Source organism: Crinia signifera, chromosome 5 (assembly GCF_055691185.1).
Source record: "Crinia signifera chromosome 5, ASM5569118v1, whole genome shotgun sequence".
NCBI lineage: Eukaryota > Metazoa > Chordata > Amphibia > Anura > Myobatrachidae > Crinia > Crinia signifera.
The window spans coordinates 36,477,430-36,600,406 of NC_139221.1; the positions used below are offsets into that span (position 1 = coordinate 36,477,430).

Below are 122,977 nucleotides of genomic sequence, written 5' to 3' on the forward strand. Positions count from 1 at the left end.
TTCTGAATGATCAGCCATTTTATAATATTATTATGCAAGTCATGATTCAACAAAATGGCTGCTGCTTCTAACAAACACCTGCTGCTTAGCGCAAAGGGTAGGCCTCATACGCCGTGGCTAGTACCTTGTGCAACAAGCTAACGCCACCTGCAGCAATAAATAACAATATTTGAGGAAAACAGAGTATAACAAAAGTATATAATTATTGATGCGTTATTTCAGTTTTAACATGAGTTAATTGGCTAACAAATTGAGGGATGTATGGGTGTAGGTGGTGTGCAGGTGAGATTGATTTAGCCATTTAGTGCATGTTGATTGGGGTTGGGAATGTTGAGCCAGGAAAAGGAAGGGCTGCGAAACTTAAAACCTGCTTTTTCCTTGCGAATGTTTTTCAGGTTGAGGCGTACAAGCGCTCTTGCACACATGCGAAGCCAAATCCCAGCACTTGTAATCAACGCCCATGTATACGCCCAGTTTTGCTCATTATTCTGGACGCGCCCATACAAACGCCCACATCACGCCTTCTTTCCATACATTCGTTCGCAAGGCTCAAGCTGCTCGGTAGGGTGCTTGCGAATAGGTTGGTGGCACCTTGCACATGCGCATTGCGTATGTTGCGCATGCGCAACTGTTTTATTCTGTAGATAAATGCGAATTCGCATGCGAGCATGTCAATCTGAATGAGGGCCAGTGTTACAACAATCATCATCATCATTGCAGCCCGGTACCAGTTGGAGATACGCCACCTAGAGGCATATCTGGGGAAGCACCCACATCTAATAGGTCGCACTTTACTGAAACCAGCCTATGCTTACCTGTCCATGTTCTGGCTGTTTGGTGACACAAGTCTATAAAGTGCCAAAATCTAGATACAGGCAAAGTTGTGTTGCACATTTTTGGCATACGTTCAACTTTAAGGGGCAAATGTATTAAGTCAGGGGGCCAGATGTACTAAGCTTGAAAAGTGATAAAATGGAGAGTGAAAAACTACCAACCAATAAGCTCCTACCTGCCATGTCACAGGCTGGGTTTGAAGTATGACAGGTAGGAGCTGATTGGTTGGTGGTTTCTCACTCTCAGTTTTATCACTTTTCAAACTTAGCACATCTGGCCCTTGGAGAGAGATAAAACTAAAAAACAGCCAGCTCCTGATGTTTTTCAAGCACAGCCTATAACGGGGCATTTACCAGCTGACTGGATGGTACTTTGGGTATACCAGTCAGCGCTGCCCACTGCCCCCGCCGAACGCCCCCACTGCCCCCACCCCCTTGCTAGCATGCGGCCGAAAGGTAGGTAAATCATTTTATGATCACCAACCATCAAATGATTTCTCTCCCCTTCGGAAATAGCAGTCAGTCTAAACTGACTTTAATTTCCTTTGCAGATTGCCGAAGACGGGGTGAGCCTTGACATCATGTGTCATTAGTTGCCCGCCTTGTGCAAGCATTGACTCACCCAGGGGCAGATTGGGATAGAAATTCGGCACGGGAACAGGAAGGAGGGGGGGTGTGTGCTGACGCTGCAGCCCGGGGGGGGTCCTGATGATACAGCCTTAGTTGCTGTCGATACAGCCCATGGTGGGGGGGGGCTGGCGATACAGCCAGGGGGGGGGGACGACACTACTCACCAGGCACTGCCGCCATCGTCATCGGCTGGTCACACAGAGTACAGCATCGCCCAAAACAAATATGGCCGCCGCAGTGTAAATGTAATTTATTCGTATATGCGGCGGCCATATTTGTTTTGGGCAATGGTGCCGTTTGTGACCAGGCTGGAAACAAGTGTGGCGGCCCAGCCAGAGGGACATCTGGTCCGGCCCACCGGGAAATGGCCCGGTTTCCCGGTGGGCCAATCCGCCTCTGTACTCATCCGCGTTCCCCTGTTCCAGCCTCGAATACGCCTCCACCCGCCCCCCTCTGGAGTGAACGGCTTGGCGAGTTCGGTCCCGGGGTTTGCACAAATGCAAACAAACCCCCCCCCCATCTAACAAGAGGCCGACGGGTCTGAATCAGCTCCTTTATTTCTCGCAGCTTTATCACTCCCCAAGGCTTATTACATCTGTCCCTCAATGAGGCCCTTTGTGTTTACTCATTAGCAAATGCTTGAATCTTCATAGGTGGAACTTACATTCTCGGCAGATGACAAATGATCTTGACAGTGGAGTAAATGTTTTTTGAATTGGTCATGTGTGAGAAACTGATATGTGCTAATGGCTATGCCATACAGGTACTTTACACCCACATGTAGAATCTCAACGTTTACTGACTAGGAGCTGCCATAATGACCTCTCATTGGGTAGCTGGTTCTATGCTGCGAGTGAAGAGAATGACATAACAATTCATCTGTTTTGCTGATGGTCAGATCAGTCCCCAAATCCATACGGTCAGTAAAATGCCTCTTTGCACAAGTAATAAAAACACCTGAATGTACAGATGGGAGAGACTTGTCCAGATAGTACATTACTCTCATTACATAGATTAGACTAGAACACGGAGTACTTTTCAGTACACGTGCAAAAATTCAAATGATTAAATGTCCTTTCTGAAGGTTATATAAAGGAAGGAGACCTCTTGTTTCTCCCAGATGGTGCAGAGACAAGAGCCCAATGTTTTTCCACACGCGTACCAATGGTTACGGCCACTGGATGGAAGATAATGAATAAAACTCATTGTAACGCAGAAGATCATCAGATGCGACCACCACACCTGACGTGGTTGTATCCGATGCGACCAGACAGAAAGAACACTGTGAAGAGTATCATTCAGCAGATGCTGCCCATGGAGGGACCTCTAGGTCCCTCTGCTTCCTGGTTCCCTCCCCCAGTGCGTGCCATTTTCCCAATCGCTGCTGATAAGCCGAGGCAGTCCAGAAGAACCCCATGACTGCAGACATTAGCAGCCGCCAGGGATATGTAATAAAGCCCCCCTTACCTTGCTTTTCCTAATACCCCACGGCTGAAGAAAGATAGAGCTGCTGAGAGAATATAGGTTCCCGAAGGCCGTGATGTTACACATCATTGATGGACTGATATTTGTGCCAATCTTTATTGGAAAAATAGTATATATTTTTTTAAATTAAATAAAATGATGTAATTATGTTAAATATGATTCAAATCGAATTTAACCGTTTAAAAAAAAAAAGACAACTTCAGAGCTTTTTTTGAAAGAATTATTAACAATTTAAGTGGTTAAGGAACTACAAGTTCCAGGGTGAGTTTTTTAGGTACTAGTTTCACGGCGGCAGCATGGCCGCGCTCTACTTCCGGGTCGGCGTCCCCTCAAGCTCGCCACACTTTCCAAAATAAACTCTATGCCAACGTGGATAGTTCATACCCACTATCCACGTTGGCATGGAGTTGACTTTAAATAGTGTGGCAAGCTTAGCGAGCCACCAAGCCCGCCGCGTGGGCAAGCACAGCGAGCCCCGCAAGGGGACACAGACCCAGAAGTAGCGTGCGGCCATGCTGCCGCTGTGAAACTAAACAAGTACCCTTTTTTAGTTGTGGAGTGACAGATCAGAGACATCACTGCTCACAACTCCCAACAGATGAAGGACAAATAGAAGACCCCACCCGCACTTCTGGGAGTGAAGCTGGACCATGAATAAACTTGGTTACGTATTTTGGGCCTAATTCAAACCTGTTCACTAGGCTGCATGTAATGGCAGCCTAACGAACAGGTATACACCACACGCTGCCTGGCCTAACACCCCCCCCCCCCCCCCCCCCGATGCCTGAATCCCCTCTCTAGCAAGCGAGGTGATGTGTACACTCATGTAACATCAGCCACCCGCCCCGTCTGTGTTCTCACGAGAACGCCCAGCATTTTTATGGGATTGCCTATAAAACACTGAAGCTCCCCTGCTACAGCCCTCCCTTTGCAGAGCGAACAGCTCAGCGAGTGTGAAACTTCGCAGACCCCAAACAACACTAAAATTGACCTTCCCTAGCTAAAAAAATGCCTTGGGCCGGATTGGCGAGCGAGCGGGCAGTGCCTCCGGGGTATTGGCTGTCCATAGGGCGGGCAGGTGGTGCTGCTGACAGCGAGGAGGCAGGAGGTGCGGCCGGGGAGCTGAGTGGCATGCGGCTGACAGCTTGGAGGGTGAGCCTTGCGGGAGGAGGGGGCTGAGCCATGGAGGGCAGGCAATGCAAATGGGGGGCTGAACGGCCTGCACAGCGTGACCACTTACACATCACGCTGCACAGAGCCAAACAGCTGTGCATAGGAGAATATTCCACAACCCTTTACAGAGAATATGTGAACATTCACATCCGTCCGTGCCCCAAAGGAGCTTACAATCTATATTCCCTACCACATGTACACGCACACACAGTCATTCTAGGGTTCATTTTTGTTGGAAGCGAATTAACCTACCAGTATGTTTGTATGTGGGAGGAAACCGGAGTACCCGGAGTAAACCCACGCAAGTACGGGGAGAATATACAAACTCCACACAGTTAGAGCCATGGTGGGAATCATACCCATGACCTCAGTGCTGTGGGGCAGTCATGCTAACCATTAAACCCAGTGGCGTCAAAAGGGGGGTGATCAGGTACTTTTTACCGGGCCAAGGTCTGCTGAAGAGGCCCAGGCCCTGCCCCGTTGCAGGGAGGCGGGCAGTGGGGAGAGAGATGACAAGCTTCTGCTACAGCAAAGCCTCTCTCCCCAGCTCAGCACATGCTGCTCAATGCCGTGTGCTGAGCTAGGGAGAATGACAGCTGTAGCATATCTCTCCCTTTCCTTTATTTTTTTCACAGGATGAGGTCCCGCCCCCATCCTGTGCTCACGCCCCCATCCTGTGCTCACGCCCCTTCCATTTTACTGGGGCCCGTCCGTCATGTCAGCTCCCCTGATTACACTGTCCATGCTGCCCCATGACTGTTATTGTAAAAATCATTGCTACTAGCACAGAAAATAGGCCCGGACTCTGAGGCATTATACCAAATTTACTATTATCCCCTGATTACAGAATAGTATTTGTATAAATGCCTTTATACACTTCATTAAACAACAATATCGTGGTACATTAGCTGTGAACAAAGACAATACTAAATCCGCCTTACGTCTCCTGTCCGGAGCCTATAATTAGATGTAGTGCAGATGAGCTTTCATACAGGCCTGTTACATTCTTACAGTTATAGGACACAGTCCTGTTACTATTTATCTGGTAAATCTCCATTATATGTCCTGACCCGAATATAGTGTAATCGCATTTAACAGCAACTTTTCTGACCCTAAAATAAAAACACATGTTGGTTCTTCCATTTACAAGGCTGCAAATTATCCAGCGCACAATTGGGAGATGATTTGATGTCAGTTCAGTATATGTTAGTGATACGGAGTCACTAGAGTACCATAATAATAATTTAGTTAAACATAAGGTTTTGTTCCTGTGTACTTAGTTTCTGTTACACATCAAAATTACACAACCCCCTCATACACTTTGGGAATAAAGGTTTAATACTGAACAGAACACGCCCTACAGCAGCTATACCCCTTTCACATCACACCTAATTACCGGGTTCTTGGCGGTTTGACCTGGTAATTGGTGCGCTGTAAAAGGGGTTACCGGGTCCCGCAAACCGGTAGCAACACAGCAATACTAACTGGTAAAAAAAAGGGTTCTTACCAGGGGGGGTGGGTGGTGGGGGTTGCCGCAAATCGCGGGAGGGGGGGGTCGCGGGGGGTGGGTGCCGCAAATCCCGGGGGGGGGGGTCGCGGGGGTTGCTGCGAATTGTGGTAGGGGGGTCGCCGCGAATCGTGGGAGGGGGGGTCGCGGGGGAGGGTTTTGCCGCGAATCGCGGCAGGGGGGGTCACGGGGGGGGTACCGCAAATCGCGGGAGGGGGGGTTTGCCACGGATCGCGGCAGGGGGGGTCGCGGGGGGGGGCACGAATCGCAGGAGGGGTGCCGGGGGGGGGCCGGGGGTGCTCAGCTGGTGGCTGTGGAGTAGCAGTCTTTGCTGGGCAACATGGGGAGGCAGAGGGTGTCTGGCACTGTCTGTGGGCTCACTGGGCTGTCATGTGAGTCAGTCATGTGAGTCAGAGGCTCCACCCAGCGTTACAGACACACTCACACACTTTGAGTGACAGATGTAGCCAAATATATAAGAGATGGGCTATAATTCCAAAAGGAATAGGATTTGGTTGACTTATTGAGTCCACATGATCAGGTGACATAAAACTATTATTTTTTTTGAAAAACACGTTGACCTTTTCACAATGATGACTACATCTGATTGGTCAAACTAGTGAAAAACACATACATTTACAAAAAATAACTAAAACTGTTAGAGACTGGAGTTGTGTTTTAAAAGGGACTTGGGGCTTGATTAATCAATGGAGAGAAATACCTTTCCTGTTTCCAAGTTTTCGTAAATCCCCCCAATACTGAAAAAGGTTGCACAATTCACAATGACCATCAATATTGCTATATTGATTATTGCAATAGTCTCGTTGCTTGTCTTCCCCAATACAGACTCTCACCTCTACAATCCATCCCTGACTGCAGCTGCAAGGCTGATCTTCCTCGCCAGACGTTCCCTGCTCTGTCAGTCCCTCCATCGGTTACCTATATGCTACCCTATTCAATATAAAATCATTTTACTCACACACAAGGCCATAAACCAGGGTTCAGGGAACTTTTTTACCTTTTGCCCCAAAATATATTTAGATATGCCAAAGTTCCCACCTTGATTTGAAAGGAAGGAAATCGTGTAATTGTAATACACACTGTACCCCCAGAAATTGATGATATATTCTGTTAGGATGGTACACAGCCTTGCAGCAATTGATGATGATGATGATTACCATGTATGGCTGTGTGTCTCTCATTAACCCCCCCCCACCCCCAGCGCCGCCGCCGCCCATGCTCCCGTGCCTTACCCTCCGTTGTGCTGCGGCCGGGACCTGCAGATTTTGTCAATGGTCCCAGCTCCCCTCCTGCCCTGGCTTCTGCTGGTATGAAAATAGACCATCACAAAATGTCCGCCCCCATACAGCAGACAGTTTTAGAGAACTGTCTGCTGTATGGGGCGGACATTTTATGATGGTCCATTTTGATTTCAGCACTGCAGAAGCCAGGGCAGGAGGGGAGCCGGGACCGCTGCGCAGACAGGTAAATCTGCAGGTCCCGGCCGTTGCACAGCAGCATTACAATAGCCCCGCAGACCCCCGGCGCCTGCACTTACACAGCATCTCCCCGCGACCGCAGGGTCTGAGGGACTATTGTTACGCCACTTCACACAGCCCACCAAGAACCTTTGCATTCTGGTGGACTTTGGGGATGATTCTAGTTCGCTATTTAGCGAGTTCGGTCCCGTCCCGATGTTTTGGGGACTGCGTATGTGCTTGGCTTTCACGACTTGCCAAGCCGTACGCAAGCACTGGGACTGGCCGGGGGCGGACGGCAGTGTGGACCACCCATGGGAACGCCCACCATTTTATGGGCATCCCCATGAAAACATTGGGAGTTTTCATGGGTAAGCGGACGGGACGATGTCTGCCGGGGGTGGGCGGCGGCTGATGTCACAGGACATTAGCCGCCTGCCACCTCTTTGTCCCGGGGAAGCCAGGAGAAATCACTAGATGGTCCGTGAATATCCAACATTTCTCCTGCAGCGGAGGCGTGTGAGGAGATGTGTTTTCGTTACACATTGTAAAGCACAATGGAATTTGCTGCGCTACATAGGAACCTGTTAATAAATAATGAATTCATGAGGCGATCTGAATAATATATTTTTATTTCACAATCATCAGTCTTCATGCACACAAAGCAGATATATGTCGTGCTACACTTAACACTATTTAGTGAGAAAAGCCCTAATTCCATGTAGCAAAGGCTAGAATCTGCATGCTACAAGTCATACCCGCCTTCTTACATTTCCCTTACTTGCTCCATATTCCCATTTTGGCACCTATCTCCACATTTTCTCATTCATTGTGCCGGGAAAGAAAAAGAATGAAAGTGCCGACAGCCAGGAATATTAAATGCCTTTAACAGTTTCAGAGATGCTATTCTGCTTCCAGCATTCCCTGGAAGTATACAGCCGCCACTGCACAATAGTACTTTGGTGCCAGCGGCGGTTAGTAGTCCTGCAAACCCATCTGTATAATTGTCAGTCCTGTAATATGTGAGCTGACCTTTTGACTCTCGGCATGTCAACCTAAATTTGGTCGACGCAATGACCCATACCTGTCATTTTGGATCTGGAACAAACAATGGGCAGATGTATTAAGCTTTAACAAGAGATAAATGCAAGGGTGATAAGGAGAGATAAACGTCCAGCCAATCACCTCCTTACTGACTTTTTTCAAACACAGCCTGTAACATGGCAGTTAGCAGGTGATTGGCTGGACGTTTATCTCTCCTTATCACCCTTGCATTTATCTCTTGTTAAAGCTTAATACATCTGCCCCCATGTTTCTATACAAGGGGACAAATATATTCATGTTGCTTCTCTGCAGGGTAAATACTGGCTGCTTTTGCATGTAGCCCACAGATGTTATGAAGCTTTATTTTTACAGTGCAATTTAGTTTTGAGTTTGAACACACCCCACCCAAATTTAATGCCCCCATACACTTACGTGACTTCTCGCAGGGAAAAATCGCATATGATTTCCCTTGATCTTCCCGGTGCTGCAGGCTCACATGTGACATATGCTGCCCGTTTGCATGTGATACCATTCACCGCTGTCCGAACCGACAGACCCATTGTGCAGCAGGTCCGATCTCCGATCCCATGCGCACAGGACGGCGCAGCAGATCTGATGTAGGCGATTTAGGCGCTTTTCTCCAGATTTCTCAGCACGATCCATCGGAAAGGAGTGAAAAAAGGCCAATCGCACTAGTGTATGGCCAGCTTAACTCTCTGCACATTTACATCTGCCCCACCTGCAGTGCAATATTGTTATTACATTATGCCCATTTTTGTTCTTTTTTGCTTTGCTAACAAATCTGAATAAGGCCCATTGCTGTAGGGAGGACTATAGTAAGATGGGCTCGTACACAGGGGCTTTAGATTCAGGCATTCACCCCATCATAAAGGCCTAGTAATCTCTCTCTGACACTGTTTGCATTGGGTCAGTTTCAATGTTTTCGGATGGATTCACGATCTTAAACACTTGGTAAAACATAGTGAAGTTATGTCAGCTATATAATAGCAAAGCTCAGAGAGGGATACAGTGGAGAGGCATGAAGTACCGACCAATCAGCTGCTGTCATTTCTTCTTCTATGGCCACAGACAGTTACCCAGACGATGACCCGCACGATGACCTTTCATGTCGACCTTTTCCCACGTCGACATTTTGACCACGTCGACATTTTGACCATGTCGACCTTTTGACTGTCGACCTATTGATCCTGTCGACCTATTGACTGTCAACCTTTCTATCCTGTCGACCTTTTGACTGTCGGCCAAAAGTGGTCAACCATATAACTGTCTACCTAGAGTCAATCTATCATGAGTCCGGACCCCGCGACCCAGTGACAGTCATCCATGGCATGTTAATACTGTATGTAGATACAATGAAAAAACACAAATTGCTAAAAAGGTGAAGGGACTCTCCAAGAAGCCACTGTGACTGGCTCAGCGCGGCATTCCTGCACCTCGTTACTGACGGCGAGATCTGAGATAATATAAAGTCTTGAAAGACAAATTAACAACTAAATTCCAGAGACATTGTAATGGTTACAGTACATTTGTAAACGTTTCCATCCACTGAAGCAAAGTGAACATTCGCAACTGAAATCAAGGAGATTATTCAACTTCTATATTGTTTACTTCCTTAACCCTGTGGATAAATCTGGTACGCAATGAGCATATTCAATTAAAGTCGAATCCATTCCGACATGCATCTGTCGGAATGGATGCGACAAACATTATTCAATTCAGCCAAATCTGACTGTTGGATTTGGCTGCTACTGCTCACCCAGACGACGCCAGGACCGTGTGAGCGACGGGAGGAGGCGGGATGGAGGAGGGCGCTGGGTGAGCTGCTGCTGCTCACCCTGCCCGGTGGTGGGACCAGGTGAGTGGCGGGAGCAAGGGCGTAACTACCATTGGTGCAGGGGGTGCAGCTGCTATGGGGCCCAGAGCTTAGAGGGGCCCAATTTGCTTGTCAAAGTTACATGTGCTGTATATATTTTACAGCATTAGGTGATAAATAGGGGCCCTTACAAACTTTTGCTATGGGGCCCACATGTATCTAGTTACGCCACTGGGCGGGAGCGATGGGAGGAGGCAGGCGAATGGAGGACGGGAGTATGCTGCTGCTCTCCCGGCACCAACCTCCCTGCTTCATCTCCTCAATCCGACTTTTTTTTTTTCAAGTCGAAGTGAGATTGTCGGAAACGGGGTCAAAGCCTGTCGGTTTTGGCCATTTTTCCGACAAAAGCATGTTTGATCTGTAGCTATTGCGCCAATCCAGGTGGTTTCCGACAGGTCGGAGCAATCCGACCTGTTGGAAAAAAACAGCCCTTATTGAATAGGTCGGAACCTCATCCCACCTAAATCAGTCGGAAACTGTCATTGAGTCCACACTCCATACATACAGTCATTGATGATATAGTCAGATTTAGCTGTATGTACAAACGACGATGGGTGTCCTTACCACCATTCATCGCTCGGTAGCTTACACACTAGATGATATTACAAACGATGTCGCTCAGGATTGTCAAAATGATCGATATCTTTGGTAATATCACATAGTGTGTACGCACCTTAACTCTTTCTGCAAATGCCATTGTTTTGCCCAAGTGCACAATTATTGCTTTTTATTTTTGCTTAATTCTGGCCCCATGTTACTAGATTTTTGCATATCGGAACATCGGAAGTCCATGATAAAATGGTGAATGAGATTTTGATGTCACATCTTGTGATGTGATTCGCAACTAACCATCGCATCAAAATTAAATATTGAAAGTAACATCCTGATATGTGCTTATGCCTTAGAGACCCGTGGGCATGTCTAGACCAGGATAAATGCTATCATCGGAAGAGCATCACTGTCATTGGTGGAATCAATGGTCGCAAACATCGGAAAGCCGTCACAGAATACAAATATCTTGAAAAGAAAAAAAAAACAACTGTAGTAAATCATCGACCTATCAGTTGTACAGGCTTCTATTAATATATATATATATATATATATATATATATATATATATAAAGACCAAAAAGACACACTCTCCAGACTGTTTGATGCAAAATAAAAAGCTGTGTATTTGTATTCACATAAACATCAAATGTAAAAAGAAGGGTACTCAACGTTAGCGTTTCAGTCCATAAAGGACCTTCCTCAGGAGTTAGACAACAAGGGCATCCATTTGGGGTGAAGCACAGCGTGGACCACACAGCAGGTTCCTACCTGTGTGGTCCACGCTGTGCTTCACCCCAAATGGATGCCCTTGTTGTCTAACTCCTGAGGAAGGTCCTTTATGGACTGAAACGCTAACGTTGAGTACCCTTCTTTTTACATTTGATGTTTATGTGAATACAAATACACAGCTTTTTATTTTGCATCAAACAGTCTGGAGAGTGTGTCTTTTTGGTCTTTATATACGGTACATGGACTTTGTTTCTTGCAAGGAAAGTTCTGGACGTCACCCCAGCGGTTGAATATTTTTTGTATGGAGTGCGATCTTATTGCATATATATATATATATATATATATATATATATATTCCAAAGTCCTGATTATTAAACCAGAGAGGGCACTCACCAATTTGCAGATAAAATAGATGCTTTAATAGAGGTCAAGGTTCATGGTCGACGTTTCGACCCCCGAAGGGTCTTTGTCAAGACAAGGTATGCTTTACAGTGTGTCTCCCAGGTAGGTCCAAGCATGACCTACCTGGGAGACACACTGTAAAGCATACCTTGTCTTGACAAAGACCCTTCGGGGGTCGAAACGTCGACCATGAACCTTGACCTCTATTAAAGCATCTATTTTATCTGCAAATTGGTGAGTGCCCTCTCTGGTTTAATAATCAGGACTTTGGAATATTTATGGAACTTATCTTCCCTGGGGAGCACCCCACAGTTGACCTACTAGGACCTGGATGTGTGTGCGGATTCCTGGACTATATATATATATATATATATATATATATATATATTAGTGCCCACATATAGGTAGTGCCTAGTGTGTGTTCCTGCTCACATTACAGAGGCTGGGTGACTCAGCCAGGCTCACTAGCTGGAATAACACATTCTGATCCCGGGGAGCAGCTCCTCAGTGCACTATGTTGTACCCCACATCAGCAGCCTTGGTATGCCCCCCTGTGTGCAGCCAGCCTGGGTAGTACTATGCCCGGTTACTGGCCCTGCTGGAAGGAGGGGCGGGTCTTCCACTCATGAACTTTCCCAAGGGGACAATCTTGCTTCTGTCTTCTTTTTTGGACACTGGAAATAGAAAGCTGTTTGTCTGCTGCTGCTCCGGACCCCTCTGACAGCTGCCTCTCCCTCCCTCATCCACATGAGCAGGTAAGGAGGCGATCAGTGCCGGGGGGGGATGCCCGGGACAGGTGCTGCGCGCTCGCTGGGGTGCGCCTGGGGACCTCTCTCGGGCGCATTTGCGCTGCGCTACAGACTTCAGTGCGCACAGAGCACTAGCCAGACATGCAATGCACTCAAGTGTGAGTGTGTACTGTAGCTGATGCACTTTACAGTGAGTACAGTTCTAATGCATACTGTATATACCCATGTTAGCCATGAATAGAGAAAGTGCTGTAGTGTGTGAGGTCGGATGAGCACTCAGGCAGATGCAGTGTGGGTGATAATGGGGATGTGTGTGTGGATGGTGACACTTTTTTCTTTACTCTTCAGTACATTATCCTGTTTCTGGTTTTTTTTATTGATTTATCGATTGATTGATTGTGTTGTATATCCTTTCTACAAGTGTACTGGACCTTTTAGAAGCTATACGATAAGTTTCCTAAGTGATATCGTTAGCGATGCATCGACAAACAATCTAGTGCATACACACGGAACGATATTGGTAACGATATATCATATATTGTGTACGCACCCTAGTGTGTGACTTACTATGTTGTTTGAGTTGCTGGTGGAGTCACCTTATCTATATATATCCTCTAGATGAGGGGTCCTTTAATAAAAATGTACTTGTTACATTGCTTTCCAGGAAACTTACCAATTTAGGTTTCCAGCTTTTTCCTTGCTATGTGATAGAAGCCAGAAGTTAGGGACGTACTAAAATATAATTTCTGAAATATACATATAAATGAAATCTTCTCTCATTATAGTCAATTGGCATATTCCATTTCAGCAGACCAGACTGGCATTCCACTGTCATTCCTTTTAGTACGTCCCAGAAGTTCTGTATACTGTATGTCTGTGATAAGTTTTAAAAGACTTGTGTTTTGTCCTGTGACAGTGGTGTATAGGATCCCAGCAGGATCATGACTGGGGCAGGCTGTGACATGTAGTCCTGCGAATACGTCTCCAGCCCTGGCAGTAGGGGCTATGCCAGGCAGTGCAGGTTTTGACAACTTCCAGCATATAACAGGGTGTATGCGATTAAATAAACAGCTGCAGGCTTTTCATTCACCATAAATACAAACCTGATGCACATTTTGTTGGCGTTTTTTATTGCACTTTAGATTTACTTTAGTTTGTGCTGAGATAAAACAATGTCGGGGTTAACCCTTGGTTCCCAGTGTATAGAGGGCGATGCGATGCATGTGGCGTCCATTCTCTGCATGTTCTGGGGCTTTGCAGATTATTTCTTGGGTCTGATCCCCCTGGTTTGGGATGAGGACACGACCGCTGTGAGGGCTTTTGCCAATATCCACAAGTTGCTGTCAAAGTCTGAGCTCTGCTCCTGGCTGCAAGTGAGCTGATGGGGGTGTGTTGGAGAGGGATGGGAGAAGCTTTGGCTGTTATCCACCTGACACCGCCTACAGGAAAAACTCTTTCCATAACTGCCGCCGGTGCTGTGAGCAGTGGTTGGAGGACAGGAGCTGTGCTAGCATCATTTAGCCACAGTCTCCCCCATGGGTTTACTATGTATACTGTGACAGCATGCATTATATAGTCCATGGGTCTGCCTGCAAAATGTATAGCCACCCTGTATCCCATTGTCCTAACTTAATACATTTCCTTACCCTCCTGCAGCCTAAGCCTAACCCTTCCCCTGGGGCATAACACTAAAGCCGTGTACACACGGCAGCGATATGGGCTGATATCGCTGGGAATATGGTCGCTGGCCCGTTTTCAGCCCCGTTCTAATCGCAAGCTCCTGCGACCAGCTAATTACCTCTGCTGCACCGCCGGCAGAAGTTTCTTTTCATCAGCGACCATCTCTGGTCGCCGATGAAAAGGGGGCATTGAGCGATATATATCGCTCGCTTATATATCGCCCCGCAATATATCGACAGGCGATATATCGCCCCATGTGCATGCACCATTAGCCTAGCCCTCCCCCTGGGGTGTAACAGTAACACTCCTCTCCTGCAGCCTAAGCCTAACCCTCCCCCTGGGGTGTAACAGTAACACTCCTCTCCCGCAGCCTAAGCCTAACCCTCCCCTAGTGACTAACACTAACACTCCACTCCTGCAGCCTAAGCCTAACCCTCCCCCTGGGGCGTAACACTAACACTCCTCTCCTGCAGCCTCCCCCTGGGGCGTAACACTAACACTCCACTCCCGCAGCCTAAGCCTACACCTCCGCATAGTGACTGACACTAACACTCCCATCCAGCAGCCTAAGCCTAACCCTTCCCCCCTAGTGGCTAACACTAACACTCCCCTCCAGCAACCTAAGCCTAACCCTCCGCATAGTGACTGACACTAACACTCCTGTCCAGCAGCCTAAGCCTAACCCTTCCCCCTAGTGGCTAACACTAACACGCCCCTCCCATAGCCTAACCCTCCTCCTAGCCTAGTGGCTAACACTCTCCTCCCACAGCCTAAGCCTGACCCTCTCCCTAGTGGCAAACCCTAACACTTTCATCCTGCAGCCGAACCCTTCCCCTAGTGGCTAACACTCCCCTCACGCAGCCTAAGCCTAACCCTCTTTATAGTGGCAAACAGTTCCCTCCTCCAACCTAAGCCTAACCCTTCCCTTAGTGGCTACCACTAACACTTCCCTCTCCCAGCCTAAGCATGACCCCCCCCAGTGGCTAACTCTACCCTCCCGCAGACTAAGACTAACCCTCCCACTAGTGGCTAACTCTACCCTCCCGCAGACTAAGACTAACCCTCCCACTAGTGGCTAACTCTACCCTCCAGCAGACTAAGACTAACCCTCCCACTAGTGGCTAACTCTACCCTCCCGCAGACTAAGACTAACCCTCCCACTAGTGGCTAACTCTACCCTCCCGCAGACTAAGACTAACCCTCCCCCTAGCCTAGTGGCTAACACTCTCCTCCCACAGCCTAAGCCTAACCCTTCCCTTAGTGGCTACCACTAACACTTCCCTCTCCCAGGCTAAGCCTAATAGTGGCTCACTCTACCCACCCGCAGACTAAGACTAACCCTCCCACTAGTGGCCAACCCTCCAATGCCACAGACATGTTCCCTGCTGACATTTCTACAATGTCGACATCATAACTCAATGTTTTAGTGTCATCATTATCATTATAGACATTTTAAATGTTGATGTGGTCACTGCATCTCATTGGAAGAGGGTGATAATGGTGCCTTTACAGATCTATACAAACTACAGTGGGGCAAAAAAGTATTTGGACAGCCACTGATTGTGCAAGTTGACCCACTTAAAAAGATTATGGGTGAGATTTAATAGAATGAGAGTTTCAGAAAGTGAAAGATTTGGTGAGAAATCTCCAGTTTTTTTAAAGCGGCAATCATTTACACTGCTAAACCAGTTTGATGTTGCAGTGTAAATGATTGCCGCTTTAAAAAAAACTGGAGATTTCTTCCCAAATCTCTCACTTTCTGAATTTCTCATCCTATTAAATCTCACCCAGAATGTGCGGGCAAAAAAACAGGAAATCACATTGTATGATTTTAAACAATTTATTTGTATATTCTTGCGGAAAATAAATATTTGGACAATTGACAAGTTAAACTCAATACTTTGTAATATAACCTCTGTTGGTAGTTACAGAGGTTTCCTGTAGTTCTTGATCCGGTTTGCACACACTGTAGCAGATCCTCCCGTAGATCTGTCATGGTTTGGGGCTGTCTCCAGGCAACACAGACTTTCAACTCCATCCACAGATTTTTGATTGGATTGAGGTCTGGAGACTGACTAGGCCACTCCAGGACCTTCACATGCTTCATATGGAGCCACTCCTTAGTTGCCCGGGCGGTGTGTTTGGGGTCATTGTCATGCTGGAAAACCCAGCCACGTTCCAGCCATCTTCAATGCTCTTACTGAGGGAAGGAGGTTTTTGGCCAAAATCTCATGATTCATCCTCTCCTTAATATGGATCAGTCATCCAGGCCCCTTTGCAGAAAAGCAGCCCCAGAGCATGATATTTCTACCCCCATACATCACAATGGGTATGGTGTTTTTGGGATGCCACTCATCATTCTTCTTCCTCCAAACACAACAAGTGGAGTTTATACCAAAAAGTTCTATTTTGCTCTCATCTGACCGCATTACATTCTCCCAATCCTCCTCTGGATCATCCTGATGGTCAGGACATGGTTTAGACCGCCCTGGACATGTGCGGGCTTAAGCAGGGGGACCTCTCTGGCGCTACAGGATTTGAATCCATGACGACAAAGTGTGCTACTAATGGTAACCTTGGTGACTGTGGTCCCAGCTCTCTTGAGGTCATTAACCAGGTCTCCCCATATTGCAAGCAAGACTGTAGCGGCACCTTGGCACATACGCATTGTGGGTGGCACAGGTGCGGTCTACTGATAATCACTGTGTGATAATCGGCCATTACATACAAACATGAATTAGGCACTCATTTTACACACACATTAGAGATGGCCATCGTTGCAATTGCCATCCATGGTTGCCATTGATGGAAATTCTGCAACTGGCCATCGACAGTGCTAAACTATGCAATGGCTGACCATCAATATTTTTACATATCGATGGTCAGCCATTGTGTTTGATTGATTGGCCTGTGGGCCAATCAAAACACGGGGCGGGGCTTCATGGGTGTCGGGGGCGGAGCTATGCTCCGTGTCCCGACACTTAAAAAAAAAACCCATCTGGTTCTCCCCCATCGATGGCAAAAGTATTCGACATCGGCCATGAACCATCGATGATTTTGAATCATCGATGGTCGATGGCCATCCCCAACACACATACACCCAGAAATGCCAGAACCACTCTAGTTTCACAGCTCCAGAAAAGCCAGAATCATATTAAGGGGTCAGCCTTAGGTGCAAGTTCGCAACAGTGAACTCACGTCATCAAACTCCCGTACACCACGTGAAGGTGTGCGAGAAATGCACAATCGCTGAGAAACCTCAATTCACAGAATTTTGCAGCAAGGTTGTGTGATTTTCTACAAATGCATCCTGGGAGAATGTTGTGCTCAAGTGGGGAAATGATTCTGGACCCGCCCCCAAAAAATGTCTAATGAAATAGGATCATATAAAAGGCTCCTAAAGACCCATCAGCAAAGGGTCATATGAATGATTTTTTACCTCTTTATTTATTGGTGGAAAAATGATAGCTAGCAAGTGATTTTCAGGTTAATAATAGCTTTACGGTTGTCGGCGGTGCCGAAAAATGTCTGTAGAGTGATTTTCCAGTTTGAAAAATGTGGAAAAATCTGTTTTAGTTCCTGTCTGTAATTTCCCGTCAATACAACCCCTCCATATAGCTGTGCCTCATCATTTAACACAATGTTTAGCTTTTTAGATAATTTCCCCAGAAAACTGACTTGTCTTTAATGGACAAATTACTGTATAGTATTTAAACGCCTCCAAGGTAAAAGTGGTGATGTTGGTGGTCAATATGTGTCATTGTTCCGACTGTCTCTACGTCAGGGTTGCCTACTTTGTGGCTCCGGTGAAGACCGAGGTGGGTGGGGGGCTGCCGGTGTGATGCAAAAGGGGTGGGATGGAGCTATGAGTGAAATGCTGTGTTTGGGGGCTTGGTCAGCGCCATCGTGGCCATGCTTCCCACTGGGCAATGCCGGCATTGCACAGAGGTGGGTGGTGCTACAATGACGTGATCCGTGTCATTTGGTCCGTGTCATTTAGTCTCTCTTGTGGTAGACTGTCAACAGTGTGGTGGACCCGATTTTCAAGAGCCTCTCGGCCATTCCACGAGGGTAGGCAGCCCTACTCTACGCCACTCTGGCAGCACGTTGTGGCAATCGTCAGCAGATACTGTCTACAGTCTACTTTGTTGGGGTAACAACTGGTTTTTGGGAGGAACATGTACAGAGAGAGATTGCACAAGAAAGATATAGAAGTATAAACATTGCTAGAAGACTTGGCCTGCATGCCATACTACAGACTGCAAAACAGCGAGGTCACATGACATGAAAATAGATTCAAGCGAAGCAGAAGTTTCTACTTATCAACATAGAAATGTGAAGTGTTCACTTGAATATAAGCTGTGTGGATTAATAGCAGTGTACAGTATGACGCTCCATTGTCCCTGACATCATCCATCTGTCAGACAGATAGGATTTGTTCCCCCTTCCAATGCATTCTCTGTTTGTTGAGGATGCATGGGAAAGGGGGAGATGTAAAATTTTTTAAAAATCATGGATGTAAAAAATGGGTGACAGTTCAATTATGCTGCACGTTCAGAATGTCGACACCACAATAGTGACATTGATGGGAGGTCGACATTCAAGTTGTGTCATCACTGACGTAATATCAACACGATAGTGTGTAGGGGCCATGGCGATAGTGGTGCATTACCCCAAACGTGAGCGATCTTGCTGAGCGATCTACATTGCTCAGATCACTCAGCAAAATCTCCCCGTGTGTACGCCCCATAAGCAGATCATGCTACAGCAGAACTAAAGATACAGTCATCTTCATTTAATTAAAATATTTGCTTTGTTGCATTTTTGAGACAAGTAAATTCCTCTGTACTCATTTCTAATTTTATTCTTATTATTATTTGTTTTGCCAATGTTGTCTCAGTAAGTTCAATCCATTGTCTTCTGTGCCAGCATCAAACAGAACATTAGTTTTTTCGTCAAGTTTTTTGATTCAGGGACCATTTTCTCTGGTTCCGCTGCAATATTGTTTAACCAACACCTACAGTTCTATCAATGGCACCGTTTGGGGCAGCCGTTTTATATAAGGTGGATGTAAACACTACCTGGGAGCTGCAGCAGCTGCGGGGGCAGGAGAATCTTTGGTACTCTTTACCTAGAACGGCGCCCATCGCGGTGATCGCGACATCGCGGGCAGTACATAAACGGCCGCGACGCGATGCCCGCGATCACCGCGATTTTCCCATAGGGAACAATGTTAAAAAGCCTAATTGACCGCGATTTTGCATTCAATGCCTCAATGCCTGCGATTTTCCCATAGGAATCAATGTTAAATGGGCTACAGAGCCCAAATAGGCACAATTAACCCTTAAATGTCCCCCCAATTTTTGTACGCCACCCCACGATCCACGCCAACCCGAAGCGTGGCGAGCGCAGCGAGCCCGCCAGGGGCGGCGGTACGCGTCCTCCGACCTTTTCATGCCCTACTATCCACGTCGGCGTGGAGTTGAGAATAGAATAGTGTGGCGAGCGCAGCGAGCCACCGAGCCCGAAGCGTGGCGAGCGCAGCGAGCCCCGCGAGGGGACGCGGATACCTTCACAGTTATACGCGTCCCCTCGCGGACTTCACAGGTGTCCGTGGCGACGCGGACACCTGTGAAGCCCGCGAAGGGACGCGTTTACCTGTGAAGGTATCCGCGTCCCCTCGCGGGGCTCGCTGGGCTCGCCACGCTTCGGGCTCGGTGGCTCGCTGCGCTCGCCACACTATTCTATTCTCAACTCCACGCCGACGTGGATAGTAGGGCATGAAAAGGTCGGAGGACGCGTACCGCCGCCCCTCGCGGGCTCGCTGCGCTCGCCACGCTTCGGGTTGCCGTGGATCGTGGGGTGGCGTACAAAAATTGGGGGGACATTTAAGGGTTAATTGGGGCTATTTGGGCTCTGTAGCCCATTTAACATTGATTCCTATGGGAAAATCGCGGGCATTGAGGCATTTTAAAGTAAAATCGCGGTCAATCAGGCTTTTTAACATTGTTCCCTATGGGAAAATCGCGGTCATCGCGGGTACCCGATTTTGATGTACCCGCGATTTACCCGCGATGCCCGCGATGACCGCAATTTTTTACCCCCGACGCCCGTGATTCTGATCGCGGGCGCCGTTCTAGGTAAAGAGTACCGAATCTTTTTATATCTCCTTCCGCCACCTGCTGCCCACCACCCGCCGCTTGGAGATCGCACATGCAGATAGGTGTGTGCCAGCGCTGACAATCATCTACGAACGGAATCGGACGTGATACATCGCGGGTGATTGGTCCGATTTCCATTAATCTTATGTTCTGCAGGTCCAAACTCTGACTCCGGTCCGATGTGCATCGGGTCAGATGTCACACGTATACGATTTGGGCCAATTTCACCTGATTTCTCGGCCCGATCCACTGCAATCGGGTGAATTTGGGTACATAGAGTATGGGGGCCTTAACGCTCTCTCCACCTTGGGTGCATAGTGTATGGGGGCCTTAACTCTCTCTGCACATTTACATCTGCCGCTCCTGCAGGGAACAGTATTGCCTATTTTGAGAACAAATTTGTCATACTTTACCATCCCAGTGGGCACAGAGGGAGAATATAATAGAGTGCTGACTGCAGTGAGGCACAGTGCCCGAAGTGCGGCGAGCCATGCGACGTAGACATAAAAACATTTTTCCAATGTGGACCTTTTGCTTGTGTCGACATGGTAAAGGTCAACAGAGACAAAATGTTGACATGAAAAGGTAGGCACATATATACATGAGGTTTTCACTTTTTTTCAAGACCTGTTCTGCGCATGAGGAGCCCGGAGCTTGCACAGCTGCAGATTCCCCATAATCAGGTATCTGAATGCTACAGCTTACCTGTGCACACCTGTGAATTAGGCCCTTAATGTACTACTATGAATCAGGCCCAAAATTACAGAATTATAATTACATACTTAATTTCCCAATGAAAAATACAATGGGTTAAATAACAGGCAGAGGAATACCACGTACAGCAGTATACGCCATTTTGGATTAGACACATGTATGAGGAACGAAGTAGTAATTGTGCTTGTTCCCACCCTACACACCCTACAGCTCATCCTATGGCTGACCTAATATTCCGTGTGATGTGCAGCTGTGTATTTGAAATGAGATACTCAACACTTTCAGGACTAGGAGGGATTCGGTCAGCACTGATTAATAGATTTTAAATACAGCGATTAGTGTTGTATTAAAGACCCCCTGAGGTTTCCGCTCATTGCTAGGAACACGTCAGAATTTGAATACTGTACTTACAGTGATGCTGCTTTCACATCGCAAAATGAATATTCGCGATGGGACTTTGAACCGATTCAGTCCGTGCGCGTCCCTGCATTTTGGGATGTTCACATCCCAACAGGGAACTGGAATTATTGCCGGTTTGCTGCCGTCATCCGGGGGTGCGGCAGGGAGTAGGCGTGTCATCGGGGGCGGGGGAGGAGGCAGCCTTTAGAGCTGGCGCTGCTTCAAGCGCTGCCTCCTCCATAGTGTGAACAGGAAACGGGTTGCTGGACCCGTTTAACTTGTTCACATCGCCAAGCAACACGGCGAAGAATCGCTAAGAACTCTGCTTTTTTACCGGTTATTATTGCCGTGTTGCTACCCGTTTTCGGGACACAGTAATCCCTTTCACATCACACCAATTATCGGGTCAAACCGGCTTGTAATTAGATGCGATGTGAAAGGGGTATAACTGTTCTACCTTTGTTTCTTCAATGTACAAGGGTAATACAGAGAGTAACAATACATTTCTGACACGGTTCACCCGGTCAGGTGGTCTCCCAACCTGTCACCTGTCAGGTGGTCTCCCTGTCACCTGTGAGTGGCGTGGTGTCATGCTTGTGTTTGGCGATGCTGTGTGTTGTTAAACTGATCTCTACGAACCTCCAAAGTCCTTCATTTATGAATTGTTATTTGATTCTTAAATGCACTGAAAATGAGACCTGCCGAAATGTATTGTAAAGATGCTTGGTGATGTGAGAAATGATTCTGTGAAATGTTCTATAATGGATAAGCAAACGTGCATGATGAAGACTGACTGGGAAGCCCATCTCTTGTCATGATTTTGGGTGGGAGTTTTTTTCCATCATCCACCCTATAGTCCGGATCTGGCTCCGAGTGGTTTTAACCTTTTAAGCTCAAAGATTTCCTGGCAGGAAAATGTTTTGGAAATGATGATAAGTTGGAGCTTTCAGTCAGCAACTGGATCCGTGGACTGGAGGCATCGGTGAACAAGGGGATTCTAAAGCTTGTAGACGCATATGATAAATGATTAAATGAAGGAGATGATAATGTGGAGATATAGACAAAAATAACATACGCCAGTGATGGTGGGCTGCAGGGAAGTCCAAAACTATGTGTGGGGAGCAGTATAGCTTAAACCCCAAACTGTACCTGTAAACCAGGTGTGGCCAAACCGGTCCTCAAGATCTACTAACAGTTCATGTTTTCCAGGCAACCTGTGGATCTGTAGAATGTGTCAGTTTGGAATGAATGCAGCACATGTTAGTAAATGTGACAGGTAGTAGTGTTCCCCCTAGGAATTATGGGGGGCAGGGTGCTGGTTTGGCGGACCGGCACGCCGATGTCATGGCGGGGGGCGTGCCCGGGCTGCCGCGTCACGGCGGGGGGCGTGCCCGGGCCGCCGCGTCACGGCAGGGGGCGTGCCCGGGCCGCCGCGTCACGCTAAGGGGGCGTGCCCGGGCTGCCGCGTCACGCTAGGGGGCGTGCCTGGGCTGCCGCATCAATACAGGAGGCGTGCCCGGGCCGCTACGTCACCCCAGGAGGCGTGCCCGGGCCGCCGCAACACCCCAGGAGGCGTGCCCGGGCCGCCGCATCGATGAAGGGGCTTGCCCGGCCATGACTACGTCACTGAGCTGCCGGGACGTAGCCATGGCCGGGCAAGCCCCCTTCAGCGATGCGACGGCCCGGGCACTCCGGCGGGCAGAATGCAGGCTGATTTAGAGGGGCGCTGCTAATGGGGCAGGGCGCATTTTGCCCTTTAAAAATCGGGCAGGGCGCTAAAACAGCCTAGCGGGAACACTAGGTAGTAATGACTACACCTGTGCACCAGCTAGGTGGTTTTGAAAATGTGACCTGTTGGTAGATTTTGAAGACCGATTTGGCCAGCACTGCTGTTATCGCTTCTTTATATTCCCTGGACTGCAGGAACAATAACATCACCACTGACTAGTTGACACAGCAGTCTGGGGCATGTGGATACAGTGGGGGGCGCTAATTACTCTACCTGCGGCCCCAGTACTGTTGCTGCACAATCCAGAGAAAATTAAGAAGCGTTTACAGCTCCACTGTTACAACTACTGCTGGATATAACACAGGGTTTCCTACATTTGGGCTGCCCTCTCTGGGCACCTTCACCTCCTTGGTGACAAAACTAAATAAAACTATATCCATCCCTTCAGGATAAAGATCCGTCTTGATGATCTGGTTCAGTATAGCGATGAGTCAGCTGTCTTCATTACATTACTCATCGTACAGTACCTAACGGGGAATAAGCATCCACTGTTCACAGAAAACTGTCATGTACAAGATGTATAAAGCGACAGCCAGTAATTACCCGGGCGGAATGGCAGGCCCCTTAGGTACTGAGGGTGCGTACTTGACTAGCAGAAGATGGACGTGCATAAACATATGTAGATCGAATTTCTATGTACGTAACAGAGAAGGGAAGAGAGAAATCCGTTCCAGGTGCTGATGCACAAACCGGGTGATCAATATCTCCTTCGGCCAATGTTACCACATAAACACGGCACTGCTGTAATGTGCTATATGATCGAACAATGAAATTAGGCTCCTATGCAGCATTCGGAATCCCAGCCGCCACCACCAGCCGTACCGGTCATACCGTGTTTGCCCTTCGTCAGCAGCTTGACCGTTTAATGTCTGCAGACACAGGGATGGAAAGTCCAATTTGTGGTTTAAGGTTTGCACTCTTTGTAAATTTGTTTTGAAGTTGTGTAAATGATCTTGCCAAGAAGTTAAGGGACAGCTTCCAAGTTTGCAAAGAACTCCCGTTTTAATGGGACCATTAAAATAGACAAATGTTGATCGCTTTATATGGCCTGTAATCTGAGAAGGATTTTCCTTAAACTGGTTCCAGGACAAAATATTTAGTTTTCGAATATTGGCAAACATCGCCACCAGCAAATCGCAGGGTAAATGTGTTTATACAAAGGTTTAGGATAGAATTTGTCCATTTTTTTCACTCTTAAGTCTGCCCACCAAAGACCTCATTGTCGACGACTACTGTATAACTTCTTTGTATGTTGGGTCTGTTAAAACTTTTAAGACAAGATGGATATAGCAGCTGGTAGGGATGACGTCTCTGTTCTGCCTCTTAAAGTTGCACAGAAGTCTCAGGTTTTCTTATTCTAAAAGTGTGGCTTTTTGTGTATCTGCACTCAGGCCCTGATTCTGGTTGACTTGGTAAGCTGCAAAACTCGCAGGAGAAATTATTCGATGGTCGCTTACTTATATTTGCGGGCAGTGGGACGAAGACGGGTGGGCAGCTGACGTCATGTGACATCAGCCGCCCACCCCCAGCACACCTCATCCCGCCCACAATCCCGTGAGAACGCCCAGCATTTTCCTGGGGACGCCCATGAAAGGCTGGATGTCTCCATGTCCGTGCGTCGCCCCCGTCCACCCCAATTCCACTCTTGGCCCCCCTCCCCACCGCCAATGGCCCAGCGACATTGAAAATCCCCAAGGTGCAAACCCCAACCATCGGGGCAGGGGACGAAGTTGGTTCACTCTGAGTGAACCAGAATCGGCCCGCTATTTCCTTACTAGCAACTGTGTACCGCTGCCCAGTATAGAATCATTCATGAACCAGTTGCAATGACAATTCCAAGACATGGGTCTATTTCTTGGTGTGTTCTATTCTAGTGTGCCTGTGTATGTATGTAACAGTGGGCAGATGATTAAGCCTTAACGAGATAAAGTGGAGGGTGATGAAGAGTGATAAACGAGCAGCCAATCAGTTCCTTACTTTTATGTTACAGGCTCCGTTTGAAAAAGGACTTTTAGAATCTGATTGGCTGGACGTTTATCACTCTTTATCCCCCTCCCGTTTCTTGTTAAGGCTTAATACATCTGTCCCAATGTTTGATCCTGTTGTTGTGCAAGTGTTTCTGCTTCTGTTTCTATATTACAATATATCATTGCTGCCTACTTACGTGAAATGTCTGGGATTCTAACCCCTTCCCGACATTTGACGTACATTTACGTCATGGTCGGGATGTACTTCCCGACACATGACGTAAATGTACGTCATGACTTCAAAGTGGCACCGCGTCTAGAGACGCGGTGACAGAGGGACGATGTCTGCTGTCCCTGACAGCAGACATCTTCCCTCATTGCCCAGGGGGGCAGCGATGCCCCCCGCCATGGGCGATCGCTGCGATTGGCTGTTCAAACGTGAACAGCCAAAAGCAGCGTTTACTGTGTGATGTGTAAAATTTAGACTCTGCTGCCCCCTAGTGTCCAGAAAAAAATAAAAGAAAGTTGAAATAATGATGTAATAATAAAGTTTAGATATGGTCTATGTTAGTTATTAACTATTTTGAGTGGTATGATTATTTGTCTCACAAGCAGAAAGTTTTACATTTTGCAAATAGCAAAATGTTCAATTTTTTTACGACATTTTGGTATTTTTCACAAAAAAAAAACAACTGTATTGACCAAAATTTACCACTAATTTAAAGTACAATGTGTCACGAGAAAACAATCTCAAAATCACTGGGATAAGTAAAAGCAAAAAAAAGTTATCCCCACTTAAGTGATACATGTCAGATTTGAAAAAAAGGGCTCTGTCAGGAAGGCAAAAACATGCTGCGTCGGTAAGGGGTTAAGGTTACAGCAGCATGAGACATACTTGCCAATTTATCTCTGGCTTCCTCCTGGAGATGCCAGAAAAGGAAGATCCAGGTGGGGTTTGGGGTAGGGTAGTGCCACACTGAATGGCATCTAGGACTCATATTACCCTCACAGCCCTCTGTAGAGTGACAGCATTATTCTAAATGGGTGGGCCTACAATGAAGATTAGCCAAGACAGGATTACAACAGTATATGCAGGTACAATAAGAGGAGAAGGGACTCCTTTCCCAGGCCTTGGTGAGGGGGGACAAATACACCCCTATGCAGCATGTGGGGTTGCATTCCTATGCTGAGCATAATTTTTTACATTCTTTTTTTTTCCCTAGAGGGGGCGTGACCACTCTTCCTGGATTTGGTCACGCCCCATTTTGGCTCCAGCTCCGGCGGCTGTCACATGAGTTTTGTTACCACTAGAGCTTTTCTTAAACTGGACAAATAGCAAATTCTTTTTTTTTTTTTGCAATTCAAACAGTTTGGTTTAAATGTTTAAATTAATTGTATTTTTTTTCTACATTCTACATTGAATGTTAAACGATTTTAATGTTCTTATTTTAAAGTGGCTCACCATTGGATCTGCTACTAGCGCTAGGTCTGTTGAGCATGACTAGACATTGGACCTGAAAGGGTTAATGGGATATTGACTACATAGACTGATTTCCCATTTCCCCTTTCCTCCTAACAATAGAACAAAAACAATGATGGAACAAAATGCCGCTTCTATGCCATTCCTGCCAGGCTAGATATGGGGCAATAAGTCGGTGCAGTCTCTCCATGAATTTCTACGAGTCTGCCCATATTTGTAAAGCGGCAATCATTCACAAGGCAAAACTGACCTGGTTTCATCCTGTAAGTGGTTGCCACTTTAAAAGTGTCGTCAGCTTTGCAGAAATTCCAGAACAGTCTGCACATTGCAGGCTATTACCTATTGCCCATGATCCTTCCATAGAGATGCCTACAGCCAATCGGGGCAGAGTGCTTCTATAGTGCAATTCTCCGCTAGGTACCTCATCCAGGGCTGACCAGCCACGGTAGGCATGGTACGGCCGGGGGACCTTACGTAAAAAGTGTCCCCCGGCTGTGGCATGACACCGAGGGCTGTTGGAGCCCGGTGCTGGTTCCAAAATATAGGGGGGCCCCCAGTTTTTTCTTCCCCTGTATTTTTGTAGCCAGGACCGGTCCAAGAGTCCGGGACTATTTTCAGAAATACAAGGGACCCCTTGGCTTTTTGTTCCCTGTATTTTTGGAACCAGGTCCGGCTCAATGAGCCCGGGGCTGGTTATGCTCAGGAGGGGTGATCCCACTCCAATTTTTTATTTTTTTATTTTAGCTTTTACACATTTTTTAAGGCAGAAACATGCACAGATCCCAATGATCTGTGCATGGTCCTGTCAAATTTGCCTGTCAGAACCTGGTCTATTTCTTTGCGATTTTTGGTAACGTTTAAATTTGCAAGTTGTATACTTTATAATGGGAAAACATCTGGATGCAAATTGAAGTGTGAGAAAAAAATCGACAGGTCAAAATCTGCGATTTTTAGCGCAATTCACATCCTATTAAATGTGCGATTTCTGGAAAATTTGCAAATTCGCCCATTTTTTTATAGAACATTGCAAAAGTCTAAAAATTGCAGTCTATTAAATCTCACCCCATGTCTTCTTATGCAGTATGTGCCTTATAGGGTTTCCAGCTACTTGGTCATTGGTAATGGTAACTGTATGTGGATTTCATCCGTGATCATTTCTATTTCAGACATGGGCCTTACGAATGCGTGGGTCCTGCTCCCCGTGCTGCTTCTGGCTGCAGAGGCGGCAGTGAAACGACAATCAGGTGGACAAACGGAAGTCGAAATTCATGCTGAATTATTAAGTAAGTCAACTCCTGACATTGGGCCTGATTCATGTTTGCAAGTAAACCAACAAAGTGAGCAATTGGGCATAACTAGGGGCCTCATTCATACCTGTTCGCTACGGCAGGTAATTCACCAGGGACATATGTCAGAAATGACCGTGTCAACACTTCATCACCGACAACATGATGAATGTCAACATAAATACTATACTAATATTATTTAAAACAGTCCTATGTTATTTAAAAATGCAGGTCAGGATTTGGTTTCTGCATGGCAGAATATTTTGCTTAAGGATTTGCTGCATGGTGAAAATCCAATGTAATTGCAATGGATTACTAGTTAGAATGAATAAGACCGAACTGCAGAGACTGTTTCCCGTTGCAGTGCAAAGGTGGCAATACACGGTGCGTTTTTGCCTTGCCATGTGATGCACACTCCCACGCACATCGCAAAGTATAAAAAAGATGTGCTGCCCTTACTTTTTGTATTAGATTGCTTTGCATCAAGGCCCTTATTCTGGTTCACTCACAAAGGCAAATTCCTGCTCAAATGGACAAAACCATGACCCTTATTCTGATTGAGTCGGATGGCTCCGAGTGCAGACGGACGGCCAATGGTTGGTGCTTGCGCATGTGCAGAGGCGTATCTGCGCATGTGTGAACGCCTCACACGTACGAACACGGCCTGAGTTCCGTGCAGAAAATGATCGTACGGAACCATCCCAGCAGGGGGTGGAGAGGGGCGGGAAGGGCTGTTTGGGCTAATTATCATATGCGTAAGCCAAGCGTTTCATGGGCGTTCCCATGAAAACGCTGGGCGTACGTATGGTAATACGGCCATGATGCACGTGTGGGGGCGGACATCTGACATAGCCGGATGCCAGCTGCCCGCCCATATCCCTGCTTTCATATGGAAAAATGTCCGAGTGGTCTGGAGCACTTGGTGCTGCCTGACCACTCGGTCCATCATTCGATGGTCGGCGACCATCAGAGGATGGGGGAGGTTCCCACAGATGGGGGAGTTGTTCACATGAAACATCCACTCGTGGTCCGTTCGGTCAGCGTCTTACCGCATTTGGACGGTGTGAGCGATCCGTACGGTAGGCGGGGCTAAGAACACTCGGTTCCTGTCCGATATACGCATCCGTCCGATTCAACTAAAATAAGGACCCATGTGCACTGCAGGTGGGGCAGATGTAACATGTGCAGAGAGAATTAGATTTGGTTGGAGTTTTACTTCAAAGTGAGATCTATATTGCAGTGTAAAAATAAAGCAGCCAATATTTTCCCTGCACAGAAACTAAATAACTCACCCAAATCTAATTCTCTCTGCACAAGTTACATCTGCCCCACCAGCAGTGCACATGCTTTTGTCCAAAGCAAGGAATTTGCCTTTGCGAGTGAACCAGAATAAGGTTCAAAATGCACAGTGTTTTAGTGTATCGCATGCGTTTTTAACTAGATGCGATGCGATCTAGTACAAAAAGCAGGGTGCGCATAGCACTGTGTGTGGGCACCTTAACATATGGTAACTGAGATTGATGGATGTACACTTGCATCACTGTCCTCCTGGGACTTCCGAACGGCACCACTGTAGGTAACACTTATTAGTGCCAAGACATAAAAACAACAAAAATATCACCAGCGCTTTGTTACAAAATCTGTGACAGACATAGAAACATAGAATTTGACGGCAGATAAGAACCATTTGGCCCATCTAGTCTGCCCCTTTTTTATCCTTCAGGTAATCTCAACCCTTTTTAATCCTTATTTCTTTGTAAGGATATTCATATGCCTATCCCAAGCATGTTTAAATTGTTCTACTGTCTTAGCCTCTACCACCTCTGATGGGAGGCTATTCCACTTATCCACTACCCTTTCTGTGACGTAATTCTTTCTAACATTTCCCCTGAACCTACCTCCCTCCAGTTTCAGTGCATGTCCTCGTGTTTTATTACTTCCTTTCCTTTGAAGAAAATTTCCCTCCTGTACTATGTTAAAACCCTTAATATATTTGAAGATTTCTATCATGTCCCCCCTTTCCCTTCTCTGCTCCAAACTATACATGTTAAGATCTTTTAGTCTATCCAGGTAAGTTTTGTGATGTAGGCCATGCACCATTTTATTTGCCCTTCTTTGTACACTCTCCAATGTATTTATATCCTTCTGAAGATATGGTCTCCAGAACTGGACACAGTATTCCAGATGAGGTCGTACCAATGACCTATAAAGTGGCATTATTACATCTTTTTTTCTGCTACTGATTCCTCTCCCTATGCAACCAAGCATCTGACTATCCTTCCTCATTGCTTTGCTACATTGCTTTCCTGCCTTTAAGTCACTTGAAATAGTGACTCCTAGATCTCTTTCCTCCTCAGTAGTTTCCATTATAGTACCCTTGATACTATATTGAGCCTTTGGGTTTTTGAGTCCCAAGTGCATAATTTAGCATTTTTTAGCATTAAACTGTAGTTGCCATGCTCTCGACCAATTATCAAGTTTACTTAGATCATAAGTCATTTGACTGATCAGACGCTTGATATTAAGGATTTTTTTATTTTGTTGACAGAATGAGCCTTCCTTTTTGAATGCAGAACGGTGATTAATTTATAATGAGGTGATGATTCCACTCATTCTATCCAAAAATCATTACCCTGCCAAAATATACCATCCCGTCCATGGAAGAGTCTCATGTCCTTGTTGACTTTAGAGGCGTCTCTCAATCCTGGAAAGAGTCTATGTAACAAAATACTGTGTCCCTGTAATAGTAGATAGAATTTATTGCTGTTTATTTATGGAATAGCATTGGTTGCAATGGCTCCACCTTTCTCCATTCTCCCGACACAGTCCCTGGGCAGAGAAGTTAAATGTTTTACCTGCACATACAGTATGCAGATTATTATAACTGCCAGTCAGTTGCGTGTTGTGACTTTCCTATTGAAAGCCACAGCACTTTTGCCTGCTTATGATATTTAAAAAAAATAAGGGTATAATTCTCGGGAGGGCTTCTAAATGACAGGCCAGGGCCAGATTGGGTTTTTAAATGTAGGTGTTGGCTTGGTTAGTTGTGTTTGGATTTAGTTACTGGTGTGATCCAATGGAGTTCCGGCAGGTGTATGATTGGTGGGGTTTATCTGTTTCTAAAGCTGGGTACACATTGAGCGATATACAGTAACAGTTGGTCAATTAACTGGGCAATATATCGACAGCAGGTCTGTTCTCCCGATATGTCTGTGAACGTCAGCCCTGCAACATAACAGTTGCACACTTGCTAAAGGGACCAGTGGTGACTAACATCATCTAAATGCCTGCTCAATAGAACGTTATCTAACAGAAGAGTGATACAAGTTATGTCAACATGGAGGCATGTAAGGAAAATTGGTCTGAACTCTGACCCCTCCCATCATGACTGTTCGGCCAGCACCTGATTGGTTGGTTCTTTGGTTCTTGACCTCTGCCTACAGTGTTCCCTCATCCATGGTGGCTTTGTGAGGACAAAGTGCGAGGGGTTGTCTACTCATTTTGTATCCCTGTTATGAGCAGTAGAAAAATCTGCATTGTGATTTACACTTGTTTGCAGGACTTCACAATCAGTTGGTGGATATCGGCATCTAGGAATGTGGGAAGACTTTTTCTTTCTCTTGATGAAAACACACAATCTCCATCGAGAACTTCAAAGTGTTATGCTGCCCATACACTTGTGAGAAATTGCATGCAATAATTCGATTTCGACCACATATGGTGCATTAATCGATTGATTGTCTGCGTTTATAAGGGACCATTTGACGCAATGTACACCGTCGAATGTTGTGTTGATAGATCTTTTGTGCGATCGCATGTGATTTTTAATCACATGCGATTGCTTGAATGCAATCCCCAGGTGAGGGGCGGAGGGAACGCTTTCGGTGGCGTGGGTTTTTGGGAGAGGGGGCCGGAGGGACTGCTGGGCGGAGTGTGAGAGGGCGGGCAGAGGGCGGCGGACTAGCGTAGCCAATCAGAGGGCTGCATTGCACTTCGATGTCACATCGAATCCGATCGCATAAGCAGAGGCAGAACTCTGGGAGGCAATGGAGTCATCTGCCACCGGGCTCCTGCTCCCAAGGGGGTACCTCTCCTTCCCTTTGAGTTTGAATCTGTTCATTGAAAGCAGTTGATATTGCTATTGTGGCTGACTCCCCTTCTAACATAATTTTTGCAAGTGTCACACCCTGTATTAGACCCATGACCTTACTGGAGACAGACACCTTACTGAATGAGCTAGTGGGGGGGGGCACAAGTACTTACCTTGCCTCCGGGCAACTGGGATGAACTTACGCCACTGCGCATAAGTGTATGGGTAGCATTAAATGTAACTAAATGATGGCTATCCTTAATCCAGCAAGTTCTCCTTTCTCCACCTAGACACTCCAGAGATATCCTCATGTTCTGGTTTCTGCTTGGGCCTTTACAACATGTTAGAAATAAGTTTACCCTTCACATCTTATACATCTGTAGGATACTAGATATAAGACAAGATGTTTATTGCTCTGTGTCAGTGCAGATAGTGCTTGGGGGCGTCATACAGATGTTACATTATAAGTCTACCGTTGGTGTTTGAAAGACCAACCACTGAAGCAGATGGAAGAACATCTTTGGACCTCAGACAATTCCGAAAACCTGTTAAACCACATACTTAATGTGTTGCTTATTCTAAATGTATTTGTACGGCTTTGTTATCATAACCCTTGCTCTGCAAAAGTTTCATAATTTATCATCCATGACCACGGTACAATGGCGCAAACCCAAGTTATTAAGAGAAATTGAAGAATGTTTCTTTGGCTGGTTCTTAAGGATTTGGCAAGTCACAAATGTCTAATAAAACATGTCAGGCGTGTTTTTCAGTATGATAGCTAGTTAGGAAATAAAGATAAAGTTTATATGTCATATTTGTGAGTTATTATATTATAGCTAGATATAATTATCGTGTGGAACCGTCTTTCCTGGATAAAGGATTATGTGTTCTTTTGAGGGATAACCATGGGGGAGACTGATAAAGGGGAGTGAGATATAGTACCAGCCAATCATCTCCTAACTGCCCTTTATCTAAGAGACCAGGTGTGTAATCAGCAGCACCTGTGATCTCCTGATATAAGGGTTTCCAGGGCAGAGTGATCTTGCTCTTGATGGTGGATTAGACGCCCAAGCAATAGGCCGGGTGTGGGCATTGAAAAATAAAGAACAAACTCTTCATCGTGTGTGATCCTTGTCACATACCTTTTAATTTTGATATTTTTTAGTCACATTGTAGTCACAAGTTAACTGGAAAACAAATTATCTCATTCCATTAAACAGGTGCCTGATTCCGCAGGGAAACACAAGTAACCTTGCACCTGGGTAAAACCATGTTGGACTACAGGACAGGGGCGGGAGGTGTAATATTATGTGCTGAGAGTTTTAGGGGGGAATTAGCCCCATTCATTTACTGGGTATGAAAAGGTGGTAGCCTCTGACAATTCAATTACTGCACCTTTTTCTTCCCGGTAAATTAACTGTTAACAGGTATTAACCCATAGAAATGGGGATATGTTCCCAGACCTACATGTAAAAATGGGTTTGGCACCGAAAAAAAAAAAAACTTATCAGGGATTTATTTCAAGCTGCATTCAGGGCAAATTGGCTAATTGGATAGCGCCAGGGCTAAATTCCGACAACAAATTGAATTCCACATTTAGATGTGATTGTTTCTTATCTAATACCCCTTTCACACTGCAGCTCTTAAACGGTAAATTTACATTTTTTTTAGCCTTTTAAAACGGGTAGAGCTGCAGTGTGAAAGCTCCAGGGTGCTTTACCCGTTTAACAAATACCGGTACTTGGTAAACGGTTAAAAAGCAGTGTCCTACCCGTTTCAGAGCTGTTTTTTGCCTGATTTACACCTTATTTGTGGGAACACAAGGAAGTTACATGGATACAGATCTGCTCTGTTTGGTGGGTGACCAAGTTCCTGTATGCGTTCATGAGCCAGAAACTCCACTACTTTTGCGCAGGCCCATTCTCTTGAGGGCACCTTTTTTGAGAGTGAGTTCCTGGTTGGTACATAGAAATGGCTTCTAGCACTTGCGGCAGACATTGTTTGGCGTTCCAGTCCCCAAAGGCAGTGCGCTGCTGCACTGTGGTACAGTAGCTACATGACTAGTCTTGGTCACCATCTGCTTGGCCAGGTTGCTCTCACATCAGAACTTCTCTTGCAGCGCAACTCAACTAGGATCCACTGGGTCGACTTCTTTTGTGTTGGCCAAAACTGTAGATCCAGCATTTATGGCCACTGATGTGCTCCCAAACCATCAAATATAGCTAGCATGTTACAGCACCATGTCCTACGAGCCTCCTCCTGCTCTCATGTTAGCTGATTGGTAACCAGCATGCTGAAACCTTGCTTAGGCCAAGCTTTTTGAAGTGTCAAGCGAATGGATCTCAATGAGATGAATATCTCCTTCTCTAACTGGGTCATAGTCACCCAGGAGTTCCACCTAAACTATGGCCTGCACGGTAGCAAAGTTGTCCTTGGTGATGGCGGACACAGGTTGACGCTCAGTCAATACACTACTGAAGTCAGTAGTGTAACAATGGCATTGCAGCCCAAGTGGTAGCTTGGTGGAGCCACTGCTGTTGGGGTGCATGGTCTCTGCAGATTCCAATGGTTCTTGCTCTCCGTATGGAATATGCTGAAAATGACCACCACCTTGGAGCAGATAGATGCTAGAGATCCTACTGGACAGATAGATGCTAGAGGTCCTATATCACAACCCAGAAGTTACAGTTTCCGGGTAGCAATATATATTGCCCCTGGCAATGAGCATGTAAACACCTGACAACGAGCATGTAAATCCCTAGCAATGAGCATGTAACTACCTGGCAACGAACATGTAACTCACTGGTAACAAATAACCACAGACATTGAATAAGAAACCCTTGAAAATAAGCAGGAAACCCCTTGCTACGACCATGTACTGTAACCCCTGGCAATGAGCATGAAACCCCTAGCAACGGTCATGTAACTCCTGTAAAGGAGCACCCCTGGCAACAAGCATTTAGGTTAAAAAAATAGTATATTAAATGTGTGGGGGTTGGGCATCAGGATTGTTTTGGGCAGGGTCCGCAAAATTTCTAGTTCACTGACTGAAGTTGCAAACCGGTCTTATAGTTGTAAAAGATCATGGCTATCCAATGGCTTCTGTTGAGCTCCACAAAGAGTTTGCTATTTGTAAAGGAAGTGAACATGTGGAATTCTTTGATGTGTGCAGTGCTACTTATGTACGGTTCTGTGCCTTAGTATTCTAAACAACTTTACTCAGAGATTACAGATTACAAGCAGGCAGTCATATAACATCTACAGCACTCTACCTGTGCACTGCACATTGGAAAACATATTGCTAACCCCTTGTATGTCTGATTTTGTTTTCTGCTCCTTGAACTAGGACTCAGGCAGATAATTGTTCCCTTATTTAATATATTACATAGAGAAACAGAGATGAGAAAAACTGAGAAGCACTGAAAGAACTGGATAAAGCTTTCTTCTTCATTGCCAGAGATAATCTCATCCTTTTTTATTATGAGCCCTGCACCAGAGCATACGGTTTTCATTTGGCAAGAAACATTCTGTAAGAAATCAGCATTTAACCAGCAACAAAACTGATGTTGTAAACTCTGTAATTTTATTGACTTTTTCAAACAGTGGTACTTGCAGTGGGAAGAAGGGTACTAATTACCCAGATCTGGACTTGTCGGAGGGTCCTGGGTCCATGGACCCCCTTCTTACTTGTTATATCCCTTTCACACCAGAAGCAAATTACTGGGTTAAAGCTTTTCAACCCAGGAATTTGGTGAAAAACCCGGGTTTTTTCTTGGTGTGAAAGGGTCAACACAGGTCTTAAATCCCAGCACTCCGACCCTGCTCTTGACCAGGGTCAGAGTGCCGGGATTTAAGACCAGTGTTGACCCTTTCACACCACAGAAAAAAAAAATTTTTCAGCATATTCCCAGGTTGAAAACCTTTAACTCGGTAATTTGCGGGTGGTATGAATTTGGGGTCAGGCTGTACCCAACAAAATGACCCGGCACTCAAAAATGCCGGGTGGCAGGTGTGAAAGGGGTATTAGTGAGTCATAGCCTTTCTTCCTAGCGCAGTACATGATACTGTGTGCTGGGCTGTGGTGAGGTCTTCTCTGCCTGCCCCCAAGTTCAGTTTGGCACACAAAACTAGTATTTTTAAAAAAGAGGGCATGGCCACACCTCCGTGATTAGGACACGCCTCCACAGTCTAGTTTTCAATGATTCTTTGATTACAGCTGCAATCCATTCGCAACTTACTCACCTTCAAATGTTTTTTCCACTGTTTGCAGTCTGTGTGTAACCATGACCCTTCCACAACTCTGCGATAGATGGGGGCTGGAGCTGACGTCACATGCCTTCCATAATAACACATGGGCACGCCTGCATTTTCCCTGACACTCCCAGATAACTTCCGGTTATTACCCCCAAACTTCAACTTCCTGTGTTAGGGAATATACATTGTAAGCTCCACTGGAAGTGAAAAGTGCTGCGGAATATGGCCCATATTCTGGCTCACTCGCAAAGCCAAATTGCTTCTCAAATGGACAAAACCATGTACGCTGCAGGTGGAGCAGATGTAACTCGTGCAGAGAGAATAAGATTTGGGTGGGGTTTAACTTCACAGTGATATCTATAATGCAGTGTAAAAATAAAGCAGACAGTATTTTCCCTGCACAGAAACAAAATAACTCACCCACATCTAAATCTCTCTGCACATGTTACATCTGCCCCCCCCCCCCTGCAGTGCAGCATGGTTTTGTCCATTTGAGAAGGAATTTGCCTTTGCGAGTGAACCAGAATAAGGGACCAGGTGTGTTTCTCTTACATTACAGATCTGACATGGCAGACAGACATTTGCGACTTAGAACAGAGGAAACCCACGCAAGTATGGGGAGAATATCCAATTATCTAATGACTGAGCATGCATACGGATCATAGTACTGCAATAAAATATAATCACTGGCCCTATGCAAGTTGATTGACAGGAAGCTGCCATTTGTGGGTGTCACTCAGTCAACTTCTGGGAGTGTCAGGAAAAACATAGGTGTGACCAGGCCTTTCCAGGGAGGGTCTGTGACATTTGCTCCGCCTCTGATCAGACTGTTCCTATGGCACTGGCTGGCCGAGTAAGTCCTGGGCTACGCACAGACTGCACACACTGGAAAAATCAGTAGATGTTGAGTGATTGCGATTGTATTCACAGCTAATTGCAGGGATGCAATATTTTCGCAAGCTTTTCATAGGCTTGCACAGGGCAGGACTTCCCTCTGGCTGGGCGGCCATTACCTGATTACAGGGCTCTGCAAATTAGCAGTCATGTGATAAGTTCTGAATAACCCCCAATATTATTATTATTTACCTAACTGGCCTCTGCAATCTGTGGGTGCGCCTACGTCCCCTGCAGCTGATTTCCCCAAGCCGCAATCAATAGAGGTACTTTCTGGCCCTTCTCTGTCCGGGATACGGTCATTTGGTCTACAGCATGATGGTCGACAGTCATTAGGTCGACATGGGAAAAGGTTGACATGGTTCTAGGTCGAAAGGTCATTAGTTCGACAGGTCGTTAGTTCAACGGGTCATTAGTTCGACAATGTCTAGGTTGACAGTCAAACGGTCGCCATGGCGTTTTTCACTGTTTTTTGAGCCGACATGTGCCCACAGGCGCCATTTTATGCCCTACCATCCACTAGGGCGAGGTGGGAGAATAAAATAGTGTGCCCAGTGCAGCGAGGTACCTTGCCCGATGCATTGCGAGCGCAGCAAGTGATGCGAGGGGATGCGGTGCACTTGAAACTGTGTCCATGTCGACTGTAAAAAAAACAGTGACAAACCCCATGTCAACCTTTTGACTGTCGACATAGACATTGTCGAACTAATGACCTGTCGAACTAACGACCTTTCCACCTATAACCATATTGACCTTTTCCCATGTCGACCTTTTCCCATGTAGACCTAATAGTGTCGACCTAATGACTGTCGATCATCATGCTGTAGACCAAATGATCCCAACCCCTCTGTCCGGATCGGAGGACATTGGCACAGTCTAATAAAATCAGGACTGTCCTCTGCTATAAGATGTGTGGGGGATGTCATCCTGTATATAAGACAAACGGATTATGCAGCAAATGCAGGCGGTGTGACACATGGATGCCCACGAGGTCCTGCTCAGGGGTCATATAGCTAGCTATGAAAATAGTTTTTAGTATGAAAATCAACAAAATTTACAAAACTATGAATCAAATTGGCTTTATAAAATTTCATTGTATGGAATCAATTGTCAGACAGAAAAGTCAGTAGGCAATGGGTGCGATTGTGCGGCCAGCACGTGCGGTCCTGGTTAGTTTCGGGTGAATACATAAGTGTTTGATATTTATTGTTACGGCGATTTCGGATATACAAATAAACAGGAATTTTTTTTTACGGTATCAACCTAAATACTTGAACTAAATAGATGAACCATGGGCCTGATTCAACAAGTCGCAGCAGTCGTTTGCTACTTAGCGAGCCCATAAACGCGGTGTGGCCGAACACCCTGAATCCCCTTGGTGCCATGTGAGATGTACGCGAACACATCCCCCCATTGCAGCGGAAAGGGAGAGAAATAATTTCATGGTCGCCGACCATCCAATGATTTCTCTCTGATTTCATTTCCATCGGAAAGTGTGTGGGGGGGGTGTCAGCTGCCCACCCCGAGCAAGGACGCCAACATTTTTATAGGGACGCCCATAAAAAGGTGGGGGTTTCCCTGCTCCCGCCCCCTGCAGGCCACACCCCCTCCCTCCCCGCAGCGAATGGCCTTGCGAATGTAACTTGCCGAAGTCGTTCGGTGCCGGGGTCTGCAAATGCGCAGAAATGCGCTTGAGCATATGCAAACCCCGACCATCGGAGCTACAGCTGAATTCGTATCGCAACGCGCGATCCTGAATTGGCCCCTATGTGTATTTGATCACTTTTGGCTCACGTTAAGCACCTACAATGAACACCTGTGTGTATGTGTGCGTGTATATAGGACCTTATTCAGGTGCGCTCAGTAGTCCATATGCGTTTGGACAGGGGCGATGCTTAGCGTCTGCACATGCGGCCAGTGGGGGGTGGGGGGGGGGCGTGGACTGGAGGGCAGGGGTACTCATCCATGGTAATGCCCAGCATGGGTGTTCCAATGAAAATGCTGGGCGTTCCCATGGTAATCGCCCGAGGATGTGGGCGATTACTGGCATATAAATGTGACCTGAGAGTCACTATATATATATATATATATATATATATATATATATATCCACATAGAAATAATGGGTGCACTCACCGGACTTCATCCAAAATGCAGATATTTTATTTACATACCACAGCCGATATTTTCAGGTGACAGTGGGCATGGTCAACGTTTCGGTCTAAACATAGACCTTTGTCAAGACCCCCTTACTCCTGCCTCCACCAGTGCACTGGTGGAGGCAGGAGTAAGGGGGTCTTGACAAAGGTCTATGTTTAGACCGAAACGTTGACCATGCCCACTGTCACCTGAAAATATCGGCTGTGGTATGTAAATAAAATATCTGCATTTTGGATGAAGTCCGGTGAGTGCACCCATTATTTCTATGTGGATATTCTGTGGAAGCACCTGAATACAGTTTGGGACTTTCTGGTTTGTGGCACCCTGGCAGTTGGATACTTGTGAGGAGTGTGCTGTTCGATCTGCATGGATATATATATATATATATATATATATATATATATAATATATATACTAAACATCGGCACTCATCTTTCCTAGTTTTGCGGTGCCCTATGGCTTATATATATATATATATATGCGTGTGCGCACCACCGAAAGATCTGGGAGGTTCCCACTGGCATGCAAATAGATGTCTATGTAAATCATCCACTTGCATGCCATGCCCAACATATGCGCCATGCGAATGGTGGGCCGGCGCACCGCCTTTTGCAGAGTGGGTTCTGGTTGACTTGCAAGGATGCGAATTCGCATCCGAACGAATTAACCAGAATAACCCCCATATTGTTTTTCCCTTTTTATGTACTCATGCTGTTTTCCCACAGGAAAACTTCCCTTTAGCTTCCCAAGGGACTGCTTTAATAAAAGGACTTTTCAAATAATTTATCATAATCCTTTCTCATTCCCTGTAATCTCTATAATACGTGGTTATATCACTGGTCTATTTTTTTTATCATATTTAATACGCATTGAAAACCCGGAGTTTAGATTTCTATCTGGATAAAGAGTTTTTCGCTGAAGAGTGCGGTTATTGCTACAGCTGGCTTCTACGCAGGCTAGCACATTAATACGCAGTTCTGTTTTACTCTCTTAGAATATTCTTGTCTTTGGAACGTGACCCTAAAATCAAGAGGTTATGTCCTTATAGGCCCCCTACTGCCAACTGCATGAGCTGAGTTTTGTAAGCACATTTTAAGGGATGTTTATCTCATAAGGGCACTGAAGACATGTTTACAGAAGCCCCCTACTTTTATCTAACAGTGGGCCTTGTTCTGGTTGACTTGCGAATTCGCACCATTGCATACATACACTGTACATACATACATGCATACATACGTATGTACATACATTTGTGTGCTCAAATCTGAAAGACCCACCATTCGGGATGCAGTTAAAATCCCGGCGGTCGGGATCCCGGCGTTCAGAATCCCGATGCCGGAATCCCGACACTTTCTCCCTCCGTGGGTGTCCACGACACCCCTGGAGGGAGAATAAATTAGCGTGCCGAGCGTAGCGAGGCACCGGGCCCGCTGCGTGGCGAGTGCAGCGAGCCCGCAAGGGGGGGCGATCCACGTCCCCCCCTTGTCGGGATTTCGGCGGTCGGGATTCCGGCGTCGGGATTTTGAACGCCGGGATCCCGACCGCCGGGATTTCATACTGAATCCCAACATTCCAATGATACAGACAAAACAGAAATAGCCGGGATAGCAAGTTCACATAGTTGGGAAGGGACAGAACACATCGACCCAGACTGACCAACTTTCCCAGACCACAGCTCTAAATATTCAATTAGATGTTGATAGTGATCAAGGACCAGACTTTTAGGGCCTGTGATTGTGGCCATTTAGGTAAAAAAAAAAAACATAATTGCATTCTTGAGAACCTTGGGGGCAGCCAGGTCGTCACACTGGAAGGGGGTCGGGGTTGGAGGAATGCTGCAAACGTTGGTGGTATTGGGGCCTGGTGATGTGATTGTGTCAATATATCTATGAAAGATAGGTGCTGATTGGCTGATATTTTATTTCTCTCCGAGCTTGGTACAAAAGCCCCATCATATGTAATTAAATGAGTGCAGATAACATAACGGTGTCTCCTTTCCTCATTGCTAAACCACCCTTAGCTAACAATGTTCTGTTTCCCTTTAGAGGAAGCTTGCCGGAGTAAACCCCTGGATCTGGTCTTCATCATCGACAGTTCCAGAAGTGTCCGTCCGTACGACTTCGAAAAAGTGAAAGAATTTCTGATTACGGTGTTAAAATTTCTTGACATTGGCCCAGATGCCACCCGGGTGGGTCTGCTGCAGTACGGGAGCACGGTGAAAAATGAATTCTCTCTGAAGACGTACACACAGAAATCTGACATTGAGCGTGCGGTTAAGAGGATGATGCACCTTGCTACAGGCACCATGACTGGGCTGGCCCTCCAATATGCCATGAACATTGCCTTCTCCGAGGCTGAGGGGGCACGCCCCGTAAACGAGTATGTGCCAAGGATTGCCATGATTGTAACTGACGGCAGACCGCAGGATCCTGTGGCTGAGATTTCAGCCAAAGCTAGGAATTCTGGAATTTTAATATTTGCCATTGGCGTGGGCAGAGTAGACATGACAACCTTGATGTCTATCGGGAGTGAACCTCATGAGGAACATGTGTTTTTGGTGGCCAATTTCAGCCAGATTGAAACGTTGACATCTGTTTTTCAGAATAAACTTTGTGGTAAGTTGTATAATGACCATTAGAAGTGGGTACTTTATCTCTCTGTAAGTGTGTCTCTTTCCACTTTATCTCTCTCTAAGCTTTGATACCTATAACCATTTACCTATTTCGGCTTTATTTTTCTCCAAGCTTTGATACATCTTCCTAGTTCCCACAGACTCACAGCTCTCTGCATTTCATGTGATGGCACAGGCAGGGGATAGTAGGAGAGCTCAGAGGGGCATACAAAAGCCTCTCTGCACCTTACATGACATGACTGGAGTTTCCATGACATTCCATAATCTTAAATTATTATTACCAGCTTACAAAGAAAAGGAAAATAATAGAGGAAGATGGTAAATACCAACAATCTTATTATCGTCTGCAACAGTGATTTGTATTACAAAACACACCGGGATTTCTGTTTTAAATATGTAATTGTTAATGCAAAGACTAATGGGTTCTACATAATTGGTATAAGGTACTGATCCGTTCTAACTATGGGGGTTATTCAGACCTGACTGCATGGTTGCTAAATTGCAGAGCCCTGTGAGCAGGTATACGCCGCCCAACCAGAGTCAAATCCTGCCCTGTGCTTAGCATGGCTTGTGACAATTAGCTGGATTGGCAAATAGCTGCAGTCTGCGTACAGTCATTTCGTAACCCTGGGCGGCGGCTGCGACAGAAGCAGTCAGATACGGCAGGAGCTGAGTCCACATGACTCCCTATCAAACACCTGGGCATGCTTTTCCCTGACACTACCAGGAAATGTCCGGCTACCACTCACAAATGCCGGAATCCTGTCCATCAACTTGCGTACGGCCAGCAATCAAAGAAGGAGCAGGATTTTATCACAGGACAGCCTTGTGCATGCCCTGTGTGCTGAGCGATTCCACTCAGCCATCTACATTGCTCAGATCGCTCAGCAACATCTCCCCATTAGACTTATTTGTGTCATTAGTTCCATTTAAGCAGCACCTGTCTCCAGGAGGGGGCTAGGAGAGAGCAGGCAAGACTTGCAATATCCACCATGAATGAGTCCAACAGGGTAATACCTGTCTGTGTATCTGCAGAGAATGGCAGTAATGTCTGCACTGCTGTCAGTAGTCCTGGATACATACTATTGCTGTGTGTGCAGCTCAGTGGTCTCCATTTGATTTAAATACAATTTACGGTACTTGTTTCCTAGCACGGCCACAACGATTTCCATCGGGGTGGTCGTGTCGGAAAAATTGCGTCGGTCGCATCGCATGCGATTTGGTCGCATGCGACGCGACCGACCCGATTTTTTAATTGAATCAAATGTGAATAGGGTCCCTGGGACCCGATTTTACATTTGATTCAATGTAAAATATTCCCTACACCCCCAATTTTACACCGTAAACCCCACCCCACGATTGACGCCAACCCGAAGCGTGGCGAGCGCAGTGAGCCCGCGAGGGGCGGCGGTGCGCGTCCTCCGACCTTTTCATTCCCCTACTATCCACGTCGGCGTGGAGTATAGAATATAAATTGTGGCGAGCGCAGCGAGCCCCGCGAGGGGACGCGTATAACTTCACAGGTATACGCGTCGCCACTTTATATTCTCAACTCCACGCCGACGTGGATAGTAGGGGAATGAAAAGGTCGGAGGACGCGCACCGCCGCCGCTCGCCACGCTTCGGGTTCACGTAAATTGTGTGGTGACGACGGGGCCATATATAATGTGAAATGGGTCATATTGGCCCATTTCACATTTTTTACTATGTGAGATGGACTTAATCAAGTCCATCTCATCTTGTGCCATTATAATGGCACAAGACCGACGCAATGCTCCCGGTTTCAATGTTAAAAAATATTTTAACATTGAAGCCTATGGCAAAATCGGGGGCATCGCGTCGGTCGCGTCGGGGCCAATGTTAATGGTCCTGACCGACGCGATGCCCGCGATTTTTCCTTTGCCGGCAAAATGGACCTGATTTCAAAGGAAATCGGGTCCATCGCGGGCATCGTGTACCTTAACTTAAAGGTACACGATGCCCGCGATTGTGGCAGTGCTTGGAAACAAGTACCCAATTTACTATTTTCAAGGAATCTTGCTGTTAAGCAGGGGTGCTGGAAAGGTCCCCTCACCAGCAGGTAGCACATGCCCAGAGAGCAGCATATTCAAAGAACAATGGACATTGGGGGTTATTCTGGTTGATTCGCAAGGCTGCGAATTTGCAGCCTTGCAAGTCCAACAAACCCCGCCTTGCGAATGGTGGCTGGCCATCAAGGAAAATTCGCACACACGGGCATTCGCAGCCTGGTGAGATCCGCCCCAATCATTCAATGGTCGCCGACCATCGAATGATGGCGAAGGCTCATGCATCTGTAAAGTTGCCTCAGAGCAACCTTACAGATGCGTGTCTGACCGGGGGGGAGTAGGCGGACATCCGGTGATGTCAGCTGCCCGCCCCCTGTCTGTCCGTCATGCCTCATTAGCATGGGAACACCCATTAAACGCTGGGCGTTCCCATATGGTGATGGGCAGCCCCACGCCCCTCTCCGTCCCATGCCCACAAGGTTGTTTGCATGCACCCAGCAAACAATCTGTTCGCTATTGCCGCACGCAACAAGCACATGTGCATAGAAGAAACATTGATCCCCGTGCGAACGAGCCCAAGATTACTGACCGTCCGGAATTTGGGATTGTCTGGAGTAACCCTGGACATGTATGAACCTTATGGATAATAGTTGTAAAAAATGTGATTATAATTTTATAAAAAATATAAAAAATATATGTGAATGTGCATGCCTGTAAACAAAAAGGTTAAAAATATTATTGCAGTAAACAATATTGATAATCTCCTGAGCAGGGACTGTGCTCCAGGCGTAGTTATGTTTACAGACGCTTCTGGGGTATGTGGGAAGTCGGAGAGGCCGGTCCGTCTGGCTTGAATGTAGCACTATGTTGAGGGAGGTATGCTAGCTGACCCTAAGCTTACCTACACCTCTGGCTTCTTCTTTCAAGCTGCAGCGGACAGATCTGCAGCTGGACCAGCTGCACCATGTTGTAAGCGGCTCTGGCGGCTTTCTCCGTGACCGGAAGTTTGGCTCCCGTCTGTTTCAGGCAGTCGCTTCCCTTTGCTGGTCCTTTGTCAAGGATATCTGTGGAAGTTCTTGTCCTCCTTTTTATTCTTTAAAAACATTATTTAAAAAAACAGTGTTCTCAGACAGGAAGTTCTTCCTTTTTTGGCGGCATGCACATGTTAGTGTTTAGTGAACTCATGCCATCAGCCTGGTTGGTGCTGTCTGTTAGAAGTAGAAAACGCTGAGCCTAGTCTGGCGCCCTTCCTATCTGGGGTGTGGTATGGGGCTCCGACAGTCGGGATCCCGACAGTCATTAGCCCGATGTCGGGATCCCTACTGCCTGTACTCAGACAGCATGGCGAGCGCAAAAAATCCCCTTGCGGGCTTGCTGCGCTCGCCATGCTGCGGGCACGGTGGCTCGCTATGCGAGCCACCTATTCTATTCTCCCTCTATGGGGGTTGTGGACCCCCATGAGGGAAAATAGCAGGTGGCCGTCGGGCACCCGGCTGTCGGCGTTTTAACAGTCGGGATCCTGACGTCGGGTAAATGACTGTCGGGATCCTGACTGTCGGGAACGCTTCCGGCACCCCCTATCTGTTACCCACTTTTGAAGTCCTTGCAGCAGAGGGAACTAGGAGGAACTCATACACAGGGAGGAAGACCTTTATCAGTAATGGATGTCTCCTAATAGTCCCTAATTTAGTTGGACTGCCTGATTTCTGAATACAGAAAGAAGTTTGCGTGGAATCTGGGGTGGTCAAATCAACGGCACAGCTAATTTGCATTCCACTTTAACTTTTTTAATACTTTGTGACATATGAACATATGTCAGACTATTTGGGAAGAGACATTTTGCTGTGGGGTTTGCAGTGATGTGAAGAGCTCCAGGTTACACTCCCAGAGCTTTCCGCATGCGGTAATAGCTGGGTGAATGCGCACTTACCCATTGATTCCATGCACAATGCAGAAGGAATGGATGAGGGTTCTTGTTATTGAGGACTCTGGGTTTTAACGGACGGAGTAATCCACGCTAATTGATTAGACTAGTTGGATACCCCCTTTATTGTTTCAGCCAATAAAATGTCTGACTCCTTTCTGTGTCTGTGGGGCAGATTTATTAAGCTCGGTGAAGTGATAAAGTGTCTGTTTTTTATCACCGACCAACCAGCTCCTACCTGTGAAGTTACAGGCTTGGTTTGAAAAATGACAGTTGGGAGCTGATTGGCTGGTGATAAAAACCAGACACTTTATCACTTCACAGAGCTTAATAAATCTTCCCCTGTGTTTTTTACCTGATCACATTGAGGAGACATCATCTTAAAGGAATTTATTTTCATAAATTGACATAAACAGTCTGAGGACGTGGGCAGTGGGCCTATGAAACGAGCGGCCAGAGTTTATCATGACAAGCCTTATGTGAGATGATGACATCTAAATGTTTTCTAATAAATTGAATTTAAAGATGAAACTAAAACACCTCAATCATTAATTACCTCAGATATCCGTTGCATTTTAACGCAGAGTTAACCCCACTAATTGAATTCACAAATTGGATTCCCCCTTTATTGCTTCAACCAACAAAATGGCTGCCATATTTCCGCGTATAGACAACAGGTGCGCTGCTAACTTTTACTCTCTATCCATGGTATGGAGCAAAGAGAAAAACAATGTTGCCATCTTTCTGTTCCACCTTTTCATAAATGCATTTTTGTATTCAGTTCCCAGTTCGAAACATCTGCTCAACCATTTAAACCATCTGGTGCTGGTTTATTGTTCGAAAAAATGTCTTCTGGCTTGATTAACAAGACTGAGATGTTTCAGTATATTCACTGTGCATGTACAGTAATACTTTCATGGCGAAGAGATTGTTCTGAGTTCTTGACAGTAACTAACCCCAAGTATGGGAGGTCTGTCCTGGGATTCAGTACAGATCCCATGCACAGTACCGTAACAGTTGGGCCATTCCCTCGAACGACATTTATAGCAGTGCCGCAAAAACCGCAAGAATCCCTTTTGTGATACAGAAATCGCGGCTGTTATTTCAGAAGATGGGAATCGAGCATTAGGGATTTGTGGTTGATTTAAATAATGATTTACAGCTAACTCCCGCTATGGAATCACGCCAGAATCTGGACTGAAGATACAACTTCAACTAAAATAACCAATAAGCTTAGTAATGCATGTAAATCTAAATCACCATAATAAACGGGCGAGCGCATTTAAGTCAATGGTCGGGAAATAGTGCTAACTGATTTGTGTAAGCTGCACTCATGTACGATTCAGTGAATATAATGTGAGCTTGGGGAGTGTTTATTTAGAGTTGCAGCCACATTGAAGGTAGGGACTACAGCTGATTTGGATTTTAAGGAACATGGATAGTGAAAAGATTAAGGGGTCTATGCACTATGGAGAGATAAAGTGGATGGAGCTAAATTGCCAGCCAATCAGCTCCAAGCTGCCATGTTACAGTCTGTTTGAAAAATGAGTGCTAGGAGCTAATTGGTTGGTGTTTTATCTCTGTCCACTTTATCTCTGTCCAAGGCTTAAGGCCCCCCATGTGATACATAAGTAAGCTTAAGCCCCTCAGCACACACACACACACACACACACACACACACACACACACACACACACATGACGTCATGTCAAACTCTCTGATGACTGGCTGGCTTGTTAATTAACTTAGGGCAGGGGTGGCCAAACCGGTCCTCGAGATCTACCAATGGTCCAAGTTTTCACCTACTGTAGCTGGTGCACAGCTGTAGTCATTACTAACTGTCACATTTTCAAACATGCTGCATTCACATATGCTAATGGGGCCGCCACATGCCCCTCTTCGTCCCTCGCCCGCTGTCCTGGGTACGTGCACCCAGCGATCCGAGTTTACCCAGTGGGTGCACGCACTCTATGTATGCACATGCGCAGTAACACAACATCAGTCCCTGTGCGAACGAACGGCCGCTGGTCCTGGTCCTGTGTTAAGGCCCCCATACACTAGCCGATTTTGGTCAGATTTCGTCCAGATCAGTCGGATCTGGCCGAAATCGGACCAAAATCGGCTAGTTTTGATGTCCCCTCAGATCCGATGCGCGGTCCCGTGCGCATCGGATCTGCGTCGGGTGGTCGGACCTGCTGCACGTCCGACCACCCGACTTGGGACCTAGTGGGGCGGCGCGGCGGTAGAGGCAGCAGGGGGGGCTGGGGACGCTGCGGGGGACACAGGCGGCATAGAGCCGGGCAGGGGGAGCCGTCAGTACTGAATAAAAAAAAAAAGGCCCATACAATGAATGGGCGGCCTGTGATTGGCTGAGCGCTCTCTCAGCCAGTCAGCAATTGGCTGAGAGAGCGCTCAGCCAATCACAGGCTGCCCATTCATTGTATAGGCTTTTTTTTCTAGCACTGACAGCTCCCGGCTCTATGCCGCCTGTGTCCCCACCCCCGCAGTGTCCCCAGCCCCCCCCTGCTCCCACCAGCAGCCCTGCTCTGTAGCCCCCCCCCCCCCCCCCCCTGCTCCCCGGGTTTTTTACATGTGATAAATCGAGACGATTTATCACATGTAAAAAATGGCACATCAAGTGCCAATCTAATCAAGCTCCCCCGGGGAGCAGCCGGGGAAGCTCAGGAGGAAGTCGGGGGCGAATTGTCCTAAGGACAAGTCGCCCTAGTGTATGGGGGCCTTTAGTGTGTACACATAGAATTGTATTGAATTTTATTCCGCTTTCATCACCAGTATTGTTCATGTTTTATTCCAGCTCCTCATCTCTGTTCTACCACCACCCATGGCTGTGACCACTTCTGCATCAACACTCCGGGCTCATACATATGTAGATGCAAGCAAGGATACCTTTTAAACCCCGATGAGAGGACCTGCAGCAGTAAGTGGGGTTATTTCAATCTTCCCATGGAGCCTTGAATTGGTACAGATCAAATTGCAAAGCAAAGCAATTGGGTATTGGTTCAGGACATCACTTGTAAAACTTGGATCCTTATCTCTCTATTCCACTATGCCACATACCTGATTATAGTTTGCAGTGCTCTGTACCCATTTCATAGAGTAGCATTGCAGCACATATTGACTATGGTACTTCAGTAATACCCCACATCCACATCTTGATGCATCAGCAGTAATGTCCACATCTTGATTGCACCTACATTAACTCCTACACCTTGAATTCATGATTGCACCAGTGATGGGGAAGTGGAGCTATCACTGAGCAAGAGGTTTGGACATACTGCAGAATTGCAGACTCTTTATTCAGTCTCCGCTGCTATAATTTATCATTAAAACCCAGGTCAGGGATAACAGGCACAATAGGGGCTACAAGGTCAACTGGTGTGGCAGAAGTTGTAGGAGGAGTTAGCATCTGTCACACCTTCCAGTGTGCTTCTTTATTGGATGGCTTGGTTGAGGCTACATGGTTGAATCCTATGTTGACTGACGGGTGATTTAGGGGGTTGTTCTGGCTCATTCACTCGGATGCGAATTCGCATCCTTGCTAGTGAACCAGATCCACCCTTGCGAATGGTAGTATGCCGGCCCACTATTCGCAATTCGCATAAGTTCGCATGCCACTGGGACCATCCCATATCTGAGATGGATATGGAAGGGAAAAAACAAAGGTCTAGTCCCGTTAGAGACAAAGACAAGGGCGCCTGAGAGTATGAGCTGGTCTTCAAAGAAAGGCAGCTGCTCTGTTTAGGGGTAGTCAATCCCTAATTGTTCTACCATAGGAAAAAAGAAATGCAAAAGAGAGGAGCGCCATTTTACTACAATGATTGACACAATTTGTAATGAAAGTAAAAGTGTTTTATGTAAAAACAAATAATACAATAATACATACAATATATTTTAAAAACTGATTGAAATGCTCACTCCTGGGGATTAGGTTGCAAATTATATAACTGGTGTGGTGGATGGATGGAAATATTACCAGGGGCTGGATATTTGGTCACTGTCCATGGATGTTAACGATGGAAAAGGGGACACAGGTCCTCTCTATTCACACAGTCTCCTGATGTGATGCCGCTGGAGGAATCTGTGTAAGGTCCAAATTGTAGCGCTCTGGTGGCCCAAGGTCCTCTCTGGTGGTACGGCGCCCCTCTCAGGCCACTGGAGGATACACAGTAGGGTAAGGTGATGGAAATTGGTGATCCAAATTATAGCTCCCTGGTGTCCCAAGGTCCTCTCTGGTGGTACGGCGCCCCCCTCAGGCTGCTGGAGGATACACAATGGGACATTGCATTCTCCAATAAGTGGGCATACACACTGTGCAATTTACATATTTTCTGTAAAACCAGCAGATATGTCTTGATTTCGGATACAGAAGGTGAGCGCTGAGCTAATTACCATTTAACTATTGTCCGAATAAACGCAGCCTAATGAGCAGGCCTGAAATACCCCCTAAGTGTAAATCCAGCCTGGTTTGCAGTACCCATGATCTGACTAAGCTATGTGACATCTCCGGTTCTCCATGTATGTCCGCTCCTTGGGTCTAGCACAGATTTGCTCTCTATAGTCGCATGTAACTGTCATTTGTGGAGCCCCCCATTAAAACTGAGGCTTAAGTTTGTGTTTGGGCTTCTCCTTTGATTGTTTGAATTGTCCGGTTATTAGTCATTGTCCTGGGTGGAATAATCAAGGACGGGTCTGGCAGTCACCGCGAGAACAACCTAACATTGTAAAAGGTGATGTATTAGCTACAATGCTGCCTTTACAGTGCATGTTTTCTATGTTTCCCATCTGCAGCTGAGGACTTGTGCGCTACAGAGAAACATGGCTGTGAGCAGATCTGTGTGAACACCCCTGGATCTGTTATGTGCCAGTGCTACGAGGCCTATGAGTTGGCCAGAGATGGGAAGTCCTGCACCAGTAAGTCCTGTCTGCAGCTGAGTCAGTATATTTATTGTAAACAATACAGGTAGAGTCTCCCGTATCCAGAGATGTCTTGTCCGAAATATTCCCAAAACGTGGTTTCTACAATATTACAGATTTTTTTTTTCCATGCCCCTTTTTTCAGACTTACCATGTCCCCTGATGTCCACGGCGGCCTTCAGGGTCTTCTTCAGCATCTTCAGCGGTCCCAGGAGTGCATTGCAAGGGTGCGCGGCTGCAAACTCGCGCAATGCCCCCTAGGACCACTGAAGAAGATCCTGGGGGACGCCGAGGATGTCGGGGACGCCGTGGGACCATCGGGGGGACCAGGTAAGTATGTAAAAAAATAATAATCCAAAAACCGTCCCGAGCATTTCGGATAAGGGATACTCAACCTGTACCATATGGTGTAAAACAAATCAGCAGTTTCTCAGAATGGTATTCCACAATTCACCACTTAGACTTTGGCACAGTAAGCAGCGGAATCGGCGCCGGACACATCCGCGGTTGCCTTTCCATCTGGCTGGTTGCCTGATTCCTACATCATACTACATTATGTTAATACGGGAATCCAACTGTGTACTGTGTATACAATCATATGAATGCCGCCAAGTTACTGCCCATTTTGGGGCAGTCAACCAACAGATGGATAAACCATATGTAATTGTGAACTCCATCCACTCTTTGGGTGAAATTTAATAGGATGATAGATTCAGAAAGTGAAAGATTTGGTAAGAAATCTCCAGGTTTTTTTAAAGCGGCAATTATTTACACTGCGTGTAAAGTGTAAATGATTGCCGCTTTAAAAACCTGGAGATTTCTTACCAAATCTCTCACTTTCGGAATCTCTCATCCCATTACATTTCACCCTTAGTCACCGCCTTTCTTCTATGGTGCATGCGTGGTATTAATGTTATAATTACACTTTATTCATAAGGTTCCACAAGAAGTATGTAGCGCAGTACATATAGCACATATAGAACAATACTGGGTATTACAATTCATAATAGTAACTAAAAAACTGAAACAGAGCACAGGTAACAAATAGCAGCACAAGTCTTAGTACACAATACAGCTGGGATGCAGGGCTGGTGCAAGGCACCGGAGCGCCCCAGGCGAGTCGGGGTGGGGGCGCCCCGGTGCCGGGGGGAGGGAGGGGGGGGTGATACCTGTGTAAAAAAATTGCTGCCCCGGCGTCCCTGCAGTGCTGGGGCGGTCAGGGGTGTCCGTGCCGTAGGGGTACCTGCAGCGCCGTGATGTGTATAAAGCTGGCTGCGGCCGGCGGGGTCCCTGTAGTGAATAGCAAATAACTAGCGCTTCCCGCCCCGCCGCGCGCATATCGCTAGTTAGCTTTATACACATGACGGTGCCGCAGGTACCCCTACGGCACGGACACCCCTTACCTCCCCAGCACTGCAGGAACGCCGGGGCAGCAATTTTTTTACACAGTTCGCTGGGGGTAAGGGGCGAACTGCCGCCCTCCAGGTGCCGGCGCCCTAGGCAAATGCCTAGAGCTGCCTAGTGGTGGCGCCGGCCCTGCTGGGATGTAGTGAAGCAGAGATGGTGTTCACACGCTGCCAGGTGCAGGTTGTCATTGGTAGAGATAAATGAACACAAGTGACAAGCGATGCAGGTATACAGTAGATGGTAGTTGAGGAGGTGTGCTGTAATTGAAGTGTCCAGAGAAGAGGGCTGTGAGAACAGGAGAGAAGAGGGCTGTGAGAACAGGAGGGAAGAGGGCTTTACTCCAAGGAGCTTACAGTCTAGAGTGGTCTGCTGAAACCAATGAAAAAAAGTCTGTCTTGCCACTTATCTTTTACTCGTAATCAGCTCCTAAATGTACATAGGGAAAGTATGTGGGTACAGTATGTTGAGTTCTTTCATGATATCAACATCTCAAAAACATAGCAGAATTTGTAGACCTAAAGAGAGCATTGAGATGCTACAGGGTGCTGTTAGCAGTAAATGCTATTACCCGTCGTCTCAGTCCATCGGTCTGCTCTCACCTGGCTCACCTCTTTAATAATGTACTGTCAGCCCCGTATCTGTTGTTTAACACTACAGAGTTATGTAGGCGCACACTAGTGGGTTATTCAAACTAGGAACAGACCAGTTACTTAACCAGTGGTGTTGGTTTATTGAAGTATAAAATGTACAGTTGTACTCCCTGTTGTATGCACACTGGTGACAGAAGAGCTTAAGCTTAGTGGGGTTCTATACAGCTCACCAGCAGTAGGAATTGCCATCGACCATCGATGATTCAATGCCAGACCAGCTTCCCCCCAAAATTTCTAAGCGTCTTTTACCTTGTTCTTTCATCCAGACAGCCCCAAAATTCTATAAAAATAAACAATGTTACAGCTGCCTTTGTAAATACAGAGTTTATAAAAATAAATGTTTGTTTTCTTCTAGTTGTAGATTATTGTGCCCTTGGGACCCACGGTTGCCAACACGAATGCCTTAACGCTAACGACTCGTACATCTGTCAGTGCCGCCCTGGTTTTATTCTGAATCCTGATAAGAAAACTTGCCGCAGTAAGTATAACGACAGCATCCTCTCTTTCTGCTGGGATTTTCTGTGTCAGCTTAAACTAGGGAAGGAATGTGACAATGACACTGTTATTCTGCTGATATTTTGTTCCGCCGCACTCTAATCAAAGTCACTCATTTCTTCCTACCCTCTTGGAGCCAAGTTCTGCTGTATAGTTACAGAGTGTTCTCCTGCCGAGTGTTACTTTCACACTAGGGAAATCTGATCGATTGCTATCTAGAGAAACAAAGACCAGCTACAATTCGCATTGATCTCTGTGCCATGCATTATTGATGTATGTTTATACCATATGCACAGTACATTATTAATATATGCATGTTTATTTTGCCCAGGACCAGATTATTGTGCGTTGTCTAGTCACGGTTGTCAACATGAGTGTGTCAACACCGATGAATCCTATTACTGTAGATGTCGACAAGGATTTTCACTTAATCCAGACAAAAAAACTTGCGCAAGTAAGTATTTATATCCCATATTCCGTTTATTCATTGCGTCACCTCTCCGCATCTGTTCATTTTATGCCTCGTAATAGTGATAGAGAACTATGGTAGCGTCTTCATTCATTTTACGAACCATCGTAGTTCCCTAGTATACAATGTCAAATTATAGGGGCGCCAGTTCGCATTATGCCACACAGTAACCCCAATTTACATTATGCCACACAGTACCCCCATTTTACATTATGCCACACAGTACCCCCAATTTACATTAGTCCACACAGTACCCCCAATTTACATTATGCCACACAGTGACCACAATATACATTATGCCACACAGTACCCCCAATTTACATTATTTCACACAGTAACCCCAATTTACATTATGCCACACAGTGACCCCAATATACATTATGCCACACAGTGCCCCCAATTTACATTATGCCACACAGTGCCCCCAATTTACATTATGCCACACAGTGACCCCAATATACATTATGCCACACAGTACCCCCAATTTACATTGTCACACAGTACCCCCAATTTACATTATGCCACACAGTGACCCCAATATACATTATGCCACACAGTGACCCCAATTTACATTATGGCACACAGTACCCCCAACAAACATTATGCCACACAGTACCCCCAATTTACATTATGCCACACAGTGTCCCCTGTTTATATTGTTACATTACAGTGCCCCCCCACCCCCCCCACCCCCATTCATACTGTGCCACAGTTGTGCGCCCTTCATCTCATTTAGTGCCACATTATAGTAGTTTTTTTGAAAAATGATAGTGCCCTCCATATTACCAACAAATCAGACTATGGGGGGTAATACAGACCTAATTGCTCGGGTGCAAATTTGCAGTGGCCCATTTTTCAGTTAAAACAATGCCCCTGCAAAGGAATATGCTCGCTGTACGAATGGATGTGTACAGATGCACATCAGTTCGCAGCCGGACGATTATGTCCAAAATCTATCGTAACAGGCTCACCATCGCATGACTTTTATACTGGGCACAAGTCATCACAGGACCAGAGACTTACTCAGCAGTGCGATGGAAAACAGGCACATCCGGGCCCAGAGCTGAGGTCACACAGCCTCCCCTAACAGCATGCGGCATGCCTGCGTTTTCCCGTCACTCCGTGTTTTTTTTTCGCCACTCCTAATGTTTTATTAAGCCCTCCCCTGAAACATCAGGTTTCCAACCCCACAGGCCCACTGCATGCATGTCCTTTACCAGTTCATCAATATTCGGTCAGGTGATTAATATTTTTTAATGAATGGCAGTTTTTTTAATTGTTAGGAGTGCAGATGGGTCAGGGACATTATATTATATATATTCTAATACATATATTGTTGTAAATAGAAATTATTTTGAGGACATACATAGAAAAGTGCATGAAGGACCGTGCCAGGGCTGGAAGTTGCTTTGTGGGATGGGATCATCGCAGACTGCGGCTTCCTCTGCATTACATCACACGTTCTCCCCTGGAACTTACCATACAATGCCGGCAGAACCTCTTGATATATTTTGCTTAAAAGTCAGATAATTTTATTAGAATTGTGTTAAAAGTACGAGGTTAGATTACATTAACAATTAATAAATCATAAACAGCTCTGCAAGTGTAGCCGGGATATTTTATAGAAATGCAAATTCAGACCGCAAAACTGCTTTGACCAGGTATTTTAAAACGTTTCTAAAAACGGGTCTGCCAGCTAAAACCCCTTTCACACCGCATGTCTTTAAACGGTATTTCAATGCAGTTTTTGTACCTTCACAACACTGAACCCGCTTTAACCCATAGAAAACAGTGGATGAAAAAAAACGGGTCTGAAACGGGTAGGACCCTGCTTTATTACCGTTTGGAAATACCAGTTCAATAGAACCGGTAAATTCACTCTGCACCTTTCAGACGGCACAAATTACCGTTTTAAAACTGTAAAAAAACGGCAAAATAACGGGTAAAAAGAGCGGTCTGAAAGGGGTATAAGATACTGTAAACCTTAAACCAGAGGTTCCCAATCTTTTTTGATTCACGGCACCCTAGAGTATCAGAATCTTTTTCACGGCACCCCTAGACCCCCAAATAAATTATTAGATTGAGTTTATATGTGATTCTTAGGGTCACTTATGTGGTAAAGGGCAGGATTTGCTTCTGTTTGTACACATTTTATGATTGACAGCCACCAGCACCGGATTTGCTCATAAGTAATTAACCATTAATAATTTGAATTGGTCCTGGACCACCAAGCCGCGGCACCCCTGCATGTGTCCCGAGGCACCCCAGGGAGCCACGGCACACAGTTTGGGAACCACTGCCTTAAACAATAAAATAATGCACTGGTATTAGCGCAGATACCATAAAAAATATGTTTAAGACACAGCCATGTCTTATAGGGGGGTTGAATACACAATTTATTGACATAAATTACAAAATTCAGTAAAATTTTCCTATAAAAACATACATAACATTAGATGCATATTGGAGAATTCCCCTTTCCCAAAAAAAGAGTAGGTACCTCACCCTATTTTGGGGCTGGGGTGGGCTATTGCTGACAACAGAAAGAAGACACTTGGAAAGACACTCGTTCTGAGGGCAGATGCACCAGCACTTTATTGGAGATAACATCTCCCGATGACGGACTGGACCAAGATCTCAGGACCCCATAAAGCTCAGTGCGGTGGTGACGGCACTGATGCTCGGAACTTCTTTGTGCTGTTGTTAGCACATGTTGGATCAAAAATAAAAAGTTAAAAATCCATGTCGACCTAGCCATACTTGGCCTGATGCTTGGGTTTATGTGGACCTTCCAACCAGTTTGACCTTCAGTGGTTGATCCAATATTTGTTGACCCAACGATCATATACCAAATTTAAAACAATTCTATTGCCCGGTATACGTCATTGCACAGCGCCTGAAAACAGGCAACGACACAGTAGATTGCCCCAAAATGTCTTATTTGAGGTCACAGCACAATAGGACAATACACGTTATTGGGGATACATTAGGTGCTGTATAAGTGAGGACAGCTAATCCGTTCCCATTGTTCGTTTTACCGTTCTCCTATTTATACAACACATTCACCCCATTCCTTGTTTTTGACTTTTTTGTCTTTTCCTTGTTTTGTCTCATTCCAGAAATTAACTTCTGTGCGCGGGGCGATCACGGATGTGAACACGAATGTGTGAGTGCTGACATCTCATTCGTGTGTAAATGCCGGAAAGGCTACGCTCTGCACCGCAACGGGAAAACGTGCCGGAGTAAGTTACCATAGCGATATCCTATCTCCTGAAACACAGGCACAAGGGGAAGTGATTACTGCAATCATACAGGGCAGGAAAACACAACTGATGTCATAAGACTTCAACATATATGTAAACATCATTGTGCTGATACATTGCAGCTGCCTCTCTGTGCTGCATTAGCAGGAGGGTGAGGCACAGACAGAGGACCACAGTGACTCTCTGGCGTTTCCAGCTGTTACAGTATATTACTATAAAGTTCTTGTTACCGTCGATCACTGCAAATGAGCACCCTCATGTTGTTACGGTAAAGGGAACGATACCCCAAAATACCATCTGCAAATACTTAGCATGTGCAGAGAGAGTTAGATTTGGGTGGGGTGTGTTCAAACTGAAGTCTATATTGCAGTGTAAAAATAAAGCAGGCAATATTTACCCTGCACAGAAACAAAATAACTCCCCCAAACGTAACTCTCTCTGCACGATCTGCCCCACCTGCAGTGCAGCATGGTTTTGTCCATATACAAAAATTGCAGCATGGCTAACAGGTGTCAATCTGGCCCGATGTCCCTATATATCATTGGATATTAGCTATCTATAATGATACGATGGACAGCAGGACCATTATTGATGACATGGGAATTGCGGTGTAAGATCGCAGTGGGGGCGGAGGTCAGGAACAGGGGGGAGGGGGGGTGCGACAGGAGGGGAGGAGTCAGGACTGGCTGCTGCCCTTGAGTGGTGAGGCAGGATAAACAGGATAAACCTGCCCTGGTAGGTTTGTCCGCAAATCCCAACACTCAAGGGTTTAATGCACCCTAACAGTCCAGGTTTTCACGATATCCATGTTTCAGTACAGGTGACTTAATAAGTACCTCAGACAAATTGATTTAACCATCTGTGCTTAATCATGGATATCCTTAAAATGTGGACTATTATACCACTCTCGGACATATGTGAAAATCCTGGGGTTTTTCCACATGAATGCGTATCAACCATACTTGCCTACCTTGCACTCTCCGTGAGGGAGAAAATGCTCTGTTCCTGGGCTTCCCTGGTAATGTTGGATTGCCATCACCTGTGAGGAGCTAGGTAATTGATAAGAAAGGTGTTTCACCACAGGTGATGGTAATCCTACATTACCAGGGAAGTCCAGGAACAGAGCATTTTCTCCTTCATGGAGAGGGTCAGGTTGGCAAGTATGGTATCAACCCAGGACTAGCTTATGTCTGAAAAGGTCTTCCCAGGATTTCACTTCTAAGTTTTCAGGTCCTAAGCACCTGCAATTGCCCCAGGTCTCTAAAATTCCAGAATTGAACCGGGAAATTAAATCCCAGGTAGTTTGTCTGAAAGGGGCACTAGGGTGCCCTCAGGACCGAGTTTAGGAACCACTGACTTATACCATCTGTGACATGCTGGCCACACATCAGACCAACTTTCCTCCAACCATCCAACTAGTTGATCGGATGGAATAAAAACCTGGTACTGGATAGGAGCAAATGTAATTTGTAATTAAGTCATTTGTTTCCCAAATCTGAAAATGGACAACAACTGTTACTCAGACAATGTACTGTAGTTGGACCTATTTGATTTAAACAATTTTATTGAATGTTTTTGTCCATTCTCCTGAGTTTGTGAGCAAATTGCTTATTGGCATTTGCCCGCACACAGTACCGGATTTTCAGTCCAACCAACCAACTAGTTGGATGGTTGGAGGAAAGTTGGTCTGATGTGTGGCCAGCATTACTAAGGGCCTTATTCTTTCTTACAAATTCCTTCTTAGGTGGACAAAACCATGTGCACTGCAGGGGGGCAGATGTAACATGTGCAGAGAGAATTAGATTTGAGATTTATATAGCTAATATCCAATGATATATAGGGTCATCGAGCCAGATTCACACCTGTTAGCCAGGGTTGCAATTTTTGTATATAGACAAAACCATGCTGCACTGCAGGTGGGGCAGATCGGGCAGAGAGAGTTAGGTTTGGGGGAGTTATTTTGTTTCTGTGCAGGGTAAATATATATTTTTTTTACATTGTAATATAGATCTCACTTTGAAGTAAAACCCCACCCAAACCTAATTCTCTCTGCACAAGTTACATCTGCCCCCCCCCTGCAGTGCACATGGTTTTGACCATCTAAGAAGGAATTTGTCAGAAAGAGTGAACTAGAATAACCCCCTTAGTATCGGGATTTGTGTTGTAACTGCGATTGTCTGGTCCTGGATATATTATATTTCATGCCAGAAGAAAAGGCTCAGAGCCATAGAGGTGGGGCTATTTGGATTGCGTGTCAGTGACAACACTGGGCAGTTCTATATAATAACAGTGCACATATGTGCATTTTGGTTTGTGTTTTTTGATAAATAAGATCTATGAAAAACTCATAATGATAGGTCTAACCTAATATCTAAGATGAATTTATTGCAATTAAAATGTTATGATAACCGCATCAGTTCTGTAATCTCCAGTCAGTTTCCAGAGCGATATTACTGTGAGCCAAAACGTTATTTATGGGATAACAGATGCGACGGTTTCTAGGAGAAGAACGTCCTTTACAAGCAGCTGTTGGGCCTCATTTGTATAATTTATGTTACATTTCCCGGTGAATTTGTACCTGCGGCCAATTAGTGTTTGGGACTATATGATTCTTACACAAACCGCAGCTTAACATGGGAGAGGGATAAACAAGTGATAAGAATATTTGTAAACCAGCCAGTGCACATTTTGTACAGTCAGCTTCAATTGTAAACAGCTGGCAATGTTAGCGAGTCTCTAGTCTGACTGGTTACATGTACTTCATTTAATTTAGTTCTCCTATAGAGTTCTGAGTGTTACCATTACTGCCTCACAGTTCTGAGGTCATGGCTTTGAATCCTTATCTGTGTGGAGTTTTTATGGTGTCTCTAAGTTTGCATTGGCATCCTCCCACACTCCAAATACATAGGGGTGTATTCAATGGTTTTTGCGACAGTGAGCAGTGCTGTATTCAACTTTGCGGTGAGGGAGGGCTGGTGGCGGTGGACCATAGGAACTCCATACACTTTGTGGGAGCAGATTTGCAGTGCGTGTGCGGATAAATCCTCTCAGCATAGAAAAGGGGTGCAGTGCTATGTAAAGTTTGCTTTATGTTTTTTATTTAATACTTGTAATTGTAACGGGAAATGTTGTCTTCTGGGCGTTAGCAATATCAGGGGCTGATGCTGTAATCAGCGAGTGACCCCACTCTCCCCAGAGAGAGACATTTCTGCTGCAGTGATGGAACGGTCCCACCACTGTCCTACAAACGACCTCTGCAATCACGTTCCATAGAGACTTCAAACCTGGTACTATTTATGTGGAAAATCAGAAGACCAGTTCAGCTTGGAATCTCTATAAAGGAAACTAACTTGGAAAAAGAAGTCGCTGTTCCAGTAACAATCGTGTTGTTCCACCCAGGGCCCTTCTTCTTCTTCTTCTTTTTAAATAACCATACTTTTATTAATGTAATTCCATGCATTCGTTCTTCACTGAAAGCATTACAGCTTGGCTGGAGCATTGCAGATGACATAAATGATGTAAGGTGGATCAGTGCGGGGGATGAGTACGCACTGCAGGATACAAAGCACAGACACAGTACTGAGCTGTCATTAAATTCACCATCGGTACTCTCATGCTTAAAACCCTTAACACTTAACTTACCAAACTTATCTAAAAATAACGACACGGACACAAGTGCTGGCATTTCAAATAATGAATGTCAAATTTATTTTGACAACAGACTATGACTATAATATTGGTGGCGGCACTAAAGAACGGTCAGCTTAAAGAAAAGGGGGTGGGGTAGGATCACCATAGCATTCACACACCGCTGGTGATCAACTCTCCCAGCCAACCACCCGGGTCGGTGGTGGCAGCCATCTTCCGTGCAAAGAAGTATGGCTCGTGACAATCGATGCCTGGAGAGCGCACCCACTAATCTACACACATTCCATCTACACAATTGACCGTTCTTGACCGCCGCCTAAATGAGAAAAATAGAGACAGAAATATAGGGATGGGAGGGTGGGGAAAAACTTCCAGAGAGGAAGCAACTTCCTAATCACAAGACCCTTCTCTTCTTCCAACTCCTCCCCTTCCACCCATTGGCTGCCAGACGCAGCACACTATCTGTCTCTAAACAAACTGTTAAACTCCATGCAGCATGATCCCCCTTCGGTGATTTATGTCACCTCCAGCTTAATCAGCCATCAGTGTTACTTTATACAAGTGGCATGCACACTGTACATTGCTATTATTGTACTTGTCTGTGTTGTATCACCCATTCTAAGTGTCCCTGGTGGAATGAGTAACAGTGACCGGACATCAGCTCTGTATATAAGGATCCCCCCCCCCCTACTGGAAACTGGTATCATTTGAGGAATAATGTATTAATACTGGGAGATGGCATCTGTGTGACAGGTCGACAAATTACCAGGTCGATACGTAAAAATGGATGACATACTCTTGGTCGACATTGACAGAAGGTTGATACATGCAAAAAGGTCACCACTGTAATAGTGTGTGTGTGTGTGGGGGGGGGATATAATAGTGTGTGTGTGGCAGGGGGATATAATAGTGTGTGGGGGGAATATAATAGTGTGCGGAGTGCAGTGAGGCACTGTGCCCGAAGCATGGTGATCGCAGAGAGCCATGCGAGGGGACGCAGTACTCTAATACGGGGTCCATGTTGACATATGTTGACATAGCTACCAAAAACCGTAAAAAAAACTGTGACCTTTTCATGTGTCCAACATTTTTGTGTTGACCGTCTGTCAATGTGAACCTAGAGTATGTCGTCCATTTTTAAATCAACTTACTCAATGTCAACCTAGCGATTGTCACCCTAGACGTTGAGGTCTATTTATCCCGAAACGCTGGTACATTAGAATTATTAGAATAACTCTCCTCAGGCCTACAGACAGTTTGCAGTTAGTGGTCATAGATGTTTCGATTGGTGCCTTATGTATTGAACAGTCATATACAATATAATAGGCCACGGTCTTATCTGAGCTCTGCCCAGCTGGTAATGTTAGTGTTTATATGATATGAACAATTGTTTGACAGTTCTATAATATTGGAGGTGATTTGTCCGGACACAGTAACAATGGCCCTTATTCTGATTGACGCGGACTTTACCGCGTACTTACGGATCGCGTCTTTATGGCGTCTGCGCATGCGTGGAGAACGCTACGCGCATGTGCCACGCCTTGACTCGGTACCAGTTCGGGCAAATCCCGTCCAAAACTGTTCACCGCTATCAGTCGGGAAATAGGGGCGTATTATGGGCGTCATGCGGAATGACACATGGGCGTAGTTTCAAAGTGGGCAAAACGGGGCGGAAACATGGGCGGACACGGGGGAGTACACTTATGTTGGGGGGCGTACATTCGGAAACCACTCCGAATGCACGCGATCAAAAAGGGAAGAAATGTGCGGTGTCCACAAGTGTACTATTGCTTTGCGGACACCACTCGTTCATGCGGTAGGCGAACGTACGCCTAATGACTACAACCATTAACACCTGAACCCAATAGAATCGACTCCTTTACTCATTACTCACTAATAGGACGCTTGTCAGTGCTTTAACTGAAACCATTGCTGCTTCAAGGAACCCGTACTAAACACCCACATATGCTGTACTTGTCAGACACTTTAAAACTGCTAACAATGGACATGACAGAATATTAATACTAGCAATACACATGTGTATTCGACATGTTCCAAATAAGCATTTTTTTATGAGGATAGGTAATTGAATAAGTGGGTCATGTGATGTATAGCAGAAGATACTTCATAGTGGGTTGTTTGGCGTAAATACTCCGCTTACGTGCGGTAGCACCGCTTGGCTCCCGTTCGGATGCGGTATTCCCGAGCATACTCTGTAATACTCTGTAATACCGTGCCGAATCGGAGTGTTTCTCCCGCACACGCATGCTTTGTATGTCGTCCGTAAACACGCCCTGTTCTTAAAGAGTGAGTCCGTCCGAATGCGGAGGACCCGTGGGCGTTTCTACGGACGATGGCCGCACGCGGCAAAACACCGTGGCGTGCGGACCGCACCGTAAGAATGCGGGAATATCCGCACCGATCAGAATAAGGGCCAATATGTCAGCACTCTGTGACCTCAGCTCTTATGTTCTGTTCCCTGTTGTTTTTGGTACCAGAGGTGGATCACTGCTCTGAGAGTAATCATGGCTGTCAGCATGTCTGTACCAACACGGAGGATTCATACATGTGCCTGTGCAATGAGGGATTTGTCCTGAACACTGATATGAAGACCTGTACTGGTAAGACATGTGCAGTACTTATTTGTGGGACTATGTAAAAACCCGACCTGGCTAGACCCCCGGTCCGCCGGATCAGACATCAAAATCTGCATTCCAGAGCTTGTAGTGTCCTGTCCGGGGGGGTGTCTTGCCCGGGGGATGCCTGTGATAGCTGTCACCAGGGACATGGTTAAGGGGAGATTACAGCCTCCCCGTGTGGTCCGGACCATTCCGGTTTTTGCTACATGCCATACAAGGAGGCTTTATTCTCCCCCTCCTCCTCTCCCTGTTGACAGCTGTCATGTGAACACCCCCCCCTTCCCCGAACCGGACACTACAAGCTCCGCAGACTGCAGATTTTGATGTCCGGTCCGGGGTCTTGTCTGGGTCCGGTTTTTACCCATACGCCTTATTCGTCATCCACGTTGTTATGTTACAGAGTTTAAATGCACTGGCCACATCAAGGGCCTAGTGTGTAAACTCAATATCACTAACCATGCGTGCTCCCACGCCTCGTTAAGGACCCCCTCCCCCATCTGAACTTGGTCAGACAAGGGAGTCCTTGTTAAAGAAGGTAGCATGACCGTCGCTCCATTTTCCCAATGGCATCGGCAAGTGTGTGTACACCAGAGTTGCCTTCCTGACCCTCTTCAGGGAGAAGATGCTCTGTTCCTGGACTTCCCTGGAAATGTAGGATTGGCATCACCTGTGGTCAGTGGTGTAGCTAGGTGCCACGGTGCCCGGATCAAGGGCATGTTTTGTAGTAGGCGGGGCTCTTGCGCTGCAAAAAAGGGGCCGCGGCCTAACATTACACCACACACTGTAATGCCCATTGCACATTTTTGCGAACTTTGTAATACCCATTACACATAAAGCCACATGCTGTAATGCCAATTACACATAAGGCCACACATGATGCCCATTACATACTATGTAACAAACCATAATGCCCATTACACATCTGACACATAAGTGCCACTTATCTACATACTCGATGCCAAGGGGCTTCATGCTCGATGCCAAGGGGCTTCATGCTCAATGCCATGGGGCTTCATGCTCGTTGCCAAGGGGGACTGTAATAGCTCATTGTCAAGGGGGAATGAAATAGCTCATTGCCAAGGGGGACTGAAATAGCTCATTGCCAAGGGGGACTAAAATTGCTCATTGCCAAGGGGTACTAAAATTGCTCATTGCCAAGGGGGACCCCTGCACGCTCCCTGTTCTGCCCGGCTGAGCTGCCCCTGTCTGCAGCTATTTTCAATTAAGTCTCCCGCTGGACCGCTAGCCAATAGGCGCTTGCGGTCCAACAGCCATCAATGCTGCTTCTGATTGCACCTATTGGCTAGCGGTCCAGCGGGAGACTTAATAGCGGCGGACAAGGCAGTTGAGCTCATGCCGATTTTATGTTTTTGCTGGTGGGTGCTTCATGGGGAAGGGGTTTACTTAACCTTTTATGACCTCACATGAGCCTTATAGAATGGAACTCAGACTGTCAGCGCATGGCCAGACACCAGGCAGGCACCCCAAGAAAATAGAAGCTGACAAGCCTGGAGTCAGTGCTGTTGTGGAACTACACGTCCCAGCATGCCCTACCACAGATTTTATATAATGGATTGCTAAAACTGTGACAGGGCATGCTGGGACGTGTAGTTCCACTGTAACACATCCCAGCACAGTTTTAGCAATTTTGCGCATGAGCCGTATAGAACCGAAAAGCCTGACAGGACTCACTGGAATCAGATACCGGGCGCCGGGCGGTCCTGCTCCTGCCAGCCTACTCCACTCCGCTTGTTGGGGTGAGTAAGCCGCCTCCTGCGTGCACAGGAGGGCAGACGCATGCTTACTGGTCACACGGCGGTGGGACTCGGGCGGCCTGTGGGTGCTCAGAATCGGCGCCTATGGCGGGGGGGGGGGGAGCGGGCTGCACGCCTCCGGCACCCTTTGATGTATCGGCGCACGGAGCTTGTGCTTCGCTGGCTCCGCCCTCCCTACGCCCCTGCCTGTGGTGAAACACCTTTCTTATCAATTAATTAGTTCCCCACAGGTGATGGCAATCCTATATTACCAGGAAAGTCCAGGAACAGAGCATTTTCTTCCTGAATTAGAGGGTCAGGAAGGGCAACCCTGGTGTACACCGCCGGTTCCTTGCCGCCGCCAATATCGGCGTCAGCGGGGACTTATTTAGAGTTATGGAGCTAAACACCCACTAAGAAATCTGCCCAGTGCTGGGAAGTGCTGCATGACTCACACACAGGAAAGGCTTCACATCATTCATACCTCGTTATTCTCTACATACAGTTAATTCAATCAATTGGATTTGGCATGATCAATTTTATTACACCAGAAGTAGTCAACCTGGTCTTCAACAGCTATTGCAGAACTACTAGTCCCAGCAGTTACAGGATATGTAGTTCCATTATAGCTATGCAATCCTATTTTTCTCAGCGGCAGATGTATTAAGTCTGGTGAAGTGATAAAGTGAAAGGTGATAACGCAGCAGCCAATCAGCTCCTTGCTGTCATTTTTCAAACCCAGTCTGTAACTTGGCAGTTAGAAGCTGGTTGGCTGCTGCGTTACCGCCTTCCACATTAGCACTTCACTATGTTTAATACATCTTCCCCCATGTACATCTCCCCCCATGTACACTGTGTTCACCTCTGTCTTAATAAATACTATTTTACATTTCAGCTGTGGATCACTGTGCGCTGAATGAGCATGGCTGCCAGCACCTGTGTGTGAATGCAGAAGGGTCCTACATGTGTCAGTGCTTGGAAGGATATTTCCTGCGCGAGGATAAGAAGACGTGTCAGAGTAAGAGACTCTTGTGTTCTCAGAGAAGCCCGAGAGGGGCCATTCAGAACTTCTCCAGCATGTGTGTTGTCTGTATAAATCTGTCCGCAAGGGAACAATTGTTAAATGTTTTGGCCTAGACAGATCTCTGCGGTCACCGGATCACACGTGCACATACTGTACTGTATCCTTGTAGTAAAGCCAGCTGCCAGCGTCATTATTTCAGGTCTCCTGGCAGACGGAAACAGGGGTTAATGCTGCACCGCATAACATTCCGAGACAGCGCAAGTTATGGAGTAATACTAGATTGGAGACATTTAAATCTGTGGTTTCGTCTGTGATTTTTTTTTTATAAAGGGAATATTATAGGGTTCTTGATAGGGAAAACACACATATAACTAAAATGTTTACATTTATTATGATCATCGTTGCAAATTTACAATGAAAAGACAAAAGAATTACACAGACAGAATGAATCTGATCTGGAGTCATGCACTGCAGGTGGGACAGATGTAAAATGTGCAGAGAGTTAGATTTGTGTGAGTTATTTTGTTTCTGTGCAGGGTAAATACTGGCTGCATTATTGTTACACTGCAATTTACAGTCGATTTCAGTTTCAACACACACCACCAAAATCTAACTCTTTCTGCACATGTTACATCTGCCCCACCTGCAGTGCAGCATTGGTTTTGTCCATTTCGAGAACAGAATTGTGCTGCGATCAGATCTGAATAAGGCCTTATATTCAGGATGGGCTGCAGCTATATTTGTATTAGCTTCATACCTAGTGCATAAGATCCATCGGAAATCAGGTGGATAACTGTGACCAGTGTATAGCCCACAGTCCCGCCTACACACCCAGGAGGTGGCAGTCGTGGTATTTAGCGTGTGTGTGCATAAAAGAAAACTAGAAGAGGATTTCCAATATAAACTATGTTTTGGGTGGTTAAATACTTTGTAAAATGGAATGGGAGGAAATACAGTAGAACATCCACCTTGTTATAGGAACCCCTCAGTGAGATGGGCGTACCTCACTTACACGTGGAGGGGATGGTAAGTGTACATAACTATGCTATGGGCGGTATTCAATGAGGCTGATTCGCCAGGTTTTTATGGCGATTTTGTGCTGTTTGGCGAATTTCTGACTAAAACGGTGAATCATCCTATTCAATGACTAGATGGCGAATACATTTCAAGGTTTTTTTCGCCATGATTCACCGAGTAGCAATCGCTATCTTTTTATGGTGAAGTGGAATGTGAACTTTTAAAATAAAGTGTTTTGTTTTTTACAAATGGTGTCAAAAAATCTGGAATTTTATTCTGAGGAGGGGCATGCTATTTTTATTCATGTGCTGTAAGCACATGAATATATATTTAATTAAAAAAATATATATATTTTTTTAATTTTTTTTACACAGCAGCCAGCAGGGGGCCGGAGCCGAGCCACTCATTAGATATTCATATATTCACTTCACCCGATCATTACATATGCATGATCGGGTGTAGTGAATATACCCGGTCCCCTGCTGGCACCCCCGGGGGGCAGCCTGTGCTGCCTGGCACCCGGGGAGCCCACCTCCCCCCCACAAATGTTCTGGGGCAGGCAGGGAGACTTCCATCTCCCTGCCTGCCACCGTCCTCAGGCTCCCTGCGGCATCCGCCGCAGGAGCTCAAATTCGCCAGTCAGGGGCAGCGAGCCCCTGACTCGTTGAATACCGGAGCCGGCGAGGCTCCGGAACGCAGCGAGCAGTGGCGAATGTGCAGCGAATCCTAAACAGGATTCGCTGCACATCGCCGGTATTCACATTGAATACCGCCCTATACCTCCCTTTTTGTCACTTGTAATCTTCAGTAGTTTGTCTGTTTTTGATGCCTGTAAAGCACCCTGAGTCCTGTTGGAGAAAGAGAGAGATGTAAATAATATAATTATTATAATTCTGAGGGAGGTATGGTGGGGAGTGGGGGAGGGATATGGTATAAAACAGTGTCTAGGTCTACAATCATAAGGTCGACCACTAATGGTCGACAGTCACAAGGCCAGCAGGGTCAAAAGGTCGACAGGGTCCAAATGTCGACATGGCAAAAGGTCGACATGAGTTTTTAATGTTTTTAGCGTGTCTATGTCGACATAGGTGCGGGCACCCAGCGGGATACGGTCATTGGGTCTACAGCAAGTTGGTCTACACCATTAGGTCGACATGGTTCTAGGTCGACATGGTTCTAGGGCGACATGGGTCTAGGTCGATATGGGTTTAGGTCGACAGGTCATTAGGTCAACAGGGTCTTGGTCAACAGTCAAAAGGTCGACATGGGGTTTTTCACTGTTTTATGAGCCAACATGTGGCGACAGGTGGTATTTCATGGCCTACCATCCACTAGGGCATCGTAGGAGAATAAAATAGTGTGCCCTAAGGATGCGGTGCACTAGAAACTGTGTCCATGTCGTCTGAATGATTGTGTCGACCTATTGACCTGTCAACCCATGTTGACCTTGATCCATGTCGACCTCGACCCTTGCCGACCTAGAACCATGTCGACCTAGAACCATGTCGACCTAACGGTGTTGACCTAACGCTTGTCGACCAACTTGCTGTACACCCAACGATCCCAACCCCACCCAGCAAACAGTCTGTTCTCGTGGCCGCACGCAACTGGCGTATGCACATGTGTAGAAATGTGGTTGCACATGCGCAAAACTCCTTGCGAACGGACCAGAATAACCCTTAGTGTGCCTGAATGAATTTGATAGACGTTTCAGCAGCCTAACTGTGAAATGAGGACAGAATAAATGTATATTTCACTAGAGGAAAATGATCTAGTAGCGATAGTTCCAGGAGACAGGACTGGCAGAGAGCAGGGCTGTGAATCGGGGAAAGCTAGCAGCAGACGTCTTGGCTGTACAGGGAGAGGTATTAGTAGCAGGAAGGTGGAGGTTATATTGCCACTTTATTGGTCTATTGTGAGACCTCGGCCTCCGTAAATAGAGAACCCGGGCCCCCAAAGAGACTAATAAACTGAGGGCTTCAAAACATAACAGGAAGGACATCAGGAGTTTAAAGCGGATCATTCAGAGGAGAGGGAAGAGAGATGGGACACAGTCCAGAGCTGACTGCATGGGACATACCAATGTCTGCTGTAAGAATCAGATATACAGTGAGAAATATAAAGAATTCCCAGCCCATCAAAATGAATTCTCAGTTGGGCACCATCTAGTGGTAGCTGGCACGCAAAACACTTGAATTCCTCCCATAGAGGTGAGGAACAGTATTAAGTTTTTATTGTATAGGATGGAATAAAAAAAATTAAATCATGCAATAATGGATACAAAATTATGAGCATTATAGGAGGAAAAAAATAGAGGATTTTTGCCACCTAAAAATTGACCCGTTAACGACAGCATTGAAGGCTGTCAGATCTGACTTTTTTATAAAGTCAGATCTGTTTTGTCGAAAACAGCCGCGGATTGTTGAATTCATGGCAGTTTTCCCGACAATCTGCAGCTGTTTCCGACCATTTTCGGAATTTCCGACACTCGACAGTTGGAACATTGAATTCGGACTCTCGAATTAGTGCCGGATCCAGCAAAAACGGACGGGATTCTGACCGTCGTGACGTTACTACAGTCGGAATTCCGGATTGATGCCCCTCTGAGACCATTATGATTGGTCATCGGAGGAGTAAGGGGGGGGGGGGGGTATAGGGGTAGTGGGTACTGGCTACTTGGAAGGAAGATATAGTTTATGATAGAAAAGTTGCTTATAAATTGGAAGGGCTCACCTAGTGTCATATTATTGCTGTTTTGATCATTGTTCTACTGGCGATATATATATAAGTGTTAATATATAATGGTACAAAACCCATCATACTCAGCGAAAAGTGGAGATGCTGCATCTGATGGAGTCTGCTTGCACCAGACATGTAGATGATGTCAGACTTGCTGGCATTCCTTGTCTCTGTCACACCATAGGAGGCTTCTCCACTCTGCACCCATTCTGCAAAGGCTATGTGCTCTTGATTGCAGAAAGGAATGTGCTTAAGCACAAACCAGTGTCTAAAATCCTGAGAAGACTCTTTCTACTGTGTCTGTGAATGACTGCTCTCTAGTGGTTGCAGGAGGAAGCACATGGTGATTTGTGTCACACTGTTCTTCTCTGTACTGCTATCAGTGGTAAGGGATAGCTGGTCACTGCTCCAGAATAAAATAAAAAATACAGCCCATCTACTTTGATTGATGTACATTAAGCAGACAATTGAGCACATTTCACTTTGCGAGTAATAACCATCGCTCATTTTACCTCACGCCCCAAAGAAGTGCGTCAGACAATGGGTGAGATTTAATAGGATGAGAGATTCAGAAAGTGAGAGATTTTGTGAGATTTCTCTTTTTTTTTTTTTTAAAGCGGCAATCATTTGCACTTCAAAATCAAACTGGTATTGCTGTGTAAATGATTGCCGCTTTAAAAAAAACTGGAGATTTCTTACCAAATCTCTCACTTTCTGAATCTCTCATCCTATTAAATCTCACCCAATGAGTCAAGATCGCCTACTATATTAATCAATATTGTGTTAAGCCAATTAAGTGCCCTGTTGGAGAAAGAACGCTATATAAATAAAATTATTATTATTATTATTATAATCTTTACAATTGCAACATTTCCATAAACATCCATTCTGTAACAAACTCTGTGGCAACTTAGGTAATATATATATATATATATATATATATATATATATATATATATATATATGTCGCCCTCAGGGCTGCATCCCATCCCCTGCCCTCTCCAGCTCCACTTACCTCACTATCTGCTGCTCTGCCCCCTCCCCACTCCCGTACATGCCCCGTTCAGGTGATCAGGTAGGTCCTCCTCTCTGGCCAGGTGCCAGATGCACTAAGCTTCAAAAGTGATCAAATTGAGAGTGATAAACAGCCAGCCAATCAGCTCCTACCTGCTATGTCAGGCAGGAGCTGATTGGCTGGCTGTTTATTACTCTCCATTTTATGACTTTTGAAGCTTAGTGCATCTGCCATTTTATGTCTGCCCTGTCTCCCTAGCAGTAGGAGCCGTTGAAGGGCACATACACATGTGAGGCGGCCTGGACCTTATGGAACTATTATTGGGCTTATAGCTGCCTGTTGTGGTAACTACGTGTTGTCTGGTTCTCAGGTAGAGACCTGTGCCGGACCTCTGAGCATGGCTGTGAGCATCTCTGTGTAACCAGTGACAACTCCTACTACTGTACATGCTCGGAAGGCTACGTCCTGGCGGGAGACGGCAAGAAATGCAGAAGTAAGTACTGTGGGTCTGACATACAGACAAAAACGGGAAAAGAACAAGTATTACTAAGCCGGGCACTTGTTGAACCAATTTAAAAAAGTTATTTCATATATTGCTCATTGAACCAAGTATAGCCACAATAAAATATTACTTTTATTATACTTATTGAAATCTTCACGAAACTCGCGAAGTGTAAGTGGAAAGTGTATAAATAGTAAATAAAAGAGCAATAATTTAAATACAATTAAAATATGTGCTGATGCCACCTGTTGCCAATTATTTTTATCTAGCTGAGGCACCCGGCGTTGCTCGGGTTGGGTACACTAACGACATAAGACAGAGATCCTGGCCCCTCCGTTACGCATCCCAGACCATTTGCCATCTCTCTCTGAAGTTCTCATCCAAATCTGTCCAGCGAAGGCCCTGAACATGGTCCCCATGCCCATGGTGTGCCCGCCATACACCTCTCTGTGGTTGGCTCCCGGATCTGACCTCTACCCCATCTATGTTATGCCATATCTTGCTTCCCTGACCCACTTTGTGTAGTGGCCAGACCCCTTTTCGGACCCCCACATGGTTGAAATTGAGGTCTTAGTGGCCGTGAACCTAATCTGAACCCAATCAAGCCGCCTCGCGTTGGTTTTGTCCAAATCGGTCCAACAGTGTCCGAATGCATACTGGAAAAACAAACAGACAGACAAATAACAGGTGACAGATATGTAAGAGATCATGGCTCAGGGGACCCTGCTCTTGCCACTATATAACTCTCAGTCTGTGGCTTCCTGTTGCCTCCATTATCCTCCTCACTTCATGTCACTGCCACTGTCACATGCAAGTCTGTCCTCACTGACATATCATGAATCTCCTGATATACTCTGTGCTGCTGGGGACCCTGATCCTTCCACTATATAACTCCCAGTTTGTGGCTTCCATTATCCTCCTCACATTGGGCCTTATTTTGGTTCATTCTTTCTGACAAAATCCTTCTTAGATGGGCAAAACCATGTGCACTGCAGGTGGGGCAGGTGTTACTTGTGCAGAGAGAATTAGATTTGGGTGGGGTTTTACTTCAAAGTGAGATCTATATTGCAGTGTAAAAATAAAGCAGTCAGTATTTTCCCTGCACAGAAACAAAATTACTCACCCAAATCTAATTCTCTCTGCACATGTTACATCTGCCCCCCCTGCAGTGCACATGGTTTTGTCCATCTAAGAAGGATTTTGTCAGAAAGAATGAACCAAAATAAGGCCCATCATGTCACTGTCATTGCAATGACCCTTGATATTATCAGGGCCTTTACTGGGGTGGTCAGAATCAATGTCTCATGCCCCCCACCCCCCCTCCCCCTAGTGGTTTACAGGTAATCCACTTATTCATTAAACAAATAGTTATCTTGTATTAGACGCATGCATGTGTGTATATTAAGTAGCCCATGACTTAATTAACCTTTACTTAACCATAATTACAAAACCTCTACTTAAAAATAATTGAGACTGACGCAAATAAATCACGCAGACAAAATAAAGACTCAGACACCAGAATTACGTTTAAAAAGGTCAAAGGAATTATTTATTGAAGACCTTGTTAAGCTAAACTAGAATTTTAAATTTGGAATTTTGGGATCTTAAAGATCAAGTCCCTAACGTTAAACTAAAAGATGGAGGATGGCAAAAAATTCTTAGTCGCTACCACACGCCAGCCCAGTCAACTTGAAACATGTGACTTAAACTTGAGGAGGGGTTCACCACCGCCTCCTAACTGGCACAACCTGCATCGTGAGGATCTCACCACCCCCTAACCTGGCAGAGCAAAAAATGGGCGGTCCCGCAGGGGAACGCCCCTTGTCCACCCGCATGGCGAGGACCACTCGCCGTCCTACGAAAGGGGTGGTGTCCCACGATGACCGCTTATGCCCCCCTTTGACCGCTGGCTGGTAGCGACTTTCCGCCATTTTGGCTGAAAAGCCACCACAAAAAATGCTTATCAAAGACCAAGCGTACCAGCACTCTAAGGGATAACCATCCCACCGCTGGGTACTAAAATAGGGAGGGCGGGAGGGCTTCCAAAGGTAAGAAGGTGGAGGTCACATGGTCCCTAGAGCTTAAGTAGTGCTAACATGTACCCTCCCCCTTAACCCCTGATAGGCTAACTACTTCTGCCCACCTTATCACTAGGCAGAAAAACCCAGCAGAGTTTTTTCACTACCTGAACTTTTGCTGACCCTAAGTCAGGGCTCTTATAATGCTTCAAGCTTAATCAGCCTTCAGCTCCATTAAGTAGCCCATGACTTAATTAACCTTTACTTAACCATAATTACAAAACCTCTACTTAAAAATAATTGAGACTGACGCAAATAAATCACGCAGACAAAATAAAGACTCAGACACCAGAATTACGTTTAAAAAGGTCAAAGGAATTATTTATTGAAGACCTTGTTAAGCTAAACTAGAATTTTAAATTTGGAATTTTGGGATCTTAAAGATCAAGTCCCTAACGTTAAACTAAAAGATGGAGGATGGCAAAAAATTCTTAGTCGCTACCACACGCCAGCCCAGTCAACTTGAAACATGTGACTTAAACTTGAGGAGGGGTTCACCACCGCCTCCTAACTGGCACAACCTGCATCGTGAGGATCTCACCACCCCCTAACCTGGCAGAGCAAAAAATGGGCGGTCCCGCAGGGGAACGCCCCTTGTCCACCCGCATGGCGAGGACCACTCGCCGTCCTACGAAAGGGGTGGTGTCCCACGATGACCGCTTATGCCCCCCTTTGACCGCTGGCTGGTAGCGACTTTCCGCCACAACAAAGGTTGCCTTAAGGCAACCTCCACCGCCATCCCCATTATAAAAAACCCGAAAAGCCATTAACCCGTATACTCAAGCCCAAACTCTAAAAATATCCTCCAAGAAGATGCAATTTCCCGCAGGGGAAAGATGCACCCCATCCTCACGATAAAACCTCACACTGTCCAGGACCAGTGAAGGATGTTTGACGACAATTCCCCCCATGGCTCTCACAAAAACTCCTATTGCGGAGTTCACCTTCTTGCGAGCCTTTTCAATGGCGGAGATCCTAACTGCACCCCGCCAATGAAACCTGGGAATTATCTCCGACCACACCACCTTAACATTAGGCCAGTGTGCCCTCAACGCTACCAGATCCGACTTGATGCTTAGAATCAAGTCAATCCCTTTGGTAATACCCAGATCATTACCACCGAGATGAATGACCAGCCACTCAGGCCTGCCCCAGTTCCTCTCATGCCTCATGAGCACTTTCAGGAACTCAACCCACCGCAGACCCCGGACTCCTATCCACCTGACCTGCCTATCACCAAGATAATCATGTGACCTTCTTGCCATTGGATGCCTACCGGCCCAATAAATAAAAGAATGGCCGATGAGCCATATTTGTCCTGATGAATCCGTTGGAACTGAAAAAATAAAGAGATTCCCTGACATCAGTATCTTAATCTTGAAAACACAACTTGATACATAATCAACCCATGTGAAGGAGAAAACTTAAAAAACCTCCCGTGGACCAGTTTTGCCAATTGAATTAAGGCCCCCGTGGAGGAAAAAGTAAAAGCAACCTTCACACCATCGATTCCGGAACGCTGCCGTTCCAAAACCGACAGTAAACTTCGTTTTAGGGTTGGCGCAACAGGCGCATCTACAACTTATCTAAACGAACATAAGACTTGTATGCATTTGACTTCCACCGGCCTAGCGCCCGGATCTCACTTACCGACGATCCGGACGCCGCCGCCTGTGTAGCCGACCCAATCCGAAAGGAATGGGTCCCATACTCCTGGGGCCTTAGCCCCAGCACTTCTAAACACTGCTTTAAAACTGCAGCAAATTGAAACTTTGACAGTGAACTCCCATCTTCATGCAACAAAAACTGCCCCTGAATCCCCGCAGGGCGGATTCCTAAATAAGCTTGCGCCAAGCCGAGCGGGCAGATATCCTTAACGCTTTGCGCCTGCAATGTGACCCAGCGCCCCTTTCCCAGTTGATCTGTTTTGGACTTGACCAACCTGCATAACACGCTGCCACTACCCATTTGGACGTTGCCCACCAACAAACCTGCCTCTTTGCCCGCTTTGTTCTTGGCCACTAATTCGCTTACTCTAAAAGCCCCGAAAAATGCAAACACAAAAGCGGTCCTGAACAGCAGCACCTCAAAAGGAGATTCCCCCACATCCGCTAATACCTTAACCAGATCCTTCAGCAGTGCCAAATCAATGGGACGCCTTGCGTCCTTTGGCGCCGGGTTGGCCCTAGCCCACCCTTTCATGGCCTTGGCCAACACAAAGGACCGAGTGGGGTCCTCCTGACCCCGCAGCCTAGAATGAAAGGCTATGCCCGCAAGGGCAATCGACATGGCCCCTTTAGCCCTACCCGCCTCGTAGTGCTCCCATACAAAAACACCCAACCTGTCTTCCATGGACTCACCTTCCCGACCATACCTACCCAGGAAGGCCTGCCAATCCCTCCATGCTGCATCATATGCCCTTTGCGTGGAAGGAGCCAGAGCGTTTCTGGCCAGCCCCACTAACCCGGTTCGATGATCTGCCAGACATAAGGCGGGCATGTCAAACCCACTGGAGACGCCCCGGGTACCAATTCCCGGAACCTCTCCCATTGGAAACGGGACAATGCATCCGCAATGTTATTATCTATGCCCGGTACATGGCTGGCAGAGAAATTAATATTAAAACGCAAACACTGCAATACTAGATGCCTGAGCAGCCGCAAGGTGAACGGGCATGAACTCCTCTGATTATTAATCGCGTGCACGACCCCCATGTTGTCGCACCTAAAAACCACCTGCCTATCGGCCAAATCGCGGGCCCACAACACCAGAGACACCACAATAGGAAACAATTCTAACAACAACAGGTTCCTGGTAAAGCCCCTATCCACCCAGGACTTTGGCCAGACCGAAACGCACCACTCCAACCTGAAAAAAGCTCCAAACCCACAACTACCCGACGCATCCGTAAACAACTGCAACGCACTGTTGAAACAAGGAGGGGCAGGCCACAAAACTACCCTGTTAAACGAAACCAAAAACGAAGACCAAACCTTTAAATCCTCCCTGATTTCCCTTGAAAGATAAACTGAATGATGGAGCCGCGCCACACCAGCTGTTGCCCGCTCCAATTTGCGACAAAAAACACGTCCCATTGGAATGATCCTGCACGCAAAATTGAAAGATCCCAATAACGACTGTACCTGCTTTAACCGCACTTTCCGCTTACCCAGGCAGTCTTCAATGAGACCCAACAGCTTCTGAACCTTGTCCGCCGGGAGACGGCAGCATCCCGCCTGGGAATCAATTTCGATTCCCAGATAGCTGAGGCAATGGGTTGGACCCTCTGTTTTCCCTTCCGCTATGGGAACCCCTAATGCTCCAAAAACCCTCTCAGTAACCTCCAATAACCTCTCGCAAACTTTGCTCCCGCCTTGACCCACAAAAAGGAAATCGTCCAGGTAATGAGCAATACCCTGATGCCCTGAAGCCGACTGAATGCACCAATGCAAAAAACAACTAAACCTCTCAAAATACGCACAAGAAACCGAGCACCCCATAGGTAGACATCTATCCACAAAAAACTCGCTACCCAACTTAAAACCCAGGAACCGCAAGGAATCCGGGTGTATTGGTAACAACCGAAAAGCAGCTTCAACATCTACCTTTGCTAACCACGCATTGCAGCCACAGCCTCTCACTAACTCCAAGGCCTCCTCGAACAGCTGGTACCTAACCCTGCACAGTTCCTCCGGTATGGCATCATTAACTGACCCCCCGTGGGGGTGAGATAGGTGTTGGATCAACCTAAACTTTCCCGGGGTACTCTTGGGAACAACACCTACCGGAGAAATGCATAAACCCTGTATTGGCGGTACCGCATATGGACCGCACATACGCCCTAACGCTATTTCCGAGTCCACTTTCTGGCGGACAATGAGAGGAAAATCCCTGGCCGATTTTAAGTTCCTAACTGAAACAACATGCACAGAACCTTCTATCGGCAACTGAAAACCCGAGCGAAAACCATTAAACAAAAAACTGGCAGCCTCCCGATCAGGGTAGCTCCTAAGCCACCTGCCTAACTCTGCCACCACTATAGGCGAAGGGGCCTTACTTGTGACTTCCAGCGGCATCGCTGGCATCACCTGCCTTGGAAAATGGGGCTGCGGTGCAATCCTTTGCTGGGTGACTGGACCCGCACACTCTGCAGGAGTGGCGAAAACGACAATTCGCCCCCCTGTTGCATTTTCCCTCATTATAAGCGAAACACTTGCCCTTGCCCGCTACCTTGGGGGATTGAGCTGGCGCCACCGCCACCTTTTTCCCCGAAACTTCACCCAAAGGCCTGGTCTGCTGAGTAACCTCCAACCAGACCTCCACGTCCTTAAACCCCATGGGCAACACCCCGTTCCCGTCCTGCTTGCGACGAAACTTTTCATCATACTCCCGCCAGGAATACCCCTTTGTTTTCAAGTACATCTCGTGCACCAAAAACAAATATTTTATAAGATTGGGGTATTCCCCCACCCTCGTCTCAGCATAACAGGCTGCAAAAACTAAAAACCCCTTGAGCCACTGGTGAAAATTTCTAAAAGCATTCTCCCCTATTCCATCAGCCTTTTTCGCCTTCTCAAAAGCCTGCTTCATGTCATCCGTCAACGTAAAAATGTCAACATACTTCCCCTTTCTAATCTTTTCCCTCATCCTCTTACGGATGCCCCTGGTGACCGCTGTGTTCGCACAATGAACCATTTCGGTGAACAGGGGTGGTTCCGCAGGAGGAGGAGCAGCGCTTGCACCCAAAGGCTTGTCTTTTGTGGTAACCTTAGCAACCTGGCGCGCAATCATCCTGGCTAACTTACGCGGGCGCCGAGGGGAATCCGACCCCACGCTACTTGTGTCACTATCTGTAGAATCACAGGAAGAATGATCAGCCAACTCACCCGTGCCTGATGTTCCTTGAGCTTCGTCAGCCGCAACGGCCGACCCGGAAACTGCTGCAGACGTTACAGGAGTTGCCCTCGTCTCCACTCTGAGCTCCCGACTTCTCCTTCTGGATGCTACTGCTGCCACTTGCTCCGCACCCACCTGCGAAGACACAACCAGAGAGGGGGGGGGGGGAGAAGACACCACACTATCCCCTTCCACCACAGCAGAAGCCGAAGCTGCCGCAGGGGAAGGAGGAATCACAACAAAAGAACCTGAAGGCGGAACCCTCGGCTGGTGCGCCGACCTGACCGGGTTCCCAGTTCCCTGAGATACCTGGGGATACCCAAACATTCCCACCCCAGAAGAAACACCAAACCCTTGCCCCGCCTGAGGCTGCCAGTACCCCGGAAAGCCTGGCCCCTGGTCCCAACCACTCACCGCCGAACTAGGTGACCCATAGCCCTGAGAAACCATGGGCCACCACAAGGGGTGACCCGGGGGACCCGATTGATAACCTCCCGCATGGTGAACCCCATAACCCGTGGACATTAACGGTCTCCAGGGAGCCCCCTGAGACAACACACTTTGAAAACTCCCTCCCGCAGGTGACTGAAAAAACGGAGAGCTATGAGGGGCCCACTGACCCTGCCAACCCCCCATGGGTGCTCCCAGTGGTGCTGAAAGGGAATGACTCCCCTGCCAAGCTGGGGAAGACCTAACCCCACCCCCTAAGGGGAACCCCTGGCCACCTCCTGCTGCCGATACCTGTGAGTGCATAGGTGCAGCCAGCGTACTCCTGGAGTACAACAGCCCTCCAGATACCCCTAACCCTGCATTAGGAGCAGATGCAGCACCCACTTGCCCCACTCCCGTATTGAATCCCACTGGCCTGGGGCCTACCCCTGCAAACCCCATGTGCCCACCCACGGGGTTGGGGGGAACCCACCCACTCAACCCCATGCCCATGCTGGCCTGGGGTCTGCTAAAATTCACATCCCCCATTGCAGGACCACTCTCTACCCCCCTAGCTGCGCCCAGGCCACCCACAGAGCTTATCCCTGCTCCGTGCAAGCGGGTGCCCGCCCCCATCCCTGACGCGCCCCCCCCCTCTCTTATCCCAGCCCCAGCACTGAAAATGTTGCTCCCCGCATGGGGAGACAACATGCCAAACATATCCCCCAGTCCTGCTTCCGACCTTGTTCCCGGCAGCGCCGGGAACCCCTGCATTTCAACAGGCGCCGGGAGAGTCCCCGCCGCCTGCGTCACGGAGACAGGCCTCGCGCTCAGCAGCGCCGAGACCTGTACTCCTCCTGCGTCCTCCAGCCCCGCCGCAGGCACCTCCGTCTCCCGCTCTGCCAGCTCAGACCGCGCGCCGTCCTCCGACGCGGTCTGAGCTTCAGCATTTAACCCCTCGTCCGCCGGGGGACCCGAGGCCGCAGCCACCCCCGGAGCCACCGCCTCAGGCCGGGCGCTTCCTAAAGCCCCGGCCTGGTCCACATCCGCCGCCATTACCGCGCTCCCCGCCGGGGAAGAGGACGGTGGAGGGGGAAACAATAAACCAGGTGAACCTGGCGCCGCACTTCCTGAGGGGACAGGCAGAGCCACTGCCAAGTCCTCCACTTCAACCACCCGCACCCTGGGCCGCCGGTACCCCGCAAGAGGCCTGGCAGCATCCACCAGGCGGCGGGGAGGGGGGGCAGAACGCCTAGGACGAGACATCACTAAAGTACAGTTGTAATAAGGAAGCAAAAACTCACCAGATCCGCGCAGGAGCCCACAGGACACCAACACTTCCAAAGGTAAGAAGGTGGAGGTCACATGGTCCCTAGAGCTTAAGTAGTGCTAACATGTACCCTCCCCCTTAACCCCTGATAGGCTAACTACTTCTGCCCACCTTATCACTAGGCAGAAAAACCCAGCAGAGTTTTTTCACTACCTGAACTTTTGCTGACCCTAAGTCAGGGCTCTTATAATGCTTCAAGCTTAATCAGCCTTCAGCTCCATATAGTATGATACCCTGATTATAAGGTGTATTATGAGCCAGAATAATATGACGTCACCTCAGGACTTCATCCCATCCCCTGCCCTCTGCAGCTCCCAATCCCATCCCCTGCCCTCTCCAGCTCCCCACCCTCTCTATCTGCCCCGCCCCCTCCCCACTCCCTTACATGCCCCGTTCAGGTGACCAGGTACAGTAGGTCCTCCTCTCTGGCCAGGTCTGTCCTGTCTCCCTAGCAGTAGGAGCCTGTACACATTGTAGACAGGCTGGACCTTACAGAATTATTATATGGCTCATACAGTAGCTGCCTGTTGTGGTAACTACGTGTTGTCTGGTTCTCAGGTAGAGACCTGTGCAGGACCACTGAGCATGGCTGTGAGCATCTCTGTGTAACCAGTGACAACTCCTACTACTGTGCATGCTCGGAAGGCTACATCCTGGCGGAAGATGGCAAGAAATGCAGAAGTAAGTACAGTGTAACCGCGATGACTGGGGTCTGGCATAATATAATGCGCATACAGTACATGCTAGGATGGACACTCAGTGGTGGTCGAAGGATTTCAGTCATTTTTACAGCAATATTAACACAGCTGTAATATGTCCCAAGTAAGAGATTGGTCATGATACAGAACCAGCTTCCACATTCTATTGGTGCTCATACGCCAGGCATGGCTAAACGAGGACGCTCCAGCTGTTGTGAAATGACAATTCCCATCATTCCTTGCCACAGTTTTGCTATTTTGGAATGCTAAAACTATGGCGAGGCATGCTGGGATGTGTAGTTTCACAACAGCTGGAGGGCCACAGTTTGGCCACGCCTGTCATACACAGTAGTAGGCATTTTCTAGTACAGATGTGAGCATCAATGTTCCTTTTTTTAATATTTGTTTTTTTATTATTATTTGTTTTGGGGCCTTGGCTCTGCCCTGATTACATCCTCCGAGTCCCGCAGCCAAGACCTCCTGCCATACTTACCTACCTGACCCTCTCCAGGAGGGACACAATGCTCTGTTCCTGGACTTCCCTGGTAATGTATGATTGCCATCACCTGTGGTGACACCTGTCTTATCAATTACCTAGCTCCCCACAGGTGATGGCAATCCTACATTACCAGGGAAGTCCAGGAACAGAGCATTTTCTCCCGCATGGAGAGGGTCAGGTAGGTAAGTATGAACTAGGCGGGCGCCTGTAATGACTGCTGGAACAGCGTGTTTGCAGAACACACTGCCCGATCCATCTAGACCACAGGTTCTCAAAGTCGGTCCTCAGGACCCCACGCAGTGCATATTTTGTCTCCTCACATAATCAAGTGAGGATCTTTTAAAATGTGCCAGTACTGAGTGCACCTGTGGGGTGACCTGGAAAAGGGGAACTGTTTGGGGTCCTAAGGACTGAGTTTGAGAACCACTGATCTAGAGATATATATCTACAGATAGATTGATCTGCAGATATATCTATAGGCCCGGGGTAGCCAACCCTAGTCCTCGAGAGCTACCAACAGTGCATGTTTTGCAGGTCTCCTCACAGAATCACAAGTGAGCTAATTAGCTCCATCTGTGTATCTTTTAAAATATGTCAGTGATTAATGAGTGCAGCTGTGCAGCAGCTAGGTTGTCTGGAAAATGTGCACTGTTGGTAGCTCTCGAGGGCTAGGGTTGGCTACCACTGCTAGGCGTTTACCCAGCTTCATGCAAACCGCTACACCCAATGAATCAATTTCAATAGAAAGAGCCAGAGAACAGGCAGATTTCATTAATCCGTGTAAGAAAATGAACGAACATTGGTATTTGTAAAGGACAGAGATAATCTGCATAGTTACACATGATCCCAGCCCCAGGGGTTAATGTTAGTTCTGCTCGTGGTCTCTGCATTATTCTGCCTCAGCAACACCTATTCCCACAGACCGCAAGGAGTTAAGTAACAGAAACTGATTACCCACAAATTGCACAATAGGATTAGCCTGTGCAAGCAAATCAGATGCCACAAAGAATACAAATCAGACCAGAACAGTTGGTGAGAAATTTTAGATACATAATCTGTTTCTGTGTCCAGCTTAATGCTCTGGTGCCCCGAGGAACCTGTGTGATTAAATAAAACTATCCAGGCATTGCAAATAATGACATTGGGGTTGGGAATCCTTTGTAATGAGTGTGGGCTATGGAGGGAACTACTGTAAACTGTGATACTCAGCAAAATGAAGGCTAGAGGCTCCTTCGGCAGAGTACAGTACGTTGTGAGGCCATAAAGGGTTGTTTGGGGACAGTTGTTAATCTGACACTGCTGATATTGATGACACCGCACAGATACGTCTCTCTCAAAAGAGGAGAGCGCCCATGTGCCACTCTGTAGCTCCGCCCCTCACTCCATTGCATGCATAGTGACAAGAGCACCTATGAGCTCAGTTACCTGGGGAGTTCCCTGGTAGTTTCTCTATAGCATATGCACATATGTCTAGTTGTAATGAGTCTGTGATACTGTATTTTCCCAGAGATTTCTTCATTGGTTGTCGCAATCTTGGTCTATTTAGTGGGTGCAGGGTGTCGGGGCTTGGAGGGCCAATAACACCACAATGGTTTTTATTTAAAAAATTGTAAACTGTCAGTGAAAACCAAGGTGTCTCAGTTGTCAGAGGATCTGCTTTGGCTCTTTTCCGTGCCTTTAAATGTAGCCATCATGGCAGCTGCCATGCAGCAAGCTAGTAGGTGACAGCAAGAGCGTAACTACCATAGGTGCAAGGAGTGCAGCTGCTATGTGGCCCAAGCTCTCAGGGGCCCGCTTTCACTGTGCTATATACATTTTTATACTATTGGGTGGTACATTGGGGCCCTTACAAACTGGAGCTACAGTATAGGGCCTACAAGTCTCTAGTTCAGCCATTGGGTGACAGGCACGGATGACTAATGTCTCACTGGTGCCTGATTGGATAGGTGATAATTGACCCTGCGTTTACTCATTACTGAATGACTCATTGCTCGAGCATAGAATCTCTCCAAGATAAATTCTGTGCATTACGCCTGCAGCGCTGTTACTACATAACACATCTGGCGAGAGCGCAAGTACCCTAGGGAGAAATTTACCAAGCAAAATACGGTAGGAATCGGCGTATTCATATTCAGTCGTATTCGGGCATGTATTTGTGTCATTTACTAATGTGAAATAATCTTAGTATTTTGTATTTTACCACCACAAGAACTGGCCGTATTCATACAAAAACATGAATTAATACAGCATCGAAAGAATGGGTGTGGATCATATTATCGACCACACTTAGGTCGAAAGCAATTAGGTCGACACCGTTGGGTCGACAGGGTTCTATGTCGACATAGGTGAAGGTCGAAAGATGTCGAGGTTGACATGGGACCATGTCGACATGGGTTTAGGTCAACAAATGCGTTAGCTCGACATGGGTTAGGTCGACAGGTCGTGAGGTTGACGTGTTTTTTCACTTTTTTTTTACCCGAATGTCGACACAGTCGACATGAACACAGTTGAAAGTCAACCGCAGCCCCTCGCATCGCTCGCTTCGCTAGCAATGCTTCGGGCACACTATTTTATTCTCCCACCAAGCCCTAGTGTATGGTAGGGCATGAAATACCGCCTGTCGGCACATGTCGACTCAAAAAACAGTGAAAAACCCCATGTCGACCTTGCGACCTGTAGACCCAACCCATGTCGACATAACCCATGTCGACCTAACGCATTTGTTGACCTAACCCATGACGACCTAACGCATTTGTCGACCTAAAACCATGTCAACCTAGACACCTGTCAAGCATTTGTTGACCTAACCCATGTCGACCTAACGCATTTGTCAACCTAAAACCATGTCGACCTAGAAACCTGTCAACCTTTATCCATGTCGACCTAGAACCTTGTCGACTTTGCTGCCTGTCGACCCAACGGTGTCGACCTCATGTCTGTCAACCTAAGTGTGGTCGATAATACGACCGTATCCCTAAAGAATACACCCTGAATTTTAAATTACTCCAATGTCATTTTGAAATTTACTATCAAGTCGTATTTCAATATATGAACATATACTAGGTGTATTCTAGTACAAATTGTAAAGAAATATGCCCAAAAAATACAACTCCATATGACATCGAAAAATACGACACCTCTGTAAATTATTCTTCGGAATATGAATTTGCAAATGAAATACTCCACGGATAACAGTCGTATTCAGTCATATACAAAATACGAATACGACTGACACATAGGGGGTTATTCTGGTTCACTCCTTCTGGCAAATGCCTTCTTAAATGGACAAAACCATGTGCACTGCAGGGGGGCAGATGTAGAATTAGATTTGGTGAGTTATTTTTTTTTTTCTGTGCAGGGAAAATACTGGCTGTTTTATTTTGACACTGCAATATAGATCTCACTTTGAAGTAAAACCCCACCCAAATCTAATGCTGGGTACACACCAGGACGACTAGGGCCCGATCCCCACAATCTCGATCCAATTCCGATCAATTGGATGTAGATTGTGTGCTGATTGGGCCCTTTTCTGACCTGCTGTGGACCGATACCGATCCGATGCGCGGTCCCGCGGGTCGGTCGGTCGTTATTGAGATCCTACCTGCTGCAGGTAGGATCTCAATGACGACCATACAGCCGGGTGCGGGTCGCCATCGGATCGGACCCGCTCACGGTGCACATCGTGAGCGGGTCGTGCCCCCCCGCGTCACCGTGACCGGGTCGGACGAGACACTGACGACCCGCTCACGATGTGCATCGTGAGCGGGTCGTCCTGGTGTGTACCCCGCATAACTCTCTCTGCACAAGTAACATCTACCCCACCTGCAGTGCACATGGTTTTGTCCATTTGAGAAGGAATTTGGCAGAAGGAGTGAACCAGCATAACCCCCATAGTCGTATGCTTAGTAAATTTTGCCCTTAGTCTCTGAGGTAAGTGCATCTTCTGTACTCTTTCATGCAGGCATTAAACCCTGCATGAACTTAACGTGCAGCGACCTCTGTGCATCCTGTAGTTAAGAAGAAGAGATTAATGATCTCTAAAATAAACCCAAGCAGTGAAAACACTGTCACTATAGTATATTGTATAACTTTCCTTCTTATCTGTGCATTGCTTGGCCTGATGAAAGAGAATCGTTCAAAGCTTGTCTGTGGAGAGTAAACAATCAAATATTACCTTGTGTACAATACTACATCACTAAATCTGCATAGATTGATTTCAATTGATTTTTACAGCTGCGTGCACCTCATTAAAGAAAACAAGCTATCTAAGCTAAGGATTACCAGCGTAGAAAAAAATTCAGAATGTGTTGTTCTACTGTAGTACACAAATAGATGGGGAAATGTTTGACATGCCTCAGCAGCACACTCTGGTGGCAGTAGCCGGGATTACAGTAAAAACTACAAAAAAAAAATTTTTTACACAATTGTGTCTACAAAATCTGTTACAATACACAACAACGTTTAAAACTGTATATACCATTCTGTCCACAGCAAAGTAAGCTATTTCATGATCTGTTTTCTATTTATTACCGGTTTTCAGGGTGCAGCGAAGGACCGGTTGACTTGGTGTTTATCATCGATGGCTCCAAAAGCCTCGGAGAGGACAACTTTGAAATCGTAAAACAGTTTGTGAATGGGATCATAGACTCCTTAGAGATCTCGCAGAAAGCCGCCCGCGTGGGACTGGTCCAGTATTCCACACATGTCCACACAGAATTCACCATGGCGCAGTACAGCTCAGCCAAAGACATGAAGAAAGCCGTGTCTCAAATGAAATACATGGGCAGAGGATCCATGACCGGACTTGCCCTGAAGCTCATGTACGAAAAGAGCTTTACTGAGACGCAGGGAGCCAGACATCGCTCCTTGGGTGTCCCGAGAGTGGCCATTGTGTTTACCGACGGCCGGGCGCAAGATGAAGTCTCAGACTGGGCAGGCCGGGCCAAGCAGAGCGGTACTATGTCCTCTATTGCTTCTTGGAGAATGTTGCTGTATTTTCTTTTTATAGTATTTTTTTTTAATAGCAACGGATATGTTATTTGATATCAGCAAAGATAAATCAGTGTTGATAAGTTTAAAGATATCGTCATGGCAACCGTGATCATACAGAAGTTGGGATTGATGTAGTAATACTGGGGTAGATGTAAGGGATATGGGAGAAGTGAGCCAGAGGAGAAGTGGCCCATGGCAACCAATCAGCTGCTCTGTATAATTTTATATTATGCAAATTATAGATGTTACATCAGTGCTGATTGGTTGCCATGGGCTACCTCTCCTCTGGCTCACTTCTCCTCCCTTATCACTGCTTCATACATCTACCCCACTGTACTGTATTTACTTTGTACACATTTAAGTTTTGATCTGTGCTTTTTTCCTATAGTTATTTTAGGTATCTTGAGTAAATCCACCCAAATTATTTGAAAATATATTTTTCCTTTGTTATGATGAACGGATCAGCACATTGAGGGCCAGATGCACTAAGCTTCAAAAAGTGATACAGTGGAGAGTGCTAAACTGCCAGCCAAGCAGCTCCTAATGGGTAAATTGACTAAAGTTTTTAGAAGTGAAAGATATTGCCCATACAGTAGTAACCAATCACATTTCATTTATCATTTATCTAGTACCATCTAGAGCAGTGGTTCCCAAACTGTGCGCCGTAGCTCCCTGGGGTGCCGAAGCACTGTGACAGGGGTGCGGTGGCCAGTGTCCGTAGAGGCAGCCTGTCTGCCAGCCGCTGCATGTATAATTTACTGTGCACAGTGCGAGTGAGCACCGAGGGCGGCGGGGAGTGAGTGCCGGGAGGGGGTGGAGGGTGAGCACTGGGAGTGACCGTGAGTACCGGGCGGATTGGTGAAGTGAGCGGCAGGAGGGGGCGTGGGGAGAACACCGGGGGGTGGCAGGGAGTGAGCGTGAGTACCGGGCAGGTGCGTGGAGTGAGCGGCTGGAGGAGGCTTGGGGAGAACCCACGGGAGCTTGGGGAGAACCTGCTAGCTTGGTGCATGACCTTGATAGTTAGCCTGGGCTGTTTTTTTTTTAAATGGGTCCAGGTATGCACTGCATACATAGCATTGTTTTGACCTAACAAAAAAAAAAGGGGGGGGGGGGACAGTTCGGTAATTATTTTGGCTTAAGGGTGCCTTGAAAAAGTTATGGAGACCCAAAGGGTGCCTTAGACTGAAGAAGTTTGAGAACCACTGGTCTAGTGCACAGGTTCTTAAACTCAGTCCTCAGGACCCACACAGAGCATGTTTTGCAGGTCTCCTCACAGAATCACAAGTGAAAAAATGAGATCCACCTGTGGATCTTTTAAAATGTGTCAATGAGTATTGAATGAACCTGTGCACCTGCCGGGTGACCTGGAAAATGTGAACTGTGTGGGGTCCTGAGGACCAAGTTTGAGAACCACTTTGTCTAGAGCAGGCTTTCCCAACCCCGGTCCTCAAGGCACACCAACAGTGCAGGTTTTAGTGATATCCAGGCTTCAGCACAGATGGTTTAATCAGAATCCCTCAGATACTAATTAAGGGGGTTATTCTCGTTCATTCTTTCTGACAAATTCCTTCTTATACCCCGTTCTCACTGCAGCCAAATTCCTGGGTCTAGCATGTAGACCCGGGAATTTTCCTTTTAACACAGGATTTTTGGCAGTGTGAACGGGTTGCATATCCGGATTTCATACACGGGTAAAACCCTTCTTTTTACCCGTGTCTGAGATCCGGATATGTAGACACTGGTTGACCCGTTCATACTGCCGAAAAACCTGTGTTTAAAGGCAAATTCCCGGGTAGAACTTCTTCACCCGGGAATTTGCCTTGCAGAGAGAACGGGGGTCCAGCGCGTCAGTCCCAGGCATTTTAATGCCGGGTAAAAGCAGTGTATTTCTCACTGGCAGTGAGAACACGGCATCAGATGGACAAAACCATGTGCACTGCAGGTGGGGCAGATGTGCAGAGAGAATTAGATTTGGGTGGGGTTTTACTTCAAAGTGAGATCTATATTTCAGTGTAAAATAAAGCAGTCAGTATTTTCCCTGCACAGACACAAAATAACTCACCCAAATCTAATTCTCTCTGCACATTTTACATCTGCCCCCCTGCAGTGCACATGGTTTTGTCCATCTAAGAAGGATTTTGTCAGAAAGAGTGAACTAGAATAAGGGCCTAATTCACCTGTGCTCAAGCCTGGATATCTACAAAACCTGCACTGATGGTGTGCCTTGAGGACCGTGGTTGGGAATGCCTGGTCTAGAGGATAAAAGCTAGAATCGGATTGGTTTTATCATCTCTCACTTCTAAAAAGTCACACTTTAGCAAATTTACCACATACTATGAACAGCCTGTACCATGCCAGTTAGGAGCTGTTTGGCTGGTACTTTATCACTCTACAATGTATCACTTTTTGGAGCTTAACGCATCCGGCCCTGAGGCAGCCACCACTCCAACCCCTAGCACCCAGCAGCCCACAACATCTATATATAAAGACACTAGTTGCTGAACCGTTGCTTGCCAGCTTTATGCTTATGCCCAAGTCGGATTCGTCTTCCAGGTGGACGTTTTAGCATTAGCAGCAACTGTTAATAATTCACTTCATTAATCTGCAGGGGGTAATGCCATCCATATGCTGAGATACTTGGCAGGAAAACGAATGAACCCGATGTCATGTATTTGTGAGGAAAAGTGATGACGAATCGGCACAGTAATGGGAAACTGGGCTCCTTGTATAAGGACTGTCCACCCCCCCCCCAACAGACTGTTAATGACGGCTTGCGGCAGAGATTTGCCTCACTGCGCACTGTGAGGAAAAAATGAGTCACTTTGTGATGCTTCTCTGCCAAGGCGGGCTACAGACTGGAAGGCAAAAACTTTCCCTCTCTGAGGATGATGTATCTAATTTTTTAGGGAGATAAAGTGGAGTTGTTGCCGATAGTAACCAGCAGAAGCAGCCAGGTCCCAGCACTTGTGCAATGGACTTGCAGGTCAACCTTGGCTATATAGCCAATGTCCCGCATGTTCAGTGAGTCCTGGTAACGTCATTGAAGTAGTCATCATTCTAGCACCCGCCATCTTTGAAAATCCGTGCAGTTCCTCTTCCCTGCCTGGGGTGTCGCTGTCTGCTGTGGTGTTTCTAGCACAGGTCTGGTTTGCATATCAGTGCTGATATACAGACTAGAAGCACTACGGCAGACAGTGACACCCCAGGCAGGGAAGAGGAACTGCATGGGTTTTCAAAGATAGCGGGTGCTAGAATGAACGCTATTGAAGGATGATTTTGGATCTGACAAGTACCAGGTCCAGCGCAAGAGCAGAAGCTCACCTTACACACTGAACCCAGCATACCCATTATACACAGGTAAACCCAGGTTATTCACACTGCACCTCACCCCAATAGCCGGGTGCAATGTGAAAGGGGTATTAGAGGTTTGATATGAACCCCACAGTGTCTGAGTAATGGCCCCCTGCCCCTAGGCACTGATAATGTATATTCTCCTCCTCAAATGGCCACCTAGACTGTGTGTGGCACCAGGTGCACTTATGTTTGTGTGTAGCTGCAGGGAATTGATTATTACACGAGAGGGTTCCCTGCCTTTGTTGTACAATGCATAGTACCAGGTATGTCTGACAGTGCCAGCAGCTGGAGCTGCCTCCGCTCTCTGTGCAGTGCTTCGCTCACTGCTGTGGTCAGGTCAGGGCACTTGGAGGTTGCTGTGGAATTAATAACTATGACGTAATTATGCAGCACTCTGTCTGTCTCCTTCTTAGGCATCACCATCTACGCCGTCGGAGTGGGAAAGGCGATAGACGAGGAGTTACAAGAAATTGCTTCAGCTCCGCAAGAGAAACATGTTATTCATGCTGATGACTTCACCTCCATGGGGTATATCACTGAGAAACTGAAATCCAGCATCTGCGAAGGTACTGCCTGCAGGACTGAGGTGCCACTCGCATACATACACGTGGCGGTGTGCTGCGCAGCGCGCCTGTCACTTACACACCAGGCTATTGTGATGGGGTTGTGAAACAAACTGTGAAGAACCAGTGTAAAAAACTATTATCATTAGTCATCACTATAGATCCACAATACCGCATTACTGCAGTATATCAAAGTCTGTGTACTGTGCTAAATTGCCCACTAGGCATGTGAGACGAGTGCATAGGGGCAGCATTAAATGTGCAAGTGGAAGCCCCGCAGCGAGCGCCTTCGGGAGATTTTTCATTTGCCTGGGCGCTTGCTGCCTGAGTGACTTCTTTGGAAGCAGGTAGAGAATACTCAGATTGTGAATTATGCACAAATGAAAGCAGTGAGGCAGCAGTCCTACCTGCCTCCCAGCCTCATTATCATTTCATTATCAGGCTTGGCCTGGGCTTGTGGTAGGGACATATAGGGAGAAAATCAACTATTAAGATGAATTAAACCTAATTTAACAGGTTCTTGAGCCAACGTATTATGACATATAGAATTTACAGACTGCTAACAATTCCTCACACAAATCTCTTTACAGGTTGGAGCAATTGGAAAGAAACTACTGACCTCTCCAACCAAGGTAAGACAGTGATGTATTGTAATAATTCATTCTAATACCTAATGTCTGTGCACTGCGTGTATGGGAGACGGTCCCTGGCTCACTGCCCATTGCAGCAGCCTGTCTGTATACTTCTTTAGTGCAGTTTTATGTAATATATATGATTGGGGCATAAGATTCCCACCATGGGCCGAACTGTGCGGAGTTTGTATATTCTCCCCGTGCTTGCGTGGGTTTCCGCCGGGTATTCTGGTTTCCCACAATCCAAAAATATACTGGTAGGCTAATTGGCTGTCAACAAATTAACCCTAGAATGTCTGTGTGTGCGTGTACATGTGGTAGGGAATATAGATTGTAAGCTCCACTGGGGCAGGGACTGATGTGAATGTTCAAATATTCTCTGTAAAGCGCTGCAGAATCTGTGTGCGCTATATAAGAAACTGTTAATAAATAATAATAATAAATTGGTGGCCCACAGTATATCCTGAAAGCTTCTGATATTTGGCTGTAAGAGCAGTACTGCAACTGTCTCAGATGTGGACATTATGGGGGGAATTTACTAATATGAAAAATCAAGTTTTTTGTATTAGTATTTCCCCTACGACTGCATACGACTGTTTGAGTCGTATGCAAAGTCGTGTTCCGGAGGGGGATTTACAAAGCAGTCATATACGACTGCTTTGTAACCCTCCGATGTCGTAGGAATTCGTATTAGCAGCCGTATATACGGCTGCTAATACGAATTATTTGTAGGCAGTCTGCACGGATCAGTCAGATCCGTGCAGGCTGCAAGGTGTAAAAAAAAATTAAATAAATAATAAAAAAAAAAAAAACCGGCGTGGGGTCCCCCCCACAGCCGAAACCAGCACCAGGCTGACAGAGCCTGGAGCCGGTAATTAAAAATCAGGGAACCCGACAAATAGGGGTTCCCTGATTTTTAACAACCAGCCCCAGGCTCCTGCTCTGGGGCTGGTTCCCAAAATACGGGGGACAAAATGACTAGGGGTCCCCCGTATTTTAAGAACCAGCCCCAGGCAAAACCAGCCAGCAGGGTAATGCCACAGCCGGGGGGAGACTTTTTATGCAAGTCCCCCCGGCCAAAGCATTAACCCTACCGACCAGTCAGCCTGGCCAGGGGCCCTGGGGGAGTGGGGACCCCCCCAATAAAGGGGTCCCCCCCCCTCCAGGACTTACCTGACCAGGCTGAAGCCTGGTGCTGTCCTCGATGCCCCTGGGCGGTGGGCATCGAGCTGATAGTGGTGTAAAAAATAGAACAAACTATTGTTTTTTACTGTGGCACTACAAGTGCCAGCAAGCCTCCCCAGCAAGCTGGGACTTGGAGAACCACAAGTCCCAGCCTGCTGGGCATTAAAGGGCCCGCTGGGTCTTGTAGTGCCACAGTAAAAAAAATAGTTAAATAAAACACACTGACACCCATTTTAAATAAAAGTTTAATACACACATTACACACATACTGATACTTACCTATCTTGATCCCGTTGGTAGGTCGCTGGCTCCGGTGTCGGCGGCTCCGTGTCGGCGGCTCCGTGTCGGCGGCTCCGGGGTCGGCGTCCTGTCCGAGGATAATCCATGTTGGACCTGTGGAAGGAAATCCTACTCACCCAGGTCCTTCATGGATGGTCTTCTTTCTTCATCTGTCGACATCCAGGTCTTCTGGCAGCTGCTGACGACTTCCAGCAGCTGCCGGCATCTCCCGCGACGCTCCCCGGCTTTCAGAGCCGGAGAGATCCTTCCTCTTCGGCGTCTGGGCTCAGAATGAATTCTGGCCAATCAGGAGCCGCCTAGCCGCCTAGCGGCCAATCAGGAAAGGTCTTTCCTGATTGGCCGCTAGGCGGCTAGGCGGCTCCTGATTGGCCAGAATTCATTCTGAGCCCAGACGCCGAAGAGGAAGGATCTCTCCGGCTCTGAAAGCCGGGGAGCGTCGCGGGAGATGCCGGCAGCTGCTGTAAGTCGTCAGCAGCTGCCAGAAGACCTGGATGTCGACAGATGAAGAAAGAAGACCATCCATGAAGGACCTGGGTGAGTAGGATTTCCTTCCACAGGTCCAACATGGATTATCCTCGGACAGGACGCCGACCCCGGAGCCGCCGACACGGAGCCGCCGACACCGGAGCCAGTGACCTACCAACGGGATCAAGATAGGTAAGTATCAGTATGTGTGTAATGTGTGTATTAAACTTTTATTTAAAATGGGTGTCAGTGTGTTTTATTTAACTATTTTTTTTACTGTGGCACTACAAGACCCAGCGGGCCCTTTAATGCCCAGCAGGCTGGGACTTGTGGTTCTCCAAGTCCCAGCTTGCTGGCACTTGTAGTGCCACAGTAAAAAACAATAGTTTGTTCTATTTTTTACACCACTATCAGCTCGATGCCCACTGCCCAGGGGCATCGAGGACAGCACCAGGCTTCAGCCTGGTCAGGTAAGTCCTGGAGAGGGGGGAACCCCTTTATTTGGGGGGTCCCCACTCCCCCAGGGCCCCTGGCCAGGCTGACTGGTCGGTAGGGTTAATGCTTTGGCCGGGGTGACTTGCATAAAAAGTCTCCCCCCGGCTGTGGCATTACCCTGCTGGCTGGTTTTGCCTGGGGCTGGTTCTTAACCCCTTCCCGACATTTGACGTATATATACGTCATGGCCGGGATGTACTTCCCGACACATGACGTATATATACGTCATGACTTTAAACTGTCCCCGCGTCTATAGACGCGGTGACAGTTTAAACATGTCTGCTGTCCCTGACAGCAGACATGTCCCTGCATGCCCAGGGGGGGCGGCGATGCCTCCCCCCCGTCGGCGATCGCTGTGATTGGCTGTTCAATGTGAACAGCCAGTCGCAGCGTTTTCCTGTGTTACCGGCGAATCAGACGCTCGGTAACACAGGTGTCAATCACCGCCGGGTGTGAGGGGGCGTGAGGGGGTCACCGGTGATGACCACACCTCACCCCACCTCACCCCACCTGCCCCCAAGGCTGTGATTGGTCCGTCGGAACGACGGACCAATCACAGCCATGGCGCGTGATTTAAACTAACGGTGACTGCGCTGCAGACGCCATTCCGGTCTGGAATTGCGTGCAGAGCGGTCACCGTGCCAATCTGTCGTGATATACATACCTGATCCTTGCCTGATACTTACCTGATCACCGCTGGTAGCGTGCTGCCAGCAGCTGGATGCTTCCTGGATCTTGTCACTTCCTGTGTGCTGCTGCTGCAGTGTCATAGAGTGACAGATAGTGAGATAGTGAGAGATAGTGAGAGATAGTCAGAGATAGTCAGAGATAGTGAGAGATAGTGACAGAGAGTGATAGAGAGTGCTATATTTTGTGTCTGCTGCCCCCCCTTTTGTGCTGATCAGTATATCTGTGCTGATCAGCAACTTTTTGGGGGTGCAGGTTTTTTTTTTTTATATATATATATACCTGTCAGTTGCACCAAAGCTTGTGCTGCCTGTGCAACTGACTGCTGCCCCCCCTGCTGCCCCCCCTTTTGTGCTGATCAGTATAAATTAACTGATCAGCAACTTTTTGGGGGTCCAGGGTTTTTTTTTTTATATATACCCTGTCAGGTTGCACCCACATTTGTGTGCCTGCTGCCCCTCACTGCTAATCAGTGTTGCATCACTGCATCACTGATCTGCATGGTTTTTTTTTTTGGAGAGTGCAGTGGGGTTTTGTTTTTACACCCACGTTGCTTTTGTGGGTGTCCTGTGGCCGCTGAGCGCTGATCAGTGACATACATCACTGAACAGCATTTTTGGCACAGGGTAGATATAATTATTTTTCTGCAGTTTTTTTAAATTGTTTTTTTTTTTGGAGAGTGCTGTGGTTTATTTTTTTTAAATTGTTTTTACACCCACGTTGCTTTTGTGGGTGTCCTGTGGCCGCTGAGCACTGATCAGTGACGTACATCACTGATCAGCATTTTCGGCACAGGGTTGATATAATTTTTTTTTTTTTTTGGATCAAATTCCTGTTGCCTTTGAGCGCTGTTCAGTGACGGACGTTACTGACCAACATCTGTGCTCAATTTTTGGCGCAGGACCTTTTTTTTTTTTTTTTTAACCCCTCCAATTTTTTTTTTTATTGGGATCAAATTCCTGTATAAAGTATTTTTTTTTCTGCACTACATACACACTACACACTACATACCCCCCGTGTTGAAATAAAGTTTGTACCCCCCCTACACTATACACGTGTTGAAACATTACACTTACAGAAACACAAAAATAAAAATGGCATCCCAAATGTCATCTCAGTCATCCAGAAGAATGTATTCAGCGGAGGAGGCATATGCCATGCTTGCCTCTGACTCTGACACAGCCAGTGATGCAAGCGGGGAATTTGAAGGATTCGTCTTAACCTCATCTTCCTCCTCTAGTGATGAGGGACCCCCTCAAAGACGCCCCCGTAGAGCAGCTGAGACCCCCCCCCCAAATGATTGATCCCGTATGGACCCCACCACCAGACAATTTTGAGCTCCAGGTTCCTGAGTTTTTGGCCACCCCAGGAATCCAATTTGATTCAACAGGTCTCAGAGAAATTGACTTTTTCAAATTATTTTTCTCTGATGATTTTATAAATTTAATGGTGGACCAAAGTAATTTATATGCCCAGCAGTTTATTGCTCAAAACCCCACGTCATCATTTGCTAGGTGGACCCCTGTAGATGCAGTAGAGATGATGACGTTTTGGGGTCTGGTGTTACATATGGGCATAGTAAAAAAGCCAGAAATTAGGCAATATTGGAGTACAGATGTTCTGTACAGCACCCCACTTTACCGTATGGCCATGACTCGGACTCGTTTTGAGACAATCCTTAAATTTTTGCATTACAACGATAATGCACAGTGCCCACCCAGAGATGATCCCACCTTTGACCGGCTATTCAAAGTCAGGCCGGTCATTGATCATTTCAGTGCCAAATTTGCAGAGATGTACATCCCTGAAAAATTTATTTGTATCGACGAGTCCCTTATACATTTTAAAGGAAGGGTTAAATTCCGCCAGTACCTTCCCAGTAAGAGGGCAAGGTATGGCATAAAAATGTATAAACTGCGTGAAAGCACCTCAGGGTACACCCACAGGTTTAGGGTATATGAAGGGAAGGATTCAAGAATTGAACCGCCAGAATGCCCCCCCTCCCTCGTAGGTGTTAGTGGAAAAATTGTCTGGGATTTAGTGCACCCCTTCCTGGATAAAGGTTATCACCTCTATGTGGATAACTTTTACACTAGCATCCCCCTGTTTAAGGCCCTTGGTTCAAGAGGTACAGCAGCTTGCGGTACTGTGCGCAAGAACCAAAGAGGCCTCCCAAAAACGCACATTGCCCAAGTACTGAGAAGGGGTGAAAGCAGGGCACAATCCACTGAAAATATGTTGTTGGTCAAATATAAGGACAAGAGGGATGTCCTTATACTGACAACAATTCATGGAGACAGTACCACCTCCGTCCCTGTACGAGGTACCAGTACCCACACCTCAAAACCTAATTGTATCCTAGATTACAATAAGTACATGGGCGGAGTGGATCTTTCAGATCAGGTACTGAAGCCGTACAGTCCCCTGCGGAAAACAAAAATCTGGTACAAGAAGCTGGCCGTGTATATCATCCAGATGGCACTGTATAACGCTTACGTGCTATTCCGTTCTACCAGCCAGAGGGGGACATTTATGCACTTTCAAGAGGAAGTCATAAAGGGCCTAATATTTGGGAACCAGCAGGCAGAGGGCCCCAGTACTTCTAGTACTGGCCCCCGTATTGTACCAGGGCAGCATTTTCCTAACGAAATCCCCTCCACTGCAAAAAAGGGCAGGACACAAAAAAGGTGCAAAGTTTGCTATAAAAAGGGAATAAGAAAGGATACTATTTTCCACTGTGAAACTTGCCCCGACAAACCCGGCCTATGTATAAAGGAGTGTTTTAAAATATACCACACATCTATGGATTATTAGGTTCATCATTTCACCGTGCTTCGGGGGTCTTGCTAATGCCACATAGCACCCACTATTCATTCCACCACAATCTGAGCTGCAAAATCCAAAAATCACTCCTTCCCTTCTGAGTCCTGCCATGCACCCAACTGGTATTTTTTGGTCACATATGAGGCATTGCCATACTCGGGAGAAATTGGGGCACAGATTTTGGGGTGCTTTTTCTCCTTCATACCTTATGAAAATGAAAAATTTTGAGCCAGAACTGCATTTTTGTGTAAAAAAATGTAATTTTTCATTTTCACAGCCCAGTTGTACCAAAATTGGTGAAACCCCTGGGGGTTTGAAATGTACACTATACCCCTAGATGAATTCCCTGAGGGGTATAGTTTGCAAAATGGGGTCACTTGTGGGGGGGTTCCACTGTATTGGTGCTTTGGGGGTCTTGCTAATGCGACATAGCACCCACCAACATTCCACCAGAATCTGTGCTGCAAAATCCAAATATCACTCCTTCCCTTCTAAGTCCTGCCATTTTTTGGTCACACATGAGGCATTGCCGTACTCGGGAGAAATTGGGGCACAGATTTTGGGGTGCTTTGTCTCCTTCATTCCTTGTGAAAATGAAAAATTTTGAGCCAGAACTGCATTTTTGTGTAAAAAAATGTAATTTTTCATTTTCACAGCCCAGTTGTACCAAAATTGGTGAAACCCCTGGGGGTTTGAAATGTACACTATACCCCTAGATGAATTCCCTGAGGGGTATAGTTTGCAAAATGGGGTCACTTGTGGGGGGGTTCCACTGTATTGGTGCTTTGGGGGTCTTGCTAATGCGACATAGCACCCACCAACATTCCACCAGAATCTGTGCTGCAAAATCCAAATATCACTCCTTCCCTTCTGAGTCCTGCCATTTTTTGGTCACACATGAGGCATTGCCGTACTCGGGAGAAATTGGGGCACAGATTTTGGGGTGCTTTGTCTCCTTCATTCCTTGTGAAAATGAAAAATTTTGAGCCAGAACTGCATTTTTGTGTAAAAAAATGTAATTTTTCATTTTCACAGCCCAGTTGTACCAAAATTGGTGAAACCCCTGGGGGTTTGAAATGTACACTATACCCCTAGATGAATTCCCTGAGGGGTATAGTTTGCAAAATGGGGTCACTTGTGGGGGGGTTCCACTGTATTGGTGCTTTGGGGGTCTTGCTAATGCGACATAGCACCCACCAACATTCCACCAGAATCTGTGCTGCAAAATCCAAATATCACTCCTTCCCTTCTGAGTCCTGCCATTTTTTGGTCACACATGAGGCATTGCCGTACTCGGGAGAAATTGGGGCAGAGATTTTGGGGTGATTTGTCTCCTTCATTCCTTGTGAAAATGAAAAATTTTGAGCCAGAACTGCATTTTTGTGTAAAAAAATGTAATTTTTCATTTTCACAGCCCAGTTATACCACAATTGGTGAAACCCCTGGGGGTTTGAAATGTACACTATACCCCTAGATGAATTCCCTGAGGGGTGTAGTTTGCAAAATGGGGTCACTTGTGGGGGGGTTCCACTGTATTGGTGCTTCGGGGGTCTTGCTAATGCGACATAGCACCCACCAACATTCCACCAGAATCTGTGCTGCAAAATCCAAATATCACTCCTTCCCTTCTGAGTCCTGCCATGCACCCAAATGGTATTTTTTGGTCACATGTGAGGCATTGCCGTACTCGGGAGAAATTGGGGCACAGATTTTGGGGTGCTTTGTCTCCTTCATTCCTTGTGAAAATGAAAATTTTTGAGCCAGAACTGCATTTTTGTGTAAAAAATTTAATTTTTCATTTTCACTGCCCAGTTGTACCACAATTGGTGAAACCCCTGGGGGTTTGAAATGTACACTAAACCCCTAGATTAATTCCCTGAGGGGTGTAGATTGCAAAATGGGGTCACTTGTGGGGGGGTTCCACTGTATTGGTGCTTCGGGGGTCTTGCTAATGCGACATAGCACCCACCAACATTCCACCAGAATCTGTGCTGCAAAATCCAAATATCACTCCTTCCCTTCTGAGTCCCGCCATGCACCCAAATGGTATTTTTTGGTCACATGTGAGGCATTGCCGTACTCGGGAGAAATTGGGGCACATATTTTGGGGTGCTTTGTCTCCTTCATTCCTTGTGAAAATGAAAAATTTTGAGCCAGAACTGCATTTTTGTGTAAAAAATTTAATTTTTCATTTTCACTGCCCAGTTGTACCACAATTGGTGAAACCCCTGGGGGTTTGAAATGTACACTATACCCCTAGATGAATTCCCTGAGGGGTGTAGTTTGCAAAATGGGGTCACTTGTGGGGGGGTTCCACTGTATTGGTGCTTCGGGGGTCTTGCTAATGCGACATAGCACCCACCAACATTCCACCAGAATCTGTGCTGCAAAATCCAAATATCACTCCTTCCCTTCTGAGTCCTGCCATGCACCCAACTGGTATTTTTTGGTCACATGTGAGGCATTGCCGTACTCGGGAGAAATTGGGGCACATATTTTGGGGTGCTTTGTCTCCTTCATTCCTTGTGAAAATGAAAAATTTTGAGCCAGAACTGCATTTTTGTGTAAAAAATTTAATTTTTCATTTTCACTGCCCAGTTGTACCACAATTGGTGAAACCCCTGGGGGTTTGAAATGTACACTATACCCCTAGATGAATTCCCTGAGGGGTGTAGTTTGCAAAATGGGGTCACTTGTGGGGGGGTTCCACTGTATTGGTGCTTCGGGGGTCTTGCTAATGCGACATAGCACCCACCAACATTCCACCAGAATCTGTGCTGCAAAATCCAAATATCACTCCTTCCCTTCTGAGTCCTGCCATGCACCCAAATGGTATTTTTTGGTCACATGTGAGGCATTGCCGTACTCGGAAGAAATTGGGGCACATATTTTGGGGTGCTTTGTCTCCTTCATTCCTTGTGAAAATGAAAAATTTTGAGCCAGAACTGCATTTTTGTGTAAAAAATTTAATTTTTCATTTTCACTGCCCAGTTGTACCACAATTGGTGAAACCCCTGGGGGTTTGAAATGTACACTATACCCCTAGATGAATTCCCTGAGGGGTGTAGTTTGCAAAATGGGGTCACTTGTGGGGGGTTCCACTGTATTGGTGCTTCGGGGGTCTTGCTAATGCGACATAGCACCCACCAACATTCCACCAGAATCTGTGCTGCAAAATCCAAATATCACTCCTTCCCTTCTGAGTCCTGCCATGCACCCAAATGGTATTTTTTGGTCACATGTGAGGCATTGCCGTACTCGGGAGAAATTGGGGCACATATTTTGGGGTGCTTTGACTCCTTCATTCCTTGTGAAAATGAAAAATTTTGAGCCAGAACTGCATTTTTGTGTAAAAAATTTAATTTTTCATTTTCACTGCCCAGTTGTACCACAATTGGTGAAACCCCTGGGGGTTTGAAATATACACTATACCCCTAGATGAATTCCCTGAGGGGTGTAGTTTGCAAAATGGGGTCACTTGTGGGGGGGTTCCACTGTATTGGTGCTTTGGGGGTCTTGCTAATGCGACATAGCACCCACCAACATTCCACCAGAATCTGTGCTGCAAAATCCAAATATCACTTCTTCCCTTCTGAGTCCTGCCATGCACCCAAATGGTATTTTTTGGTCACATGTGAGGCATTGCCGTACTCGGGAGAAATTGGGGCACAGAATTTGGGGTGCTTTGTCTCCTTCATTCCTTGTGAAAATGAAAAATTTTGAGCCAGAACTGCATTTTTGTGTAAAAAATTTAATTTTTCATTTTCACTGCCCAGTTGTACCACAATTGGTGAAACCCCTGGGGGTTTGAAATGTACACTATACCCCTAGATGAATTCCCTTAGGGGTGTAGTTTGCAAAATGGGGTCACTTGTGGGGGGGTTCCTAACTTTTAGCATCTTATGGTGCCTAGAAACCTACATGGTGCCTAAAAAATAATCTCATAAAAAGGAGGCTCCAAAATCAAGTAGGTGCTCCTTCTATTATGAAGCCTGTGGTTTGGTCAACGTGCACACTAGGGCCACATATAGGATATTTATGAAAACAAAAGAATTGGGGGAATCAATTTTTAGTCACATTTCTCTAGTAAAATCTACTGTGTTCCTTAGAAAAATGTATTAAAATTGCAAATCTGCAAAAAAAATGAAATTTTGAAATGTCACCTACACTTTGTTTTAATTCCTGTGAAACACCTAAAGGGTTAACAAACTTCCAAAATGCTGTTTTGAATACTGTGAGGGGTGCAGTTTTTGAAATGGCATCATTTATGGGGGTGTCTCACATACAAGTCCCTCAAAGTCACAACAGAACTGAACTGGTCCCTAAAAAAATCAGTGTTTGAAATATTCTTGAAAATTTTAGAATTTGCTATTCATATTTTAAGCCTCCTAGTGTCCAAAAAAATTAAAAGGATGTTGAAATAATGATGGAAACATAAAGTAGACATATGGTCTATGTTAGTTATTAACTATTTTGAGTGGTATGATTATTTGTCTCACAAGCAGAAAATTAAACATTTTGAAAATTGCTAAATTTTCCATTTTTTTACGACATTTTGGTATTTTTCACAAAAAAACACAGACTGATGACCCAAATTTACCACTAACTTGAAGTACAATGTGTCACGAGAAAACAATCTCAAAATCACTGGGATAAGTAAAAGCAAAAAAAAGTTATCCCCACTTAAGTGATACCTGTCAGATTTGAAAAAAAGGGCTCTGTCAGGAAGGCAAAAACAGGCTGCGGCGGGAAGGGGTTAAAATACGGGGGACCCCTAGTCATTTTGTCCCCCGTATTTTGGGAACCAGCCCCAGAGCAGGAGCCTGTAGGACTGAGGGCCCAGTTTAGAGGCGGACACATTTATAACATCGGACACAAGTTCCTGATGTTTTAAATCTGTGCATGCACCCAGAAAAACACTGCACATGTGTCCTGGTGGTTACTGCCCGGGCACACATATTGGAGATACATGCAGTTCTGATAGTAGTTTCTGGATGGTGATTGGGGGATGGCTTTCATTTGAAGACCCGAGGATATTTACCATCGGACATTTTGAGCAACCATAGGTTTGTTCCAATATCTGATGGTGCAGATGATGTTCACTCGCTGGTGTGACTATTTGCGCACTGCAGCAGATTAGAGCCGCAGTTGGGGGACATCTCAGTAGACATCCCGTCAGCTGCTCCATTAGTGTAAATTTGCAGTAGAGGCTGTAACAAAAACAGCAGCGCCATTGCAAAAGCACAGGCATCAGGTCTTGAGTTACTTCTCTCCTTGCAATGATGACGATGATGATGATGATGATGAAGGTCACGTTCTCCCACCCAGCATCGTTAATTAATTTCATGCAATATTGTTACCTCAAGTGCTGGATGTGGCGCAACTCAAATTAATCAACCGACTCCTCGTACGTCCTAGTCCTTGTGTCTGGGCAGTAGGACCAGCGAGCTCACGCCACATACTGTATCTTCTGCATCGTATTGGCACTAGATGTTTGAGGACACATCTGTATATGTGATTGAACAGTTACACACCTCAGTATATTTACAGTTAGGGCTATTTCACACACTCCGGCTCCTGCCGGGCGGTGAAATCCCGCACGGCCAGGAAGCTGTGTCGCACACAGTAGCTTACAATGGAGGGATGGCCACAGCCCGGCAGCCGTCCCTTCCAGTGGTGGGTTCCGGCTGCAACCTAGCGGCCGGGCCATGGCCGTCCCGCGTGAATGGACACATTTGTGCCCATTTTTAACTGCTTTGTGCGGCACGGCTTCCTGGCCGTGCAGGATTTCGCCACCCGGCAGGAGCCGGAGCGTGTGAAATAGCCCTTAGGGTGCAAAAGGTGTCCGGCTCTAAATGTGTCCCGAAATGTACCAATCCACAAGTACCAGGGGTGTCCATTCTGCAGCTAGGCACTTCTCTGAGCAACTGTGGGTCAGATGCACTAAGCTTCAAAAGTGATAAATGGAGAGTGATAAATAGACAGCCAATCAGCTCCTACCTGACATTTTTCAAACACAATCTGTGATATGGCAGGTAGGAGCTGATTGGCTGGCTGTTTATCACTCTCCATTTATCACTTTTGAAGCTTAGTGCATCTGGACCTATACCTGACAAAACATTTTGCAGGCGATTGTATTGCAGTGCCTATATCGCCATGTCTTCATCACTGGACATTCTGTGTCTTTCAGATTATACTTCTGAACTAAAAGGAGAAAATAGTGAAATCACAGTCTCTTGTTCCATGTCCGCCATCAAATTCACCACACAAGCAGAAGGTAAGACCTCACTAAGGGCCAGATGCACTAAGATTCAAAAGTGATAAAATGGAGAGTGATAAACAGTCAGCCAATCAGCTCCTACCTGCTATGTCACAGGCTGTGTTTGAAAAATGTCAGACAGGAGCTGATTGGTTGGTTGCTCATTACTGTCCATTTTATTACTTTTGAAGTTTAGTGCATCTGGCAACGTGACTGATATCCATTTACTCCATAATGGCCCTGGGCTGTTCTCTTGATCCTTAAACCTATGTGTCCCTCTATACCAGGGCTGGGCAACACCGGCCCTCCAGATGTTAATGAACTACACATCCCAGGATGCTTTGCATTAGTTTTGCTATGTGGCCATGCTGAAACTGATGCAAGGCATGCTGGGATGTGTAGTTAATCAACATCTGGAGGGCCGGTGTTGCCCAGCCCTACTCTAGACCATGGGTCCTCAAACTGCGGCCCTCCAGATGTTGTGAAACTACAAATCCCAGCATGCTTTGCCACAGTTTTGCTATAAGGGAGTGTTAAAACTGTGGCAAGGCATGCTGGGATTTGTAGTTTCACAACATGGAGGGCCGCAGTTTGAGGACACATGCTCTAGACCTGGGGTAGCCAACCCTAGTCCTCGAGAGCTACCAACAGTGCATGTTTTGCAGGTCTCCTCACAGAATCACAAGTGAGCTAATTAGCTCCATCTGTGGATCTTTTAAAATGTGTCAGTGAATAATGAGTGCAGCTGTGCAGCAGCTAGGTTGTCTGGAAAATGTGCACTGTTGGTAGCTCTCGAGGGCTAGGGTTGGCTACCACTGATCTAGACCAAGGAAGCCGAAGTATGGCCACAATCGCCAGCCATACAATTGGACCCAGCACCCCCTCACAAGCTGTAAGCACCATTACAACGGCTCCTGGATTTATGGATCCATACCCAAATTCATTCTTTCATGGTCATGTAACCATTTTCAGTCTTCCTATCTCTAGTTTTAAAGCATTCTATTTAATTAGTAAGGCTGCGGGTGACCTCTGAGTTTCCCATGTTCAAGACCCAACATTTCCTATTGCTCCGGCATTGTGTTGTGATGAATTGCGGCACAGATGGAATCCGTGTAAACACCCGTCTTCTCTAATGTTAAGCCATTCCCTCTGGAATACAGATCCTGAATCCTAATTATTTTTATTCTATTTCATAAATGTATTTCATGTACCAGAAAACCCCTCTGAAGAACAATGCCAGTGTAAGAATATAATGGAGTTTCAGTCCAACGCAAATGAAGATGTCAAGAGGCTAACCCAACAATATATCCTTTACTTAATTTCTAATGTTCTAATTCATTTACATCCAGATGTTTTCTCTCTTTCAACACCACCCCCCCCCCTCTCTCTCTCCGGAAGTGACATCACCGATGGGAGGGGTCAGAGTTACGACCAGTTTTTATTACATGCCACCACGATGACATCATTTTTATCACTTCTTCTACGTATACTAGAGCTACATAAAATACTTAATAGGTCCACATGCAAAACGTCAACAGGATCAAAAAATCAATAGGCACAAAAGGTCGACAGGGTTTGACGGTCTACATGAAACTGGTCATCATAAAAAAAAAAAAAGTAAAAACAAATTTGTCTATTTCACAGTGCGGGACCACAATTAGGGAAAACGGAGACCCTTCCGGTTCCCTTAGCTGACTGCGCTGTGAGTAAGGTGCCTCGCTCTGCTACCGCTGACCTCAGCACAGGTCACTATTCCCAATCATAGTTCATGTGAAAAACATCTTGTCCACCATATTTAGCCAACTTTTTGACCATGTAGAGCATATGGGGTTGACTTATTGAGGGTCTAGACCAGGGCTGGCCAAACCTGTCCTCAAGATCTACCAACAGTTCATGTTTCTCAGGCAACCTGTGTATCTATAGTAGGAATGAATGCAGCAGGTTTGAAAATGTGACAGTTAGTAATGACTCCAGCTGTGCACCAGCTAGGTGACCTGGGAAATGTGACCAGTTAGTAATGACTACAGCTTTGCAGCAGATAGGTGATCTGGGAAATGTGAGTTAGTAATGACTACAGCTGGGCACCAGCTAGGTGATCTGGGAAATGTGACCAGTTAGTAATGACTACAGCTTTGCAGCAGCTAGGTGACCTAGGAAATGTGAGTTAGTAATGACTACAGCTGGGCACCAGCTAGGTGATCTGGGAAATGTGACAGTTAGTAATGACTACAGCTTTGCAGCAGCTAGGTGACCTGGGAAACATGACAGTTAGTAATGACTACAGCTTTGCAGCAGCTAGGTGACCTGGGAAATGTGAGTTAGTAATGACTACAGCTGTGCACCAGCTAGGTGATCTGGGAAATGGGACAGTTAGTAATGACTACAGCTGTAGTAGAAATTTAATGGCAATAACCAAGATCTTAATAGTCATTTACTCCTTGACATAAACTCACTGGAGCAGATGACACGACGGATGGAAGACCTGGAGAATCGTTTGGGACAAAGATAACAGACTTGATCTCTGCGGCGTGCGAACAGGATAAGCTAAGGGCAATGGCGGGATGAGGACGCGGAGGAGCAGGATGGGAAGCAGAAGTGGCCCAAAATTATCATAGCACCAGCTGCATATTTACAATAGGTTATCAGGGGAAGGAATGTAGTTAGTTATAAAGAATTGGTGCTTGTATCTTCGATAGCTAAGATCATTTCATTGACACACTGAAGGGATCCGACAAGCTTCTAATAGCTGGCCGCACTTAAAAAAATGAAATAAAAATAAAGCATGACCCCTAACCAGCCCTCATGATGGAAAATTGAGGGGGAAACAAAGAGCGACCTGGACACAATCAAAAATGTATAATGTACAAATACTTATTTATATAACTTTGGAATTGCATGTTTGACAAGAGCACACAGGAGGAATAGTTTTGGATTTTTCTTTTTCAGAACTGAAGATTTGTGAATTTTGTTGGAAGCAAAACAGAAAAAAAAACATTCTGGGGACCAAATCTCGTTTTGTCATTTCAAAATTGAGCTCATGGCATTTTATAAAATCTAAATATGAATGGTAAACTATTTGTTATACAGTAAACGTGGCTCCATTTATTTATGTTCTGTAATGTGAATTTCTGCAAGGCACAGGGGATATTATATTCATCCGAGATACTCATAATATAGATACACTCATAAGATTTTATATACCACATTTACTGTTTACATTGTAATATAGACAATACCATCTCTATACCAAATCAAAACACACAAATCCCCAGGTCCGGATGGGATTCATTCTAGAGTTCTAATGGAATTAAGGGATAAATTAGCAAACCTTCTGTATTACATTTTTGAGAACTCCTTTTCATCTGGAAAGGTGCCTAAGGACTGGAGAATAGTAGTACCTTTATTCAATAGAGGAAAAAGAGATGACCCAGCTACAGACCTGTGAGTTTAACATCAATAATTTATTTGAGGGAATTTTAAGGGATAGTATCCAAAAACATTTAGAGCTCCATAGTGTAATCAGTATAACCAACATGGGTTTGTGAAAAAAACGTTTGGGCCAAATAAATTTATTAAGCTTTTATGAGGAAATCAGCAACAACCTAGACAATGGAAATGCTATAGATGTGGTCTTCTTGGATTTTGCTAAGGCTTTTGATGATGTGCCACATAAGAGGTTGATAATAAAAATGGAGCTTTTGGGACTAGGGGTAAGATTTGTTGTTGAACTAGCTGCGGAATGGAGAACAGAGAGTGGTTGTAAATGGTGCAGTATGATAACAGTTCTAAGTGGGTCAGTACTAGGGCCCCTTTTATTTAACATCTTTATTAACGTTATTGGGGTGGTCTACTCAGTAAAGTCTCCACGCTTCAGAGCGCTCTTAATAAACTAGAAATCTAAGATAAGGTTCAGTGTGGATAAATGCAAGGTTATACATCTTGGGAGACATAGCCGGTGTGCTAGTTATAACCTAAGCGGGGAGGCATTGGGTATTTAAAAACTGGAAAAAGATCTAGAAGTCCAAAAAGATAAGCTGGGGTGCAGTCCTCATTTTCATGTATCAACAAATAAGGCCAACAGGATAGTAGCATGTATAGGAACGGGTATGGAGTCAAGGGACTCAAATGTAATTATGCCACTGTACAAAGCATTGGTTAGACTGCATGTAGAATATGGAGTACAATTCTGGACCCCGCACTATAAAAAGGACATCATAGAACTGGAAAAAGTAAATAAACGGGTTGGAGAATGTAAGCTATGAAGACAGATTAAACAAATTGGGATTATTTATGCTAGAAAATAGATGTTTAAGCGGAGACATGCTTAACATGTACAAATATATTGGGCCAATATAAGGAATGGTCAGGTAACCTTTTCTCTTTGAGGAAGGACTCTAGGACACGTGGGCGTGAGTTTAGCCTAGAGGAAAGAAGATTTTGTTCCCTTAGAACAGTGGTTCACAACCCTGGTCCTCAAGTACCCCCAACAGTGCACGTTTTCCAGGTCACCCGGCAGGTGCACTCATTATTCAGGCACATTTGAAAAGATCCACAGGTGGACCTAATTATAGCACTTGTGATTCTGTGTGGAGACCTGCAAAACATGCACTGTTGGGAATACTTGAGGACCAGGGTTGGGAACCACTGCCTTAGAAGGAAACATTTTTTTTTTTTACGGTCAGGGCAGCCAAATTGTGGAACTCTCTTCCTTGATAGGTGGTGTCGGCAGACACAATAAATACGTTTTAAATAGGGTTGGACAAACATATATTGGTTAAAAACATCCAGGGGTACAAACAATAATCATAATCTGTCTTGGTGCCGGTGGTGCGGCGTGTGCCGCTAAGTAACTCCAAGGGTGGGGAGTTAGTCGGAGACGCCTAGTCGCTTGGGGGGGGGGGGGGACACCTGCCGGTGCTTCTATCCTCCATCCGGTGGGGGGGGACCTGCTCTGATCTGCCGCCCTCCAGTGGCCTGCGCCCTAGGCAAATGCCTAGAGCTGCCTAGCGGTGGCACCGGCCCTTGGCAACCCACATTTACCTGCCACCCTAGTCATAACCAGTTTTATGGAAATTGGATTTCTAATGGTGTAATCGCTTCTGACACACTCACGAGCAGAGATGGACACATTTTGGACCAGATTACAATGCATTCAGCACGTGCCTGATTCAGGTAGGATCACTTATGTGATCCAACACGCAGTTTTCATGTACAGAACGGACCCTGCGATATCATTGCAGATTTACAGGCAAAGGAGTTTGCAGGGACTGACAGCAACCGATGTTTGTAAAAACAGGAGCACCGCCTGTTTCCTGGATGTGGCAAGGCCAAGGAGTGTGGCGTTCATGGTTCCCTTGGTCTCACAATGTCCTCTGCGACTGCAAAACAGATTAAGGCCAGATTTACGCAGGCTTGCAGACACAGATGAACATTGCGATCAATGTTCATCTAGAACTGGGATTGCATTGTAGTATTAGCATTTGAATTGTTAAGGATCAATTTTGCTAGGCTGTCATGTACAAAACCCACAGCCATACAAAAATGCTTTATGGTATAGCGGGTCGACTGGGTGTAGATGGACCATGTTATGGTCTACCACCACTGAGTTAGACGGCTGAAGATAGTCGGCGGCCGCAACACTAGACGCCAGCGGGTGATCAGCGGGACCATGGTTGACAGATGCATGGTTGTCAGGAGTTTTTGAGGATTTTTTGTTGCCGAATGTCACAGGGGTCCCCACGCATGCTTGGGGCACGGTGCCTCACTGCGCTTGGCAAACTATTCTATTCTGGAAAATACAATTGTTTGCCAAGAAGAGCGCAAAGAAGGGAGTGTGCTGCTAATGGTGAACACCGAGTGCCCTGTCAACATGAACACTCAAAGTGATAGACTGGTGAGAAGAAGATTGATGTCACCACTTAGCGCTACACCCTGTATTAGAATAAAACAAAATATACAATACGTATCTTATGACCAGGTGATGATCATGGATATTTTGAGGTCAGCACCTGAAACAACACAAACGATATAGCCCCTTTCTCCCAATTGAATGGGATATATGAATGTAAGGGGTATATCAAAATAGAAAGATCATGGTGCAGTTTCCAAGTAAACAAACAGGTTTAATATGTACAGGAAACTCACAATAAAACGGAAGGTAACAAGCGTTTAAAAAGCCAAACGGCAAAGCTGCTGCACAGTTCCTTTTTCTCCCCTCCGAAACTGGATCCAGATGGTAGGTGGAAACTCCGGGCACCGGTATCCCAAAAGTTCCTAAGGTCCATGGAAGGTAGTAGGCAGTCCAGCAAGGTGAATAAGGAGTATGCGTCTCACTTAATGCATTTCGGGTCCAATTAATTAAGGGTCAATTGGACCCGAAATGCATTAAGTGAGACGCATACTCCTTATTCACCTTGCTGGACTGCCTACTACCTTCCATGGACCTTAGGAACTTTTGGGATACCGGTGCCCGGAGTTTCCACCTACCATCTGGATCCAGTTTCGGAGGGGAGAAAAAGGAACTGTGCAGCAGCTTTGCCGTTTGGCTTTTTAAACGCTTGTTACCTTCCGTTTTATTGTGAGTTTCCTGTACATATTAAACCTGTTTGTTTACTTGGAAACTGCACCATGATCTTTCTATTTTGATATACCCCTTACATTCATATATCCCATTCAATTGGGAGAAAGGGGCTATATCGTTTGTGTTGTTTCAGGTGCTGACCTCAAAATATCCATGATCATCACCTGGTCATAAGATACGTATTGTATATTTTGTTTTATTCTAATACAGGGTGTAGCGCTAAGTGGTGACATCAATCTTCTTCTCACCAAACTATTCTATTCTACTGTAAAGTATAATCCAAGTGGACATGCTCAAAAAATCCTGAAAAACTTTCGACCATGTGACCGTCAACCATGGTCCCGCCAATCACCCGCTGGCGTGTAACTAGCATTACTGCCACCGACTATTTTTAGCCATCTATTCAGCGGGGTCGACCATAACATGGCAGATCTATACCCCGTCGCTCTCTGCGTTTAGATACCAAAAAATGTGGCACAGACAAGGGAAAAACATAATAGTTGGTTGCGGACAGAATGTTCCCTCGTTTGGGTGGTGCAGAATTTAAAATATAAGCTCCAAGGGCAAGGACTACTGTTAATGATCATCTCTTATATATTTGGCTACATCTGTCACTCAAAGTGTGTGAGTCACCCTCTGGCCTCTGCCTCCACATGCTGCCCAGGAACCTACTCCACAGCCACCAGGTGAGCCCCCCCCCCCCGCGCGATTCGCAGCACCCCCCCTGTGAACCCCCCCCACGATTCGCAGACACCCCCCAGGATTCACGGCAACCCCAGGATTAAATGGCACATGCAAAACACTGACACAGCTATGGTCGACAATGAAAAAGTTTGACATGAGTTTTTGAAGATTTATTTTTCAATTTTTGAATGTTTTCATATTCATTCTCATGTGTCGACATGGACACCAATGAAGTGCCACACTTATGTCAACATTTACCCCCCCACCAGTGATTCACGGCACACCCCCCCCTACGCGACCTCCCCCCTCCCACGATTCGCAGCAACCCCCGCCCCCGTGACCCCCCCTCCAACGAATCACGTCAACCGCCCCAGCGACCTAGTGTACCAATAAAGGGATACCATGCCGACTTGTTCACATCCGTTCCCTGGTTACGTCCCTTACTCTAGGGGTCTCTGAATTGGAGGCTACCTATTGCCTTAAGCCAGATGTTTCGAACTCATCCATTGAAGGCCATGTTTTATGGATATCCATGAAAGAACACAGGTGATTGAATTAATACCTCAGTTGGATTTTACAAGCTGGATTCAACCATGGATAACATTAAAACCTGGACTGTAATGGAGTTAGGAAACTGAAGCTGCCATGTGTCATAGGGCCTTATTCTACTTCACTCTTTCTGACAAAATCCTTCTTAGATGGACAAAACCATATGCACTGCAGGGGGGCAGATGTAAAATGTGCAGAGAGAATTAGATTTGGGTGAGTTATTTTGTTTCTGTGCAGGGTAAAAACTGGCTGCATTATTTTTACACTGCAATATAGATCTCACTTTGAAGTAAAACCCCACCAAATCTAATTCTCTCTGCACATGTTACATCTGCCCCACCTGCAGTGCATATGGTTTTGTCCATCTAAGAAGGATTTTGTCAGAAAGAGTGAACTAGAATAACCCCCTTAGACACATGGCAGCTTCAGACAGGCAAAAACTCCTACAGACAGTGGCGTAACTATGGAGGGTGCAGGGGGTGCAACTGCTATGGGGCCCGAGGGTTTGAGGGGCCCCTTGGGCAGGCAATCCCCTGCACCCTCTCTTGAAGTATTTATTTATATTTGTAAGTAGTGGCAGCGGCTCCTGTGCACCCTGTCAGTGGCTGCTGTAGTCTTTTGACCTTTTCCCCTTTCCTACCCACGTGACATCAAGTGTCAGCCTGAGTCCTGGTGCCCGGGAAGGGTAGAATTGGGGCTGCCAACAGGGGTCAGCGGGAGACTCGGTGCTGCTGATCGCTACAGCGGGAGCTGTCAGCGGGGGGGACCCGACGCTCCAGAACGCTACAACGGGACCTGTCAGCGGGGGACCCGGGGCTGCAGATCGCTACAGAAGGAGCTGTCAGCGGCAGATCCAGCGCGTCTGGCACCGTGACGACCAGGTACACCGCGCGGCTTTGAACTAAAGGGGGTACTTAGAGGGACAGGGAGTAGGGGGGGATTGGAGGTACTGTACTATGTGATTTATTTTACCACACCCTCTTCCTGCCTCCCCAACTCTCCCATTTGCTGCAACCCCCCTTTCTCTCCCCATCCTCCCTCAACTCTCTCTCCCCAGCCACCCTTTCTCTCCTCCCTCTGTTCTCAGCCACCCCTTAAGGTGCCCACACATGGAGCATTTTCCCTCTCCCCCTCTTTACCTTGCAATGTGTCTCTCTCTCTCCTTGACACTCTCACACCCTGTCTCTACAGCTTTCTCTTCCTGAAACTCTCTCTTGCTCCACTCTTTCTCTCTCCCTCCCTGACATTCTCTCTCTTGTGCTCGCATCCCCCTCTCTGACACCCCTCTCTTTTCCTATGAAGAGGTCTCCTTGACCACCCTTCTGTATCTATCTTTATCGCTTCTCTCTTTTCTCTCCCTCTTGCCAACAGCCTCTTTGCCACTCTTTCTTCTGCACCCTTAATTCTAGTTACAATGTTATGTGGGGAGGGGGGGGGGGGGCCTTTCAAGATTCTGCTATGGGGCCCTCAAAGTTCTAGTTACGCCCCTGCCTACAGATATATCATAGTTCCTACAGAAGAAATTGCTCTGCTGACCACTAACCTACGTGTGCGTTATTAGTGTCCTTCAAATACACTGTTTGTGGCTCATTTAGATATTTCCTTATTTTTTTCAAGAACAGCGCTGTATTTTTTTTTTAATGAAGATAACATTAAATGAATGAGAAATACACTGTATACATTGTTAATGTGGTAAATGACTATACTAGGTGTATAGAGGCCCATTTCCAACAACCATCACGCCAGTGTTCTAATGGTACATTGTGTTAGAAGACTAATGGAGGAGTAGAAAACCCTTGTGCAATTATGTTAGCACAGCTGAAAACTGGTTTGCTTGTTAGAGAAGCTATAAAACACTCCTTCCTTTGAGCTAGTTGAGCATCACTTTTGTGAGTTCGATTATACTCTCAAAATGGCCAGAAAAAGGGAACTTTCATGTGAAACTCAAGTCTTTTCTTGTTCTTAGAAATTAAGGCTGCACCCGGGTGTCCTCCATCAGCCCGGAGGACTCCCAGGTGCAGCAGTGACACCAGCCGTGAAGGACACCCAGCATACCGTTTGGTGTGCAGAGGAGGGCCCTGGCCGAGATACGAGGGAGCCCGCCCGCAATCCTCCCCCTACTCACTCTGTGTATAAGGAAGTCTTGGAGGATAAGGTATAGCTCCTGCATCAACAGTGGTCCCCAAACTCAACCTTCCGGCCCCAGCCTCACTGATTGACTCTCTCTCTCACTGTCTCACCCTCTCCTTGAACGCTGGCTCTCCCCCAGCCCAGCCAGGCCCGAGATGGTCTGTTGAGCCCCTTTGCTGCTGTCCGTGAGCAGCATGATCAAGATGGCGCCACAAATGGCTGCCTAGGAACTTTGCCACTAAGCCACATGTACCCTCATGTCTCATACACTGCATAGCCACCTATAACTGTACTGTCTCAGCTTAATTGTTACCTACCTGGCAGATGGCTGCCTAGGCGCTGTGCAGCTTGGCAGGTATGTGTTCCGTTTGAATACTGTACCGTCTCCATTTGTATTGTTACCCTACCTGGCTGTTGTGGCAACCAGTGGAATCACTGATGGCTGCCTAGGCGCTGTGCAGCACGGCGGGTATGTGCTTTGTGATAACTGTATTGTCTCTGCTTATATTGTTACCTACCTGGCTGTTGCAGTGACCAGTGGCACCGCTTATGGCTGTCTGATCACTGAGCAGCTCGGCAGGTATATGTTCCCTGTGTGAAAACTCTACGGTCTCTGCTTATATTGTTACCTACCTAGCTGTTGCAGTGACACCGCTGATGGCTGCCTAGGTGCTGTGCTGCTCAGTGAATATATGTTCTTTGCATCTACAATCCCCAGGACACATAACATATACCTGTATGGGTCATGTGTATCTGTACGGTCACTGTCTAAATGTTACCTGTCTGTTGCACAGCAAACCAAATCTAATTGCTAGTATACCTGGCCAATAAAGCTGATTCCGATTTATGTTGGGGAATCAGTATAAACAGTGAAAAGGAGGAGAGGTAAAATCACAAACAAACACACATATAATGTGCTCAAAGAAGGAAATCAGTGTGTTCAAATTACACAGGTGTCTGTCTGAAATATGTCTGTCCAATATAGCTAGAAATGTTGACACAATAATTGATCCTGTTGGATCTTATTTGTGACTGAACTGGATGTTATATAGTATACCATCCACTTTATGTGAATATGATATCCCTTTTATGCCGATATAATCAATTTAATCCCTTGAATTTACATAGATTCCAACATGTAATAGGTAGGCATCCAATTTTCAGCTCAGATCTGTATGTCTGAGTGAGTGGTGTACTATCAACTATTTGCTGGGGCCCTAGTTAAGTGGAGACACAGAGGTCACAGATCTGCACTCCCAGCTATCCTACTCTCGAACACCCGATCCCTTGTAAACAAGATGGATGAGCTGTCCCTGCTCATAAATGATGCAAGATCAGGCACTGTTGTCTCATCTATCCTATGCTTTACTGAGACATGGCTAGATGAACTCATTGCCGACTCCTCGTGATGCTGCCGGGCTAGTCTCCTCAGGGCTGACCGTGACAAGGAGCTCACCGGAAAAACCAAGGGAGGAGGTATCTGCTTCTTCATAAATGAAGGGTGGTGCACCGACGTAAAAACTCTGAGTAAATCAAGCAGCCCTCAACTGGAGACACTCATCATTAAATGCAACCCATTCTACTCCCCCCGGGAATTTGCCTCAATAGTCCTGGCGGGGGTGTATATACCTCCCCAAGGAAATGCGAAAGAAGCCCAACTCCAACTGGCCACCAGGATAACAGACACAAAATTCAAACATCCGGAAGCACTGCTTATAGTGATGGGCGACTTAAACAGTGCCAACCTGTCCCAAGAGCTACCGAAGTACAGACAGCAAGTCAGATGAGACACCAGGGAAGGACGTACCTTATAGACCACTGCTACACCACTATCAAGTCTACTTACCGGGCTATCCCCCGGGCAGCTCTGGGCCTCTCTGACCATTGCATAGACCACCTTCTACCAACTTACACCCAGAAGCTAAGGTCAGCTAAACCAGTGGTCAGATCAGTCAAAAGCTGGACAAACGAGGCAAAAATACCGGGTTATTACCTGGTAACGGGTTTTCCTCTACTCCGCCATGGCAGCCAACATGAATGGGTTTCTCCCTGCTGGGTAGTGCTTTTGGAAAGGAAAAAAAGACCTCTGGATCCTATAAGAAGGCTCCTCCTCCGAACACCAGTGTCTTATATTCTTCAGCTTTAAAACAAACAAACATAATTATTCCACATACACCCCCCTCTAACTCCAGGGTGGGAAATACCGCTGCCATGGCGGAGTAGAGGAAAACCCGTTACCAGGTAATAACCCGGTATTTCCTCTGCCTCCGCCATGGCAGCCAACATGAATGGGTCATGCCCAAGCAGTACTGTATTTCATAGGGAGGGTATACTCACGTATAACTTAGGAACAGGCCGCCGGCCATATAATGCTTAACTCAAATAGAACGTTTCTTCACGTTTTAATTTACCGCCGCACTCAGGATCTTCCTCCCAAACTTAGCATCTGCGGAAGACCAGACGTCTATTCTGTAATGCTTCGTAAACGTGTGCGGTGAAGACCATCCTGCGGCCTTGCAAATTTCTGTCAGTGATGCAGATCCTTTCTCTGCCCATGACGACGCCATTGATCGCGTTGAGTGTGCTTTAAACCCTTCTGGTGGCTCCTGTTGTCTTATGACATATGCTTGTCGGACACAACTTTTAATCCACCTTGATAAAGTCTGTTTAGAGGCTCTTTGCCCTTTTCTTTCTCCCTCTGACAATATAAATAAATTGTCGGCTTTACGAAACTCGGCCGTCCTTTGCTTGTAAATGGACAGGGCTCTGACCAAGTCAAGACAGTGCAACCTGCTTTCTTTGCTATTCGTCGGATTTGTGCAGAACGTAGGCAATATAATCTCCTGATTGATATGGAACTCTGACGTCACCTTCGGTACAAACATTGGGTTAGTCCTTAAGACTACTTTATCCGTATATATTTTGAAGTACGGCTCTTTTATCCACAGTGCTTGGAGTTCTGATACCCTACGCGCTGAGGTCATGGCCACTAGAAATAATACTTTCCATGACAAACTTCAAGGCCACTTCTTGTAGTGGCTCAAACGGAGATTCTGTAAGTACCCCTAGCACCAGATTCAAGTCCCACGAAGGTATTGGACTTCTTACCCTCGGTTTGATTCGTTTTACTGCTTGCATGAATCTTTGTACATACCTGTTCTTGGCTATGTCCCAATCCAGGATGCATGATATTGCTGAGACCTGCACTTTCAGAGTACTCGGGGAGAGGTTCATTTGCAGCCCTTCCTGTAGGAAGGAAAGTATGGTAACTATACTACGAGGATTCTTCCTATTCTCCTTCGACCAAAACGCATACTTCTTCCAAACTCTATAGTACACCTTCATGGTCACCGGCTTTCTTGCCTTCAGCAAGGTCTCCACTACACCTTCACTGAACCCCTTAGCTTTTAGACTCCCGACTTCAGCAACCAAGCCGTCAGTTTCCACGATTCCGGCTGCTCCTTGTATACTTCTCCTTGTACAAGCAGATCCTTGGTTGAAGGTAGTGTCCACGGATCGTCTATTGCCAACTTCTGAACCGTATTGAACCATGCCCTGCGAGGCCAATATGGCAGGATAACTATTACCTCGATCCTCTCCCTCTGCAGTTTCTTCAGTAGCTTCTGGATCATCGGTATTGGGGGAAAAACATAAGCCCTCTCTATGTCCCATGGCACCGACAGGGCATCTACTTGTTCTGCCATCGGCTCCCAGAACCTGGCAAAAAATCTGGGTACTTTTTTGTTTCTTGCCGTTGCCATAAGGTCTACCTGTGGACGTCCCCATCTTTGCACCAGCTTCTCGAATACCTTTTGGTTGAGGCCCCATTCTCCTGGCAGGCATTCTACCCTGCTTAATTGGTCTGCCACCACGTTTTCTTTCCCTGCTAGGTAAACTGCCGTGATGCTCAGAACCCAGGCTTCCGCCCACTCGAACAGTTTGGTGCCCCCCTGTCGATTCACATAGGCCACTACCACCTGGTTGTCGGTCCTCACGATCAGTTCTGTCCCTTGTAATTGGTTCTGAAACCACCTGCAGGCTCTGACCACCGCCTCCATTTCCCGCAGATTGGAGTGAGCTTCCTTCCAGTCTTGTTGCCATTTTCCTTGGGCCACCTGATAATTGCAGGTTGCTCCCCAGCCTGTTTCGCTGGCGTCCGTGGTCAGCATAACCTGAGGTTTTGTGCCAAAGTATCTTCCTGCTGTCAGCCTGTTTTCTACTGCCCACCAGTCTAAGTCTTGTCTGGCCCTTGTGGACAGGATTATTTTTTGGGACAGGTCCTTTGAATTTTTGTTCCACTGTAGGAGGAAACAGCCCTGCAGCTTCCTTGTATGAAATCTTGCCCAAGGAACTACCTCTATCGCCGATGCCATCAGGCCTAGTACCTCCATGCAACCTCGTGAGGATGCAACACGTCTTCCTCTCAGGTTTTTTACTTGGTGGATTAACTTTTTCCTTCTGACTTCTGTTAAGGAAATTTTTTGCTCCTTTGTATTGACTACTACCCCTAGGTACGTTATCTCCTGAGCCGGAACAAGCTGGCTCTTTTTGTAGTTCACCAGCCAGCCGTGTTCCAAGAGGCACTGCACCACCCTGTCTGTGTGCTCTTGGGCCTTCTCCTCGGAGTCTGCGACTATTAGAATGTCGTCGAGGTAAGGAAAAAGTCTTATCCCGCTCTGTCTTAATGCGGCTACCAACACGACCAGCACTTTGGAGAATGTTCTCGGGGATGTCGCCAACCCAAATGGTAGGGCGTTGAACTGATAACTTTTGCCCATCAGTCTGAACCTTAGATATCTTCGATGGCTTATGCAAATTGGGACGTGCAAGTAGGCGTCTTTGAGATCTATAGATGTCATGAAGTCCTTTTGACTTAAGTCCAGTATCACTGATTTGATGCTGTCCATCTTGAAGGATTTTACCTCTATGAACTGATTGAGTCGTCTCAGATCTAGTATGGTACGATATCCTCCTGTTGCTTTTTTTACTAAAAAGAAACGGGAAAAACATCCCCGAAATTCCTGAGCTTCTGGCACAACGCTGATTACCTCCTGTTCCAGCATTTCTTGCAAACTTGTTACCAAGGCATTTCTCTCCTCCCTGTTTTTGGGGATTGGAGACTGAACAAAAAACTCTCCGGGGACTTTGTTGAACTCCACTTTGTACCCGGAGGATACCACCTCCTGGACCCACTTGTCTCCAGTGGTCCTGGACCAGACGCTTGCAAATTTCAGCAGCCTGGCCCCTACCGTTTGTGACCTGACGTCACTGTGCCTCCTTTTTGGAGGAGAATTTATCTCTGTTTCTTTGGGCCCGAAAATTGCCCCTTGATACCCAGGACCCCCTCCTATAGGGTCTCCCTGGTCTATAAGCCCGTGACTCTCTGTAGTCCTGGGGCTGAAATCTCCCGAACTTGGCTGGAGGTACTCGTCTGCCTCCCTTATCTTGAGGAAGCCAGACCGACTTCCCCCCAGATATCTTGGCTACAAGCTCGTCTAATTGTTTGCCAAACAAATAGTCCCCTTGGAATGGCATGGACAAGAGTTTATTTTTGGACTGAACGTCCGCTGCCCATGGCTTTAACCATAGCGCCCTTCTTGTTGCGGCTGCCGCTGCCCCTGCCCTGGCCGACAGCCTCACCGCATCCATAGAGGCCTCACAAATAAATTCTACTGCCAGCTGCACATCCTGTACAACTTTTAACAGTTCCGAACTTGCAAGGTCGTCCAGAATATCACCCTCTAGCTGCTGACACCAGCCTCTTACTATTCTGGAAGTCACAGCCATTGCTGACGATGCTTTCAGGGAAGCACCCGAAATTAGATGCTGTTTCCTTAGGCCCAGCTCGATCTTACGGTCCATTGGATCTTTAAAGGCATTGGCCTCTTCTAGTGGCAGAGTCGTTTTCTTCGACAGCCTCGCCACCGCCGCATCTACTTTCGGTGCTTCCTCCCAAGAGAGTACCTGTGCCTTATCAAAGGGGTACATCTTGTTAACCTTCCCTGGAATAGCCACTCTTATCTGGCTGTTTCCATTCCTCCGTTATTATGTCCCTCAGGGTTTGAGACAGGGGAAACGTTTTGGTTTTCTGTTTCTTATCTTTAAAAAGCATCTCCTGCAAGCTCACATCCTCCTGCTTGTCCTCAATATTTAATGATTTATAAATCCGGACCAAAAGATTGTCGACCATGTCGGCATTAAAGTCCGACCTATCCTGACCTGGATCTTCCTCGTCATAATCTTCTAGGTCGCCTCCCAGCCCACTAGGACCGGCCAACTGACACGCTGTGTCCTCTGTATCCTCATTCAGCACATAGCTTTTCCGTTTGACGGGCGTTTTGCCTGTATCCTCCTTAGGTGCAAACGTATCAGCCAAGGCTGTTTTCAACATTTGTACTAGGCTCGCCATTTGAGCCGGGGGAAACAACTGAGACCCCTTACAGCCTTCACATATATTCCCTATATGCTTGTCCGGCAGCGTTTTGTCACATGTTGAGCATTTGCTGTGCACCACTTTCTTCTGCTTGCTCTTCCCTTTATCTTTGCTAGACTCCGACCTAAAATAATATCACCAGTCACTACAACTACTCACAACACCAACACTATGTGGACACCCTACACCACACATTGCTCACCCCGTTCTTGTACTAGACTGTCTGTCTTCCTCCATCATGAGTAGTGCGCCTCTCTAGAACAACACATCACGTCTATTAACCACCGTTAAACCTAGCCCGACTTCATTACAAACATAGCCAGCCATAACTCACCTCCGCGTCCCACGCCTGATCCGCTACCAGAAACCAGAGCTCAGCTCCCGTTATAGACAGGACACTGCCCGCTATGCTTCCAGACCTCAGATCAGCGTGACTCTGACAAACCGCAGCTATGTTCTGACGCGTACCGGAAGTCGCGTCCTAATGACGCGCTCCCTCTGAGTACACGCTGGGCGCACTACCCGGCGCCCGCCCTTAGCACAGAGCTAGGGCAGGGGAGCGTGTGCCGGCAACCTGCGTGCTCTGGCTCAGTACCTGTCTCCCCTGGACGCCGCCGTACAGCTACCCCATGGGGCCCGCATTCGGCATCAAGAGCTTATGCTCTCCCTCTCCACTGCATGAAGCCAAGGCAGCTGCAGGGAGCGACAGTCTCCATTAAGGTGAGCAGGTGTCCACATGCATGCACTACCCGGAAAGGAAAAAAAGACACTGGTGTTCGGAGGAGGAGCCTTCTTATAGGATCCAGAGGTCTTTTTTTCCTTTCCAAAAGCACTACCCAGCAGGGAGAAACCCATTCATGTTGGCTGCCATGGCGGAGGCAGAGGAAAATGAAGCTTCAGGCCTGTCTCTAATGCACAGACTGGGGAGTCTTTGAATCCTCCGCTACAAACCTAGACGATCTGACCGACAGTGACAGCCTACATCAGCTTCTGCGAGGACCTGTGCGTGCCAATCAAAACAGCACGCACCTTCAACAACAAGCCATGGTTCAGCGGTCAACTCAGGAAGCTCCGTCGGGCAAAGGATGAAGCCTGTCGCAGTGGTGATATTGTCCTGTACAAACAGGCCAGGAACTCCCTAACACGGGAAATCAAGCTGGCAAAAAAAAGATTCTCAGACAAGCTGGCGAACAACCTGTCAACCAACGACCCCGCATCAGCTTGGAGAGGCATGCAAGCTATAACCAACTACAAGATCTCTCAAACCCCCTCCACCATGCACCAGAAACTAGTGAACGAGCTGAACGATTTCTACTGCAGGTTCGAGAAGGAAGCTACCTGCATCAGTCCTACCCCTGACCGGGGCAAAACGGCTTGCCCACCCTCCTTCCAAAACTGCCACCCCTAGACTCTCCGGGTGGCCCAAACAGGAGGTAGAAGGAATGTTCAAGAGGGTTAACCCTAGGAAAGCTGGAGGCCCAGACGGAGTGTCTCCATCTGCCCTCAAGACCTGTGTAACACAGCTCGTCCCTAACTTTACCAGGATTTTCAACACTTCACTAGAAATGTGCAAAGTCCCCACCTGCTTCAAAGGCTCAGTTATCGTCTCGGTTCCCAAGAGCTCAACTGCGAAAGACCTCAATGACTACAGGCCGATTGCACTAACATCGGTGGTCATGAAAGTGCTTGAACGTATGGTGCTGAACCACCTGAGAGTTGTTACAAATGCTCACCTCGACCCCTGCAGTTTGCCTACAGAAGTGTCAAGGATGCAGTCAACCTAGGGCTGCACAACATTCTACAGCACCTGGACAGTCCAGGCACCTATGCAAGGATACTATTTGTTGATTTCAGCTCAGCATTAAACACTATCATCCCTCACATCCTGGAGCCAAAACTCCGTTCACTAGGAGTCCCAGAACCTACATGCTCCTGGATCACTGACTTCCTGACAAAGGAAACAGGCGGTGAAAGCAGGCGCATTCATGTCAAACACATGCACAATTAGCACCGGTGCCCCTCTAGGATGTGTCCTCTCCCCCCTGCTCGTCTCCCTCTACACAAACGACTGCACCTCAGCAGAACAGTCAGTAAAAATTATAAAATTTGCAGACGACAACGGTTATCGGCCTAATCATGGATGGAAACGAGTCGGCATACAGACGGGAGGTGGATCGGCTAACTAAATGGTGTAGCGGAAACAACCTTGACCTCAACCCCCTCAAAACAGTGGAGATGGTGGTGGACTTCAGAAGGAAACCAAATCGAGTAGTGTCGACTGCTTCCAATTCCTAGGAACAAAGATTTCCTGCAACCTCAAATGGGATCCCAACATCATTACAACTGTCAAGAAGGCTCAGCAGCGGTTGTTCTTCCTGAGGCAACTCAAGAAATTCAACATCCCGCAGGAGCTGCTGCTCATCTTCTACACTGCCAAAGTAGAGTCTGTCCTTTGCTCCTCGATCACAATCTGGTTCGGAGGAGCAAACGAGAATGACAGACGAAGGTTGCAAAGAGTGGTGAGTATGGCAGAAAAGATCATTGGGGCGGAGCTCCACACTGTCCAAGAACTATAAGTAGCCAGGGTCAATAAGCGTGCAGGAAAGATCTTGGCGGACAAGCTACACCCTGGCCACAACCTGTTTGAACCCCTTGTGTCAGGCAGACGTTTTAGGTCCTTCCCAGCAAAGACTACAAGAACTACAAAAGGCGTCTTCCCAATAGCTGTCCACCAACTAAACCGTATTGAACGTACCAAATACTAACTCGAACTGTTCTAGATATATGTGAAATGTATGTTTATGCCTCTCTTCCCACCCCCTTTGTGTTCCCTGATTGATGCTGCACTGTTACCACAAAAAATTCCAAGCATACCTGGCCAATAAAGAGGATTCTGATTTATGCAAGATATCTTTGGTGCCCTCTTCTGGTCATTTGATGCAATTCATTTTCTTTTTTTTTCAGATGTCTAAAAGGCCCATAAACACTGGGTGACTGAGCCAAAAGCTGCTGCGCGCTCCCGCATCATCCCCGGGAAAGCCGTTCATCTTCTGGTATTACCAACAGATGAGCTGCTTTGCATAGCACACACAAACACCCCCCCCCCCCAGCTTATATTGTTTTGGCAAAATACTAATTCCTCATACTGTCACTCCTAGACACACATAACTTTGCAGCGGGAAACTCATGCAGGCAGTCCTTAGGGTAGCAGTCAAGGGGAAATGGGCTGGTGGTGAATGGAAGGTAATTCGAACACATTGAGAGATGTTGAGACATTGGGCTGGTAATAAATACACGCCATCACTATGTTCTACATAGCCCAAATATTGGGAGATAAAGCTGCAAACGCTCTCCTTAAACCATCGATAGTCTTCTATGCAGCTGTCAATCTCAGGGGAGGTTCATTGCATTTGTCTATATCGGTTA

At 46.5% G+C, this 122,977-nt stretch overlaps 1 protein-coding gene across 3 annotated transcripts; it reads left to right on the forward strand.

Moving 5' to 3' along the window:
• The first annotated feature begins 12,229 nt into the window (after window positions 1–12,229).
• On the forward strand, window positions 12,230–106,266 carry MATN2 (matrilin 2). 3 transcript variants are annotated; one of them, XM_083187014.1, is made up of 18 exons: window positions 12,230–12,482; window positions 27,833–27,949; window positions 41,396–41,965; window positions 48,749–48,871; window positions 50,743–50,865; window positions 53,281–53,403; window positions 53,752–53,874; window positions 57,009–57,131; window positions 63,299–63,421; window positions 66,089–66,211; window positions 71,359–71,485; window positions 80,786–80,904; window positions 85,961–86,374; window positions 90,180–90,332; window positions 90,920–90,961; window positions 103,107–103,193; window positions 104,390–104,479; window positions 105,629–106,266. In XM_083187014.1, exons 2-18 carry the CDS (start codon window positions 27,835–27,837, stop codon window positions 105,682–105,684), a joined length of 2,634 nt encoding a protein of 877 aa, XP_083043140.1. In that variant the 5' UTR covers window positions 12,230–12,482; window positions 27,833–27,834; the 3' UTR covers window positions 105,685–106,266. The 3 variants fall into 3 exon arrangements, with proteins under 3 accessions (XP_083043140.1, XP_083043139.1, XP_083043141.1); XM_083187013.1 differs by having other exon boundaries at window positions 12,231–12,482; window positions 71,359–71,481; window positions 80,782–80,904; XM_083187015.1 differs by lacking the exon at window positions 71,359–71,485 and having other exon boundaries at window positions 12,231–12,482; window positions 80,782–80,904.
• Window positions 106,267–122,977: the final 16,711 nt, after the last annotated feature.

What these genes read in the sequence shown, in the direction of transcription:
- MATN2 (XM_083187014.1), top strand. Translation starts at nt 27,835, where the DNA reads ATGGGCCTTACGAATGCGTGGGTCCTGCTCCCCGTGCTGCTTCTGGCT. An exon ending in GGATAAGAAGACGTGTCAGA is followed by an intron (nt 66,212 to 71,358) that starts GTAAGAGACTCT and finishes TCTGGTTCTCAG; the next exon opens with GTAGAGACCTGTGCCGGACC. An exon ending in GAAATCCAGCATCTGCGAAG is followed by an intron (nt 90,333 to 90,919) that starts GTACTGCCTGCA and finishes ATCTCTTTACAG; the next exon opens with GTTGGAGCAATTGGAAAGAA.